The sequence below is a fragment of the Cucumis sativus genome, chromosome 6 (genome assembly GCF_000004075.3).
Source record: "Cucumis sativus cultivar 9930 chromosome 6, Cucumber_9930_V3, whole genome shotgun sequence".
NCBI lineage: Eukaryota > Viridiplantae > Streptophyta > Magnoliopsida > Cucurbitales > Cucurbitaceae > Cucumis > Cucumis sativus.
In genome coordinates this window covers 27805899-27942654 of record NC_026660.2, presented here as the reverse complement: position 1 = coordinate 27942654, position 136756 = coordinate 27805899, and the positions used below count along the sequence as shown (strand labels likewise).

At 33.7% G+C, this 136756-nt stretch overlaps 22 protein-coding genes and 1 long non-coding RNA gene across 34 annotated transcripts in view; 9 read left to right on the top strand and 14 right to left on the bottom strand.

Moving 5' to 3' along the window:
• The window catches only part of LOC101219619 (heavy metal-associated isoprenylated plant protein 27), an 815-nt gene extending 17 nt beyond the window's left edge, over window positions 1-798 (top strand). The window contains exons 1-2 of the mRNA XM_004134801.3: window positions 1-170; window positions 309-798. The exon at window positions 1-170 is cut by the window's left edge and continues 17 nt beyond it. Of these exons, the coding sequence (XP_004134849.1) occupies window positions 78-170; window positions 309-695 (480 nt within the window). The 5' untranslated portion in view covers window positions 1-77 and the 3' untranslated portion in view covers window positions 696-798. The remainder of the gene's footprint in view (window positions 171-308) is intronic.
• Window positions 799-1797: 999 nt separating this feature from the next.
• LOC101219861 (cell cycle checkpoint protein RAD17) lies at window positions 1798-7623 on the top strand. 4 transcript variants are annotated; one of them, XM_011659755.2, is made up of 12 exons: window positions 1798-2225; window positions 2643-2700; window positions 2914-2999; window positions 3069-3083; window positions 3269-3325; window positions 4754-4856; window positions 5348-5658; window positions 5750-6098; window positions 6255-6377; window positions 6482-6680; window positions 6770-6830; window positions 7232-7623. In XM_011659755.2, exons 1-12 carry the CDS (start codon window positions 2025-2027, stop codon window positions 7451-7453), a joined length of 1785 nt encoding a protein of 594 aa, XP_011658057.1. In that variant the 5' UTR covers window positions 1798-2024; the 3' UTR covers window positions 7454-7623. The 4 variants fall into 4 exon arrangements, with proteins under 4 accessions (XP_011658057.1, XP_004134850.1, XP_031742951.1 ...); XM_004134802.3 differs by having other exon boundaries at window positions 3069-3116; XM_031887091.1 differs by lacking the exon at window positions 3069-3083.
• A 289-nt stretch (window positions 7624-7912) lies between these two features.
• On the bottom strand, window positions 7913-11504 carry LOC101220098 (protein ALTERED PHOSPHATE STARVATION RESPONSE 1). 2 transcript variants are annotated; one of them, XM_011659753.2, is made up of 4 exons: window positions 10411-11504; window positions 10110-10300; window positions 9626-9849; window positions 7913-9224 (listed from the first exon to the last, which is right to left on the bottom strand). In XM_011659753.2, the coding sequence occupies exons 1-4, from the start codon at window positions 11090-11092 to the stop codon at window positions 8444-8446; spliced, it is 1878 nt and encodes a 625-aa protein (XP_011658055.1). In that variant the 5' UTR covers window positions 11093-11504; the 3' UTR covers window positions 7913-8443. The 2 variants fall into 2 exon arrangements, with proteins under 2 accessions (XP_011658055.1, XP_011658056.1); XM_011659754.2 differs by having other exon boundaries at window positions 10110-10297; window positions 10411-11503.
• Window positions 11505-13667: 2163 nt separating this feature from the next.
• On the top strand, window positions 13668-17450 carry LOC101220337 (probable L-ascorbate peroxidase 3). Its single transcript, XM_004134804.3, has 9 exons — window positions 13668-13933; window positions 14753-14877; window positions 15083-15132; window positions 15592-15657; window positions 15746-15794; window positions 16246-16328; window positions 16415-16494; window positions 16600-16711; window positions 16927-17450. Exons 1-9 carry the CDS (start codon window positions 13821-13823, stop codon window positions 17140-17142), a joined length of 894 nt encoding a protein of 297 aa, XP_004134852.1. The 5' UTR covers window positions 13668-13820; the 3' UTR covers window positions 17143-17450.
• Window positions 17451-17830: 380 nt separating this feature from the next.
• Window positions 17831-19910, bottom strand: LOC101220568 (protein POLLENLESS 3-LIKE 2). Its single transcript, XM_004134805.3, has 4 exons — window positions 19660-19910; window positions 19345-19557; window positions 19116-19271; window positions 17831-19025 (listed from the first exon to the last, which is right to left on the bottom strand). The coding sequence occupies exons 1-4, from the start codon at window positions 19825-19827 to the stop codon at window positions 18060-18062; spliced, it is 1503 nt and encodes a 500-aa protein (XP_004134853.1). The 5' UTR covers window positions 19828-19910; the 3' UTR covers window positions 17831-18059.
• A 1318-nt stretch (window positions 19911-21228) lies between these two features.
• Window positions 21229-23714, bottom strand: LOC101220806. Its single transcript, XM_004134806.3, has 3 exons — window positions 23561-23714; window positions 22367-22480; window positions 21229-21683 (listed from the first exon to the last, which is right to left on the bottom strand). The coding sequence occupies exons 1-3, from the start codon at window positions 23576-23578 to the stop codon at window positions 21552-21554; spliced, it is 264 nt and encodes an 87-aa protein (XP_004134854.1). The 5' UTR covers window positions 23579-23714; the 3' UTR covers window positions 21229-21551.
• Window positions 23715-24170: 456 nt separating this feature from the next.
• On the bottom strand, window positions 24171-27789 carry LOC101221038 (proteasome subunit alpha type-7). Its single transcript, XM_004134807.3, has 3 exons — window positions 27490-27789; window positions 26313-26727; window positions 24171-24596 (listed from the first exon to the last, which is right to left on the bottom strand). Exons 1-3 carry the CDS (start codon window positions 27660-27662, stop codon window positions 24435-24437), a joined length of 750 nt encoding a protein of 249 aa, XP_004134855.1. The 5' UTR covers window positions 27663-27789; the 3' UTR covers window positions 24171-24434.
• Window positions 27790-28304: 515 nt separating this feature from the next.
• On the bottom strand, window positions 28305-35813 carry LOC101221354 (alpha-mannosidase). The gene is made up of 29 exons (XM_004134974.3): window positions 35433-35813; window positions 35250-35333; window positions 34733-34821; window positions 34474-34648; window positions 34158-34277; window positions 33967-34050; window positions 33813-33884; window positions 33600-33713; window positions 33391-33491; window positions 33184-33277; window positions 32800-32967; window positions 32587-32673; window positions 32350-32415; window positions 32204-32260; window positions 31830-32049; window positions 31497-31627; window positions 31099-31167; window positions 30956-31012; window positions 30768-30839; window positions 30622-30669; window positions 30380-30499; window positions 30137-30202; window positions 29924-30036; window positions 29733-29817; window positions 29418-29528; window positions 29214-29309; window positions 29093-29140; window positions 28883-28951; window positions 28305-28779 (listed from the first exon to the last, which is right to left on the bottom strand). The coding sequence occupies exons 1-29, from the start codon at window positions 35649-35651 to the stop codon at window positions 28591-28593; spliced, it is 3024 nt and encodes a 1007-aa protein (XP_004135022.1). The 5' UTR covers window positions 35652-35813; the 3' UTR covers window positions 28305-28590.
• On the top strand, window positions 28695-29665 carry LOC116404728. The gene is made up of 2 exons (XR_004217760.1): window positions 28695-28999; window positions 29065-29665. It is a non-coding gene; the product is annotated as an uncharacterized LOC116404728 (long non-coding RNA).
• Window positions 35814-37452: 1639 nt separating the features above from the next.
• Window positions 37453-42541, bottom strand: LOC101221273 (26S proteasome non-ATPase regulatory subunit 4 homolog). The gene is made up of 10 exons (XM_004134808.3): window positions 42382-42541; window positions 42102-42215; window positions 41654-41759; window positions 41175-41289; window positions 40579-40788; window positions 40169-40481; window positions 39642-39765; window positions 38907-39010; window positions 38717-38785; window positions 37453-37949 (listed from the first exon to the last, which is right to left on the bottom strand). The coding sequence occupies exons 1-10, from the start codon at window positions 42391-42393 to the stop codon at window positions 37905-37907; spliced, it is 1212 nt and encodes a 403-aa protein (XP_004134856.1). The 5' UTR covers window positions 42394-42541; the 3' UTR covers window positions 37453-37904.
• A 621-nt stretch (window positions 42542-43162) lies between these two features.
• Window positions 43163-45840, bottom strand: LOC101221593. 2 transcript variants are annotated; one of them, XM_011659751.2, is made up of 6 exons: window positions 45431-45840; window positions 45215-45295; window positions 45059-45138; window positions 44890-44960; window positions 43802-43855; window positions 43163-43471 (listed from the first exon to the last, which is right to left on the bottom strand). In XM_011659751.2, the coding sequence occupies exons 1-6, from the start codon at window positions 45724-45726 to the stop codon at window positions 43337-43339; spliced, it is 717 nt and encodes a 238-aa protein (XP_011658053.1). In that variant the 5' UTR covers window positions 45727-45840; the 3' UTR covers window positions 43163-43336. The 2 variants fall into 2 exon arrangements, with proteins under 2 accessions (XP_011658053.1, XP_011658052.1); XM_011659750.2 differs by having other exon boundaries at window positions 45215-45298; window positions 45431-45837.
• A 2210-nt stretch (window positions 45841-48050) lies between these two features.
• LOC101221513 lies at window positions 48051-57215 on the top strand. The gene is made up of 9 exons (XM_004134809.3): window positions 48051-48346; window positions 48427-48571; window positions 49026-49116; window positions 49968-50165; window positions 50280-50518; window positions 50639-50770; window positions 51422-51489; window positions 51600-51661; window positions 52092-57215. Exons 1-9 carry the CDS (start codon window positions 48234-48236, stop codon window positions 52247-52249), a joined length of 1206 nt encoding a protein of 401 aa, XP_004134857.1. The 5' UTR covers window positions 48051-48233; the 3' UTR covers window positions 52250-57215.
• Window positions 57216-66883: 9668 nt separating this feature from the next.
• On the top strand, window positions 66884-70878 carry LOC101221819 (oligopeptide transporter 7). Of its 4 annotated transcripts, none has more exons than XM_031887421.1 (7): window positions 66884-67340; window positions 67420-68026; window positions 68247-68816; window positions 68931-69186; window positions 69285-69467; window positions 69729-70358; window positions 70589-70878. In XM_031887421.1, exons 1-6 carry the CDS (start codon window positions 67307-67309, stop codon window positions 70344-70346), a joined length of 2268 nt encoding a protein of 755 aa, XP_031743281.1. In that variant the 5' UTR covers window positions 66884-67306; the 3' UTR covers window positions 70347-70358; window positions 70589-70878. The 4 variants fall into 4 exon arrangements, with proteins under 4 accessions (XP_031743281.1, XP_031743282.1, XP_011658050.1 ...); XM_031887422.1 differs by having other exon boundaries at window positions 66885-67340; window positions 67425-68026; window positions 70570-70878; XM_011659748.2 differs by having other exon boundaries at window positions 66885-67340; window positions 70570-70878.
• Window positions 70879-71456: 578 nt separating this feature from the next.
• LOC101222055 (calmodulin-lysine N-methyltransferase) lies at window positions 71457-74681 on the top strand. Its single transcript, XM_011659745.2, has 7 exons — window positions 71457-71702; window positions 71785-71983; window positions 72121-72200; window positions 72950-73010; window positions 73210-73325; window positions 73466-73598; window positions 73917-74681. Exons 1-7 carry the CDS (start codon window positions 71603-71605, stop codon window positions 74194-74196), a joined length of 969 nt encoding a protein of 322 aa, XP_011658047.1. The 5' UTR covers window positions 71457-71602; the 3' UTR covers window positions 74197-74681.
• A 5687-nt stretch (window positions 74682-80368) lies between these two features.
• Window positions 80369-82405, bottom strand: LOC101222295 (thaumatin-like protein 1). 2 transcript variants are annotated; one of them, XM_031886557.1, is made up of 4 exons: window positions 82287-82405; window positions 81877-82173; window positions 81064-81733; window positions 80369-80889 (listed from the first exon to the last, which is right to left on the bottom strand). In XM_031886557.1, the coding sequence occupies exons 2-4, from the start codon at window positions 81947-81949 to the stop codon at window positions 80652-80654; spliced, it is 981 nt and encodes a 326-aa protein (XP_031742417.1). In that variant the 5' UTR covers window positions 81950-82173; window positions 82287-82405; the 3' UTR covers window positions 80369-80651. The 2 variants fall into 2 exon arrangements, with proteins under 2 accessions (XP_031742417.1, XP_004135026.2); XM_004134978.3 differs by lacking the exon at window positions 82287-82405 and having other exon boundaries at window positions 81877-82259.
• Window positions 82406-89700: 7295 nt separating this feature from the next.
• On the bottom strand, window positions 89701-91177 carry LOC101222533 (thaumatin-like protein 1). The gene is made up of 2 exons (XM_004134979.3): window positions 90360-91177; window positions 89701-89902 (listed from the first exon to the last, which is right to left on the bottom strand). Exons 1-2 carry the CDS (start codon window positions 91106-91108, stop codon window positions 89752-89754), a joined length of 900 nt encoding a protein of 299 aa, XP_004135027.1. The 5' UTR covers window positions 91109-91177; the 3' UTR covers window positions 89701-89751.
• A 1436-nt stretch (window positions 91178-92613) lies between these two features.
• On the top strand, window positions 92614-94057 carry LOC101222772 (cysteine-rich receptor-like protein kinase 26). Its single transcript, XM_004134980.1, has 2 exons — window positions 92614-93153; window positions 93728-94057. Exons 1-2 carry the CDS (start codon window positions 92614-92616, stop codon window positions 94055-94057), a joined length of 870 nt encoding a protein of 289 aa, XP_004135028.1.
• Window positions 94058-96598: 2541 nt separating this feature from the next.
• On the bottom strand, window positions 96599-99158 carry LOC101221744. Its single transcript, XM_004134810.3, has one exon. It carries the CDS (start codon window positions 98808-98810, stop codon window positions 96837-96839), a length of 1974 nt encoding a protein of 657 aa, XP_004134858.1. The 5' UTR covers window positions 98811-99158; the 3' UTR covers window positions 96599-96836.
• A 7357-nt stretch (window positions 99159-106515) lies between these two features.
• LOC101221974 (chaperone protein dnaJ 11, chloroplastic) lies at window positions 106516-107529 on the bottom strand. Its single transcript, XM_004134811.3, has one exon. It carries the CDS (start codon window positions 107478-107480, stop codon window positions 106986-106988), a length of 495 nt encoding a protein of 164 aa, XP_004134859.1. The 5' UTR covers window positions 107481-107529; the 3' UTR covers window positions 106516-106985.
• Window positions 107530-116441: 8912 nt separating this feature from the next.
• LOC105436034 (E3 ubiquitin-protein ligase RHA2B) lies at window positions 116442-117169 on the bottom strand. The gene has a single exon (XM_011660195.2). It carries the CDS (start codon window positions 117136-117138, stop codon window positions 116569-116571), a length of 570 nt encoding a protein of 189 aa, XP_011658497.1. The 5' UTR covers window positions 117139-117169; the 3' UTR covers window positions 116442-116568.
• On the bottom strand, window positions 116442-123592 carry LOC101222374 (DNA-(apurinic or apyrimidinic site) lyase 2). 3 transcript variants are annotated; one of them, XR_969900.2, is made up of 11 exons: window positions 123259-123592; window positions 123073-123184; window positions 122596-122814; window positions 122278-122363; window positions 122048-122163; window positions 121835-121915; window positions 121181-121381; window positions 119857-120008; window positions 118291-118979; window positions 117767-117957; window positions 116442-116830 (listed from the first exon to the last, which is right to left on the bottom strand). XR_969900.2 is itself a non-coding variant. In XM_011659743.2 (10 exons), exons 1-10 carry the CDS (start codon window positions 123364-123366, stop codon window positions 117886-117888), a joined length of 1836 nt encoding a protein of 611 aa, XP_011658045.1. In that variant the 5' UTR covers window positions 123367-123592; the 3' UTR covers window positions 117617-117885. The 3 variants fall into 3 exon arrangements, 1 of the variants encoding a protein (XP_011658045.1); XR_004217601.1 differs by lacking the exon at window positions 116442-116830 and adding an exon at window positions 117376-117406; XM_011659743.2 differs by lacking the exon at window positions 116442-116830 and having other exon boundaries at window positions 117617-117957.
• A 432-nt stretch (window positions 123593-124024) lies between these two features.
• On the top strand, window positions 124025-127357 carry LOC101222613 (transcription factor bHLH121). The gene is made up of 5 exons (XM_011659742.2): window positions 124025-124460; window positions 125295-125416; window positions 125982-126109; window positions 126193-126660; window positions 126735-127357. The coding sequence occupies exons 1-5, from the start codon at window positions 124321-124323 to the stop codon at window positions 126885-126887; spliced, it is 1011 nt and encodes a 336-aa protein (XP_011658044.1). The 5' UTR covers window positions 124025-124320; the 3' UTR covers window positions 126888-127357.
• Window positions 127358-128225: 868 nt separating this feature from the next.
• LOC101222854 (calcium-dependent protein kinase 28) lies at window positions 128226-133445 on the bottom strand. The gene is made up of 12 exons (XM_004134815.3): window positions 132629-133445; window positions 131639-131769; window positions 131397-131438; window positions 131079-131190; window positions 130914-130992; window positions 130627-130796; window positions 130236-130362; window positions 129978-130093; window positions 129774-129881; window positions 129634-129696; window positions 129306-129479; window positions 128226-128788 (listed from the first exon to the last, which is right to left on the bottom strand). The coding sequence occupies exons 1-12, from the start codon at window positions 133004-133006 to the stop codon at window positions 128657-128659; spliced, it is 1632 nt and encodes a 543-aa protein (XP_004134863.1). The 5' UTR covers window positions 133007-133445; the 3' UTR covers window positions 128226-128656.
• Window positions 133446-136756: the final 3311 nt, after the last annotated feature.

Genomic DNA, 136756 nt, shown 5'->3' with positions numbered 1-136756 from the left:
AAAATATCACATACATTACTCTTAATTACTTGAATTATTCTTTTAATTTTTTTCACGTTCATGTTCCGGCCGCTGCAATGGGTTTCTTAGATCATTGCGCCGACGTTTGCAACTTCTCTCACGGTCATAGCCACGACAGTAAGAAGCTAAAAAAGAACCAGCAACTTCAGGTACGTACCATTTTAACTAAATTGTAGTCACACGGAGATCAATTAAAATAAGGATGTAACTAAATTACTTATCTAGTTCAATTAATTGCGTGAAAAAAACTGGATAAATTAGCAATTTAACAAATTATTGTGTTGAAGAGGGTGGAGATAAAAGTGAAGATGGATTGCGAGGGGTGCCAGAAGAAGGTGAAGAAATCGGTGGAGGGAATGAAAGGCGTGACGGAGGTGGAGGTGGACCCCAAACGGAGCAAGCTCACGGTGGTGGGTTACGTGGATTCCAACAAGGTTCTGAACCGGGTCCGCCATCGGACCGGGAAGGCAGCCGAGCTCTGGCCTTACGTACCGTACGACGTCGTTGAACACCCTTACGCGCCTGGAGCCTACGACAAGAAGGCGCCGCCTGGGTACGTGCGGAATGTGGCGGCCAACCCCGAGGTGGCGCCGCTCGCACGTGCCGGATCGTTTGAGGTTAAATACACCACCGCCTTCAGCGATGAGAATCCCAATGCTTGCGTTCTAATGTAATACAAAAATGTAACGTTAGTTGTGTTATGTAAATAAAATGTAATCCAAGGACTTAACATGTAAACAAATCTATTAATATTGTTTGAGATTTTTATTTTTATTTTTTTGGGTGGTACGTAATTTTGTTATGAAATTTTTTAAAGATTTAAATCTTCATTTAGAAACATGGAAAGTATTAGTTTATTGGTAATTGATAATTAAGAAATAGAGGTTCAATTTTCATTGCTATGGAGAAAATTTTGTAAATAAGATATAATTGAACAATGTTTATTTATAGTTTGTACTTTTGGAATTAAATTATTTAATTGTTTTAGTATTTGTCGATATAATGATATGTATAATAATATAGCATACAAAATATTTGCAAACTAATCTACGGTCTTCCATTTTTTACTAATAATTAGTTAGTTCAATTTTGTTTAGAAATTATTCCTTTAAAGGGAAGTTATTTCAAATCTTAAAGAAACTTATTTCAAGTGGTAAAAGATTTATAAAATATTCTAAAATTTTAACATATTTTAATTGAATTATTATTCTGGCAATGCATACGGTAACAAATTTTGGGTTTACTTTTGAAATAAATTATTTGACTCAATAAACGTGAAAGTGAAAACAATCTATTAATTACTTACAAGAGAGGCAAATTGAATTATTGTTCATGTTTGTAGAAAAGTGGATTATAAATTGGCATACATATTTTTTAGGTTAAAAATAAACTAAATTGTAATTCATATCATAATTGATAAAATAAACTACTGTTTCTAGTAACAATTTTATGAATTTAGCAACATTTTCAATGTTAGATTTACAATTTTTTTAAATTCATTACATTTATAAATTTTAAAAATTGTTGCGAGATAGGCTAAGATTTTGGTTATATTGTTATATTTGCAACTTTTGTTTTTTTTTTTTTTTATCCTTTTCAAATTTGAATTATAATTCAGTTATCCTTTTTTTCGGAGTGAACAGTGAGAAACAATCTCAGTTGGGCCTAGGCCCAATAAACCTAACGAAATGGGCTGGCCCCTTTAAGATTTCTAAGCCCAAGGCGTTGTCGTTGGCTTCTTGGCGACGCCACTCTCCGAATTTCCTCTACAAAAACTCCCCGCGTTCTTCTCAAACCCGCGAAATCCGCTCGGTAAATTCGTAAACCTCTGCCACGACCAACCAAACTTCCTCATTCTTTCACCTGAAGACGAAAATTTATATTGAGACGCACTCTACTCCGGTTCAGAGAAGAACAATTCGTGAGTTCGAACTCGAAAATGGAGTGTATACTACCTTGGCTGCTCTGTAAGGTTTTTTAAATTTCTGATTCTTTCACGGAGGATGACGAAGAAGGAGAACAATCCGGGTTTACTATCGTCGGATGAAGAATACTGCGGTGGTCGATCATCTAGTTCCAAACGCAGATATCGAAAGACGAAATCGCAATCACCATTACCTCGGAAGAGTACTCGCCAAGCGAAGAAAGCTCGACTCCTCGGTTCTCGGTCTTGCTTGCAGAAGGATTCCCGTAATGTCGACGAGGTATGTGTAAAGTTCCTTTTGTTGCTTATCCATGCTTTACATTACTCTCTTGTCACCGTCTTTGATTCGGAGTGTGTATGAGCGCCCATGGACGAAAATGATTTTATCTGCTGTGTGGTTGTTCACTTGTTATGTAGAAAACTTGCATTGAACCCGCATTTCGTTTTATTATCTGGAGCTCGGTTCTTAAGTGAAAAGAGATATTGATAGCGGGGAGGATTTTAATTTTTCCAACGCTAAACTTCGCTTGTTCCATGTTATTATATTTTCCCGCTCCTTCTTGGCAGCGTTTCTTCAACTACTAATGTCTCATATATACCTTTTCTCCTTGCCGCGAATACTCTTTTCCTAGGGCTTTTTAATTGAGTTTGCTATTATTTGGTGTTATATTTATGATATGTTATTTTGGTAATGCAGTTCAACTCGTTCTGTGAAGATTTTGATCAAGTTTTTTCTACCTTCAAGGTATCTGCTGGTATGCCATTACCGTGTCACCGTAGCTTTTCTCACTCTTTCTTTCGATTAATCATTTGGCTAAATCAATGGAAATTTTTGATGTTATAGATTTTCTAGGTGGACTGAATTACTTGTAATAATCTGAAATAGAACTTTCGAATTGTATGTTTTCAGTTAGAAGCTAGGACTTCAATTTAGGTTAGCGTTTAGTTTCTTGCTTGATGTGCATCAGGTTCTGGAAGCGTTTGCAGAAACGAGTTATGGATTGATAAATATAGACCGCATTCATTGGAAGAGCTTGCTGTACAGAAGAAGAAGGTAATTTTGATTTGTTAATTTTTCCATTTCAAATGTATATTGACGATTTTTTCCTCTACGTGATGGTAGGTAGATGAAGTTAAGGTATGGTTTGAAGACAGGTTGAGAACACCTATGGTACTTATTTTTTTTTTTGAAGGCTTTCAAATCACAGTTTCATTACTATAATTTTTCATTATCACCTTTATACATGCACGTTTTTTCCCTCCTATTTGTATAGTTTGAATTTAATTAGTGGATGTTATGATACCATTTTGCTCGGTTTACAGGATGCTAATGGAAGTAATGTTATTCTCATCACTGGTCCTGCTGGAGTTGGGAAATCTGTATGTCGCTGTGCCAATCTTTCGTGGATTTGTATTCTTAATATTTACAGCTTTCTTTTTGTATTATACATGCTCGATTGTGTTTCAAATTTAGTATTTTCTTCTAACCGTACCAAATAAAAAACTGAATCACACACCAAGAACTAGTCTTAGTGGCAAGTCTGGATCGATCTCAGGGAGCACACTAATTCTTCAGACAAATTAATTTTCAACTTGAGGTGGGGGATGAGGGATTGAGTAGAAATTGGTTGCAAGAAAGTAAATAGCAAGTAGGAGAGTAAAACTTATGAAAATTCAATGACAAAAGAATCTAGCTTGGGTTATAGCTATTTCTCCTGTATTCAAAGAATTATTTATCGAATTATCATCACTTAGCAATATGTAATCTTCACCTAACCAATTTAATTGGAACATCCAGTTAAATTGTCCTAAGATTCTAATTGTTCTAATTCAAGAGCATGCAATATTGAATTTCCAAAAAGCGTTAAGTTCCCTTAGGTGGAAGGCCTACTTTCCTAGCATTTAATTGACATTCTATAGGTTGAATTCTAGGTTAATTGGAATGACTGCATATCAAAATAGATTTGCAAAAGTTATACATTCCCCAATGTTCAACCTATAACAAAACATCAATAACATTCAGAATTGAAACAAAAGATTACAATGCATGAAGTCAAGTTCTCATAAACTCAATAGGATAAAGGGAGAATCGAAGAAACCCAAGCCAGATACGAGTACCTTAGCCTCTCATCCACATGCTGGATGATGAGAAGATGTTTGGGATCAAAGACAACATAAAAGAACTAAAAAAACTGGGAGAAAAGTGGTGAAAAAAGGCTGGAAATTGATATAGGTCATGGCTGGTTGCGGAAGAACATATTTATAAAAACATTGAGGTGCTGTGGTTATGTGATCTTGGCTAACTTTGAAACTGTTTTACCAAATGTATAATTAAATAAGTGGGTAAACCAGTTCTTTGTGATGCTCAATCTATTATGTTGAACCTGAAAATATTTTAGAGATTTCATGAGAAGGAAGTCAATTCTTTGTTCATGGATAACCTATTTGGACTCTGAGTTTTGGAGGCCAGGCGTTTGATCATCCTACGAATGCTGTTCTGTCACTCTATTCAATACACATTATATATCTTACAGGGTACAAGTTTAATTGGCTACTATATTTCTATCTGTACACAATCACTTGCTTCTAACTTAACTCTCTTAGTCTAAGTAAATTTAATATAATAGTGGTGTTGTGGTAGGGCTGATGAGATTGCTGCCACATGTTGGTTTGATCAAATTTCATGAGACGAAAGTAGTCAGTGCATGCATGGTCCTCATTCATAATATTTCTTCTCGCTTTACTCTCAGAGTTTATGCCGTATGCTTTCTTTTAAATTTTTAGAGAGAGCTTCTGCTTCTTTTGCAGGCAACTGTTCATGTAATAGCTTCTCATCTTGGAGCCAGATTATGTGAATGGGACACACCTACTCCTGTGATCTGGCGAGAACATCTGCATAACTTGACTGCAGGTATTCTAATGAATCAATATATCTTGGTTATGGAGTGGATCAAATACAATATCACACTGGTCTAATATGCTCTCTATTAGTTGTTGAAGATTGATGGCTTATCATATTATGTCTTGGTGACTTATTGACGGATAGATAGCTCCTAGATAAAGAAAACCTCTCATGTCATCTTACCTTTTGACTATTAAGCCATGTGAAGCTCTTAGATTCACTTGGAATGACTTGAAAATTTCCAGTCGTTTTTGTAGTCCTGACTCCTGAATCTGTATTATTTCAAGATCTAATTAGTTTGTATACATATGCTAGCTAACTAAGCCAACACACAAAACACACCTTTACGTGTATTTTACTCTGATGTGCTTTTGCAAGGTAAAGTTTTGGTATGTCCAGTAATAATGTGTAATCTTATGAAATTTTCTATTATTAATGAGAGGCTTTTGCCAACTAATTGTTGCAAAAGTATTTCTGGCGCTGACATCATCTTCGATCAGGGATACAGTACACATCTAAACTTGACGAGTTTGAAAGTTTTATTGGGAGAATGAGGAAGTATGGAGTAATACCTTCATGCTTTTCCATAGACTCAAAACAACCGGTCATACTCTTGATAGATGATCTTCCTTTGACCAATGGGAAGGCTGCTCTTAGAAGACTTCAGAGCTGTTTGCATCTTTATGTGCAATCAACACAAGTTCCAACAGCCATTGTGATTACCGATTGTGCCAAAGCCGAAACAACAGATTTCACTGTGCAGTACTTGGAAGAGATTCAGCTCTGTCTGGAGAATGCTGGGGCTTGTAAGGTTACTTTGCTGATAAATTTCTTATCATGCTTTCGGGAGTAACCATGGTGCTGATTGACATTGGGTTATTTATTTATTTAAATATTTTCAGGTTGCATTCAATCCAATAACAAATAACTCCATTAAAAAGACAATTTCTAGAATATGTTCTTGTGAACAGTACGATCTGGCAGTTGAACAAATTGATGCAATAGCCAAATCAAGTGGTGGTGATGTGAGGCATGCAATCATGTCTTTACAATTATTTTGCCTGAAACCAAGCCAGATATGTTCATCATCATCCAGTGCTCAAGAATCTTTGAAAGATGAAGAGATGCCTCATACATTGGTGGACGATCGATTCTCTTTTCAATTTGGCCGCGATGAGACTCTTTCTTTGTTTCATGCCCTGGGAAAATTTTTGCACAACAAACGACACAGTGTAAATGAATTGGTATTAGGTCTGTTTCATCAATGCATAGTGGAAGGGATTGTAATTTGGAATTGACTTAAGAAAATAAATAAATAAATAAAGCAGTGTGAAGGTTTGGGTAGGAACCTATTCTTATGGTATGTCACGTAAGGTTTCTAAACTTAGTACCTTGTTTGTGTTGCAGACAGTGAATTTTCTGTTCAGGAAAGTTTATTAAGACGGCCACTTAATATGGATCCTCCAGAAAAGGTTCTCTGTCAAGCACATGGGCAAGCCAGGCCTATTGCTGACTTTCTACATGAAAATGGTACATTGCTATCACTAAAAAGATAACTCTTGAAGCGAATGTACTATTTTTACTTTTAAATAAGATTGCTTTTGTTTTCAACTTTCTCGTCCATTTCTTTGCAGTTCTTGACTTCATGAATGAGGAAGCTATAGATGATGCATGGGTTGTGGCTTCGTATTTAGGTGATGCTGACACGCTCCTTTCTTCCTACGACGGAATGCTAGCCAGGCATAATGATGCAGAAAATATTCTACACTTGGCTGCTGCTTCAGTTGCAGTCCGTGGGGTACTATTTGGCAATTCTCATCCGTTGTCTTCCAGGTGGTTCTTAGGAATTTAATTGTTAATTTAAAAGACAACAATAATTACATATTTACAAATTCCAACTTTTTTGAGTCCCAAATACGCAGGTGGCATGCTATTCGTAGACCAAAGCTTTGGCAAATCGAGGGATCATCACTGTCCAATAAGGTGGATTGACTTTAATCTTACCTTTACTATTAAACTTAGGTGCTCTATATTTGCGTGTAGTTGAGTGTCAGCATATTTGAGTGCATTTCCAATTCCACCTCATGGCCTATAGTAGGTGTAAGGGGATAAAAGGAACATTTTAAAGCTTATGTTTTAGGTTTTTAGCTCTAGATTCGAGAGGAGCAACTGAAAAATGTCACAATGAGCTAGTGCTCTGAAAGTCTTAGCTAACTGCTCTCGTGTCGTGGATTAAGATTAACTCATGATTATCCCCTACGAAAGGAAATGTGTTTTATACAATACTTAACTTATTATAGTAATAGCTAAGATTTTTTCGTAGTTCGATGCAACACAAGCAATGGTAGGCCATTCATTTTGTTTATTTCCTCTATGTTTTACAGAAGATGGTTAAACAAAGATTTGTCCCTTATGGTGGGATCAGTTTAGCTCATTTTTCAGTAGTTGCCACCGAGTATGTACCTGCATTGAAGTGGCTGGGTAATAGTGTGTCCGAAGATCATGAAAAGTTATGGGCATTGACCGAAGAAAATACAGGTTTTGATATGGTGATTTCAGGAGACCAAGAAAGTCATACTTCTGAAGAAGAAATTGAAGATTGGTAAATTAGATAGGCACCCCGTTCTGTAAGCAATCCCGAGATGATTGGATGTCTTTCTCCACACCATATGTGGTTTTGTAAAATGTAATGAACCTTCTTTTACATTCAAATATTAATATGAAATTAAGTACAAATTATGTCTTTGTTACAGAAATCCATTGCCTTTCCATTTAAGACGGTGCTAAAATTGACCCTAGGGAATTAGCTTCCAGCAGTTGTTTCCCTGAGGCATTATCCAAACTTCTGACGTCTGATTAGGTTCCGTCGCATTGCTTGTTTCTCAGATCTGTTGAAAATATGAGTTTCAGTTTTGATGAATATACACATGGAAAAATTTCTATCTTTATAGCTATCATACTCCATTATTTATGTTAGAAATTCGTCTTCAAAAATATATAAATATTAATGTTAATAGATCTCACTGTATTTTTAATACAAGCATGATGATGTGACACAATAAATATAAGTGAAAAACTTTCCATATACTCTGGTAGTTCTAGAATATTTCCATACTCCAGTAGTTCATGAAATAGTCTGAAAAAAGTATATGAATTGCGTGAAAATTTTGAGGGTCCGTAACAAAGGGTCCTATCCTCTTGAATGCCACAGGAACCTCACTTGTGCTGTGGCTCATAGAGCAATAATAATAATGAGATGATTGGTTAAGCAAATAAAACTTCCGAAAATGTGATGAAATATCTATTTACAAGAACAACATGACTGACCATAAGGGTCTAGAAACTATGAACTCTACAAAACTCCAGGCCTGTATTTTAACTTCCAAACCATTTCAGAGTAGCCAGCCCAGCAATTCCTAACCCTTCGTAAAAGCGAGCAAAATATCTCTCTTTTCCATTATCCATATGAAATCTTCTATCAAACTAATGAAGTTGATGTCTTGCTTCCACTTTTTTCCAGTAAACTCCCCCTTGTTGAATTCACAATTTACGCACGGTAATTTGTTGGAATAGCTCTCTCTCGAATCAGTTATTGTCTAAGGTAGTAATCTCTTCACCTCATGCTGGTCAGGGTTTTTAGTTTGATTATAAACTGCCTCGTATGCGTGCATACATACACTGGAAAACCCAACCATTGCCTGGAAAACATGGGGAAAACTCATTTGCAAGTTATTTATCGTCATTGACCTAGTCACACTGACTAAATTTTCATGCTTTTGTTTTTCATCTTGAGCTTTTGTTCTCAAATTATCCACCTTGTTTTGCTTCTCCTGAACTGGGTCTCTCCCTCTCGTCGATGCAGAGCATTCTCGCATTGAATGTGAGACATATTTGCTTTCTAGTGATCTTAGTTCGGTAGCTCTCTTGTCAAGCTCTTTCGAGGCAGAATCTGCCTTCTTCTTTTGCCTATATTCCTCAGCTTGTTGGACAACTATGGCATGAACTACGGTTAAGAAGCTCTTGATTCCTTCAGAAGCCACTTTGTCTGGAATCCTATCAACTGCAAGATTCCATTCCTCACACAGTGAGTAGATTCTAGAATCTTGACCTGTTCTTAATAATGGGTTTCCACTTATCTGGAAAAGGCAAAGCCGTAACCAGCCTGTAAGAGATTGGACATAATCCCGCTGAGCTTTGACTAGGTTGCAAAAAGAGGCATGCCATTGCTGGACTTCAAGCTCAAGCTGGAGAGTTGATTGGCGGTGAATCTCGGATGTTGGCTCGGCAGATGGTATGATGTTTAGATATTTAAGCTGTTCAACAATGTGTGTTTGGACCTGATGAGACTCATACATACTTCTCCACATGCACATCAATCTGTAGAAACCAGGGCAGATTTCAGTGTCTAGAATAGAATACTTCTAAGTTAAGACAGCATTACTATTTATGTTCATGAAGGCATCCAGAATAAGCTTAGTATTTTCCATTTAGGCTTCTTTAAATACCAGAAGGTAGCAAAACTGTACAAGTGAACAATGAAAATCCACAGGATAAAAAACTCAATCATATCCCAATTAAATAATGAAATGGAAAATAATAATTTTCTAAAACCGTCAGCATATTTGAATTGTTTTGAGTTCTTCCATCTAATGATGGAAGCACAGAAGCTATGGACTTTAAAGCTTAAATTTCAAGCAATCATCAGAATACAGTCAAATGATTTGTGATTTCTTATTTCTGTTGAGACTAAAACAGAAGTATGAAAGAGACTAACTAACCCTTTGACAAGCTCAAGAAGTTGTGGATAGAGCTCAATTTCTCTTAGCTTGATGATTTCAGCAGATGTAGTTTCAATGGCCTGAGAAGCAACCATCATTTGTGACTCCAGCTTTTCAACTTCTTTTTTAGTTTTCTCAGTCTTTACATAATCAGCCCTCTTCAGCTCTAGCTTCCTCAATTGTTCCACCTTCTTCTCATGCTCTATCCTTGTGGCCTCGGCAGTCTAAAAAAGTCACTCAACATAATTCACCAACTTTAATACACAAAATTCCACAACCAAGTTCTTCAATGCTTTCGAATGCATTGAGAAATGCTAAAGTTTCATCTTTGTTTGGTTATGTTGGACCCCGTTAAGTAAAAGAAAAAAAAAAGGTAAAAAGAATCATTTCAAATTGAAGACTTTATTTAAAGTACCAAAATGTCATATTATTCCACCAATGTGACAAGAGATTTGATTGAAATATGCGAAAGTGAAAGCATTACCTTGACCTCTTGGTACAGTTTTTTCTCCCAAGCGTACAACTTCTCCACTGTTGAACAGTGGCTTCGGCTATTCCCACCATACCCATTCCCCATATTCGTTGCTGTTAATTCTCCATTTAACTTCCCAAATGCGTCATTTGGTTTTGTGTTTGAACCCCACAAACTCCACCCATTATTGTAAACCTGCCCTGCTGCCAACATGATATAAAACTCATTAGGGAGCCTTATCATTTTAGGAATTTGAAGAGAAAACTATTATTTGATTGGTTTTCTACTTCTTTGTGTGGTGTTAGATTTTTACCTCCTTTTTTCTGAGAAGAAAAAGTGGGGACTTCCAAAAGCAAAGAGAGCTGAGCACCAGCATCAGCAGCTTTGAGAAAGTACTCATCAAGCTCCTTAATAATCTCTACCAGATCTTTAGTATTCCTCGAAACTACCATAGCAAGCTCAGTGCTGGAAGTATCCTTTGAAAAACCACTCACCACTGACGGCGGCGGTGCTGAACTCGCCGCCCCTGTTACAGTGACCATAGCTTCCGATGCAATAGTGGTAGCTTCCCATTCTTCTTCAGTCACAGTACGAGATGTCGACGGCACAAAAGGGTCCCAGAAATCCCAAGTGGATGATGGAGGCGGCGGCGGCGGCGGAGGTAGTGCCGGGGAGGCCGTGATCGATGTCCAGGTGTCGGAACTAGGACTCATGGGGATATGCGGAGGTGGAGGAGGCGGCGGCGTTCGTGGAGTTGGAGATGGGAGCACCGGCGGGAGGTGGTGGTGCTGATGCGGCTGAGGGCGGCGAATGTAGGTCTCTGCATTGGAAAACTGTCGGAGAGCAGCGCCGGTACCGCGAAGAGAACGAATGTACAAGCTATGAGAAGCTGAAAAAGCTTGCCTTGCCTTAACCAACTGTTTCATGTACCTCTTTCTTGCTTTGCACCTTGAAACAGTTTCTTCTCTCTCTAATCTCGAGTAACAGCAACCCATAACTCCTTCTTGACCTCCTTTGACCAAAATCTGAACCAGAAAAAGCAGTCTTTCAAGAACAGATAACAAAACTCCTGCTTGTTTTTACTACCTCCGATCTTCACATTCCGATGAAGGTGGCTAAAATGGGAGATCTTCCATTGGTGGTGGTGGTGGTGGTGGTGGAAGAGGGAACTGTAAAGGCTCGTGCTTAAAAAAAGCAACTCTCTTTCTTTTTCCTTGTTACTCGCTGGCAAAGCCGGTGCCTTTTTTCTCACTCTCGTAGACTCGGAATTGACCCATTTCAAACCTCCTCCGAACTTCGGCAACTTCACACATATAAAAAATAAACAAAATAAAAACAGTAAAATGGGTTTGGGGAGTTAGAAGTATATACTTTGGTCAGGTTTAAAGATGCAGCACACAGAGAGACAATAGGAGCATCGGGCAGAGAGCCTGTAGTGTTTTTTTTATATAAAAGAATTATTACTATTATCATGTAAAAGACGAAATTGTCCTACCTGTTCCCACCAAATTACTGTAACGTAATACTTCTAATAATGGCTGTTTTAGTCTAATCTCACCTCCAAAATAGTAGCTCCACGTGGCATTCCACTTTTACTTTTTGCTCTATTACCAAAGGGGTCATTGAGCTGTGTGTAGGGCATGACTGCACTGCCAGGTCATTTTTGCCCTAACAATCTCATTACAACTACACAATATTATCTTTTTTATTTTTCTATTTTTTTACTTGTTTATTTCAAATTAAAACCCAATGGTTTACTCACCCTTGATCAATTTAAGCATACTGAAGCCATTCTCTTTTAATGGAGCTTTAGAGAAGCTATCTCAATCGGGACAAACGAAACAATAAGTCCCCAATAATTGCCTCTAAACTCAATTCTCAACTGCACCCAAAATACCCAACTGGAAGATTAAAAAGAAAAATCATGGAACCTAGTAGCATACTAGTGGGTTACAACATGGTTGGATCCAACTAGTGAAATTGATCGAGCAGTTCAAGGGATAATAATATATATTCTTGTTAACGAAAAAAAATCAGAGAACCAGGGACAAAAGTCTGAAATACTTGATTTGTCATGAAATAATGAGTGTAATTAAAGATTTGAAAATTTTGAAACTTAGGAATGGGAAAATTAGCTTTGAATTAGCTTTGAATTTTATTTTATTTCTCTTTGTTACTCTTTAATATAAGACCACCAAACCACATTGTTGAGTCTTAAGCTAATGTTGTTCTTCTTCAGATTCCTTTTTGCTTGTGAATGGGTGTTGGAAAGAGTGGGAGAACTGCAAAGAAACTCTTCTGACCGAAGAAGCATGCAGTTGACTCTTGTCAATGTCTATTAGCCATACAACTTATTTTAAATTACCTTTCCTTTAAGTTTTTCTCATTTGGAAATCTGGTTCTCTTTATTTTGAAGTTTTCTTTCATCACCCCTTTTGAAAATTAAACAAAATACATGCATCATGATAATTAAAAAGAGTTTGTTTTCAAAGGTGTATATATCATTGGTTCGATTGGGTTTAATTCGAGCTCGCAGTTTTTTGAAAAGAAAACCATGATTGGTTTGGATTTTTTATTTTTGATCTTTTTTTCTGTTGAACCTTATCATTAGATTGAAAGCAATCAAATTTTAATCAGAAGAAGTTTTAATTGTTGAGTTATATCCCAAGTTACAGAGGGAATTTGACTTGTTCAAATGGAGAGAAATGTCAAAGAATGTTAATTTTGTTCAACCATTGCTTTGTTCTGTCTCAAATTCTCATCCATTTCTCCCTCCCAAAAGAAACAAAAAAAACTTTTCAATTTACCCACATCGTACCCAAGAAAAGAAGTCATCCTTAATGGTTAGAATTTAAACTTTTTAAGATCTTTCTAAGTCAAAATTACTAGCAACAATTTATTATTACTACCTTTTTCTTAATAAATTTTGTTTTCAAAACTAAAATTCAAAGATGACATTTATTATTTGGTAACCATTTTGTTTGTTGGGTAGTTTTTCAAAGTATCAATTTCGTTTCTTGTTCTACACGTCTTCTAATTGTTTTTTTTTTACAAGAAAATGATATATTAGATTAAAGTACCTCAACATGAAAATATGACTCTCAATTTAAAAAGAAAATCATTAGTCGGTGAAAAACAAATTTGAGTATTACTTTCTACGGAAAGTGATAAATGATAGTGAAATTTGTAACAAAAGACTTCAATTTTCATAAATAAATTTTTACCACGTGACAAATTAAACTAAAAAACCGAATATGTTTCGTTCGGTTGCCTCGTATTGGCTCACACTCCGCCGGCGGCCGTCGGGCTCCGATTCGTTAATCCTCAGACGATGTACGGACACACAAGGCTTCTAAACCCAACGCGCTTTAAACTCGCGTCTGAATTCCATGCAAAAAAAACTCCGCATTTCAAAATTCTGTCTCTCAACACAATAACGTTTTTTCGCGCGTTTTATTCACGCGGAAAATAGAGCGTTGGGTCTGAGTAATACACACAAAAAGTCCAATTTCTTTATTTAAAAATATACATTTCTCTGCTCCGCCGCGAAGCAAAGAACCCAATGCTTTCCTTGGCGCTTTCATATACAAAGAATCGCACCAAAAACTCCTATTCTCCCTCTTCGTTTCTTCTTAAATCTGAACTCCAATCAACAATGTCATCAATTTCTGTTCAATTTGTTAGCAAAGAAAGTCAATTTTCTTCATTCTTATTAAGATTTCAATGGCATCTCCCAACGTCGATGCTGTGTACCTGAAGGAAATCGAGAAGGCCCGTCGAGACCTCCGTGCTTTAATCTTCAAAGAGAAATGCGCTCCCATTATGCTCCGTTTAGCGTAAGTTTTTGTTCTAAGTTCTATATTTGTGATTGTTTATAGATTTGCAGGGGAAAGTGAAATAAATTGAACACCGCATCTGCTTGGGAAATTATTTCGCATTTTGTTTTTCTATCATTGCACAGTTGATTGGGTGTTTTAGTTGATGAGTTCAAAATCAATATGAAATGTCCATTTAGTCATCAAATAATATTTTGTCGGGTTCCAAACACGTTTGATTCTTGAGCTTTTAGTGAGTGACAATGAACTTTAGTCAGTAAAGTTTTAGTATTTGTAATTTTAACTTTGCAACAATATAGTCCTTTCAACTCTAATAACTGATCATCTAGTTGGTATACTTTTCAATTTGTAAGGATTAGTCCTTCACATGTAAACTATTGTTAGATTTAATGAAATATTTTATGCATGTAGATTGATAATGTGACCAAGGATAAGCTTTGTTTATAAACTATGGAAAATGTTGTTAGGCAATAAAAAATAACACTTAATTCTGATATGGTTTATTATGGTGGGTTAAAATTATTACAAATTTGAAAGTATAGAGACTAAGTTCAAAAAGTTTAAGAGCTAAAATCTAACAAAATTTTGAAAGTACATAGATGAAATCATTGCAAATTCAAGTTTAGAGAGTAAGTTGGTGCTAGCACAAAAGTTTGAGAGAAAATGTTTTTAACCTAAATTTGTAGAAAAAGCACAATTTTCATACTATTAAATTTAATTTTGAATGATTAAAAGCAAGCATGATAAAAGTGATATCATTAAAATCACTCTCAAACATGCTTGGAATTCATTTGTTGAAGAGGGATTTTTGTTGGGTAGGTGGCATGATGCTGGTAGCTATGACGCTAAAACGAAAACCGGAGGTCCCAATGGCTCCATCAGGTTCATGAATGAATTGAACCATACTGCAAATAAAGGACTCAAAATCGCAGTTGATTTCTGTGGTAAGTTCTTTTATTTATTTTAATCTTTCTTTATTGTGAAGTCTATCTTATAGAGAAGAATTAATGTCTTTCTTCAAATGTTAGTTTCAGTGTAATGACAAAATTAATTAGTCTCTCCCAACTGATATGATTGTCTGGGGATTTGATTTGATTTGCTTTGGTAGACATTTTTACTTATTCTTCCTTTTGTTGTGCCATTCAACAGAAACTGTGAAGACCAGACATCCAAAAATCACATATGCAGATCTGTACCAGGTGATCTTCCCTTTGTTGGAAATTGCCCCTTTTGGACTATTTCTTTCTTCCAGTTTTCCTTGTCATTCATTGACATAATTTATGGCATTCTCCTTTCTCAAATTTAGAAGTGGGAGGCAGATTCTTTTTCTTAAATCACCATGGAACCCAAAAGCTTGAGGCTAATGGGTTACTTAAATACTTTCCTCCACTATAGGCTTGAAATTTTTAGAAGACCCAACCAAACAAGTAGAAATCAATATTAATCAACAAAAAAGTTACTATAGGGTTCAAGTACAGAATATCTAACTTTGATATTATGTTGAATCACGAATGAACTCCCACAGTTCTTCACCTTCTATTCGTGCTCGTCGCTTCAATCATTTGGGAAATACAAAACTTTCAAAGTTTAAGAACCTAATAAAGTAAAGTTTCATCTATCAAGATGTGGCTCATTCTCCTCCAATTGTAAATTTTCAGCTTGCTGGAGTTGTTGCTGTGGAGATTACTGGCGGGCCACCCATTGACTTTGTCCCCGGAAGAAAGGTATACCTCATACACAAAAAAATTCGATAGATTGACAATTGGTATTGCCGTTGAACAACTTCATTCTTCTTTTACATCAATGGATTAGGACGCAAATGCAGCTATAGAAGAAGGCCGCCTTCCAGATGGCCACAAAGGTGACTTTTTGTTAAGACTGTAGATATAATAACTTCATTGGTAGTTTATTGATAACCCAACTTCTAAAATATTATTCTCTATTTTAGTCCTTAAATATTAAATATAACTATAAATGTTTATCTTAGTATCTGAAATTTGTAAAACAACTACATTGGGGATGGCTAATTTTTCCATGTAATCGTTACTCACAACAGCATGTTTGTACATATATCGAAGTTACCTTAAGTTATGAACAGACGTTTTTTTTCCTATAACTAAAATGGTCCTTTTGAAAATGTTAATTAAAGAAATGAGATACAAACCTTTAATAATGTTAGGTATTTAAACTTCTTGCTATTTTCAATTCCACAAATGAAAAGGCGGTTTGAGATTTTGGAGTGTCTGGAACTTTTCTTCTTCGAAGTTATAGCAGAAGCCATGATTGATTGGTCATTACATTCTTCACTGCAGGTGCTTCCCATTTAAGAGATGTATTTTACAGGATGGGACTAACTGACAAGGATATTGTGGCATTATCTGGCGGACACACATTGGTACTTTCTCTTGCTTTTTGTTTCTTTCAACTATGAAGAAATTGGATCTTCACCTTTGTCTTTATCTTTTTCTTTTCATCAACCAGGGAAGAGCTCACAAGGACAGATCAGATTTTGAAGGCCCATGGACAAAGGACTTTCTGAAGTTTGATAACTCCTACTTTGTGTGAGAATGACAGAAAAAAACATCTCCTCACTTCATTTTATATGCATTCAATTTCCTTTTGCTTGTAGATAAAAAAAGTTCTCACCCAAATGTAATTTTGTTCAGGGAATTGCTGAAAAATGACTCTCGATCTGGGGATCAACTGTTGAAGCTTCCTACAGACAAGGCCTTGGTCACAGATTCTCAGTTTTCCCAATATGTGAGGGAATACGCAAAGGTGAACTTCTGCTACTATGATTTTATCATTTAGGGCATGTACGAGATTGATTTTTTCACGTTTAAAAGTATGAAACCAAACAATAAATTGATTTTAAATAATTAGATAGTATTTTTGAGTGATTTTGAATATGAAAAAAGTGATAATAATCATTGTAAAGACACTATGAAACCCTTCTTTTAACTTAGAGGATTTTATGTTTTTCTTTCCAATAGGATGAAGACAAGTTTTTCACGGATTATGCAGCATCTCACAAGAAACTGTCTGAGCTTGGCTTCACTAAACCTTCCACAGTTCTCAATGGCAAAGGCTGTGCTTGGAAAAACGGAATTGTGGTAGCTGTGATCATAGCAGTTGTGGGGATAATACTGAGTTACAATAGAGGCATTTTGCCTCAGGGGGGGAATGCCTTTCAACTAAATCTATTCTGATTATACTAAAGAAAGATATTCTTCCAACTATATATATATGCATGTATAATTTAATTTTCCCTTTTGTAAATCTTTCTATCCAAAAGGTAAAAGAAAAGTCTCAGTTTAAAATGGTGTGGGAGTGAAAGAATGCTTTGAACTTTTTCCAATTCTTATGTAAGTGATGACTGGCAAGAGAAAAGAATGCTCAGAATGTTGATTACATCCGTGTTCGATTCTTTCGCATTGTGAATAAATTCTCCTGTTGTACCTTGTAAAAAGAAGTGTAGTTGGTTGATGAATCATTCTCTCTGATGAGAATTTAATCAGTTTTACTCTGTTTATGCATCCATCCCAGCAGCATTTGATGATAGAGGTGGAAAACTATATTAAAATTGTGGGAAAATATTTATATAAACTTTGGGCACACATTTAGTCCATTTTGTACGTAGCAATTCTTCATTTTTAATATTTTATATCATTTAGGATGACAATGAAATTAATGCATATAATAGGTGCATCTCAAGATGCACTCAAGTATGGTTCAAAATTGTAACGAAACTAAACACAACTTTCTAAAATAGAAGAATAAATATATTTTATCAAAACAAATGATCTTTCACCAATCCTCTTTTATATTTATGTAAATTGTCTTTCATTTGTTAAAAAAAAAGTGGAGTAAAAAAGCAACACAAAAATACACAGAAGGTGAGCAGCAAACTAGAACAAATTTTATTAATAGCTTCATCCATCATATGCCCCAACGTGAGAAGCCATATGTGAATTAAATAGAGAACAACAAATAAGCTTATGTAGAGTGGTTTCTAAAGTAAGCAAAGGAGAACAAGTTCATCTCCTCTGCCCTAAAATACTAAAAGAAATTAGGAATTAAAATTAGATAGGTAAAAAAAAAAACCTTATTGTTAAATTAGAATAAGTTAGGCTCTGGGGCTCAAGGAAAGTGTAATGTCTTCAAAAACCTTGAGCCTTTTCTCAATTTTTCTCTGAATTACACCGCCGCCACCTCCGCCACCGGCACCTGCATTGGCTGTTGTTTTCTTCTCTGCTTCATCATCCGATGATCCCAGAACTGCAGCAAGAATAGCTTCTTCAAAATCATTGTCATCAGGCAATATTTCTGCCCATTTATCTGTCTCTTCTGAGGTAGAAAATGGCTTTCTTGTCTTAGTTTCGGTCTTTCCTAACTCTGCTAAAAATGGCCTTTTTATTTCCACCAAATCGTTTACTCTCATTGAGTTGGCTGCATTTCCAGACCTTGTTCTCTTCAGACCTTCAGGAAATTGGTTTCCCAATGGGACTTTACTAATAGGTTCACTTACAAATTTTGATAGAAAAAATGGTTGTGCAGCAACATTCAATGAGTTCCCTAAAGGAACTTGAACTTGTTTGATAAACTTATGTTGTTGAGGAGGAGCAACCATTTGGTTTGTTAACGAGTTGGTATCAATATTCTCGTCACCAAAATCATCTTGAATTGTCCTAACAGGATTTGTGACAGGTAATGTTGGTAAAGTGGTTGTTGTGTGATCCTTGCAAGGCTGAGGCTGCCAAATCGACGAAGAACCGAGAAAGGTGTCGAATAGCCGCCTTTGTTCAAGCCTGTCACCTCCTCTATTCATCATTTCTGACTCGAGATCTTTGAGCATTTGTTGTGCTCTTTCATAAGCTTTGAGATGGGAATCTGTGCCTCTTGGCCCATCTATAACTGCTGGTTTAACTCTTCTTAGATTCTCTTTTGCCTCAGAAATTCTACCTTGTTTCATCAAACAGATTCCAAGGTTGCACATTTTGTTGTTATCTGGAGCAATTGTAAGTGCTTTTCTATAAGCATCTTCTGCTTCAACATAGTTGTTTTGTTGCATCAGTGCCCATCCCAAATTCCCCTAAAGAAGAACAAATCAAATAACTTCAAAATCTATGTTTGAAATTCTCAGAAACCCAATTGTTAGTTTTATAAGATAACATTGTCTTACCAGTAATCTAGTTGCTTCTTGCTCTACAGAAACTTGAAACTTCTTTCCTTGAGATCGCGCGGTTTTGGTCCGTTTACCATTAAACGCTAAACCTTGTTGAATCAAGAACAGTTTATGCTTCAAAAGAGCTATCTGGTCATCTAATCTTCCACATCTCTGTGAATTCAAATATGAAATTATCAGTCTCGGTTATAATCAAGAACAAATTCCAGAAAAAAATCGTACTGACCTTGTATAGATCGAGAAGAATGTTATCCAGAGACTCCTGCGCCTGATCTGAACACCGATTTCGCAATGATTTAATCGCTTCAATCGCTTCTTCCGCTCGATTCTGCTGCTTCATCACAATAGCCATATCTTTCAACGCACTATCAACTCTGTCCCCTGCGTTAATGGCAGCCCAAAACAGAGGAATCGCCTTATCCGGATCCTTAGCCACCAACTGAACATAAGGAACAACAAATCAATTTTCGAAATTAAAAAATAAAAAATAAAACTAAAAATTGAAAAGGAAACAAATTGAGAAAAACCCTGAATATCTTGCCTGAACATTTTTTGCCCTAACGTAGGGTGTATCCCCAACTGGAACCTTGTGAGTGACATGGTATGGATCGGGACGGAGCCGGGAGACGGCAAGAGGCTTGGCCGGAGAAGAAGGGGCGGATTTGGAAGGCCTGAAGCCCGGAGGAGCGTTCCACATGTCTTGTAGCATTGTGAAATTGAGAATCGAAGAAGAAGAAAGAAGAAGAAAAGTGAAAAATGGAGGAATGGTAAGCAGAGTGAGAGATGTAGGCGAAATGGAAGTGGGGGATAATATGAGAGAATTTTTGAATTTGTGACCGTTGGGAGAGTTACCGTTCCCACGACTAGCCGTTGGTTCCACGTTCGAAATTAGTCCTTTGTATAATTGTATTATATTATTGGTGAGAAAACAAAAATAAATAATGTTTTTTGCTGTTCGAAAAAGAGGGGGGAAATCGCTGACTTCGCAGACGGATTCTTCAACCGGAGATTTCAATTATTTTATTCACTTATTCATCCATATATTTTTGTTTCCTTCCAAAATTCGTAAACTCAAATTTTTCCTTTTTCGAAACTTAAAATTATTACTCGTAAAATTTTTGCATCTCTCTCTCTATATTTTTTTTTTTGCCAACAATTTTTTAAAATGTAAACAAGTAAACTTGTGGTTGTGAAGTATTTGATTTATTTTGAAGTGGGATTTTGGACTTTAATGTTTTGATTTCTTAAATTCGTAGATGATTTAAGAATTTAATACCGTTTCTTTTTGTTATTATTACTAGTTGGTTTATGAAAATTTGAAAAATTTCTTATGTAGGTTATTTTAAACTTTTGAGCTGTAAATCCAAATGTTATAACATTTTTAATATATTAATGTGAATTGATGTTTTTTAATATAATAAATCAACGAATTCAACCCCATATCGATTAGCCTTAATATATTAGATGTAAGCAAATATTGAATTGATGTTATTTCACATCATATAATATTGTAATTAATGTGTAATTAATGAAATTCAAACTAGATTTTTTTTATTATATAGAAGATATTCGCTTATATGAACGACGATATAAGAACTTTCCTTGATGTTTCTCCAAATTTGGTGGTAGTAAAAGAAAAAGGAAATTTATAAAAAAAAAAAAAAAGAAGAATTAAACAGGGTGGAGTCTCAGACAGTACATATATTTTGTATGTATTATTAGAAGTATAAAATGTATCACTAACTAAAAAAATCTAGTTTGAATCTCCCTAACTGACTTCACTATTTTACTAAATAAAATAAATATAATTTCTGACTTATTTTTAAATATAGAACAAGTTTTTTATTTTTTATAGATAGATAATAGACATGTATTAAGTTCAATCACAAATATAAAATAAAATTTAAATTATATTTTTAAATATTTTAACCGTTTTTCCATTTAAAATAAAATTTCTTTCAATAACTTATTAAATAAATTTTCTTTCAATAACCTATTAAATAAATTTTCTTTCAATAACTTAGTATATATATAACAAAAAGAATAGTTGCAATTTTAACAATTAGATTTAAAATAATTAAATATATAAAAACATTTCAAAAAATTGATATTAGTATATAAATCATACAATTTTTTTAAAATGTTGCTAAAAAATAACAGATAAAAAGTTAGCCCATTTGAAATCATGGTTGGGCCCGGGCCCAAGACTATTTCCTACAACTCACAAGTCCATAACCATCATAATATGCCTATGCACCCATCGTCTTACAAAACTTACAAGGAAATAATACAGGTAAATAGTGAAAGTTTCCATCTTTTGGTAAAGGAGCAAACGGAGTTTCAAATTAATGAGAGTTAAAATAAGAGAAAAGGTTAGAGAAGGCAGGTAAATTCCATATGTAGTGAAGGCCTTCAACTGGGAGTCGTCGAACTCTACAGCACTCTAAAGCTATCTACTTTATCAAGTCTAGCTGTACCTGAGCTTGACGATTCGCCCATGGCATCCGGAGAAGCTGCTCGTTGGGATGATTCCCTCTTCAAAGAAGTTGGCATTCCAGAAATCTCCTGAACATAGAAAAAAATAACAACCATGATCTTTCATATTTTAATTTGTTAACAGGTGTAAAAGAGAAGACTCCCATGATTCTACATAGGTGGTGATTGATTGGAATGTTTAAGTCCCATAGTTTTTATGAGATAAAAATATATATGTTTAAGTGCAAAGGAATTACGGGATAACAAAGTGAGCGGGTGAAGCTTTTGATAAAAATGACTGTTATTCACAATTACATACAAACACTGTTAAATCATCAAGTAACCGAGAAAATTAAGCTGATTGGTTATATAAGATTTAAATCAGTACCATAACAACACTCCCTCTCACTTTTAGGCTTTAAGATTTATAGAAGACAGAACAAGTAGAAATCAATATTAATGAAGAAGAAAGATGTAACATTACAAGAGTTTGAACATAGGACCTTCTTCGCTAATGGGTGAAGGTAAATTTAATCTTATATCATCACTCTAACAAAATACCAAATAAGTGGAAATCAATAATAATTGAAGAGGAAATGACGATTTGAATACATGCCTCCTACCCTAGTACCATGTTGAATCACAGATCGGTGACTTAACAGACGCAATTGGAAATATTAAAGTTATTCCATCATATAATATTATAGATAGACTCAATCAAAAGAAAACGATTTCTACAATTATAGATGAGAAATCCAAGGAAAAAAAATTACCTTCATCAAGTGAAATCTCAAGTCACATGGTCTTACTTGATTTCCAATACAGGCCATCACAAATTTTGAATATTGAAACATTACATCAGCAGCAGCTTGCTTTTTCTCTTCGGTCTGCAAATTTGTCATCTTGACAATCAGAATGACATCACAAAAGGTAGAAAACATAGATGGCAAGGAAACCTATCTAAAACTCGTGATGGCACATGAACACTTCAGGTAGGACTGGAAACAATCTTAGACATAACACCAGGGACCTACTGCCAGTAAAGATCCTGTTCTTATGGATGAAAGGTTGCTGCTGATAGGTCCAAAACAAGATATACATTTATCTTGCCTTGTGATTCATGACGTACTGCATCCTACAAAACTTAAATCCTACTACGCCCTCTGTGCACGAACAGAATTTCAAGAATTTGGAGGCCGAAAAAGGAATGGAGAATCTAAATGCAACTGTAGAAACTAACAAATACAGGCAGAATCAAAGTAGCAAAACAAGAAACTACAGGTACACAAACAAGGTATCCATGGGGAATCAAGTTAGCAAAATTAGGAATACAATACACAAATTAGACATCGATGTGGAATCAAAACTAGTAAATGCAATTTACATATATGAGGAATCAGAAAAGAACATTTGGAAGTGAAATAAATTCAAAAGGAAAATATCATATGCTATTTCCTAACCCAATTAATCACCACTACATGAACTAGATATGGTTTCTCAAGATCACCAATCCAAAGATACGAAAACTTCTATAGAAAAACAGCAATTGACGATTTCCTTAGCAAGGACATGACCATTTCATTCCGAGTCTTGAAAAAGGAAATAAAGAATATCGACTTGTATCAACTCCTCAGGAAAACTGAAAAAGGTTCAACATATATAACTAATCTACCAGCTCAGGCTTTAAGTTTTAATCCAAATACCAAATCCACCAAATTCTCGAGACATAAACTCCAACAGGCAACGAATGTTGTAGAACAAAGTTGATATATCTAATCTAACCATGAAAATATCCTTAAGATGACTGCAACTACGAAATCGAACAGGAGAGGGAGAGGGAGAGGGATGACTTGAGCAACTAGATTTTAGCGCAATATCGCATAATTGATAGCTAGAACTGCGAGGGAAGGGAGTTGATACATATGCGTTGTTGAAATTTGAGGCTTAGAAGAGAGAAAATCGCATACCTCGTAGTCGTCTTTCATGGCTGAGCTCCGTGGCTGGTAACAAAAGAAGAAGGATGGTGTCTTCCTCCATTGATGTGGGGGGAGAGCTTAGATATATTAACGCATTTGGAAACCGAATTCCGATTCTCATCTTAGGGGCTGTATTTTTGGGGGTTATTTTATTTTTATTTCTACAATTTAAACTAAAGTAAATTTTTCGGGAAAATATATTAAAAGTTCAAAAATCACTTTTTCAAAGAGAATTATATAAACTATTTTTTTTAAAAAAAAAATACTTTTTCGTAAATAAAAGTTTCTACCCAATTTTTTTTATAAATTATTTCTTGAAAAAGAATATTCATGAATTTTATTCAACATTTTCTTAAACACGAGTATGAAATTTTATATACTAAACTCACAATTTAAACAAATTTCCAAAACATAAATATGTATTTATGGAGAATAACCACTCTTTGACTTCATTGAAACTATTATGACGTAAAAAAAAACTTAAAATGAGTTGTAAGAATTTGTAAAATTTTGTAATTAGCTTTTTCTGTAATATTTGAAAATGACCTTTTATTTATTTATTTAAATAAGTTTTAACTTAAAGTATTTTAAGTAAACCATAGGGTAAAATTCAACTGATATATGGATGCTCTTTGTGAGTAAAATCCAAACAATAATCTCAACAACAATACACAAATCAGATCATCGAAAGAGGCTGGAAGGGTAATAAACAGGCATTTCTCAGAGGCTACAGCTACACCCACCTCGTGTCAATCATAAACAAAATGGAACAAGTTTTGAAGTTCAGAACAAGATTGAACGGTCCACTCGTTACACTATAAAACTAAAAGATTAAAAAATGCCTGAAGAAATGCAAGAAATTGGATCATGTTTCCTTGGGAGGAGCTTTTTTTGCAGCCTCAGCAGCTGCTTTTTCTGCTTCAATTTCTGCAACTAGAGCATCAATTTCTGCTTCTTCCAATTGTCGTAGTCCATGCTCCTTTGTCATCACCGCCACCTCTATGTTCTTTCCACCACTCTCGACAACCTGCATTTAAGAGAAAAAAAAATAGATTATTAGTTTTTCCAACGACTTGGTATTATGGCATTGTTAATGCAAACATCTAACGTCTACAAGAAAAATTACATGTCAATCCATATGAATGATTCCTTACAGCTGTGCCGGAAATGGAATAAGGAAGCAAATTAGAGCTGTTTAGATTCCGAAAGATTCCAAACATAGATAACTCCCTTAGCCCCAAGAGCTATGTAGAAACAAAGGTCATAAGGACTCAATATAATCTGTGTCGGGTATCTTTAGATCACAACTCAATTTATACAAGAGTAGTAACGTGATTTTTTATTGCCAGCTGTGTTACTGATTGGCATCGTGATATGCTTATATCACATAGTTTTAGATGATGTTGTAACCATCAACCACGAAAGTTTTATGGCTGATTATCACCTACCTTCTACGAGGAGTAAGTGTGGGGAAGTCTATAGGTACTGTAAAAGAAAACGGCTTCAGTCTCAATTTCTTGAACTATCAACTTCTGCTGTAGCCAGAGGCAGGGCGAAAAACTTCAGCTACTGAAGAGGCCAGTTCTCTGTTATGTTCTTGTACAATAATAACATGGTGGAGGTTTATCCTTGAACGTTCTCAGTCAGTTCTCAAACACACAACTTTGGGAAGTTATCTTTCATTGTACAATTCGTCAAGTTCTTTTAGAATAATTCTACCTTACAAAATGAAAATTGTTTCTGAAGATTTATGCCCATGTATGTACAAACACTTCTGCTAAAATTAAGCTTAGAAATTCATCATGTACATCTTCCCTTATTTGGTGTTTTCTATGTAAGAGTATCATTGCAAATCACCTTTTTCTCAACTCTTTCCTCCACTATTTTGATGGAAGCAGCTGGAAATTTTAGGCTTGGTGCTGTCTTCCCATTGAATGTGCCGGCAGGGTTGGATGTTCTTGTGCAATCACCACTTGAAAGGGGGAAAGGGGGGAAAGGGGCTCTGATAAATACAATTAGACGTTTGTAAGGAAGTGTGGCTGAGAGGAATAAGTTGAAAGGTAGAAAAGGATTAGCCAGAGATTTGGAACCTTATAGTTTTGTTGCCTTCTCTTGGAGCGTTCTCTCTCATTTATTTTGTAATTTACTGTTCTTGTTTCTTAACTCATCATTATCATAATGATATCAACAAAAATATATATATACAAATTTAGCTATAGAATCATGCATCCAAGAGCTCCTTGAGATGGTCATGTCTCATTAACAAATAACTTCAGAAAAACAACCATAAGAAAATGTGGGAAATATAAAGCTGAGTACTTCCTAACGAAATGTCAAGAGCTCAAGCATACAAGTGAACAACCTACATAACAGATCTAGTTCAAGCAAGATCATTAGCTTCCTAAATAAATCTAGAAACAAAACTTCAAGAATCAAAACTAGCCAAAAGGAGCAGCTCAAAATGATTCTAATGCTGTGAAGGAATTAACTAACTCTAGCAAGGCGTTCATCAGAACTTAATGAGAAACAGAAAAATGAAGAAGTGAATTACTGCAAGATACCCATGAGGCATGAACTAATGTAAAGCAGTATAAACAGTAAATGCAATTTTAAAACCCCACCACAAACAAACCAAAAAAACAAAGACGTGAGATTTGAATTCTTCCTTATAAGAAAAACTTTCTGACGTGATTTTGTCAACGTGTATAAGCATAAACCTGATGAAAAATACTGATGAGCTCACCTCAAGCAATGCACGGATAGCAAGCTTCACAGTTTCCTGACCAGAAGTTTCCTTATAATTCTTCTCTAAGAATTCCCTTATTGAATTCGAGTTTCTACCAGTTGCATTTGCTTTCCAAGCTGAAAATGTCCCAGAAGGATCTGTCTGATACAGGGAGGGAGCGCCAGTATATGGATCAAAACCTATAATCAAGGTTGAGAGGCCAAATGGTCGCACTCCACCACTTTGGGTATACTTCTGTTGAAGACCTGCAATGTAACGAGTAATATACTCAACAGTTACTGGATCCTCAACTGTAAGCCGATGGCTTTGACACTCAATCCGAGCTCTATTGATCAAGACACGTGCATCGGCCTTGAGCCCAGCACAGGCTAGTGCAATATGGTCATCAAGATTCACAATCTTTCTCACAGACCTGAAAACAAAAGGAGAACATCAGTAATGGCCATTTCACTCAATAGAAGATGTAGGAAAATACTCTATATACAAATTATGGTAAGGGCATATAACATACTGCGTGTTCTGCTAAGACGATCATTCATGATACCGCCATTATTGCCATAAAATATGGTCATCTTACCATCTTAGTATAACAAGTATGCATTCCAACGAATTTGAGCAAACCAGTAATGTTGATGCAAATGAACATGGTGTTAGAATAAAAATCACCAGATTGGACATAGTTTTTCCTATCCAAATGAAGGCTGCTCTCCTACTTTTAGTATTAAATTTCAAAGCGCCCCCAGGTAGACATTAATTGGATAATCCAATATTTTTTTTAACATACAACCGCCAGAAAAAAAAAAAACCCAGAAGCATTGTTAGTTCTCAGAACAGAATGACATGAAATTAGCGGGATAACACGAACTACTATCCCCCAGTTACAACAATTGGAACATAAAGAACAACAAAATCAAAATCATTTAGCGCCAAACTACAATTATACGCGTTCCTAACTCAAAAACCATCAGTCATTTGGCAAGGAATACTAAACCCAGTTTCACTGATGGATCATGCCCAATCAGTTAAATTTTGCAAGACAAACGAAGTTATTGAATCAATAAATAGACAATAGAGAAGCAGTAATGACCTCAGTAAATCTCAGACCTTCACACTCCATTTCCTTATTTAAGATCGATCCGCTCACAGAAAGAAACAGAGAGGGAAATAGAAGTACCTGGAGTCTTGAAGCTTAGGCGTAGCCTTCTTCTCAACACCGAGGACGATAGTATCGGTGCCACGAACACCGACGGCGGCGTTACCCTTGCGCACAGCTTCGAGAGCGTATTCGACTTGAAACAAATGGCCGTCAGGGGAGAAGACGGTGATTGCCCTATCGTATCTAGCCATTGTTGTCTTGCTTCAGCTCCTTCTTTCTCTTTCACAAGGAAAATTATAGAGAGAAATCCCAACTTGAGCAACAAGGTACCACACCACCTCTTTTCTTCCCCCACTTTCTTTTTTCTCTTACATTATTAACCACTATTTATTTATTTTTTCATTTTCTATATGTATTTGGTGTCAACATTTCAAAAAAAAAAAATGACAATTAGGTATACGAATGTTTTAGCAACCAAAAGTTAGCTATTCAACTTCTAATGCAGTAAAATATTGTTCTTGTGTTATCTGTTCAACCTATCCATTAATATTTAACATCTAACCATTTATATATTTTTCTAATATATAATATGATTAACATTTTTTTGTTTAACATTTAGTTGGAGGATTCAAACTTTCTCGACTTTGATAGCAAATATTTTATACTAAAAAAGCATAACTTAATTGACATAGATTCGTGTTGTTAATTTGAATATAAAATGTTTAGTTTCTCCCCTCCAAACAATGTTTTAAGTAGAAACGGGAATGATACCTTTAAATAATAGGGTTACTTTTCTTTTCGATTTAAACAAATTTATACTTTTTTCTTTTTTTTTTTCGGTGAATGAAGGATTCAAACCAACCAACTTTATTAACTCTAATAATACAATGATGTCAAACAAGGCAAATTTATTAAGCACGTCCTGAAATATTTCCAAAACATATTTAAACTATAAAAAGAATTGTAATTACATTCTTGAATTTACAAAAGGTTACCCATACACTATTATTAGTATTCAATGTCTATGGACATTATTCAACAAAAAGAGCTTATTTATAAAGGGAGTATATGATAATACTACAACAGAAGAGAATTTGAGGTAGGCAATTATCTCAAATTCTCGACTTTATTGCTTCTGATAATTTGTGTAAATTACATACAGAGAGATGTAATTTTTATTCAAAATTTCAATAGGAAAGTACGAATCTCCATTGGGCCCAACTCGACAACAAGAGCTGATTGGTCAATAGGGCCACCTCTAACTGGGGTTGCTTCTGTTTTGCCATCTCCCTCAACTTTCCATACCTTCTTTTTCATCTCTGATTTCAACTGATTTGCTGATAAACTCATCTCCTTCACCTCTTTTATCTGGAAAAAAAACAGAAAAATCCCACCAACAATTATCCATGAATGGAAACAAGTTACAACTTTCATTTAGTTTACATTCTTGAGTTGGTTCTTGTTCACATACACTTTTCTTGAGGAACATTCTCTTCAGTTCCACTTTAGCCAGTTTTGAATATTCAGGATCTTCTTCAGCCTGAACAGATTGTAATCGAAATCGTTATGATTAGCTTGCAGAATGAAGGTAACTTCCTTTGCTTTTTGAGTTTAAATTCTCTTATGAGCTTAATGTTTTGTACTTTTTGTCAGATCCAACTTTGTGGAATGTTTGTTTTACCTCGTATAGATGAGCCAACCGGAGTAATACACTTCCATCATTCAACTCCTAAAGAACACAAGTTAGAGAGAGTGAGAATGAGAACAAGAGCGGAGAGCAAAGTCAATGATGCTGGTATCACCTGAAGAGTAATCAAGGCAACATTGAGAGGCAAGCTGTAAACTGGATCCATTGGTGTTGATTTGGTCACCTTAGATGCAATCCAGCTCTCCCTTTTCTATACAAACAATAGATATTACTAAGAGGAAATTTGAATATTATTTACGGACAGTTTTCTCATTTAAAACAAACATCCTTTATAGTATTATAAGTTCATGTATCATACATCATGTGCAAAAGCCAAGAGTAGCGGAGAGTAAATTTCTTGGCCTGTTTTTCGGCGCCAACGAGCTCCAGAGCCCAGTTGGTTGATGTTCACATAGTAATTTCCTCTCACCTGATCAAAAAATTGTCGATGAGATATGAGGAAAGCATATAATTCAGGTCAAGCGTTCTGTAGTTTGTGGCAATGAAAAACATTAGAAACTTCTTCGACCAAAACATTCCCATAGTTTAAAAGTCAGCATTCCAACCTTTCCCATTCCACTGTAAAACAGAAACTGAACTCAAAAGAACATTGTGTTTTGGTCAAGTATAATACCGTTAATCCTTGACATTGGTCGTTGGCGCATACAAGTTCATCAAGAGGTTCACCCACTCCTCTGCTGTCGTCAAAGAGTGTGCGCCTTTCATATTACAAAAATATTGAATTAGCACCTAACTCAATGTATATGATAAAATGGTATCTTCAAGCAAAAATCAGAGAATAAGAATGCTAGAAAACAAATCAACCTATGAAGCATTAACTCCAGCTGTCCATCTTTAATGCTGGCTGCTCCGGTGGCACGATCGACCAAAACAGATAATTCAGTTTTTTTATCTGTAGTGTAAATCCCAAGGTTGAGCTGAGAAGAGCATCCCATATAGAGAAAAGGTTAAGACCACTATATACCATCTACTTGAATAAACAACTTTATCACAGTCGATCAAGTAATGGAATATTACCGGATAATAGTTTCCTGCCTGTGGTTCATTGACAGAAAGATTCCAGTCTTGTCTATAGTCTCGAACCTGAAAATAATATTCAGGGTAACACCAAAGCAATAAACAATTGAAGGCAAGAAGAGAAATAGTGCAGAACAAGAGAGAAGGAAAGGAAAATGTTCTCAAGAAACAAAAGAGAGTGATAATTCAAAATGTTCTTAAAAGATATTTCAAACGAAAATTTGAACATTTGTATGCTATTACCCTCTTTAAAAAGTCTCTTCCATTCGAATCAGTGTAGAACGTCTTATTCGTAACCATATTCGTTGTCAGTCTTGTGATGACCTCCTTTCCCACACTATCATCCACTGGAATTGGACCAACCTTAAGAGTAGAAAATCACTAGAGCCATTCAATGGACGCTTAAGGTATCTACATATTTGGAACTTTTACAAACCGAAAGAAGAGAAGTCAGGCAAATTGAGAATAAAATTTTCAACACTCACAGTGAATTCAAATTCAGCGTGATCTTTGTCTTTGTAAAGTCTAACAACCTAATGCACAAGCATATACTCAAAGATTAGGCCATTAACAGATATAAACCCAAATGGACAGTTCCTTTCTCAATTTCATTCTATTTCTAGTAAGCAACCTGGTAGACCCATGGACTGAACTGTTGGCGGACCTCGTCAACCAGCGGTCCACGAATGATTTCCACAGGAAACTGTTTTGTTCAATATGAAAAATGAGGAAAAAGTAGTTGGAACATAATAGATATAGGAAGGTTAACAATTTGATGCACATTACACAATAAAAAGTAATAAGAGAAGCTTGACTTACAGATCTGGAAACAATATTTGGTTCCCCTTGCGGCACAAAAATATATGCACCAGAATTCTACATGAAAAATTATGGCAAAGGAATATTAGCAGATGCCAAATTTCAATTTCATGAAATGTATTTGTTTAAAGAGCTTGAGAAACCTGTTGATCACTATAGAAACCTGTAGATGAAGTATACCAAAGATAGCTTTGTTGTATTGGTAAATCAACCTGACATATAGAGTTAACAACTACAGAATTATTCCAGTTTACTACGTATTGGAAACGAAAATAAAAAGCAATTAGATCACCGAGCCAAAAATTCTACTCTCGAAGTCACAGGATGCTAATCTTATTGAGGAAATATCACAGTAAGATCACCAGATCAATCATAACAAAGTTAAACATGCACTAGAAATTGGAACGAAAGAAACGTGTATAAATCACCAGCCAAGCAGTATAAGATGAGTGAAGTTTTTTTTTTTAAGTCTAATTTCATCCATCTTGTATCGACCTTTTAATGCTAAAACTACTTCAACTGGAAAGGCGAGACAATATACCCCGGTTTTTGAATTGTACATGCGTTTGAGTTGACCAGATGCAATAGAGAAGGACATCTTCAAATGGCCAGGTCCAACTTCAATGGTATCGTTCTGACTGTCCATGGGAAAGAATTCGGATCTTCTCTTGCCTGAATAATTTTAATACCAAAGTGAATTAGAAGTCTCATTTAATTATTTAAGGAACTTCTTTGATTTTCTGAGCAGATGAGTTCCACTTGAAAGAAACCTGCTTCTTAAAATATGAATATTTCACCAGAGTTCAAAAGACATCCACTGTTCTTAGTGACTAGAAATGAAAAAAGACTTAGAGATAGAATATCAAATATCTACCTCCACCGCTTCCTTTAGAAATAAAGTATGTGTTCCATCCAAGTTGAGGAACTGATACTTGAAACAGAAGCCAGTACTTGGGAAACTGTCCCCTCGGCAGTCCCAAGTTGGCCTTCACATAGAACTCACTTACGCTATTTGTGACTTTATCAATGGCGACAAATTGTGTTTCAATAGTTTTTCCTGAGATATCTTGGACAACAAGATCGGCATCATGAACCTGATGACAGTTTTCATTTCAGATTATATGAATATAACGAATTCCATTTTTCTCTTCTTATTCATATTTCCATCAATTGTAAATGTAGTAATAGTCCAAGTCATTCGATTGTCTGGAATGTGAAACAGGCAAGCAAAAGCAAAGTTCTACTCACCGGTATTCTAACAAAATCGTTACGGATCCATCCAAGAGGGTTGTACACCACCATGACCTGGCCGCAAGCACATTTACTCATTCACATTGTAGTTGAAAATTTTAAAGAGAAGTTCTACAAGGAAAGTAAAATAAAAGGAACATTACCAAACTATTCCCTTCTTGAATATCTTGCTCAGTTGGTGGGCAGAAACTGATATTGAGTAACGGACACTAATTAACCAAAAAATAAAGGGAATTTCAAAATTCATAAACTGCAACAATTCAAACATAGCAATGAGAAAAAGAATCCGAATGACTCAAAAATGGAAAACAAATTTCAGGAATAAGGTAGACTTAGATAAATAATGTAAAAAATCCAAGCAAGCAACTATAAAGCATCACCTGGCTTAGTATTTTTGGTTGTTCACAATGATCACCCAATTGTCTTTGTCCCAGGCAAATAAGGGCAGAATTGACTACTGCTTCGGCCTGTAAATGGTTCAATTGCCTTTAGGTTAAATGCTTAGATATATTTAAGCTAACAGAGGAACAAATGGTAGATTAGATGCAATTATAGTATCCAATTTACGCTCGACCAAGATATATAAAACCGACCTCAGATGATCCAGCAGCAAGCCGTTTCATATAGTCATTTGTAGTATGTTGCTTAGCAGTACCAGTCACTGCATCATGGTGCTGAGCAATCCCCAAAGCATCACCGAGACTAAAAGTATTGGGGCCACCAGATTTCCTTCCAACAAGGAATTCAAGCTGTCGTGCTGCCTAATATTACACAAGATTATTGACCAACTGATATGGATTTTTAAAATACACCAAAAATTCAAAATCAATGAGTTAGCAATTCAGATTCTTCTTGGCGTCACAAAAGAAGCTTTTCAGCAGTTATATTCAAGAGCTCAAAAGCTGGAGTACAACATAAATTTATTCACTCCTTAATAGATCCTCAGCTACCCTTATGACTTATGAGTTATGACATACCAAGTAATATCCACTAAGCGTCCTGATATATCCTTTAAAGGCTGGGCGACTGGTAAAGAAGCCAGTCCAGTATGCATGATCACGATCAGCATATCTGTTATTATCAATGTGAAAGCATATCGATTAATTATAGAATACCAAAAAAAGTTATTCTTCACCAACAGGAACATCATAAATTTTAAGGATGATGTTGGATGCAGGACTCACGGGAAAAAATCATCGGTTTTCAATGGCCATGATTCATTTGCTGCATGTTTTGCATCGGTATATATGGATGGTGTTGAATACAGAGCATTAATCCGACCGTCCTGGTAAATTATGCGTTCCCAAAACACACAAATCATAATGGGAAACAGTAACCCAGTAATCAGAATGCAATACACATTGGAAAGAATTGATTTTCCATTCGACCACACCTTTTTAATATAGTGAATAAACCTATCCATTTGTCTGAACCAGGACTCAGCATATTGGTACTGGAAATCATCACCCATTGTCCACATAATATGATTAGTCCTGGTGATATTTGCCTGCACATACATGAGCAACAGTGCAAATAATTAACCAATGTCTGTTATTACCACTTATTGCCTGAAATCAGAATGCAAATCATCAAACAGAGATTTTACTTGGGTCAGGGCAGCTTCTATAAAATCATTAACCCGCTGTTCAACATTGTAGTCATAAAGTGAAGGATCATCCTGCAGTTTTATCATATTAGTCTATAGGTAATCTGAATGATACCAAGGATTTGGAGTAGTCTTTCATTCACAAACATTATACCTGAATAAGATTGGAGTCATCGTCCACTTCAAAGTGAAACCCAGGAGGAGGACTGTAATGTACAGGGAAGGCATTCGTAAAAATCTGAAAAATGGCAGTAAGCACAAAAATAAGTATACAAATACAACTGCAGATCAAAAGAAAGAATGGATATTGTAAGAAGAGAATAAATCTGATTTCTTATGGCAGACCTGAGATGAAGAACCAAATGTTTTGGAGCCACGCCAGACAACTTCTAGAGATTTATCCACCTTGCGCTTTTCTCTATCCTGATAATCAATCCTTGCAAAATGTACAGATTCGAAACCAACCTGAAAAATGAAATCAAGGAAGTCCAGAACTATGTGTCAGAAGTTCCAACGGTAGAATAGAACTACAACAGAGGTGATCCTTCATTCTAAGAGAAGTGTGACCATGCCAATTTCTATCAAGGAAAAGTGAATACATGGTCAAAAAAGTCAAAAAATTTGAGGAAATTTAAGATTAGAGATAAATGAAACCTAGAACCTCAGCACTAAGTAAGTAAGCTTGCACAGCAGAGTGGCCAAAGGGGTCAATTTGCCATCCAGCACGAGGAACTTTGTTGAACTCTTCCTTTATCACACTGTGCCCAAGTGTGGTTTGGTCAATCATGTCTATGTAATGGCTAGTCGCTTCATCATGCATGCACCAACCTCCATTTCTAAAGATATAGAAAAAAATTATTTGGAAATATTCTCAATGTAAAGAGCCAAAGAAAGACAAGAGTTGTTTTAAAATTACATACATGAATTCCAACTGCCCATCTTCAACGAGTTCTCTCACTCTTCTTTGTACTGTGGGATTTTGTTGTGACCACCATCGCTGGAAAAATGCCTAAGCCATTCAAAATGAACTTCATTAAAAAGTAAAAAAAAAAAAAATACATGGCTTTGTCAAGCTGTGGGCTCATTTAGGAGATCCTAAGCTTTAACTTCAATATGAATAGAGATAGCAAATTCAAGATGGGACATTTAGAATACCCTTAGAAGGCTTTTAACTAAAATAAATTCCTGGTAAAAGAAAAAGGCTAAAAAACACCAACGAAATGCTTTCTATAATCCTACATCTAGAGTGTTTTTCTCAAGTAATTTACAAGAAATCACTTTAAAAGTACTTTTCAGAATACAAAGCCAAAGCCAAGCCACAAATCATTTGGTTCTTTTTTACTTTGCTTAGGCTTTTGTTAACAGTACTCATTCTAGATACCCTCACAAAGGTATGAATCCCACTGACTAAAAGAGGTAGAACAAAAAGAAATTTACCATTTCAGCAAATACAAACTTCCTGTTCGAATCATGAAGCAAAGAATCAACAACTGAATCGAGCACATTCTGCACACATGCTCCCTATTTGAACACCATCAAATTCAACCATCAAAAAACACTTCCCAAATCCACTAAACAAGCAAGTCTCTATTCAATACAACATTAAAAATAACAACCAACCTGAATACTGTTGTTCAAACCAACATAGTATTGATCAACCGTCTTCAACCAACCAACGTCGTCGTGCGAATGAGCAACCAAATGAACATTCAGCTTGCCATCCACAACACCACCTCCAGTGTCATAGTTCACAAAATTACAGTCCACTTCAACACAAAAAAGTATCAGCACAAGAACCAGAAACGAAAAGGGTAAGCAAGAATTAGCTTGCTTCTCCATTATTCAAAGCCGATTCCCCCAATTCTAGCAGAAGATAGGGGAGAAATGGTTTTTGGGTTTTGGGTTTTTCTGAACGGCATATATAGAAAATGACCATAGTTCCGTACAAGAAATATTATTGACCTCCATTGACGAATTCCTTGATGTTTCCGTTTGATATTTTTCTCGTAACTAACCGCGAAGTGATTAGAACTAATTAGGAAAAATAGGCGGTCAATTTCCATGATACAAACATCAATCTTAATGATGAAAAGTCTTTGTTTGATTCGGTGAATTACGAGATTACGAAATCCAATCATATGGAAGGAAAAAGAATGAATGCATCTGTCGGTTTGGATAAGTAAATCTTGGGAACTGTTTCGTCAGTAGTTGGTAGGGAATTTATTGGCCATCACTTCAAGATAACAATTGGACTTCAGTGTAGAAAATCAATTATTCTTACCGCTTCTTTCTATATAGATTTTTTCCCTTTTTTTTCTCTCTTTTTGTCCTTTTCGTGAGTTTTAGGATGATTCGTAATTTGTTTATTTATTTATTTGCATTTTAAATTTTTGTCCAACTTTTTCTTTTATTTATTTCAATTTTCAATTCATGAGATGGAAGTCAAATTATTATATTTTGACTCAAAGATATATACACTTCACCAATCATTTCGATACCTCCAAAACCCATGCAATGTTAAACTAAATATATATATATTAAAAATTGCAAATTTTGTTGAAGTTAAGTTACGTATTTAAGATTAAGAAATTGGAAGTTTGGATAAGAAAAATTAATATAATGTGCAATTAAAAATATTAATGAGAGAGTTGTTTTTATTGCATAGTAGAGTATTGTAGATTGTTGTATCAAATATAGCAAAAAAATACATGTACATTTTATGAAAATAATATGACTTTTCTTTTTAATCTAACTTTAACTAAAACCTAACATACCTTGTTTTTAAATACAACAAAATAAATCAAAATAAAATAAAATTTTAGATTATACCAATACTAGTTATAGATATATTCATTAGTGTTAACATCTATAATTAATAGAAACTGAAGCAATGATATATTTATTTTTTAATAATTTTGCTTATAAGATGACAGTGAAAAGTTTATCAATTCCATCGTCCATTTTTCTCATAAAAAAATAAAATTAATTTGAAGTAATTTTCAACTGAGTAGGCACTATCATGGTTACTAAGTTTAAATAAGGACACCCATTGCCGTGTCCAATTCCAGAAAAAGTGAGGTCCAAAAAGAAAAGGACAAAAGGAAATTAGAAAATGTATTACACTTTGATCATCTATTGTATTTCATAGTATGCTATAATTTGAGTATTTGAGTATTTGAGTAAGTTGTTATTGTTCAATTTTAGATTGTGAGAATATGGGAAAGGTGTATGTAGGGGAGAAGGTTTAATGGTAAGGGTGTATGTAGGGAAGGCAGTCTGCACTGGTTCGTCAATTGCTTTCAAACATTTATTTTTTCAACAATATAGCCCATGAAATGATACATTCGACTTTGAAGAGAACAAAATTTAATTCTGAAGGAAAACGTGCAGATATGAACCAAAGAATTATTGTAGAAAGGGGTCTAATTGAAAAATACCAATTTATTTTATTTAAAATACGTATTTATATTATATCATTAATAATAAATATCTAAAAGAAATTGTCACTTCCAGTAAAATCTACGCTCTCTAATGAGAGCCAAAATTAGCTATTACCTAAGTTTAAGAACTTGTTCGAGAGAAGTGGCAGAATGGTGAAATCTAAACCATTGTTGAGACGTAGAACTTATAGTGGAAGGAGTTTAATAAAAAGTGAAATTGATGTTGATGTATGAACGAATTCGTTGGACTAAATATGGAGTAAAACGTCTAACTTCAAATAAACACAAAGCCCAAACTTTTAACTTAAGATATAACTTATAGTCAAACCTATTTTGTTTCTGACAAACATATGACTTTCATTGAATAAACAAAATGTGTTGAATGAGGAAGTGAAAAGTAGAAAGGAAAGTAATGTTCGGAGGAAGCAGCTGGATATCTCCTACTCTCACAATGAAGGACTTGTACGGCCTTCGTTTGACAATGAACAAGATATGAAGATCCAGAATGGAGGAAGGCACACTGCTGATGATACCGTATATTTTACCATCAAAAGATAACAATTTAGAAACGGGTGAGAATGGTGAGGAATTTGATAGTAGTCATCTTCCTAGACATTTGTGAATTCTGGCTGCAAATCCAACTTGAAATACCTCATTTCTCGTCTTCCTTTGATGATTTCTCTTCGTCTTTCTTATCCTGCACCCGACAATGACGCATGTGTAAAAGAAAATTCTTTGTTTAAATTCATTTATTCATGTCTTCATTGACTAGTTATTGTCGAAAATCTTTAGTTAATGCAATATATTCGAAAGATAGAAGGGTCAACACATCTAATTGAAAGACAAAAGGTGACGTCTTATTCAGGAAAATGATGGTGTAGTACTATAACACATCGTGAATGTTAGTTAATAACTTTCGACTCATTTTATAACCATTAGTTTTATAATTGTGAAGATAGAGCTTATAAAGCTGTCTTTTGATAACTGTTTAGAGTTTGGTTTTCGAAAATTGTACTTGTAATCCAACAACTTCTCTACCATGATTTACATCTTTTCTAACTAAATATATGAAATAAAATAAAGAAATTAATAGGTGAAAGTAGTGTCTATTGTCTCATTTTTCAAATTTGAATAATAAAAATGAAACTCGTGAAACTAAACCCAAATGGTTATATCAAGCAAAGGCTACGATTTTAGTTTTCCGTTTTTGAAATGTATGCTTGTTTGCTCCCAATTTCCTATTATCATTTTCACTTTCTTATAAAAACCAAACTTTCTAATCAAATTCTAAAAATAAAGACTACTTGATTTTTTTAATAAAGAGTCATTTATAAGCTTAATTTTAAAAATAAAAAGTAAAATGGTTATAAAAGGGGCTCTAAACTACTTTACCACGCCCTCTGATAAAAACAACTATCTTTGCAACTTAATCAGGTTAGATTTGCAGAAGTTTACACGACTCACCTCTGCTTGGCTTTGCATGGAAGCAAGCAAATCTTTTACAGAGGGATCATTTGGATCTACGCCGGGAAGCTGGGGAGAAAAAATCTTGTTAGTATTTGACTAGAAGCAGGAAAAACCAAAACGAGCAGCTTAAATTTCTCAATATAGAAAAGAAAACTGAGGGAGAAAAGCTGAAGTTATATAAACATACCGAAGCAAGAATAGAAGACACAAAAGACTGATCGGCCAACAATTTACTCATATCTGTCTGGCTTGACGAATCACTGGAGCCTTCCTGCACAGACAATTGAAGAGCTGCAAGCCAACTATCAGATAGATGGTTTTGTATGGACACATGTATAAAATATATTTATCAAGTCTAACCATCAAGTTAAGAATTACAATATGGATACCACACAACATGGCACATCACTTATAGAAAATCCAGGCAACGAACTCAGCATTAAGATATACATTTTTTCTAAATAATACCATCAGTTCAAAGACGTGCATAAAAAATAAGCATAGTGTATTATGTTTCCAAAATTTATTGTTCTAAATGTAAAAATATAAGTCTAACAAATGTTAGGCCCGCAGTTACTTGTACAATGTCTAATTGTCTATCTTGCTAATAAATGCTCAACACTCTTGAAAAGAGGCAAGTTATTCTTAATTTGAGCTTCTTCAACGGTCAACTATCATAATGGAACATTGGATTCCTCTAGTCCGTTACTCTTAATTTCTTATTAATCACCAACAGGTCACAAAAAATTAGTAGTTTTATGCAGCCTATTCGATAGTCTGGTAATCCTTTTCAGAAGTTTTCTTTAGAAACTCCAGTAATAAAAAGATGGTAGACGGAGATAAAACAGACAAGTATGCACTCATGAGTCATGAAAACCTAAAAATTGGGAAAAGGTGAAAGTGTGAAACACCAAAGACTAACCAAGTGCCAACTCAGGATCGTCTGATGCTGCTTCTGACATGTCAATATCTCGTATGTCACTGGTACCAGAAGGATTATCCATTGACATAGCAAGGGCTTGTTGTAGCAGTGCATTCTCATCATCCTATAATCCAGAATCATCTCAAATAATAAGAATTGTTTTAAACTTTCTGGCAATTACATACGTTGCAAAGGGTAGTGAAGATATTCAAATTAGAATAGAGGAAAGGGATCAATCTGTTCAGAGGCTAAAGGTTAAAATCATATTACTCTGAACAGTTAGATTTTAGAAGACAAGTCAAGCAAAATAATAATAGGAAAAAACTTGGGTGCATCCCGAATGCTCCACCACACAAAAGTAAAATAAAAATTACGTTTTTAAAAAATAAGTTTTAATCTTGTTTTTGTGTGGTGAAGAGATGAGGAGCATCTAGATAGATACAACCCAGAATGCACCGGATCATTGACCATAATAATAATAAAATAAAAACATGCAGTAATACAATACAATTTTCAGCTATACTGACCATTAAATCAGCAGCCTTGTTTTCAGCATCACTAGTCGCAAGGCCAGAGCGCTCGGTCATAGTTGCATCCTGTGAGCCAGATGGCTGCTCAGCTCCTTTTTCTTGCTTTGTATTCTCCTCTGCAGCCTTTTTCGCAGCTGCCTCTTGTCTGGCCCTCTCCTCTTCCATTGAAACTCTAAGAGCAAGGGCAAGTTCAGGATCTAAGTTGGGATCAACCCCAAAATCGAAACCAGATACGCCACCGGCAGCAGCTGCTGCTGCAGCTGCTGCAAAACCGCTTCCACCTTCGCCATCTCCAGTAAAGATAGGAGTACTGAAATCAAATTCGAAAACATAAAATCAGAATAAGAAGTGTGTTATAACACAAAAAATACAAAAGATCTTGAAATAGAACAGAGTCAAAACCCAACCTGATGAGTACGTCAGAGAGCACATTTGGACCAGCAGGAACATGAACAATGTGACTGGTGTCATTACTATTCACAGCTGCCAGAAGACTTTCCAGTTTCTCAGGTTTGCCATCATCTTCTTCGCCAAAATCAACAATGTCAAGGGCCACATTGTTCTTCTTCAACTTCCTTCCAATCATCTCCAGTAACTTTTTCTCGTGTTTGACAGGACTGCATCAGACATTGAGTAATGATAAATTAGAATATATTAAGAACTTAGTTTTGGAAAGTTAAAATTACATTTCTACGTTGATGGTAATAAATATCAGTGTGGACATCAAATCTACGTGATTTCTGACAGTTTGAGTAAATTGTTAGTTCATCAGTTTTCATCTTGATACTGCATAGTTTCTTTTTAAAAATAAATTAGATTTGTATTTAGGGTGAATAGCCCAAATTACTGGAGCCAACAGAGTATAATCATTACAGGCTATTGTGAGGTTCACCAATCAGCGAGGGTTATGCGAACGTGTAATTCAAAACATCATTCAACCAAATCTAACCTAAGCATAAACACCCCTATGCTTGAGAGGGTAAAAAAAATTAAAAGCACGTACCTGCCAACAAAAACTATAATCCTTTGTTGCTGCTTTTTGTTCTGACGATGCTTAAGAGCCAACTGAGCCACCTGGATGCCAGCTGCTAGGTTTATCTCACCCCCTATCTCCAAACCTATATTGAACGTTTGGGATAGTTTCAATGACTTAAAATATACAGAGATAGACTAAGACTAATACATTGTAGAAGAAAGCAATATGAACTAGGCAATTACTATCCAACAATATAATGCTTTGAAGTCCAGAAATAACCAGGACTCCAAGAGAAACTGGTGTGACTTCCACTCGATAACGATACAAATATAAGAAATTGAATCCTAAACCATCATTCAAAAGGAGCCCCGATTTTTATATTGAAAACAAAAGAAATGAGGAAGAAAAACAGAAAAATGGCAATACTCAATGACAGCAGATTGGTATCTGGTGGGTGGTAGGTCGCAATGCCACAAACTACAAGAACTATAACAAATGCAACTAACCGTGCATGCATGCCAGTATCTTGCCCAGGTCAGTGGTGGGCGTAACCAGCACACGAACACCTTTTCCCGCCATTGTGAGAACCCCAACCGTATTCTCTGGATTAGACTGTCAGAGCATAAACAAGTTCATTCACAATCAGAATAGCAATCATTGGAGAAACATACAGAGACTTGTCACTAGAAGCATATTCCAAATACAAAAAGCCTCCGATGGCACTTCTTCTAACAGAACAATTGTCTGAATGTGGATGTACATAACCAGACACGCTACAAAATTTGACCCGAAATCATGAGCTACAGAGGGAGTGAGCAGCCACCATGCGGTGTTCAGATGATAAAATAAGAAAATGCAACAGAATCCCAATTGATCAATAATGCAGAATCTTCTTCAATTCTAGAGACTCCCGCCAACTAGGAGAAATCAAGAGACGAGTTCAAGATCAGTTACCTGCGTCTTAGCTCCACAAATAAGATTGATGGCATCTGCTTGAGCTTGAAATCTTGAAGGAGCGTAATCGCCATTACGCATCCATTCGGAATTGTCAATACAGATCATAGTCGCCTGAGTCAATCGAGACAACGAAAGTCACATTAGTAAAACCCTAACTTGCGAAAAACAATAGCAGGAAAATCACATCGTCCTGAAATTTAGAGAATGAAAACTCGGCAACTTTAAGCAAAATCAAATATTGAAAAAGGAAAAACAGAAATTGAAAGATGGAATAAACCTCGAGCACCATCGTTGAAGAGGTAGAACTACGAAAGATGAATCTGGCGCTAACGCAACACTTCGATCTTCCCTGCAAACCTTTGCTTGTTCGCTGAGCCAAAGGGGATCCAATCTGGTGCTTCGCAATGTGATAGGTTGGTCCTCTAAAACGAATCACAAGACCCCACGTAATAGTCTTCTTTGATAGACTGATCGGGCCAAAAGGACATTCGAGAAAGAAAACTAACTACTTGATACGGCGTCGTCTTCGTGTGGACAGTTTTCCCCGTTTGAATGTGATATAAAATAAGTCATGGAAAATATATTTTAAACAACTTTGGATTTCTTTTCTTTTTTTTGTTTCAAACGTATTGAATTAACATGGGAGAGTTTATTACATCAGTTGAACTAAATTAATTTTGACATAAATTTTAAAATTTAAAAAGGAGAAAAACAAAAAGAGGTAAAAACAAATATCACTCGACAAACAAACCTTAAATCTTAACCGAGAGTTGCGTGATTAAAAAGGTTCATCAACTTGTAATTACAAACAAAAATTGTCATGAGAAAGCTTCCACTTAGTTAGATTTAAATATATTATGAAAATAACTAATATCTAAATAACGTTGGAAGTCAGGTTGAAACTTTTTAGATAACCAACTCAACAAGTTTTTGTGTTGGTTCAAAACGTATTTCTCAATCTCAATCTTACCCAATTTCTAAATCATGTATATCGCTATAAAATAAAATATTAGCTCGGTGATAACTTAGAGAAGTTTCTTATATTCTATACTTTGATCGATGTAGAATAATAGATTCATAAATATCATAGCAACGGAAAAGTTAAACTACAAAGAAAATTAAAGATGAAAAAGAGTTTATTCATCGCGGAAGATGTTACATTAATAATGATTTGATGCAAATTATGAATACAAACATATGCATCAAACACAATCACAAGCATGTAGGTCATATCACAGTTCATTAGTTTTACGATCCTCGATTACTTTTGGATCATTTGTTAGCTTCTCGATTGGGTTAGCTACCGGTAATGCATTATCCAACCAAGCTAGATGTCCTCCACCTAAATCTTTCAAGTGTTTGTAACCCTGCAATCTCAATTCACGTCATATAATTCATCCATCAGTTAAATGCTCATGGTCAATTCAGTTTTTCTAGTTTGGATGAAATTTAAAATTTAATCAAAATCTTATTTACAAGACACTCTAACTATATCATAAGATATAGACTATTATTGGATGAATTTTAAGTTTGATAAAATTTTAATTTAGCTTTTAAAAAACCATCTAGGGATGTAAAAAAAAACATGAAAATTAAGCATATTGAAGATTGTATGAAAATAATTACAGATTCTTAATTTATATATGAAATAAAATCCAACTAATAGCTATCAAAGTAATATTTTGCGTATAACTTACATCATTCTGGAGTTCTTCAATGGCGAGCAATGATCTTACACCACTCCGGCAACCCTATTAAAATCATGGTTTAAAATCCACAAAATACTAAGAAATCTAAGATGGAATTTTAATTAGCTATACCCTTATATTTTAATCAATGTACACAAATTGGAAGCTATACCTAACGTCATTTGCAACATTGTGCATAAAAATTGACACGACAATGGATAAATTTTGATTTTGTAAAGACTCAACTCAATGAGATGGGATGAAATAGATTATAACAATTACTTGAATATATAATCTAATGTCAATTGACTAATTAATAGTATATAATATCAAGCCTCCTCTATTTTTTAACTACCATGACCATTTCCAAATTTTATTATAATTTAAATGCTCAACCATCCACATATCATTAATCTTTAAAACACACGTTCCAGTGATATTTAAATTTTCAAATCTTCAAAATATAAATCATTTACAATATGTATCTACAATTAACAAGTTAACAATAGATTAAATATTAAATTTTAAAAAAATTAACGACAGACGATATATTAAATGAAAAAAAAGGGTTATGTAATATTTTACCTCTAATAAATCAATTGAATTTAAATGTATAGGAACAATAATGTTACCTACTTCATTCAAATCTTTAATTTTTAATAATTCTCTAAATTTGCTAAATAAATAGCATTTCAAATATTAAATTTTGTAGAGACGTTTCAGATATAGTCGAAATCAGAATATTTATAAAATGTATTAATTTTTTAAATTTTATCTATAAAAAATATATAGACACAATAATTTGTATAAACCCAATTTTTTCATTTACAACCATTCTTCTAAATTCTAATTAATTCATCATGCGTACACTTCAATATATATAGAGAGAGAGATTTGGTTGATTAGATATTTAGGTGACATACACTTGGTACGTTTTTTCTTAATGTAATTTATACTTTATGGATGCTTTTTGGATTTAACATGGACGACAGATAGGAATTTTTAGAGATTGGAGTCATAATTTAACTAATATTTAGTGAAAAGAAAACATACTAAAGAAATAGTGGAAAAGCTTTTTAAGAGAGAAATGAAGTTACCACGACGAGGCGGTCGTCTTTCTTAAATACGGCCGATACTTCCGCCAGAAACTGAGCATTTTTCACCCTACCTGAACATATCACCGCCGCAAATGTCAGTCACCTTACCGGAAAAAAAAAAGAAGGGAACATCAAGGGAATATGGAATCGATTATTAAAAATAGTTCACCATTAGGAGAATTTAACAGATATGGAATATTAACAATCCTCTCCGTCGCCATATGCCCTTCCTTAAACTCCTCAACAGTCCTAACCAAAATCCACACCAATAATCTCAGCAAAATCAACCGAAATATACCAAGAAAAAAACCAACACAAAATCAACCTGACGTCGAGAAAAGCGTAGCCGGAATGGAGCAGATTATCGGCAGTTTTGACGTCGACGGTGACGATTCCGGAATCGGAACTGCTGAAAACGAGAAAACAGAAAAGAAATCCAAATGGAAGAAGGAGAATCGTATTAGCATTCATTGGAATAAAAAAGATGGAAACGGTAGGGGGAGTAAAAGGTTGAAATTATTATAATAAAGAGATTGGAGACCTATCGAGGGAGCCCATGATTGGAGGGCGAATTCCGGCGGTTCGAAATCCGTGGGCGGTTTTTAAAGTTGGAGACTGCGGCGGGAGAAGAACGGCGGCGGAAACAGCCGGTAAATTCTGATGGCGAAGAAGAACGTTGAAATTTCTTTTTATAGTGAGATATGATTCCGATCGTTGCTGGTTTGTAGGACGACATGTCGTTTTGCAACACCTGCCGGAGAAAAAAGAGGGAGTGGGATTGGGTTGGAGATGACTCCACTTCCTCAATTGAAGAATGATGGCATTGGCTTGTTTCATTGGCAGTGGAAAACGATGAATCGGATTCCTAATTTTAAATTTTTTGTTGATAGTGTAACTTTTTAGATTGGTGTGGGCATTTACATAGTCGGCCAACTTTAATTAATTGGGTTTGATTTGATGGATTGCTTGTGATAATGACGAACCTAATTTTGTAAAGGTTTAATTCTTTTTGGTATATTGTTGAAGATTTGATTTCAGTCGTTTTGTGTGAATTTAATTTGGACTCTTTCTTGTGTAGTGGTGTGTTATGTTTGTTATTTTTGTCTATAGGTGTATGTTTTGTTCAAGTCACGGGTTGGGTTCGCTTTTACTTTGTTGCTTTTTGCTTCTTAACTTTCTTCCTTCCATTCACGCCTCATTACTTTTCTATTTTTGTTATTCTATTTTGACATTCTTTTTTTCTGAGGAATCATTCACATTTCTTCACTCTTAAACCTTTTAACAGTGTAATTATTTAAAGCCAAACATGGTTAAATATAACAAAAAAAATTGTTAGTGATATATATATAAAAATGTCTCGTTTTCCATCTCTAATAAAAAATGATATGTTAATATATTGATGATTTACTTTGTTTATAGACAGTGATATAAATCTATTAGTGGATAAATTCAAAATTCTAAAATTTTGCTAGTACATAAATATTATATTTTATTTTGTTATTTTTAAAAATGGGTAGAGATAGTTTTTCTTTTTGGATGAATATTTATTATTACTTTTTTAATAAAATACAGTAAACGTAATTGAATAACTAAATTTAAATAGAGATTGGAAGTTGGTTTTGAAAAATACTAAATAAAATAAATAACAAGCTCTTTATACCTAAAATTAGTGACATTTTTTTAAATAGCAAAATAAATTAAAATATTTACAAACTTACTATCCGTGATAAAATTTGTTATAAATTAGTAAATATTTTGGAAAGTCGCTCATTTTTTTTTATTTTTCCCTTAAAATTCAAATTATATTGCCATCAAATTTAAATATTTTGTCTTTTTTTTTTTTACAATTCTTCACTTTATATATTATCTTAAGGTTCATTTAAAATATTAAAAGGAAAATTGAATATGTAAAAGTAGAAGAAGAAAATTAGTAATTTAATTTTTTTCCCTAAAAAGATATCAAAATGAGATTAGGGATTCAACGTTTTAATTTGAATTAAGATTCTAAAAATAAAGTGGAAATGTATAGAATTCAACTTTGGTTATGGACAACAAATATTTGAAACTTTGACATCGATGAATCTGTTGATGTTTTAATTTCATATAAGAATATTGATAAAATTGTATATAAAAATCAATAAAAGAATGCAAAATATATACTTTGGTAGAGAAAACTACTTTTAAAATGTTTACAAATAACACAATTTACTTATAACAGATAGGATAGAAATATATCATACATTTTTGTCTACAATATTTTAATATATTTTGTAAATATTTTTATCAAAATATTATAAAATTAATAAATAAATACTTTAAAAACTATAAGTGTGATAAAGTGCTAATTATTTATATAATATTTATATTAATGACAATTTATTGTCTTCGGTCACAATAAAAACCATTAAAGTCAAACTAAAAATTATATATAAATATGGATGAAAATGTTAACAAGCAGAAATAAGTGAACACATAAACTCTAGTTTTATTTTTATTGTTCTTATAATTCAAGCCCTACCACCATTGCAAGCACAAGCTATATTTGTTCGAGACGAATATATATAGTGGTACACAAATATGTACAGTGGTATATGAAGTGAGTTTTGAAAATCTAACATGTTTTTATCTTAAATCAATTATATAACAATTTTTAAATGAAAACGAATTTTATAATCATAGTTATTTATACCATTCAAACGAATTTATAAACTAAAATTAATGTACCATTAGAACATTAAGAGGAATGACTATTTAAGATGTTAATAACTACTTATTAGTTATTACTATGTAAAATACAATTTAGTACAAATTTAGTTCATAATCCTTTTCTTTCTATTAGATGTTGAATATTTTTTTCTCAAACAAAAAGTAATTTACATCTAAATATACTATTACTAGATAATTTACTCTACAACATAAATTATTAGATTTTTTTTAAAAACAACAGATTTTACAAAATATTTAAAATTTATAACAAATTCTATCATATAATAAACTGTTAGAATATAAATTTTGTAAATATTTTAATTTATTTTGTTATTTTAGAAATGTGTTGCAACTATTATAAACTTAGGAGGCTGTAATAATTAAAAAACGGCCCGAAACCCTCCCTCACTCTACTAATTAACTTTGGCATATTGCATATAAATAAAAATGGAAAAGTAGCAGGCGGGCTTTCACGGGACGAAACAGTGACACAAAATCGCGTCCCGGAAACGCGGTTTCAAAACCCACATTCCCAGTTCTACGAATCGCCGCGACCGTTGTAAACCCTAGTTCAAGATTCAAATCCTCTCCACTTTCTTTCTTCCATTGATTTCGGCTTTGCCTTATAGTCCTAATCTATGGAGGAACCTTCTACATCGCCGTTGCCAGCGGCGTTTCTTGATTTTCTTAAGGAGAATGGTCTGGACCCTTCCATTTACTCCGCTACTGATTCCACTCCTCGTTATGTCAGGTACTTCGATGCTCAATTAATTCCAATTGGTGGTTTATGTTTTTGGTTATCCGTTTTGTTTAATTTGTCTCAATGGCAAGGTTGAAGCCTGGTTATAAAGCCGATGTCGAGGAGATAGAGGACGAGATCAAGTGCAAGCTTGAGAAAGTCAGTTGGCTGCCTGGATTCTATTCGCTTCCGCCTGATGTGCAAATTGCTGGTTCTCATGCTTACAAAACAGGAAAGGTGAGGAAATTCAACATCAGCTTTGGGTCCTTGGTAATTCGGGATTTGTGAAATTTTTATCTGTAAGTTATTGCTTACGAATAATGCACGTGTGGGAAAGAGTTGCTTATATCAGTTTTCCTTTTGGCATTTTTTTCATACAATTCAGTAAATTGGATCGAGGAAGTGAATAACTCCAGGATTTAATGTTGCTGCCTAACGTAGATGTAATTGGATTCTGAATGTTCGATGTTGTACATTTGATTCTGAGTCTTTTTTTTTTCTTCTTTGATACCATAATTGTTGTAAATGGAAGAGTAAATTAATTTGCACATTTGTCTATTGCAACTTTGCACTTCATTCAACGATGAAACGGCCCAATAAATAGACAGTCAAAGTGTAGTTGGCATAGGTGGCAATAACCAATTAAAAATAAAGTATAATATAAATATTTACCATTTGTTTTTTCATTCAGATATATGGGATAGATGCAGCTTCCGGTGCTGCTGTAACTGCCTTGGACATTTTACCGGGAAACCATGTTCTCGATCTTTGTGCAGCTCCAGGTAATGCTTCTTTCTGGCTTTTTGATGAATAGTTAGTTATACACGCGCCGCAGAGTATGCACAATGTGTAGATCAAAGTGATGTAAAACAGTCAAATTGCTACCAACTTCATTGTTAGGTTCATCTAAGGAGGAGGACAATAACGATAGTGTAAATTGTATAATCACCAACAATTTAATATTTTTAGAATGGATATGAATAGACAGGAAAGTTTTTTCTTCCTCGCAATGTTGACAACTAAGTCAGGACCTCAGGGGACCTATTTTAACCGTGCTATACCTACATCAGTTTTAATCACATTCAAATAAAATAAACAACCTTGAGAATTCTATGCGACGTTTAGTCTCAAAATTCCAAGCTGGATTAGTGACGGGCAAGGTCCCCAAGGATGAAAAGTTCTAGACTTGAACTTTTGATCCTCTCATGTCTCAATCAGTAAAATATGTAGGCTAAAAGAAGGGACCTTCGTTTACTCAGTTTAAATTTGGAAGCATCTTGAATGGGGAAGGCGTCAATAGATGCATAGTCTAGAAAGTTTAACTGTAAAAGTTGTTAAAGGAAAAGGATTTCCGGCCATTCATATAAAATATAAATACACATATTTTTTTGATAACGATGAACAGCAAAAGTATGGTCTTAACTCAAGATTTGAATTAGAGTGGAGCAAGTGAATTTAGTGTTTCAGTTACCCGAATGAATAAAATTAATGTCTATGTATCACACTGTTAAATGTTCATTTAATGTAACACACTGTGTAGTGAACAATAAGTTTGGTGCAACTTATTATTAGATATTTGAATAACTAATCATTCAGTCATCTAGTTCTCACATGTGCGTGTCATTACATTCAGGGGCCAAACTTTGCATGATCGTAGACCTTCTTGATGGTTTGGGTTCTGTAACCGGAGTAGATGTTTCACAGCATCGTTTAGCTGCTTGTAGAACAATGCTGCAAAAATATGCTCTTGGTGATATTTGCCGACTTTTTGTTGCTGATGGAGCAACGTTTTCTCTCACTCCCGTGAATGTTACTTCAGAGTCTAAATTTGGTAACCACTTGTCGTTAAATACCTTTATCATTATTATTAAATTGTAACGAGCAACTATTCACTAGTCATCTTTCTGTTTCTTTAATTAGTTATGATCTGTTTAGTCTCATGTAGGTGAATCTACCTTAGAAGATAGCGTTGACAGATTGAGGGAGTGGACCTCCAGAAAATCTTGGAAGGAAAGGAAAAAAACAGCCAAAGCAAAACAAACTGTTTCTGCGGAGTTAGTTCAGAGCGGTCAGGATCCAGAACTCATCTTTTATGGGCTGAAATCTGGTGTGGTTGGGTTCACTAAGAGTGAAATTTACCGAAGCCCTCCAGAAAATGAGTTGTTGAGCTATGGGTATGATAGGGTGAGCTTTGCTTATTGTCCTCCCTACTTCTCCACCTCTCCTTTTTTTTAAGAATTGTCATTCTTGTGCTTTTGGTACTGTCCTGTGAATTTCTGGATTGATGATGTTGACATTTATTAGGTCCTAGTGGATGCCGAGTGCACTCATGATGGCTCTATAAAGCATATCCAGAAATTTGAAAGTTGGGGTTGGACATCGTTTCAGCGCAGAGTATTGGACGCTGAGAGAACAGATAATTTGACTGTACTTCAGGTACTCGTAAAGTTAATCAGACTCTATAAGGCATGACTGTTAGGATCTTCCCAGTCTTTTGCTAAATTTTAAAAGAACATAGATGTTAAAACTAGATGTCCGTGCATTAGAAATGAAAATGGCAATAGTTGGATAATAGATTACCTTTCCTTATCACTGGCAAGTATGTGATGACACCTTGATCTTATTAAATCTAAAACTTCGGAATAATGTGATTAATATCTTCTCTCTCTTGCCTTCGCTTTAAGTTTGGAAAAGTCTTCACTAATAGAAAGAGAGCATCTTAACCATCATGGATTAGCCGAATGGTAAAAAAGGAGCACTCAATAAGGGGTTAAGAGGTTATGACTTCAATCCATGGTGACCACTTACGTAAGAATTAATATTTTACGAGTTTCCTTGATACCTACATGTTGTTGGGTTAGACAGGTTGTCTCATGAGAAATTCATTTATATAATGGTCAAAGTGTATGTAAACTAGTTAGGGTACTTACGGTTAAAAAAAAAAAAGAAGAAAAGAGAGAACATCTTTGGAAACTACTTAAATTTTCTTCTTGTACTCAGAGCTTCTGAATGACATTTTGTCTATAAAAAGAATTCTTAAATGTACAATTGTCTTGAATGATATGTTGGTCTTTTGTTCTGTTGCAGTTAAGACTCCTTGCCAATGGTTTTAGGTTGCTCAAATCTGGTGGGATACTTGTCTACAGCACTTGCAGGTTCTTTCCACTGGCTGCAGCTTTTTTTCACACAAAATAATATAAAAATCAAGAAGAAAACACATACACATGCGTGACATACACTAAACTGTAATCTTTCTTGTGGTCAGTCTGACCGTAGCACAGAACGAGGATGTGGTGGAACAGTTTCTCAAGGATAATGCTTCCGCAGGTAAGGTTTTCTCTAGTATTTGGCATTTCACGAATGAGACTAATATTTCTTAAACTTTGACAAGACTCGAATCTTAAAAACATTTTTCTTAAGTACTTAGCAGTGTTTAGAGCAAGATAATAGAATAATGAGCTTGAAGGAGTTAGAAACTGTTGAAGCTCATGATACAAGGAGTTGACAAAGTATAAAATTGAGGTTTAGTACCGGTGAGACTCACAAACTATTTAACCCAAACAAGAAGTGAAGTTCACACGTCCAACTTTTCAATTATTTTTTTAACTGCTTCTCAACTCATTGGACCAAAAACACTCGTAGAAATTCATTTCCAAACAAGCTCTACGACTAGTGGTTACTAGGTTTTAAAGTACTTAAAAGTTCATTCCAAACTGGCCTATGACTGACATTCATTCCTCTTTTTCCGACCCTTTAGAGTTGCAGGAGATAGAAGTTGCCAGAAATTGGCCATGTAAGAGCGGAGGAATACCAAAAACCTTACGCTTTGATCCTTTGACATCACAGACAAGTGGGCTTTTTGTAGCGAAATTCTTGAAGATAAGCGGAATAAAAAAGCGTGAATCACGTGGTTAGATCTCATTCTGGTGTTAATTGGGGATTTTGATAATTTAATCAACTTTGCTGGACAGTGCTTGAGACGTGAAAAAGAAAGGTATAATATTTATTACACAATCGTTCATCAAATTAAGTCAATTCAAAATTAAGCTAAGCCATACCCCTTTTTAAAACTTCATATTATAATGTTAACCAATAGAGTGTGAGACCATATTTGTATTGCTTCATTTTTCTTTGGCTCTATTCTGACACCTTATTTATTTATTGTTATTTTTAATAGAGATTGATTGCAGGAAACTTATTTAATTGAAATTAACTTTGTCCATGCCCTTGCATTTATTAACCATTTCTTTTTTCCTTTCTTTGAACACATTTGATGATTTGTATATTCAGCTTCCGATCTCAGGTATTGTAATGTTTTTGTTGCTTTTTCTCCCTCTTCTTTAGATAAAGAAACATATAGTTGCTTTTGTTATTTTGTTCTTGTTTTTTCAAAATTTAAAGAAACATGACCGTTAGAGTATGAAATTTTAGTCAATTAAATTTTACCACATCATCACACCAAATATTGTGATAATTATTTTTTTATTGGATTTTTGGATATGTGTATTCAACCAAATCCAATTTAGATCCAATAAACAAATGAACTCAAGTCCAAGTCCAACAAACAAATAGGTTTAAGTCCAAGTCCAACAAACAAATGAGTTCAAGTCCGAGTTCAACAAACAAATGGGTTCAAGTCCACCTAAAACTCATGAAATTTCTCTATAAATAGAGACATTTGTCATCCAAGATCTTGGATTGAAAGAAGAATTGAATATTCAAACTTCTACAAGTTCTCAAGACGTGTAAATCTATATCAACCTCGAGATCAATATCTTCTGAAAGATTGAAGACTTGAAGATTAATTTTTTTTAGATTTCAGAAGATCGAAGTTCAAATCGACTTGCAACTACAACATTCTAAAGATCGAAGATCGAGAAGCCTTAAGTTGTTAACTTGTATTCGAGAGAAAACATCAAAAGTCTAAATATTAGATATTGTATTTATAATATTCATCAATATATCAAAGTTCAATTTTGTGAATTACATTTTTTCGAAATCTCGTGTGAACATTTTGACGCGCCCAGTAGGATTATCTCTACCTTTTATCTCTCTCTTTTAAAGAACATCTCGAAAGAAAGCATGACATTTTAAGGAAACACTTTCAAAGCTCTAGGCGACATCAGTAAGCGACCAAATACTCATAGCCGCTCAAGGAGATTTCATTCATCTGAAGATATGCCACCCGTCAAAGTCGCAAAGAATATTTGGGAACAAAATTTCAGTCTACTAAAAGGTGGAATTGTAATTAAAGAAAATTCTGTGATTCAGAAACACATCTTCTAAACACCCAAATGGGGAGGTACCTCATCTTTTATAATGTCAATTATGTTGACTGGCGTGGATACAAACGAAAATAGAATGACAGAGCTTGAAAAGCAGGTCAACATGCTTGTGAAGGCACTTGAAGAGAAAGACTACGAGATTGAATCGCTAAAGAATCATATTAAGAGTCGTGACGCTGCTGAATGGAGTCACACACATACTGTCAAGAATGCTAACAAAGGGAAGACAATTGTGCAAGAAAGTCAACCACAAAATTCAACTTCAATTGCATCTCTGTCTGTCAAGCAATTGGAGGAGATGATTGCAAACTCCATCAAAACTCAATATGGTGGACTTGCTCAAACTTTCTCTTTGTATTCCAAGCCGTATACGAAGAAGATCGACAACCTAAGAAAAAGATTTGAGAAAAAAAACGTAAAGGCATTCTTTCCAAAAAGACGAATGACTGAGGGATTTGACCCAAAAGCATATAAATTGATGACAAATGCGGGTTATGACTTCACAACTCGCACTGAGCTTAAAAGCGTGAAATATTCGTTGAAAGTTTTCACAATTGGAGCATACAAAATCATCGATCAAGAAGGATTACGAATTGGCCCAATCACCGATAAATTTCTCAAGAAGTTTTATGCTTAATTTTGTTTTGTAAAAAAAAACATTAAACTACGTTGTGACTTGATTCCTATGTTATAAAAAAGGTACGTAGGCAACTTAAGATTCACTTTAAGTTCAGTCACATGAAAAAAAATCATTGAACTACGTTATGACTTGATCCCTTTGTTATAAAAAGGGTACGTAGGCAGCTTAATATTCACTTTAAGTTCAGTCACATGAAAAAAAAAATTGAACTACGTTATGACTTGATCCATATGTGATAAAAAGGGTACGTATGAAGCTTAAAGTTCACTTTAAGTTCAGTCACATGAAAAAAAAAAAAACTATTGAACTACGTTATGACTTGATCCCTATGTTATAAAAAGGGTACGTAGGCAACTTAAGGTTCACTTTAAGTTCAGTCTCAGTCACATGAAAAAAAACCATTGAACTACGTTATGACTTGATCCCTATGTTATAAAAAGGGTACGTAGGCAACTTAAGGTTCACTTTAAGTTCAGTCACATGAAAAAAAAACCATTGAACTACGTTATGACTTGATCCTTATGTTATAAAAATGGTATATAGGCAGCTTAAGGTTCACTTTAAGTTCAGTCATAGATGTAACATTCGTTGAAGGCACTGTAGGACAGGCACCTCCTCTGAAGGGAGGATTCTCGATGTCTTTGCCATCCACTTTCATCTTGTCTCAACAAATCATCTCGGCTGGTTTTGCAGCTGGTGTCTTCGAAATACCAACTTTCTCAATGGCCGTATCAGTCATATGAGAACCAGTTAGTGATTCATCACTATCTATATCTATAAGTCCTTCAAGATGATCGTCCAAAGGTGATTGCAGAAATAAGCAATAGATAAATCGCTCACGAAGAAGATGAACAGTAAAAGAAAAGTATTAAAGAAGGAAAAGATGCAAAGCAATGGTGGGACATCGGGAATTCCCATAGCACTCGAGCCCCTTCCACAAGATTCATCACCTGATGTCTTCCCTTTCTTCAAAGGTCTTTTCCAATGACGATCACTTTTGCTGCTGTCACTCTCCCCTTTATGCTCCGCCATGTCCTTCTTGGTGAGTTAGTGCTTGCAGTAAGAAGACCTATCATCACGACGAGACATATGAGAAATAAATTCACATATAAATGGGACGGACCCTACATCGTCAAAAAGTTTTCACAATTGGAGCATACAAAATCATCGATCAAGAAGGATTACGAATTGGCCCAATCACCGATAAATTTCTCAAGAAGTTTTATGCTTAATTTTGTTTTGTAAAAAAAAACATTAAACTACGTTGTGACTTGATTCCTATGTTATAAAAAAGGTACGTAGGCAACTTAAGATTCACTTTAAGTTCAGTCACATGAAAAAAAATCATTGAACTACGTTATGACTTGATCCCTTTGTTATAAAAAGGGTACGTAGGCAGCTTAATATTCACTTTAAGTTCAGTCACATGAAAAAAAATATTGAACTACGTTATGACTTGATCCATATGTGATAAAAAGGGTACGTATGAAGCTTAAAGTTCACTTTAAGTTCAGTCACATGAAAAAAAAAAAACTATTGAACTACGTTATGACTTGATCCCTATGTTATAAAAAGGGTACGTAGGCAACTTAAGGTTCACTTTAAGTTCAGTCTCAGTCACATGAAAAAAAAACCATTGAACTACGTTATGACTTGATCCCTATGTTATAAAAAGGGTACGTAGGCAACTTAAGGTTCACTTTAAGTTCAGTCACATGAAAAAAAACCATTGAACTACGTTATGACTTGATCCTTATGTTATAAAAATGGTATATAGGCAGCTTAAGGTTCACTTTAAGTTCAGTCATAGATGTAACATTCGTTGAAGGCACTGTAGGACAGGCACCTCCTCTGAAGGGAGGATTCTCGATGTCTTTGCCATCCACTTTCATCTTGTCTCAACAAATCATCTCGGCTGGTTTTGCAGCTGGTGTCTTCGAAATACCAACTTTCTCAATGGCCGTATCAGTCATATGAGAACCAGTTAGTGATTCATCACTATCTATATCTATAAGTCCTTCAAGATGATCGTCCAAAGGTGATTGCAGAAATAAGCAATAGATAAATCGCTCACGAAGAAGATGAACAGTAAAAGAAAAGTATTAAAGAAGGAAAAGATGCAAAGCAATGGTGGGACATCGGGAATTCCCATAGCACTCGAGCCCCTTCCACAAGATTCATCACCTGATGTCTTCCCTTTCTTCAAAGGTCTTTTCCAATGACGATCACTTTTGCTGCTGTCACTCTCCCCTTTATGCTCCGCCATGTCCTTCTTGGTGAGTTAGTGCTTGCAGTAAGAAGACCTATCATCACGACGAGACATATGAGAAATAAATTCACATATAAATGGGACGGACCCTACATCGTCAAAAAGTTTTCACAATTGGAGCATACAAAATCATCGATCAAGAAGGATTACGAATTGGCCCAATCACCGATAAATTTCTCAAGAAGTTTTATGCTTAATTTTGTTTTGTAAAAAAAAACATTAAACTACGTTGTGACTTGATTCCTATGTTATAAAAAAGGTACGTAGGCAACTTAAGATTCACTTTAAGTTCAGTCACATGAAAAAAAATCATTGAACTACGTTATGACTTGATCCCTTTGTTATAAAAAGGGTACGTAGGCAGCTTAATATTCACTTTAAGTTCAGTCACATGAAAAAAAATATTGAACTACGTTATGACTTGATCCATATGTGATAAAAAGGGTACGTATGAAGCTTAAAGTTCACTTTAAGTTCAGTCACATGAAAAAAAAAAAAACTATTGAACTACGTTATGACTTGATCCCTATGTTATAAAAAGGGTACGTAGGCAACTTAAGGTTCACTTTAAGTTCAGTCTCAGTCACATGAAAAAAAAACCATTGAACTACGTTATGACTTGATCCCTATGTTATAAAAAGGGTACGTAGGCAACTTAAGGTTCACTTTAAGTTCAGTCACATGAAAAAAAACCATTGAACTACGTTATGACTTGATCCTTATGTTATAAAAATGGTATATAGGCAGCTTAAGGTTCACTTTAAGTTCAGTCATAGATGTAACATTCGTTGAAGGCACTGTAGGACAGGCACCTCCTCTGAAGGGAGGATTCTCGATGTCTTTGCCATCCACTTTCATCTTGTCTCAAACAAATCATCTCGGCTGGTTTTGCAGCTGGTGTCTTCGAAATACCAACTTTCTCAATGGCCGTATCAGTCATATGAGAACCAGTTAGTGATTCATCACTATCTATATCTATAAGTCCTTCAAGATGATCGTCCAAAGGTGATTGCAGAAATAAGCAATAGATAAATCGCTCACGAAGAAAGATGAACAGTAAAAGAAAAGTATTAAAGAAGGAAAAGATGCAAAGCAATGGTGGGACATCGGGAATTCCCATAGCACTCGAGCCCCTTCCACAAGATTCATCACCTGATGTCTTCCCTTTCTTCAAAGGTCTTTTCCAATGACGATCACTTTTGCTGCTGTCACTCTCCCCTTTATGCTCCGCCATGTCCTTCTTGGTGAGTTAGTGCTTGCCAGTAAGAAGACCTATCATCACGACGAGACATATGAGAAATAAATTCACATATAAATGGGACGGACCCTACATCGTCAAAAAGTTTTCACAATTGGAGCATACAAAATCATCGATCAAGAAGGATTACGAATTGGCCCAATCACCGATAAATTTCTCAAGAAGTTTTATGCTTAATTTTGTTTTGTAAAAAAAAACATTAAACTACGTTGTGACTTGATTCCTATGTTATAAAAAAGGTACGTAGGCAACTTAAGATTCACTTTAAGTTCAGTCACATGAAAAAAAATCATTGAACTACGTTATGACTTGATCCCTTTGTTATAAAAAGGGTACGTAGGCAGCTTAATATTCACTTTAAGTTCAGTCACATGAAAAAAAATATTGAACTACGTTATGACTTGATCCATATGTGATAAAAAGGGTACGTATGAAGCTTAAAGTTCACTTTAAGTTCAGTCACATGAAAAAAAAAAAAAACTATTGAACTACGTTATGACTTGATCCCTATGTTATAAAAAGGGTACGTAGGCAACTTAAGGTTCACTTTAAGTTCAGTCTCAGTCACATGAAAAAAAAACCATTGAACTACGTTATGACTTGATCCCTATGTTATAAAAAGGGTACGTAGGCAACTTAAGGTTCACTTTAAGTTCAGTCACATGAAAAAAAACCATTGAACTACGTTATGACTTGATCCTTATGTTATAAAAATGGTATATAGGCAGCTTAAGGTTCACTTTAAGTTCAGTCATAGATGTAACATTCGTTGAAGGCACTGTAGGACAGGCACCTCCTCTGAAGGGAGGATTCTCGATGTCTTTGCCATCCACTTTCATCTTGTCTCAACAAATCATCTCGGCTGGTTTTGCAGCTGGTGTCTTCGAAATACCAACTTTCTCAATGGCCGTATCAGTCATATGAGAACCAGTTAGTGATTCATCACTATCTATATCTATAAGTCCTTCAAGATGATCGTCCAAAGGTGATTGCAGAAATAAGCAATAGATAAATCGCTCACGAAGAAGATGAACAGTAAAAGAAAAGTATTAAAGAAGGAAAAGATGCAAAGCAATGGTGGGACATCGGGAATTCCCATAGCACTCGAGCCCCTTCCACAAGATTCATCACCTGATGTCTTCCCTTTCTTCAAAGGTCTTTTCCAATGACGATCACTTTTGCTGCTGTCACTCTCCCCTTTATGCTCCGCCATGTCCTTCTTGGTGAGTTAGTGCTTGCAGTAAGAAGACCTATCATCACGACGAGACATATGAGAAATAAATTCACATATAAATGGGACGGACCCTACATCGTCAAAAAGTTTTCACAATTGGAGCATACAAAATCATCGATCAAGAAGGATTACGAATTGGCCCAATCACCGATAAATTTCTCAAGAAGTTTTATGCTTAATTTTGTTTTGTAAAAAAAAACATTAAACTACTAGTTGTGACTTGATTCCTATGTTATAAAAAAGGTACGTAGGCAACTTAAGATTCACTTTAAGTTCAGTCACATGAAAAAAAATCATTGAACTACGTTATGACTTGATCCCTTTGTTATAAAAAGGGTACGTAGGCAGCTTAATATTCACTTTAAGTTCAGTCACATGAAAAAAAATATTGAACTACGTTATGACTTGATCCATATGTGATAAAAAGGGTACGTATGAAGCTTAAAGTTCACTTTAAGTTCAGTCACATGAAAAAAAAAAAAAACTATTGAACTACGTTATGACTTGATCCCTATGTTATAAAAAGGGTACGTAGGCAACTTAAGGTTCACTTTAAGTTCAGTCTCAGTCACATGAAAAAAAAACCATTGAACTACGTTATGACTTGATCCCTATGTTATAAAAAGGGTACGTAGGCAACTTAAGGTTCACTTTAAGTTCAGTCACATGAAAAAAAACCATTGAACTACGTTATGACTTGATCCTTATGTTATAAAAATGGTATATAGGCAGCTTAAGGTTCACTTTAAGTTCAGTCATAGATGTAACATTCGTTGAAGGCACTGTAGGACAGGCACCTCCTCTGAAGGGAGGATTCTCGATGTCTTTGCCATCCACTTTCATCTTGTCTCAACAAATCATCTCGGCTGGTTTTGCAGCTGGTGTCTTCGAAATACCAACTTTCTCAATGGCCGTATCAGTCATATGAGAACCAGTTAGTGATTCATCACTATCTATATCTATAAGTCCTTCAAGATGATCGTCCAAAGGTGATTGCAGAAATAAGCAATAGATAAATCGCTCACGAAGAAGATGAACAGTAAAAGAAAAGTATTAAAGAAGGAAAAGATGCAAAGCAATGGTGGGACATCGGGAATTCCCATAGCACTCGAGCCCCTTCCACAAGATTCATCACCTGATGTCTTCCCTTTCTTCAAAGGTCTTTTCCAATGACGATCACTTTTGCTGCTGTCACTCTCCCCTTTATGCTCCGCCATGTCCTTCTTGGTGAGTTAGTGCTTGCAGTAAGAAGACCTATCATCACGACGAGACATATGAGAAATAAATTCACATATAAATGGGACGGACCCTACATCGTCAAAAAGTTTTCACAATTGGAGCATACAAAATCATCGATCAAGAAGGATTACGAATTGGCCCAATCACCGATAAATTTCTCAAGAAGTTTTATACTTAATTTTGTTTTGTAAAAAAAAACATTAAACTACGTTGTGCATTGATTCCTATGTTATAAAAAAGGTGTTGAGATTTGGCAAATGAATTGCATGCATTTTTTCATGTAATTAAGTTATAAATAGAGGTGTTTTCAAATGTTGAAGGACTTTTGCCTCTTTTATCATTTTCATCATCTCAACAAAAGAAAAAAAAACTTTCAATCCCATTTTATCTCCATTACTTTCTACAACAAAATTGGGTCCCACAACTCGGTTCTTTGTCTAGAGGATAGTAGTTGAGTACTAGTGGTGGTCTCGGTTAGAATTGGTAAGAAGATATCAAACCTTTTGAAAGCTTCAAAGGTAATATTTCTTAAAACCCTAATTTGATTAGTTTATGGTTACATGTTAATTGTGGCAATTAGGGTCGAAATTCGATTTTTTTCCGCTGTGCATGACTTAGTTCTATCATATGGTATCAGAGCATGCTTCATTTTTACCCAATTGCATGTGGTGGGTTCATATTTATTAGATAAATTTTTGTTTGAACTAAAATAGATATATTATGATTTTGGCTCTAGATTAAGTGTTTTTGTTCTAATTATTGTAATTAGCCTTGTTAATGGCTTATTTTTATTGTTGCAAAGTGTTTGTAATTTTTTTTTAAAATAAAAAAAGTCATTAGAGTTGAAGTTAGGCTGTAACTGGTTCAACCGGGTGAGAGAATTGAAAAAAAATGAAGAAAAGAAGGTCACAGACCCGAAAACCCGCCTTGACCCGCTTCGCGACCCGCACGCGCCCGCCTTCGCCCTCGCGCCCGCCTGTGTCCGACCCGTGTGCGCCAGGGCCTGTTTAGTTAAGTGGGCCGGTTCAAGCCAATAAATTTGGTTTTTGGGCCGGTTCAAGCGGTTTCAGTTGGTTTTTCAGCCGGTTCGAAGTTTTTGGGAGTGGTTCTGTACTACACCAAATTAATTATGTAATAATTTAGTACTTAGCTTAATTTAGGAGCCAAAAATCAGTCCATTTTAGGGTGTTTTTTTTTATTTATGCATGTGATGTATGATTAAATTACTTTAAATTTGTATGTGCATTTTGAATGTCATATAGATTTAAAATCCCACCATAGGTTAACATGTTCATGCATTAAAATGTATGATATAAAGGTTATATTGTATTGTATGCATGTTAATTGATTAATATGGAAATTAATTAATATATTTAATTAATTAAGTTATTCTTGATTAAATATGATTTAATCAAATTAATTAATTATTGTTTGATTTAATTTAATTAAATATGATTTAATTAAAGTTAAATAAATTAAAATCCATATTAATTGATTGTTTATATAAGTTTATATATTGATAAAATGATTGATTAAGTCTAAAAGTTTTTTTAAGTGTTATAAAATAAATTAGACTTTTAAAATCAATAATAAAGATTAAATGCATGCTCACTTAGGTTAAACATATCTTCCATTTTTCATAGAAATAGGTCGATATCTTGTAAAACTGGTTACAAAAGGCTCACCTGGTTCAATCTTGTCAACAAGTCAGATAAGATGACTAAGGTTGGAGGTTCTTAAGTTGACGGTTTACGGAACACCTCCTACCTGGAGATCGTAATCAGTTCTTGAGCCTAGTTAACCTAGTTTTATGAGCATTCGTGAGAGGTGTGAGGTAATAAAAATGGTTTTTCACCTAGACATCATAGGTTAAAATCCTGTATAATGGTTATACTTGGATGTTTTATCTAGACTTAAGATTTGTTTAAGTTAGCCTAAATATAAATCTTGAAGCTTGGATTACCCTATTTTTTTCTTTAGAACACTTCAACTAGAGAAAAATAATGTATTTTAGCTCTAGTGTCCCTAAGAGTTCACACCGTGAGGTCCATGCAGGGCTTTGTGCCGTGCATAGGAGCGGCCTCCCTTCGGAGAGTGTTTGCATGGATCAAAATCAAGGTGAATAGGGGAAGTAGTTCATAGTAAGTGGGTGAGGGATTTGTGGCAGCACATCCCACGGTCTCTTCCATTAGGTCGCACCGTGAGATTTCTATAATATGCCTGCTTGTCTGCCCTGGAGCGACGTTCCCTTCGGAGGGTTGTATTATAGGATTCGGAACACCGCGAACTCCAAATCTGGATAGGTTTTTCTCAGATTAGTTTTCATAAATGATTCTAATCTATGAAATCTGAAAATGGTGGGTAACACTTACAAGAATTACTAAGTTGTTAGTATATTCTTGACTAAAGTAGCGATAACTAAGTGCTATAAAGAATAAGCAGTTATTCTAGAGATAGCATCTAGTCAAGATTGTCTTGGTTCAAAGGAGGAATAATCAACTACCCTTCGGAGAAGGTTGTTCTAAACCTTTGAAATATTGTTGCAAAATACAAATAATGAAAGGGTACATTATTAGTAATTGCTAAATTAGATTGGATATTTTTTATGATTATAGTTTTTTCCTAAAAAAGAATATGTTTGTTTTTCAGCATGAATAGCTCAATAGTTCAACTTTTAGCTTCCGAAAAACTTAATGGCGATAATTATGCGGCTTGGAAATCAAATCTTAACACAATACTAGTGGTTGACGATTTAAGATTTGTCTTAACTGAGGAATGTCCTCAAAACCCTGCCTCTAATGCTAACCGAACTAGTCGGGATGCATATGATCGATGGATAAAAGCTAATGAAAAAGCCCGTGTCTACATTCTTGCCAGCATGTCTGATGTATTGGCAAAGAAACATGAATCCTTAGCCACGGCTAAAGAGATTATGGATTCATTAAGGGGAATGTTTGGGCAACCAGAATGGTCCTTAAGACACGAGGCAGTCAAATACATTTACACTAAGCGTATGAAGGAAGGGACCTCTGTTAGAGAACATGTTCTGGACATGATGATGCACTTCAACATCGCTGAAGTGAATGGTGGTCCCATCGAAGAGGTTAATCAAGTTAGTTTTATCTTAGAGTCTCTTCCGAAGAGCTTCATTCCATTCCAAACGAATGCGTCTTTGAACAAGATAGAATTTAACTTGACAACCCTTCTGAATGAACTCCAGCGATTCCAAAACCTTACTATGGGTAAAGGAAAACAAGTGGAAGCAAATGTTGCTACCACAAAAAGAAAATTTATAAGAGGATCGTCCTCTAAAACCAAAGCTGGACCCTCAAAACCTAATGCTCAAATAAAAAAGAAGGGAAAGGGAAAGACTCCCAAACAGAACAAGGGTAAGAAAGGTGCAGAAAAAGGTAAGTGTTACCATTGTGGCCAAAACGGGCACTGGTTAAGAAACTGCCCAAAATACCTTGCAGAAAAAAAGGCAGAGAAGGAAACACAAGGTAAATATGATTTACTAGTTGTAGAAACATGTTTAGTGGAATATGAAAATTGTACCTGGATACTAGATTCAGGAGCCACTAACCATATTTGCTTCTCATTTCAGGAAAATAGTTCTTGGAAAAAGCTTTCAGAAGGCGAGATCACTCTCAAGGTTGGAACAGGAGAGATGGTCTCAGCTTCAGCAGTGGGAGATTTAAAGTTGTTTTTTAGAGATAGATATGTCATACTTAAGAATGTCTTATATGTACCTCAAATGAAAAGAAATTTAATATCTATCTCTTGTATTTTGGAACAAATGTATAGAATATCTTTTGAAATTAATGAAGCGTTCGTTTTCTATAAAGGTATTCTAGTTTGTTCTGCTATACTTGAAGACAACTTATATAAGTTAAGACCAACCAGAGCAAATTTTGTCTTAAATACTGAAATATTCAGAACAGCTGAAACTCAGAATAAAAGACAAAAAGTTTCTTCTAATGCCTATTTATGGCACTTAAGACTTGGTCACATAAATCTCAATAGGATTGGGAGATTAGTTAAAAGTGGGCTTCTAAGTCAGTTAGAAAATAATACTTTACCTCCTTGTGAATCTTGTCTTGAAGGAAAAATGACCAAGAGATCTTTTACTGGAAAAGGTCTAAGAGCCAAAGGACCCTTAGAGCTCGTACATTCGGACCTTTGTGGACCAATGAATGTCAAAGCTCGAGGTGGATATGAATATTTCATTAGCTTCATTGATGATTATTCAAGGTATGGTCATATTTACCTAATACATCATAAGTCTAATAGTCTTGAAAAGTTCAAAGAATATAAGGCTGAAGTAGAAAACGAATTAGGTAAAACAATAAAAATACTTCGATCAGATCGAGGTGGAGAGTATATGGACTTACGATTCCGAGACTATTTAATAGAAAATGGAATCCAGTCACAACTCTCTGCACCTAGTACACCTCAACAGAACGGTGTATCAGAAAGAAGAAATCGGACCTTGTTAGACATGGTTCGCTCTATGATGAGTTTTTCTCAGATGTCAGATTCTTTTTGGGGATATGCTTTAGAAACAGCTGCTTATATTCTATGATGAGTTTTTCTCAGACCCGTAAGCCATTGAGCTTGCAATCTTAAACCCTTTAGGGCGAAAAAATGATCCCTTCTTCGAAAACACAAAGAGGCACAACCAACAAGATAAAAAAGCGGCTAAATATGTCGCATCCTTCAGATCGTCCCTTATGCCAAGTTCTGTAAATAACATGTTTTCTCTGGAGGACCATTCTCGAGATTGGACCTTCGAGTCATTTGGGTTCTGAGTAGATTTGGAGCGTGATGCATTCTTTTGCTTTTGCGCAACAGGCTTGTCGTAGCTCCTGGGCCCGAGGTACCAGAATGAAATTCAGCAGCTTAATTCAGTGTTGGATCGTTAAGATCACACAATTCCAAATCACACAATTGTCGTTTGACTTCATAGAACGAACTAGGGATGTTAGTTCCACACATTGGAAACACACGTTTTATTAACTCTAACATCATATCGAATGACTTGTTGCTCCAACCATTGAAAACTTTGACGTGCATCATTTTAACCAAAAAATTTAGTGACGAAAATTCAGAACACCTAGGGTATAGCTGACAACTTGCTTGATTTAATAACTCATTAAATACGTTGTTTGTTATGTCTTCTTCTAAATCTAGATATTCCTCACTCTATTCTACTTGTTCAATACCAACTTGTAAATCATACAACATATTCAAGATTTCATTTTCTTCATTAACTGGTTACTGCTTGTTCCTCCATCAACTATTGGGTTATTGGTAGTTTCTTCATCAATTATATATTGGATAACTACTACTCGTTCATTCACTAAATGTTTGTATACCTATGTTCAAGGTAAATGGTTCTCCATGATACGCCCAGTTTATATAAGATGAGACTATTCCAGTGGTTAATAAATGTCGCCTCACACATTTTAAGAAGTCCTAGTTTGAATTCATACATTTATTGCATGGATATCTTATTTTTTCATAATTATTTGTGTGATGTTTTGCAGCCTCTAAAAGTTGAAAAACTTCTTCTTTGTATTCAAGTGAAAATCTATCCCTAATGTTTATCCAACTTTTGTACATCCCGTTAAAAGACCTAACAAATAAATATGGTATATTAGTTTTATAAATACTTCATTTTAGTTACGTTAGTTATATATGTAATAATCTTACCTTTTTTTCTTATCTTTTTTTTTTCTATCATTTTCATTTAAGATATTAGTTTTTTAAACATTATGTGAAATTGTTTAATTTCTTTTTCTCACTTTTTCTTTTTGTTGTAAAATGTGATATGTAAATTTCAAAACGTTTTTGTGAGTGTTAGTATTAACAAAAAAAAGAAAGGTTAAATAATAAAATATTTTTTAAAAAAACTTGGGTTTGAGTTGGGACAAGCAGGCAATATTCCAACTTTTACCACCAATTAAATTTTAAAAAAATCATCAAACCTTATATCGCATTTTAATTATGCTTAATGCATAGTGTGATTAGGGTTTAGAGCTTGCAAAATGGTCTTATGAGCGAAACTTTTAGTCTATCAATAATAGATTGATTTTAACAAAATTTTCTATATTTACAATTTTATTTAAAATGTTACTATATACTTAATTAATATAAATATTATATTTACAACTATCATATATACAAACTGTTTTTATGGATATTTTTATTATTTTTGACATCCATAAATGAAGGAAAAAAATACGTTGAAAAGGTGATATATTTTTACAATAGGTAAACTAAATTCTCTCATGAGATAAATTTGTATGATTCATTTTCAAATAAAAAAGTGGATAAAATATAGTAAAATTTCATAAACTATAAATAGTAGACTACAGATATAAGACTCAATTTATTAGCGTGGGTGAAATATGAAAATATACTATATTTTATATATTTTATAAAGGTTTTCCAGCAGTTTTTGATATTTACAAATTTCTATAATCTATCATGCATTTGAATTACTATTTCTTTCTTAAAACCACTTTAAATATGAAAAAAGAAAAAGAAGAAAAACACAAGAAAATATCTACTTCCCTTTTCCTTTTTTCTTTATGAATGCGAATTGAATTGACTTAGAGTAGGCCTATGTTTGAAACTTTAGAAATAATTGTCCCCCAAACAAATTTATGATAATTATAATTCGTTTGAAAATTCTCTATTTCTCGTTCTCTGAATTAAACCACAAATCCGTAAATATTCATTAAAAAGGATTGGCGGGTCCCGTTCTTTTCAAATTCCCATCGGAGTTGGCACGGAGGCACCATCGCCGGTGGGAAACGCCTTATGGCCATTTCCTCCCTCGCCGGTGACATCAACCATTGCAACTTCTTCTTCTGATCAAAACCGGACCTCCAACAAACCCTTTATCATCTCCTATCTTCGATACTTCTCTCTCATTCAATATTGTTTGGTCAACGCAGCCATATCGAAGCAGAGTCGATTTCGTGGCTACAAGAGCACCACGAGCTTCGATTGAACCTGCATGATTTTGGCGGGGAGGAGAAGATGGCCGACGACCATGAAATTTTGGATCCTCTAAGTATGACCTCCAATTCGTTTCTGCTTTGGTCTGTTAATTTTCTCCAAAGGCCTAACTTGACCTTTTTCCTCGTGTGCAGTACAGGAAAAACAGATCACTCAATGGCGTGCGTCGGGGTCAACCTCTGTTTCTTCATCGTCGGAGGATCCATATCCCGTCGAAAATTCTCCTGTGGAGCAAGTTGCCCTTACAGTTCCGGTCACCGACGATACGTCACTTCCCACGTTCACTTTCAGGACGTGGATTTTGGGGATAATCGCGTGTATGCTTCTGTCCTTCCTCAATCAATTCTTCTACTATCGGAAAGAGCCTCTTCCAGTTACCTCAATTTCCGCCCAAATAGCGGTGGTTCCCATTGGCCATTTCTTGGCTTCCGCCCTAACTAACAAAGTATTCTTCGAAGGGAAGAAATGGAAGTTCACTCTCAATCCAGGACCATTCAATCAGAAAGAACATGTCCTCATCACCATCTTTGCAAACTCCGGCGCCTCTACTGTCTATGCAATTCATGTCGTCAGTGCAATCAAGATCTTCTACAAGAAGGAACTCACCTTCTTTCTAGCGTTGCTCGTCGTGCTGACCACTCAAGTGCTTGGTTTTGGCTGGGCTGGTATTTTCCGGCGATATTTGGTTGAGCCGGCCGCCATGTGGTGGCCACAAAATCTGGTTCAAGTATCCCTCTTCAGGTTAGTCCTTGATAAGAATATGAATGCATGATTAAATATGATGGTTGTATTGATAATATATATTAGGCTTCCAATTTGTAATTAGCAGTGTTTGAACTATGAATACTTGTAATGCCAGTTTCGTTTTGTTAAGTTTTTGTTTAATGGCGATTTAACGGTACCCATTGTGCACTTTGGTTTTCTTGTAATCGAACCGTTCGCTATCGCCGTGAAATTGTAGGGCATTGCACGAAAAAGAAGAGAGACCAAAAGGGAAATTAAGCAGAAACCAATTCTTTGTCGTTGCCTTCACTTGCAGCTTTGGTTATTACATTTTCCCTGGCTATCTCTTTCCCATGTTGACATCAATGTCCTGGCTCTGTTGGGTGTTCCCCACATCCATAATCGCCCAACAGCTTGGCTCAGGGCTGCGTGGCTTAGGCATCGGTGCCTTTGGTTTCGATTGGTCCACCATATCAGCTTATCTTGGGAGCCCTCTTGCCAGTCCATGGTTTGCCACTGTTAACGTTGCTGCTGGTTTTGCCATTGTCACTTACCTTGGGACCCCGTTAGCATATTGGCTTGATCTCTTTAATGCTAAGACATTCCCCATTTTTTCTGATGGATTATTTACCTCCGCTGGCCAAAACTACAATATCTCTGCTATAATTGACCCCAACTTCCGTCTTGATGTGGATGCTTATAACCGCGAAGGTCCACTCCGCTTTAGTACCTTCCTTGCTCTCTACTATGGTGTCAACTTTGCCTGTCTTGCTGCCACTATTGTTCACGTCTTACTCTTCCATGGGAGGTTGGCGATCTTTCAAACTTGATTTTGATCACATTCCCTAGAGCGAAATTCAAGAACTTCTAACAGGGAATGGGTTTCGATTTGATTCGTGCTGATTTGTTCTTGTCAGTGCAGAGACATATGGAGATTAAGCAGGTCAGCTTTGCAAGAGAAGCTGATGGATGTACATACAAAGTTGATGAGAAAGTATGATCAAGTTCCTGAATCGTGGTTCATGTGCATTCTTGTAGTTAACATTTCAGTCACAATTTTCATATGCGAGTACTATAACAACCAGCTCCAATTGCCATGGTGGGGCGTTCTGATTGCTTGTGGTCTTGCGATGTTTTTCACTCTCCCGGTTGGAGTTATCACTGCTTTGACAAATCAGGTATCATTCCATGATATCTACTAAATTTCTATGCGTTTATGAGCTATACAAAAGGCTGGTAACATTGTTGTTTAAACTTTCAATTTATTGATCAACAGGCACCGTCATTAAACGTAATCACTGAATTCATTATCGGTTACTTGTATCCTGGCTACCCTGTTGCTAATATGTGCTTTAAAGTTTATGGATACATAAGTATGAAGCAGGCAATCACATTTTTGCAAGATTTCAAACTCGGGCATTACATGAAAATTCCTCCGAGAGAAATGTTCATTGCACAGGTTAGCACTAGAACTGTGACACCAATATTCAGTTCTCTTGTTGTAGAATACTACTTCATGTACTCTCGACTCTAGTTATACTTTCAACGGTTTACTTTTTAAAGGTAGAGTCACAAAATAGACATTTTGAAGATAAGGACCAAAAGGAATTAAAGTTGTAAGTATATTACACTAACATTTAGGATCGAAATGAACCAAAACCCAAAAAACTGAACTGTGAGTTGTTTTAACATTCACCCTTCTCGTTAACCCTTTTATCAGGTCGTTGGAACAGTGGTATCGGCAGTGACGCACTTGGGAACAGCCTGGTGGCTTATGGCAACAATCCCCAACATATGCGACCGAGCCAAGCTTCCAGCAGGCAGTCCATGGACATGTCCCGGTGACCATGTATTCTACGACGCCTCAGTCATTTGGGGCCTTGTTGGTCCTCGTCGAATCTTCGGGGATCAAGGCCAATATGGATCATTAAACTGGTTTTTCTTAGCTGGAGCAGTGTCTCCTCTCTTGGTTTGGCTAGCACACAAGGCCTTCCCAGACAAGAATTGGATCAAGCTGATCACCATGCCGGTGCTCCTCGGTGCAGTGGTGAATATGCCACCAGCCACTGCAGTAAACTACACGAGCTGGATTGTAATAGGATTTGCTTCAGGCTTTGTTGCTTACCGGCATTACCGTGGGTGGTGGAGCCGCCATAACTATTTGCTATCAGGAGCTCTGGATGCTGGATTGGCATTCATGGGTGTGCTTCTGTACCTTTGTTTGGGAATGCAACATATATCTCTTCAATGGTGGGGTGGAGATTCAGATGCTTGTCCGTTGGCTTCCTGCCCTACGGCACCAGGAGTCATTGTTAAAGATTGTCCTGTCCATTATTAGTTGCTGGTAATGGTGAGTTTCAATGTAATATAGTTCATTGATATTTATTTTTGAGCTGAAAAAGAAAATCAGTTGATTCATATAGGAAATAGTCCTAAGTCTGTTCTAATGGGAGGAGAATGTAACTACTAATACTTAACACTGACTGGATACTACAAGCTGCTATTTTGTTTAATTTTAGTTTTTTTTTTTACTTCTTATGTTTAATTTTATGTTTAATTAGGGAGGAAACAACAATGCAGGGGCTTGAACACAGGACCTCCCTAGACCACCTGCTCTGATACCATAACAGAAGAAGCAGAATTTGGGAGAAAAGATTTACTGACTGTAGTAAATTCTTTATTTCATAATGTCGAAGATATTTACATCAACCAAGCTTGGTATTTATAGATGCTTGGCAGCAACTGATAACTGTCTAACAGATTAACTAATACAACCGAAAATAACAGATTAACTAATACAACTAATACAACAGAAAATAACAGTCTAACTACTTTTATTGTTAATAATACCTAACACTGACTGGATACTACAAGCTGCTATTTTGTTTAATTTTAGTTTTTTTTTTTACTTCTTATGTTTAATTTTATTTTTTATATATTTTTTGAAATAAATCAAGTTATTTTTATATCAAAATTGGTTAATTAATAATAATAATAAACTTTATTAAAGAAATTTCAATGGAAAAGGAACTACACGAATTCAAATTGTATATTCAATAGAAAAGGAACTAAAATTTGTTATAAAAGATTAACTGCCACATGAATTAAATTTTATGTCAAACAAAAACCTAATTGTATTATAAACTCTAGTAGAAGACTAATAAAATTGAAAAGTTGATATATTGAAGAGAAAATTAAAAGTTTGAAGAGTATTATATTTTTCTCATAGTTGAAAAAGTTAATTCAACCTAGAGATTATAATTTTTGTTTAACCAAGCCAACGTTATTTGGGCAAAGTGTGAGATTTCATTATGAAAGTGGAAGGTTTGAATTCAATTATACTCAATGTCCATTGATTTCACTCTTAACTTACATACAAAAAGGATTAAATTGTTTTAAAAAATGGAGTAAAAAAGAATATAATGTAAAATTTGTTAGGTGGAATATTATGAAAAGGGTGAAGTGCACAAAATGGAATACTTGTTTCCAATCCGACGTCGTTTCGTTCTCAACCGTCGGATCTAACCATCCCTTGGCATCACATGGTGACCGAAGTTTATCGGTTGTTCAGTCGCATTGCGGTGGCGGGAAGAGATGCAAAAAATGGATACCAATAAACCAATCCTCAAGGCTTCTTCTCTGAGATGGAAAATTCTCCGGCAAGCGCTTATTCCTCGTTCTTCCTCCCGCAGTGGTATCCTTTTGCTTTTTCATTCACTGCTCCATCACTGTTTACAGATATTCACTTCCGATTTAACTTTTCGTTGTTTCGACAGAGGATCAGTCTGAAATCGACACTGAGCATATTTCTAGAAGGACGAAAAACGGCTTCAATTTGATTCCCTCATCTATAGCGGACGACATTGAAGACGAAGGCGCGGGTGGTTTTGCTGTATCTCATTGCTACGATCACCGTCGGGATCGACGCGTGTGCTACACCTTGCCTATTGATGGAGCCTCCAAACTTTTCCTCAAGTCAGCTCCCGATAATATACTCTGTACTTGTTTTCCTTTTATTTCGTTTCGTTTCGTTTCAATTTTGTTGGTAGAAAATTTGAACAGTTCCAAGCATATCGTACATTATTGTTACTGGTCGTGGAATGCTTATACAGGCAAAGAATGGACGATGTTGCCGACCTTGATGACTTCAAGATCTGTAATAAGTATGAAATTGACAACACCGGACTTGTTTGTTAGTTCTCTCTCTCTCTCTCTCTCATCGAAAATGTTAGGTTTTACTTGTTTTAGTTCATTAAATATTACTGTAGTGGAATACTTGCCAATTTCTTGTTTGTCGGCCTGTAGGTATAAGTATGGTCCGTCGGATAGAACAAGATCACGTAGGTGATTCTGTAAATTTGACTGAGTTCGACCGGAATGTCTTAAATTTGTCGCAAAGTTCAAATTGATTGTCGTTGTGCAATCTTGGTACTTTTTTTGTGTGCTATTGTTTGAGATTTTATGTTTTGATTTCTCAAGTTTGCAAATCTATTTTGGAATTTGTTGTCGTTTAGTATTTAATATAAATTGTGAGATGTTTGTTTTCAAATTCACTACCAGAACCTATACATGTGGATTGGAATGTAAGTAACGGTTCCATACAAATTTTTTGTTGAATGCAGCACAAGTTTTTGACTAGGATCAAAACAAGTTTTTCGTAGAAAGGTTAAGTGATCAAAATAAAATATTTGAAAATATATTTTGCATAACGAAGTTAATCTTAAAATCTAGACATAAATATAGTATGACCTTTTTTAAAATAAAAAATTGAATGAAAGGTTTTTATGATTTTCTTCTCAGGTCCACTTACCATTTTAGTAAGGTTCAGTGCTTTAGCCCTGATTGATTACACTGCTGAACAGACACTTGTTCTTCTTGCTCATTTAGTGTATTTTATTTTTAGCTGTACGTCTAGTCTGATGGGCGAATTTTCCTGCACAGGTCATTGGCCATCAGAAGATGTTCTTGCTTACTTCTGTTTGTTGCATTCGGACCTATTTAGGTTAGTTCAACAATGTTGCACATCCCCTTCTAACAAACCTTTTCAGTTCTGAAGCTTAAGATACGGTCTCTGTTCTCTGGATGCTTGATACCTATCACAGGCCTGTGGTTAGGAGGGATTAAGTTTTCAATGGGTACTTTCAAGTAAAGCCATATTTTAAATGATCTTCTGGGATTTCCCTTTGAATCCAATTCTACAGATGTAAGAGAGTTATTGAACTTGGATCTGGCTATGGCTTGGCTGGATTAGTTGTTGCTGCAAGTACAGAAGCATCAGAAGTGGTTATCACAGACGGAAATCCTCAAGTAGTTGAATGTATCCTCAATAATTCTTTCTATATTCTAGTGGTTTTCTTTTTATCAGCAGTGAAATCTATTATTTTCTGTGATTACAAGTTTGGTAAAGCATTAGCACCTTTTTCCCTTAGACTTGATGATTCCTACTCTAGCACCTAGATATTCAGCATAATATAGCAATGAACTCTAAAGCATTTGGTGGCACCAGAGTGGATTCTTTGACGTTGCATTGGAATCAGGAAAACGTCTCAAATATATCCGACAGTTTTGATCTCATTATCGCCAGTGACTGGTAAGTTTATGTCCTTTCAATCTCAATCCAATACCTTACCATAAATGTTTCGTCGATTTAAATCTAAGGAAGACTAGTGCCCTTGATACTCCTTTATCTTCTTTATCATGTATTTGAAAAAAAAAATCATTTATGCACATGAATCAAAAACTCCTCCTCTCAACGATTTTAATTATTTTTTGATCTTTACAACTTTTATCAACGAAAAGTCTTGGATTGATTAAGCCAAAGAAGCCTTCTACAGAACAACGTTATTCTTCTCACTCCTCTCATTGTCGTAGTTATTTACGTCCATTTTTATTCATAATTTTTAAACAGCACTTTTTTTAAAGAATACCATAGAGGTCTTGCTCGAACGGTCATGTCCTTGTTGAAGAAAGCGGAGTCATCAGAAGCTATATTTTTCAGCCCCAAAAGAGGTGACTCACTCATGAAGTTTCTAGAGGAAATCAAAGCCAATGGCCTGCATTTCAGTGTGACAGAGAAGTATGATGCTGAAGTTTGGAAACTACACGAGAAATTCTCTAATGGTGATGACTCCTGGCCTGGATATGAAAAAGATCATTGCTATCCACTATTGGTCAGAATTACTCTCTGAACTCTTATTGTCCATTATATTTCCACCTTTTCCCCACCCATTTAGTCACCAAGAAGTTACCCTCTCATCCACCCACCTTGATATATAGACAAAGCGTTCATAATTCTTAGTTTCCATGCATTAGAGTGAACAAAGCTCTTCTGTTCTATCAAAAGGACGATGCCGAAGCAGAAGAATGGCAAAGCAGGACCCTTCCTACTTCTGTAAGGATCAAACTTATCATTTATTTTAGTTGAAATTGTTGAGTACCTGTTATTAAATATGATATGGCTCTGATAAGCAATTGTGATTGATTTGGGCCCGTTTTAATATGTAGGCTATCCTAGAAGCCCTTTCCCTCCCTGTAAAATATATTTTCTTCTGTTTGTTAAATTTTGTTTTATCAAATCATATTTAGGATTGAAATACAACTTCAATTTTAGAACTTTTTTTGTTTTTTTTGCAAAGGTATTGTAATAAATGCAGGGATGGGGATTTGAACCTGAGATCTCTTGTTCACAGGAACATACAGGTGCCAGTTGAGCAAAGCTCATGTTGACAATCTTAGAACTTTTTGATATACTTTGAGATTTTTTTTTCTTTAAAAAAAAACTTAGTTATTGTCTATGAGACACTTTGTCCTATCACATTTCTTGGAAAGTCTCATACTCGGTTAATGTATGAAGACCCTCCCCCCTGGGCGAATTTGGTTAAGACTCATAGGGTTCAAGCCCCTCTTCAACTTTATGTTCTTTATATTACAAATTGCCATAATATCAAAATTGCTAGTTTCTGCCCCTCTAGACCCAGATTTAAGTCTCTCTTTACAATCTTTTTACATTTTTTGTATAAAGCCCTCCATCAACAATTTTTTTGGATTAGCCACTGTCTACCTCTCGAGAAATGTTATGGCTCATGTTACCTTCCAACATACTTTCTTCTCCATACTAAACGAGAGAGAAAAAGAGTATTCATTATTCAATCTTTATTCCATTGTATTTAGAAGTGAGTGAATTTCCATATTGAAGTTTTAATTTCTTTACTTTGATTTTTTGAATTTGAACTTACAAAGTTTAGTTATTCCCTTTATCAGAGCCCAAATATGAAATTGTTCGAAAATCAACTTGCCGATTCTAGCCACAGCAGAACCTGCACTTCTGACCATAAAATGACTACATTTATCTCACCCAGGAAAAACCAACTTATCTAACCCAAAGCTAAGAAGCCAAAATACTTAGTTCTGGCACCAAAGGAGAAAGTATCAAATTTCATGCAAAATAAAGCTCAACACCATAAAACCATTCACATAAAGCATCTTCCTAAAGCTTCAACAATCCTTAATTTTAACTACAAATCTAACTCTTCTAACAAAGTATTACCTTTATTTGTGGGCTTTGGTTTTTATATATGCCCTTGCATTCTTTCATTTTTACTCTTAATAAAAGTAGTAGTTATTATATAACATAAAAAATACTAAAAAATTTAAAGGTCAAAGTTGATTTGATCAAATACCAAACTAAAACATTTTTTAACGGACAAATAATTGTAAAAGACTTAGCTTGCTTACTCTGCTCAAATACTCATATTCTTTTATTTGTTCCGAAATCCTATGAAGAAGAAAGGACTACTTTATCAGGTGTTAGGTGCAACGATAATTATGCAGCTTGTGATGTCTATGGGTGTCTCTTGCTGACCACTCCCAGGATGTATATAGTGAAACAGTATTCGCTTCCGGTAGCCCAACCCATAGGAGTTGTTCCAACAACCATCTCCTTTTATGATTTTTCTTCGTTCTGGCCAAACCTCTTGTGGCCTATCAATCTATCAAATAGTTTATTTTAGCCAGTCCGATAGCTACTCTTCTGATTTGGCTTGGAAACAAGGTTTTTGCTTGCAGTCACTGGCGGAGCCTCTTCAACTGTTTGTTATCTAGTGTTCTTGATGCTGTTTTGATCTTTATGGGCCTGCTATTTGTACTTTGTGTTTAGGGATGGAACATTTCACCCCAAACTGGTGGGGTGGTGGTGTCTCATATGGATGCCCTTAAGCTTATGGTCCTACAGCCAAGGCATCGTCCTTAAAGGTTGTCTTGTCTAATCCTTTAGGAGATGCTTAACTCACCGGTTGTTTGTATAGTGTGAAAGTTAGAATGTGGATATCACTTTAGTTTTTTATATTTCTTTTTCAATGCTAGTTAGTTAACTTTATGAGTTAGAACTTAGAATTAGAAAAATTATGTTGGTTTAGTTTCTAAAACCAACCTCTTAGTCTAGAATAAACTGGCCGCCAAATAGTAGCTACCTCACTCTAAACCCATAGACTCCCTTGCATTCAGTAGTATAAAGCCACCAATATTCTTTGTATTGTCTAGATAGTTTGTTTTTTAAAAAGAGGTTAGTTTTGTAATGTAAAAATCTCAAACATTTGAACTCTAATCCATTCAAACTCAGACCCTCAAAATCCTCCACGAAACAAATTGCTCTCTGGCTTTTCATATTTCATATATGCTCATATAGTGGGATTATTGATATGTTAAAATAGTGTTGATTGCATTAATTTTTGGCATTGTGGATGGTTGGTAGTGAGAGTGTTTGGATGCTTTTGACGAAGATAGATTACTTTACTTGAAATTAATTAGTTTGTATGCAAACAATGCCGAAAGCCATTGTAGTATATTGCCTTCCACTAGAATGAGAAATGACCCTTCCACACTATAGAAAGACGGATGCAACAATGTCAATTGTCAGCAACCAAAGCCATTGGTTATAATTTGGATGGGGCAAATTACATCATTCAAGTGAAATTAAGTGGTTGATTGAATTCTTCCTTTCCAATATTTTATTGGATTAACGGGAAAGTAGAATATGATAAATTATTCAATGACTTTGTCACAATATAATGTTTCTGAATGTCTCTAATAACCACTAGATATAAATTCGAGGCATTCATCTCTTATACATTCAAGAATAACATTTACATTGTTATAGCTAAGTGAAAACGTCTTTGTTTCACCATCTTTGGTCCAAAGTGACCTCTCTTGGAGCCAGCTCAAAGAACGATGTTTTTAGGGAAGCAACTAGGTCAATTTTGAGCTATTTCATACTTCTCCTAGAAAATATTTTTTTTAAGAGATGAAGAAGAAATTTTAGATGGCCAATTATCTTTTTGTTATGAAATTTTTAATCTTCAATCTTACTCTACTCTGTTTACACTGTAACTAATGTAAATTGAATATGATTTTTGTTAACTATTTGTTAAAAGTAACGTTGTCATCTTATATATATTCTTTAAAGAATCTAATTATAGAATTTGGTGTGAGATGTCTAATTATAGAATTTGGTGTGAGATGTTCAATTTGGAATAAATGCATCTATATTTTGAGTTGATTATTATGTATAATTTGAAATGGTTAATTTTATTTTTGGTAAGTTGAACAATTTGTAAAACCAAAATATTGGTTTGTCACTTATTAGGATGTTAATTGGTGTCTTATCTCATATTCGAATTGACATCTTGCGAACAACTATTACTATATTCTGACAAGCTAGGTTGCGTTATGTGAGACTTCTATAATCATTTCTTCTATAGATATCAGTTTTTTTTTTTTTGCAAACTTTTGTATTTCCTTTATTTTATACACCTTCATTCTAATTTTTTATGTACACCTTGCATTTGCGTTTTCTCTTGTATTAAAGTGATTGGATTAAAATTATGAAAACACCATCATTATGCTAATTAACTAAGAGATATAAATTTCTACTAAAAAAGGAGAAAGAAATAACTAAATGCATCTACAAATATACACAAACACGGCCAATGATTTGAAAAAAAAATAGAAAAGAATTTTCGGAAATATCAAATATTCTGATGGAATGAAATTGAGGAATATTAATACAGTAAGATATTTTGGAAAATTAAATATCATGAGGAGAAAACAAAATAAAAAGGTAAATTGAATATGACTAAATGAAAAGAGAGGAAATTGATTGATATGACTGAAAAAGGAAGAACATGTTCCTTTGGTTTTAGAATTAATTTCTCTTTTACATATATATATATACGTTTTTTTACTATAAAAAAAAAAAAAAAAAAAAAAAAAAAAAAAAAAAAAGCTTTGTGGACTTAGCAATAAAATAGATTAAGAGACATAGAAAAAAGTTGGAGTTCCCACTGAAGAACAGCCTCCAATTCTCCTCCTCTCTTATCTCCAATCAAAAAGAAGAGGAAAGAAAAAAGAAAAGAACATTTCCATCTTTGCTTTTTTATTTATGCTTTTTTTCCCCTCCTATGCTTCTTCCTCACACCAACTTGTTCAAGAATCCTTCCTCTAATCCCCTCGTCTTAATTCCCCAGTAGACACACAAAAACAAATTGCATCATATTCGCGTCAAAATCATAGGTCACATAAAAGGTAAGCGTAAATTTGGACATATAGTAGATATGATACTTTATAAAATTAAAAAAAAAAGATCAATAATTTTATCTCCACCTCACATTATGAAAGAAAAGTTGCATCGATTTGAACATAGCTCAACAAATAAAATGTCTTTTTTATTATCATAAACGTTCATGATTACATCTCCACCTAACTTGTAATAAGTAAGCTACGTCAATTCAAATATAAACTCAATAGATAATGACACATTTGATACAACTTCATGCTCAAATGGATGAAATTCAAAACTTAAGGTTAAAATTAAAACAATCGACCAAATTTAAAGTTTAATAAATTGATGAAATCAAAACTTTACAACAAAATAGATACATTATATCAAAATTTAGGGTTGAAAATTGATAGTCATTCTTTGCCGATTAATAAAAAAAAAACCTCTACTCTAACACATTGATAAAAATAATTAAGAGGTAGAAGAAAGCTAGTGTATATACAAATCAGTATTAAAAAAGGCAAACAAACTAAATCGATTGATTAAACATATCCTCTCATTCTAAATACACATTAAACTAATGAATGTGTGTGTGGAATATATATATAAAAATGAAGTGTTGGGGGACATTGAGTGTGGGTTTTCAGGTATAAAGTAGAGATACCAAAGTGATGAGAAGAATCTTTCATTTATTCAAAATTCATATGCCAATGCCATCCTATCAAATACCATTTAGCCATTGTTAGGCTATGCTATGCTATGCAATGCATGTGCTTTCCCCCTCCCATTCATTTCTTTTTTTTAAAACTCATCATTCAATTATTTCAAACTCTACTATTAACCCATCTTTTAAAATATAGATTATTCATTCAAAAAGATATATAATTATTTGATTTTTCATGAAAAATAAGTTCTTTGAGTATAGATTATTACGAATTGTGAGATAATTTTAAGAATGCTAAAGTATATGTTTTCAACCCTTTTAAAAATAGTTTTAATAATGTATAGTTGGATAGTTACGTACTTTATTGAAAATAATGGCTCATCATATTAAAAAAATATGTATGTTTGAAATGTTTTTAGCAAAAAATAATTAAATATAATCATATTTTACTTCTACTTTGATGTGTCTCATCTCAAACTTATATTTTGTAATAATTCAAAAAGAACTTGTTTTAAGTTATTGGTTTATTTTGGTGGAATCAAATGGAAAAAGGAATATATAGAATAATTTTAAGAAGTTTAATTTAGGAAAGAAAGAAAAACTTATGAAAACTAAATATGAGAAGCCAATTCTCATGAAATAATAAACAATTAAGTTTTATATATATTTAAACGTTGAAATAATTTTTACTAATATGAACTTAACTTAACTCATATTTGTATCTTTTTTAGAATAAAAAATATTAGATTCAAATCTTCTATATCGAAGTTGTACCAAATAGACATTTAAAAAAAACTTAAAAGTCTAACATTTACATTATTTATGTCTATATTGGAGAGAATAATTATAAAAAATAATAAAACTATGTTTAATAGGTTTTTGTTATTAAGTGATTTTTTAAATATTTTGTTTTTTTAATTATTCTTAAAATAACCTCTTGGACAAATTTTGCTACTTTAATTACTTATTTGTAAAATATAGTTGGGTACTTTTTGTGTAGGCCAATTTGCCAACTTTACACCCAAAAAAAAAAATGATTATGGTGTTGTCATAAAGTTTTTTTTCTTCTTAATTTTATATATTTTAATTGTTAATATTTGAAAAAAGAAGTAAAGGAGTTAACTTTATGGTTCTGCCTCTCATATTCCAAATTCCCACTTAAATATTTTACCTTTCAATCTTCAGTTTCATCCAAATTCAACAAATCCTAAACCCAAATCAATTCCTTTTATTATTATTATTATTTTAATTTCTCCCTATCTCTAAATGAAAAAAGCATCAATCTTTTTTCCTTAAATTTTGTACATACATCAAAATAATAAAGTTTCCTACATTCTCTACTTAATGTTTTACAATATGGGATTTCCTCAACTAATTCTCTTTTAATTTCCTTCTCTTCATCATCTCTTTCATCATTTCATCTTCTACTATGAGAGAAGACCCAAACATAGAACCAAATTGAATATCAAAGTTGAAGCATATTGAAATGCCAAGCTTGGTTTTGTTCCAATGGATGAGTCTCCTCCAATTGCCATATTTGCAAGCCAAGAACTACTCAAAGCTGCTCCTTGTATTGTTCCCGGTTCTGATTCTGACCCTGGTTCTGACTCGGTCTCTGTATCTGACTCCGGTATGGTTGATGGCGAATCTTTTGAAGACTTTCGACTGTCATTTTCAAATAAACATATATTTTCAATATTTGTAGAACTTTCCAGATAATAAAACTTTGATTTTATGTACGATAGTATACAAATTTATCATTAAAAAAAACAAGTGAAAGTTTAGGAACTTACTAAAAATATTAAATTGGAGGATTATAGAGTATTGATTTAGTGTTACCTTGGGGAAGAAGGGCAAAATGTGATGGTGTAGTCCGCTCCGTTGCAAGTGAATGTGCTGGTGGCGTCATCATACGCGTAACTGTACGATTTAGGGCACGCCGATTTAAACATTTGTGAGTACATTGACGGCTTGCAAGTCGCCGGCGAGTTGTACTCCCCGCTGCAGCAGTACTCCGGCGTCTCAAATGCTTCACAAGCACTTTTACACGCGCCGCCAGCCTCCGCCTTCAGCTCAGCCGGGCAAAGTTGGTTCAGGTCCGTAATGCAGCCGGTTGACGCGCACGTGCCGGACCCCCCGGTTCCCTCCACGATCATCGGCAGATTGTAGCCATCGACTAGGCTAACGTCGTAGAAATCCTGCGAACCAGACCCGAGTGTGAATTCGGCTAACGTTGCTGGAGGCGTAGCACCGGCGCCGTTGCACTCTATCTCTCCAGAGCCGCAGTCGCCGGTGTTGCAGTTGCCACGCCCGGAGTCGTCAAATTTGCAATTGGTTCGGCCCCAGAACCGACCGGACCAGCCGGTTGAAGCTTGCAAAGAGCGAGAATTGCCCGCTTTGAGCTCGAAACCGGTGGTTTCGAGTTTCGGGCTGCCGGAACTGGCGAGAATTCCCGGCCAGACGGTGTAATCACACTTGTTAACGAACGTGAATGTAGCACTGGAAACCTCTGTAAAACACAGAAAGATTATTTTTTTAAAAAAAACAGAGTAACCCGATTAAACCAATTCAGACAAGATACCGTAAAATTGTGAAAAACAAGCAATTAACCAGAATTCAAATGGACAAAAGGAATTAGAAGGTTCAATTTACCTCTGAGAAGAAGAAATACAATCAAGGTGGAGAATAAGGGAGAAGAATGTCTCAAATAGCAGAGCGTCCCCATTGACTGAATGATTCTACCGAAACAATTGGTTGATTCAACGAAGTTGAAAGAATGGGTAAGGTTAAAAATGAAAGTTATGAAGTGGGATTCAAAGTATGAGGTGTTTAAAGTTAGGAGATGGAAGATAAATGGTGAAAGACAGCAATGACGGAAACAGAGGATCGTTTTTGGGATGAAAATAAAGGATGAAAGATGAAGAATATTGAAGAAGTCAATGGAGATTACTGCAAAAAAAAAAACTTTAAATTATAAATTATATAGAAGTTTTAATGGTAAAATGAAGGTGAAAGAGGGAATAAAAAGGAAAAGAAAGAAAGAAAGTGTATGGTGAGAGAACCTTGGCCATGGCGATGCTCTGTTATTTATAACGAAAACGTGATCGATCAAAGAGGAAAGCTCACTTCCCCATCACCGACATCACTCTCACTCACCGACCAATCATATTCAATCTTTTTTTCCTTTATTTCCTTTTTTTTAAAGAACGTCTCTAAATTTATATTACAACTTAAAAGGCCAATGTCTACCACTTTCCTCTACTCTCCTTCTCCTTCATTTTTAGGAAATTTCGGATTTTATCCTTCCACTTGCACTCACCCTTTCCAATTTTTATTATAATTGAGTCTAATTTTTGTTTGTGTGATATATTCACTCGCTCAAATAAGCATAGTTCCACGTAATAACATCAATTTATGGTTGAGAGGATATTAAAACTTCTACCCATCTCTCATACCTATTAGACGAAAAAAAATATACATACTTTTATTTATCTTAACAATAGTAATGCATCGTTAATATATATGTATAAAATTTATACGTATACTCATCAACGATAATGGTTTAAAAAACCACTCAGTTCATTTTAGTACACAAATTGGATATTCTTACAGTACAATTTTTTTCAACCGTTGTAGAGTGGATGGTCCAACAATAACTTTTATTGATTCTAATAGGTATCTTACTATTTAATCGCGCATTATAAATCTCTTGATAGCTAAAACATTCGAACGTTAGTTCACTATACTCACTTTGACATGTTTGATTCTTTTCTAAACATGAGATTAAATAGGTCTAAAGTGCATGTATCTCCTCGTATACACAATACTCATTTAGTCTATTCGTTATTATTACTCTTTCTAAAATTCCCTTCAATTCATTGTATTTATAAGTGATTTGTTCGTATTATAGGTCTCTCTTTTATTAAACTAATGTGCAAATAGTGCATTCCTTTTAAAGAAAAACAACGTTGCAGCTACAATTAAACACATAAATCATACAAAGCTGGTAAGTTTTTTTTTAAAAAAAAACAACATTGAAGATACAATTTTGTGAAATTTAACTGACTTATTCAAATTATTAGTTTGTATATTAGCCATCTCAAATTCAAATTAGCAAATTTACAAAAAAAAAAAAAAAAAAAAAAAAAAAAAAAAAATCAAATTGAGTGAATTAGCATAAATTGACAATTTTGAAATTAAAAAAAATAAAATAATAATTGAGTAAGTATTAAAATCCAACTCTCAAATTTTAAACCTTTTTTTATAAAAATTGAATTCTTAAACTTATATAATTAATATAATGTATATAATTATATAAATTTAATAGTTCAATTTTAGAATTGAAATAAATTTGAAGTAATTTTTTTAAAAAAGTTGATAGCAAAACAAACATATGATAATAGAGTCTATCACACAACATTTTTTAAATTTACAAAAAAAATTTAAATTTACAAAAATAGTTATCTTCTAATATTCATGATATAAAAGAAAAAAAAAAAAAGTGACATGAGTGAGCTTTTCTATATTTTGTTTTGTTGTGTGATACAATTTATTTATTTTTGGTGGTGGTGGAAGTAGTTTTAAGATTAGTTTTTACCATATCGGAAGAATTATGAGAAAGAAAGAAAGAAAAGTGGGGGCTACATAATTGATGGGAATGGCGTAAGAGAAATGAGCGATAAGGGGAATAGCAGGCGGCCGAAGCTTTTAATAACCGCAGCCTCCGCCGTCAACGCCCTCATTTTTCTTTATATCTCTCTTAAATTCCATCTCCCTCTCCCTCTCTTTTCTTACTTCTTCTTCATCCCTTTCGACATAATTTCTACTCATCTCAGATTTCATTTTGTTTAAATCATACGTACCCTGTTTTTAATCAACCTCAACCATAATACATGCATACAGATTTCAACTAATTACACTTCACAATTTCTTGAACACATAACTAATGAGTGTTACTAACCATTTAATTGGTTCAGCATTCAAGAGACGGTATAATATATGAAAAACTCGATATATATATATATATATGACTGTTGAATTGAAAAGAGTTCTATTGATATTTTCTTTTGTTTTCTAAGGGATTTGCCGACACTTAAGTATACTTCATGAACCCATTAGATGATGTACGTGGAAGGTAGGGTAGGGGTAAGGGCTCTCCCTTCACTCTTTCATCTTCATTACAATAATAATGTTTTATGATATCCATTCTACATTTATGGCGTTGGCGTGTAAAGTTTCCCTAACAGATAATATCTCTTCTTTCTACTTTCCTTTTTTTTCTTTTTTCCTTTCTTTTTTCCCCTCAATTCAAAGTACCTTTTAAGATACAACTTTTTCTCTATATCCATCGATTTGGTGAACAAAACTCAACGCTGTTCATATTTTTAGAGTTAGAAGTTCAATTATTCTCAAACCCTACTTGTGGTTTAAACAAAAAAAAAAAGTGAGTTTATACTTATACTTATGAATGTGTTCTGATGTGTTGGTTATACACAAATTCATAAAAGAAAATAGAAAGAAAACATATCTAAGTTTTTTTTTTTTTTCCTGAACAGAGGAAGAGATGAGTGTATATACAAAATTTATTGGTTTAAATTCAAATATTTTTAATACAATTATTTCAAACCTACATCTTTACAATAACATCCATTCAATCTTTGACCATGGATTTGATAGTGTAAAATTTGTGCAAGTTGATGGATATGGTCTTTTGGCCACATTGATTGATTACAAATAATGCTTAGTTAAAGCTAATTAAAATTATCTAAAACTACCAAGAGTAAAAAGAAAGAAAAAAATAAGGTGGACTGATCATGAGACATAAAAAAAATTCTATCATTTAATTTTCTTAAAAGAGAGGAAAAAAAAACCCTAAATATGTATCTTAAAGTCAAGCTAGAAAAATTGAATCTTTGATTTCAAAATTAATACACTCATATTTGAATTATGTTGGTTGTGGCAAAATCAACATAATTATAAGTTTAAAACCAATGTTTTCTTTACGCATTTTTCTTTTTTTGAACAATTGGGAATTAAAATTCTTGTGACAGTATTATTTTTGGGTTTCTCATTCTTTTTTTTATAAAGATGCATTTTTGTATTTATATCAATAATGCATTTTTTTCTTCACTTGGATTTCATTATTTACTTAGTAAACCAAAAAATTATATGCCCAGGTTAAGTTGATCTCTGAGTCCATTTTTTTACTGGGAATTTATTTCTGTTAATCCTTATCTGGTAAGAAATGGATTATATAATATAAAGTTCATTAAGTAGTTATAATTTGTCAATATCATATAAATTAATCTAATAATTAAAAGAATGTATCTTTGGAGATGAAATAATCCATTAAACTTAAGTTTGTATAGCTTTCACTTGAATCATTACAAAGGAATTGAGTTTTGTGTTACACATTTAATTTTAAAAATTACAAGACAAGCATGTGAGTTTTTTTATTGACATCGTTGTAAAACAAAAAGTGTTCAAAATTCTTAATTTGTTTTATGCACTAGGTAAAAATTATGTTTGAAATTCTTAATTCAATATAAAAAAAAAAAAACTGAATTTGTGATCCTTAAATCTTGAGTTTGGTAAGACTTTCAACTTTTTTCTTCATCGTCAAATCAAATCAATATCAAGTGGTGAAATGAATAGATATTGATAATACATAAATTAAAAGATTTAAGATTAAAAATAAGTGATATGATATGATAATGTGATGATACTTTAAAAATGGAACGTTCATGTAAGTTGGAAAAAAGAGAGTGTGATTTGTTAAACGAAAAGAACATAAAATCTTCAAATCAATTCAACGTACGATGTTGTTTTTCACTTTCTTTTTTTTTTCTCAAAAGATAAATTAGAATTGAATAAAAGAAGACATTTATAAAAGAGGGTTCTACTTTTTTGTGCCATTGCCAATTTGCCATCTTCTGTTCGGTTGGGTTATTGTAATTTACAGCAACAATCCAGCTTGACAGATACCAAAAGTTAGGGAATGATATATCAAATTTTGAGGCCTCAAAGGTGGCAAGTGGCCGTTGTTGTTAAACCATCCTTTTTTCTTCTTCTTTCTCTAACTCGATTTGATGTTATTCAACAAACACTCTACACAACTTGAACTTTGGAGCACTTTTTTTGTTTTTGTCCTCTTTGTTTCCACTGTCAGTTTCAAGTGTATGTGATGGTTAGGATTATGAATTATCTCTTTGTATATATATTTTGTGATGATATGATATCGTTCATTTTACATATTTTTTTTAAATTTCAATTCAAAGATTTCATACAAGTGGAATGTTGTTGGCTTAGTTAACATTTTTTTTTATGATGGTGTATTGATTAAAATTTTAGAAAGTAAACTTGTAATTTAGGGTTAATTCAACATAATTTAGTTTGGTTATTTTATAGCACAGTTGAACATTTCCAAGTTTTCCTCATGTATTGAATTTGTTTTCATTCAAGTTTTTACAACCACTTAGTGGTCTTTTTGCACGCAAACCCAAATTCTTTGATCAAATTATAAATTATAAGTCTACTTTTCATTTTGTGTATAAAAGACACTAATTGCATTTCCTCCTACCAGTACCACGCACGATGCCCTACTACTCGACTGCCAATTTCCCAATCCCATTGCTTTGCCTTTTTTTTTTTTTTCTTTTTGTTTTTCCATTCTCATTTTTACCAAATTTACCCAAAAAGCGTCGAATATCTATTCGACAAAATGCCGCAAAGAAACCTCGACTGCCTGCGCACCATTCAACATGGCACCCACGTGGGTGGGTGGGTGCCTCAAAGGCGTTTTTAGCGCCGTCTCATGTGCTCTCTCCCGCTCTCATCATCCACCCAAAGCTAATTCTTTCTTTAAGTTTAATACACACTTTTGTGATTTATGTCTATTTCATCCATAACAATGTTTCATTAATCTTATTTATTTTGTGAGATTTCTGAAATTTAGGGTAAGTCGTAAGTTTCTCCTTGAAAAAAAAATTATAACATAATACCTAATAGAATTTAGTATTTATGGTACAATAATTTTATATGGTAAAGTTCTGTTTATTTAATCGGTAAACTACAAAATATTTCAATTACACTTTTGAAACCTTGCTTTTTTTCTTTTTTCTTTCTCTATATACGAATGCTAGGGTTTGCATATTTAATATTTTGATCGAGAAAATGTTTTGATTGATATTTAGGTTTTTAAAATTTTGATTACACATTCAATGTATTGAATAGAATTTGTATAGCCAGAATTGAGACATGTTAACTTGTCTGCATGATATTAGTTCACCTAACATGATAATAATAGAGTAAATATAAAATATGGTCCATAATATTTGTTCTGTTTTATGCCATGTGAACATACAATTTTATATTCTCTATTAGCTAATTTTGTGAGTATATTTAAAGTTTCTTTCATTTGAAAATGAATTATTTTTTGTAAATAATTCATGATAAGTAACTGTATTATAGCGTTTTAAAAAATTGATTTATTTATTTATCATTGTTTCTTTTTGCTTAATGTTAGTGAAAGTAATACCTTTTTTTCTCATAGATTCCCCCAAAATAATAACAAAAACAGTAATAATAAGGATTTATTTCATGTTTAAAATACTTTGAAGAAATTTTCAATTAACAAAAATTAAATAAGACTCTAATTCTATTGGTTCTTTAACTTTGTTTTATTAAAAGAATTAAATTAATTAAACATACGTCTTTTTTTTTTTTTTCCGATTTCTAACTTTGTATCTATACGATAATTATATTTTAAAACAAAAAAAAATCTAAAACTATATTTTTAGTCTTAAAATAGAATACCAAATGATTGTCCAACAACACATAAGAAAATATATTAGAATATAATTTACAAGTAAAAGGACATTGCATGCAAGCCAAAAGATACTCCAACATGCATGTTCAAACTATTTGATTTAATCAAATAAATAATTCTCCTTATCTCATCTCTCTAATAAAATAAATAAATAAAGAAGAGAACATTAAATATATATATATATATAACATCATTCTCAATCATCTTATTAATTGTTATCTTGAGAAATGTTACCTCAAGTTGCAACTAAGGTGTGCTATTCTCAACTCTCAACCTCTTAACATTTTTATATATATATATATATATATATATATATATATATATATATATATATTTTGTTATATTCTAATTTCCTCACTACTAATTTATTAAGTAACTTCGAATAGAAGATAAATACCATAATCATTTTTATAGACGCCAATACTTTTCATGTTCAAAAATATTGTCTAATGTAAGTATTATTGAAAAATACTGTTTGATGGGCATTAATTTTAGAATAACTCTTCCCATATGATTCTACGATGTCTTTACGAGCCTACACTATGTATGATGAATATTTTTCTTTTCGTTTTTCATAACTTGGAATGTTAATATCGAAATTTCATACAAGAGAAAAATCCTTCATTAATTGTTACGAAATTTGTTGGTATTTAAATTAGGGAAACTAAAAAAGCAAATAAAAATATTTATATGTGCATTTGGAAGCATGTTATATTATACAAATGATTTGTGTCCACATCCGACATGTCGTACTCATGCTAACCTTAAGAAAGAGTAAAGTATGCAAAAACAGAAGTAGCTGAAAGCTGACTGAGCAATGCAAAATAAATGGGCCACAGTGCAAGTTGTAGCCGCCCAAATATGTCATCATATGGCCCAATAAATAATTTGGGCTGGGCCCACTCGATAACCCCTAAACTATTACAAAAGCTAAAGAGAGATCAACGGGATTAATTTATACTCTAACAATAAATAAAATAATTTCAAAACTATTATTTTAGTTAACTTTCAATTTGATTTCAATCTTTTAATATATTAAAAGTTCTCACTTAGATAATTCCGAAAAATATGCTAACATAAATTGGTGTACATATTATATCAGTGTTTTATTATTAGCCTATAACACTTGTGTTAGTGTAGTTTCATTCGATGGGTTTGGAAGACAATCACACGTTAAAATGATATGCTATTTGTTTGTGAATAGCTATATTGATCTAAAAGAGTCGTAATGAAATAATGAACGTAATAGTTTACACAAATATATTTTCATTGTAAGATTGTGATATTTTATATGTATAACGTATATTAGATTTGGAAAAATTACACGCAATTTGAAGAATATTGAGTAGTTGTAAAGAAATAAGAAAAAAACAATATACAAAAAGCTTTAATTTAATAACTCTACTTATTACAATTTGTAGATTTGGTCATCTTTTTTTAGCAATGTAGATTTAATTTGGAGATATAAAGATGCACTCAAATCTTTTCTTATATTGAAATCTAAAAGAAGTTAACTCATTTGGTTTTATGTTCCAATTTTCTTTTGTTAATTATGTGTTAAAATATGTTAATAAAACCATCATTTGGCGGCACAAAATTATGATAACGAGTTTTCACAGGATTTGTACTACGTAAAATAAAAAATTAAATAATTGAAAATTACTTTAAAATATAAGAAATTATTGGTTATATTTAGCCACTTAAATATTCAATGATAATTTTGGCAGAGAAGAAAAAGATGCCACGGCCGCCCACACCGCGGTGAAAATAGCTAAGGACGACGTAGCAATGCGACGCCGGCAACCTGAAATGTTAGCCGCTTGTGGTTGTGGTTCACTAGATTCCTTCAAACTGAACCCAAAAAAAAATCTGAAATTAGATTAATGCATAAATATTTGGAATTTATTTTTTAGTACTTTTCTTTTCATTGGTTGAGATGTCAATTTTCATATTATCATCTTTATATCTTGCAAATTAAAAAACTTCATCGCCCCCTTCACAATAAAATATTGGTCGAAAGTAAAATACATCACCATTGTCCATTTGACTTAATTTTATTAATAAATAAGCAAAGCTAAATATAAAAAAAACATTAAGCTAACCTTTTCTTCATCTTTATACTTCATTTAATCCCAACCCCGTTTTTGTGGTTTAATTTTATAAGGTACCATGCTTGTTTTAAAGTTCAAATTACAATTAGTATGTTTTAAAGGGGTTGGATGGATGGATTAGGTGAGTGATTAAACCCAAAAATAATAATTTGGTAATTATATAATGAGTGAAAAACGAAGGAGGAGGCAGGAGGTACCTTGGGAAAGAGGAAGGGCAAAAAGTAATGACATAATTAGCTGAGACGCATGTGAAAGTGCTGGTACCGTCATCAAAAGCGTAACTGTAAGCCAACGGGCAGTTGTTCTTGAAATATTTGGAGTAATTACTGGGCTTACATGTGTTCGGATTTGCATAAACCCCACTGCAACAATATTCCGCTTTCCCAAACGCCACACACCCGCTTTTACACGCCACGCTCCGGTTCCCCCCACTCATCACCACCCGCAGCTCCCCCGGACATTCTCCGTTCAAATCCTCAATGCAACCCGTCGTCGTACAGTTGCCGGATTTTCCACCCACCGCTACAATCTGCATCGCGATGTTGAACCCGTCGACGAGGCTGACGTCGTAGAAATCGAAGCCGCCCCCTCCGTTAAGGGTGAATTCGGCGAGTGTGGCGGGTGGGGCAGCGCAGGCCCCACCGCATTCTACGGAGCCGGAGCCGCAGTCGGCGGTCGCGCAGGAGAAGCGGCCGGAGGAGGGATCGGTGGAGCAGTAGGTTCGAGCCCAAATGCGGCCGGACCAAGAGGTGGGGACGGAGAGGAGGGAGGAGGCAGAGGGGAGGAGGGAGAAGCCAGTGGTGGAGAGAGGGGCGGTTCCGGCGCCGGATAAAATGGCAGGCCAAATGGTGTGAGTGCAGTTGTTTTGGAGTGTGATGGTTGCAGAATGAGAGAGAGAGTGGAAGAAGAGAGAGAATGATAAGAAGAAGAAATGAATGGAAGCCATAGCCAAATGTGAAGCAACTGAGCTTCAAATGAACTTCAAAAGTGACTCCAAACGCTATTGTTCTGTTAGGGGCAGTTTAAAAGAAGCCAAGATTCATATTCATTATTCCATTAAAAAATTTACAATAAATAAAACTTACATTCTCATCAAAATCAATCAATCAATCAATTATATATAATATTAGAAGTTTAAATCATAAAATATAAAATACTTAATTCGTTTCTATTTGAGTTAAAAGTAAATTAATAAATTCTTATATTGTGATATTGTATTCAATATATATTCATGAGAGAGTTTTTCTTTAAAAAGGAAAAAAAAAAAAAACTAACCACTGGCTTGTTATGTGTATATATAATAAGTACGTAGAGAGAAGAAAAAATAAAAGTAGAATTATGGTATATTCCATTTAGAAGAGTTGGTGAGTTGGTGACATGTGCAGATGGTGAAATTCTGCCTTATGAGTATATTTCACCACATGCACTATATATTCTTCTCTCTGCTTTAACTTTGCTTTCTTCTGTTTGTATGAATATACAAAAATTTTAATCCCTCTAACACCGCAGTTTAACCTCCAACTTTTTCCGCTGTAAACCCAACTCAGAGTAATAAATACTATTCTATCTTTTAACTCAACCTTTTTCTTCTATCTAAACCAAACTTACTAACTTAGACATTTACCTTAGGTATATAATGAATCAAAAAATTCTATAATGGTGGGCGGAAAAGAGAAACAAATTGCAAGAATAAAATATAAACCAAACATTTTCACTATTTTTTTCTTACAACCTGTTCGGGCCATTGTGTAGTTACCACCCAACTTTGCCACTATACCATTATCGAACAACTTCATTGATTACCGCCAACTCTGTGGCGAGTAGCTAGCCCCGAACACCAAATCACAAAAACCATTGTAATTTTACATTATTAGTTCATAGACTTTTATCATCTTTCCTTACATAGATTTGACATTTATATATATAAAGCTTTTGAAAAATATTAATTTGAATTGGACGGTGTGACACAAATAATATTGATATTTATCCTAAATGAGTTTCCGTGTTAGAGTTTTACAATGGAATAATATAACGCATAAGAGAAGACTTGAGATTACTTTTGATTGATCAACTATTCAAAGTCAACACAACTAACGTTAATTTTCCTCCATCATCATCCTTATTATTATGTATGTTTACACAAACCACACATTAAAGAGAGATTTGAGAGACGAAGTTCAAGTAGGTTTAGCCTTTTAGCAACAGATGGATCGCCCCAATTGGAGTTTTAAACTGCTTTTCATTTTGTTAGAGACATTGTTATTGATAGTCACCACCACAGTTAGCCAACCACAGTTTTTCCATCACAATTGTTCCAACGTAGGCAACTACACCAACACCAGTCCATTCAAGAAAAATCTAGACACTGTTCTTGCATCCATCTCCACCAATTCCCAGGTCGACAAAGGTTTCTATGCCATCGAAGGAGAAGAACCAAACTGAGTCACTGCAATGGCGCTCTGCCGGGGCCCTGTTCCACCGGCAAATTGTACAATTTGTGTGAAAAACGCAGCCCATGTGATTTCTCAAACATGTCCTAACCAAATGGAAGCAGCAGGGTGGTACCATGATTGTCAAATTCTTTACTCAAACAAAACTATTCAAGGCGTAGGAGATACTTCTGCCAGGATACTTTATTTCAACACTGGAAAAGCCTCAGACCCGATTGAGTTTAATCAGGCAGTTGGGGAGTTGTTGAATGGTTTGAGACAAAAGCTAACTGAAACAGGGACTCCAACTCTCAAGTCTGAATATGGAGTAAAAAAGGTCCCAAACAGTAACATAGACATATATGGGCTGCTTGATTGTTTTCATGATTTGAGTTCGTTGGATTGTGATAAATGCCTCATCCGGCTTCAATCTATTCTTCCTTCTTGTTGTAATGCAAGTTTAGGGGCTAGATTCATGGCAGGTAGTTGCCAACTCAACTATGAGATTGTTCCTATTTATGCCGCCATACTTCCATCTCCCATCGCACCGTCGCCTGATAATGTTCCCTTTCCATCTTTGCCTCCAACACAAACTCCAGCTTTGTCATCACATTTTAAACAAAATATAATAAAATTTTAGCTTTTATCCCATTATTTATAAATACTTATAATCACCGGCAGATTTAAGAGAGCCACTTGGTTCGAGTTCCCATAGTCTTATTACTTTATCGTTTTTATAAGGTATCTATAAAAAAAATTAAGTAATATTTAATATTTGTAAGTAGTTTAATAGTAGAAAAATTCAGATTTTATTAACATTTATATTCTTACATAATACAAGATTCTATATAGCGGGTTAAATATTTTAATTTATTTTATTATTTTTAAAAATACCTCCATAAATATTCAGCGGATATATGGCTCCAGAGTATGCATTGGATGGACAATTTTCAGTGAAATCAGACGTATTTAGTTTTGGCCAGAAAAATATTTGTTTTCGCAATGGAAAAAAAGTGGAAGATCTCACCAGCTTTGTGATTATATATACCAATTCTAAACAACAATCTTTCGGTGTTATATAAAAATCAAATTGTATAGTACTTCAAGTACTAAAATTAACGTTTTTAATTTTTCAGGCATGGAAAAACTGGAAGGCAGGAATACCGGTAAACGTGATAGATCCAAAACTAAAAGATGGTTCTACTTTTGAAATGATGAGATGCATTCATATCGGACTATTATGTGTTCAAGAAAATGCTGTAGATCGACCGACAATGGCTTCTGTGGTTTTGATGCTTAATAGTTCCTCTTTCACTCTTTCTGTGCCCTCGGAACCGGCGTTCTTTATGCACAGTAATATTGAAGAAGCTAACAATGTGGTAAAACCCAATGATGGTCACATGAAAAGCACATCTCTTGAGCCATCAGTCAATGAAGTTTCAATTACTGTGCTTCGTCCTCGCTAGATCGGTGCTTAAAATTTTCAAAAGTATATGATCAAATTGTACAACCAACGGGTAACAAAGCTTGCCAATGGCACCACATGATGGCCCAATTACAGGCCTCATGAACAGATTGAGCCAAAACTGAAGCCCAGCTCGTCAAGTTTAAGATGGGGCCAGTTGTAGCCCATTTTACGAAACGTTCGGTTGGCCCTAGGCCTGCTATTCTTATATCAAGGGGTGATGTTTGTACATATAAAAATTAGATTCAGTATATTAAATATTTTACTTCTAAAAGAGGATAATCGATATCTTAATCAATTGAATTATACCGAGTTTACAATCAGAAATTTCCACATGTAAAATTGAAAGATAGGAAATATGGGGTCAAATGTAGGAAGAATTGGATGTTGGAAAAAGAAAAATAGAAGAAGGAAAATTCTTGTGTGCAATGCCAATAACAACTAAATCAATTCCATAGGATTTGCTCTTCTTTCACTTTCAAATATATATAATTTAAATACACACTTGTTTCCTATAAATGTGAAGCTCCAAAGAGAGGACAAGTGATCTCCAAAAATTATTGCTTCTATTATATGTGAAGTGGGGGCTAAGCCTGACAAAGACAAGGGTTCACAATTATAAAATTCATATTCATCTTTTATCATAGGTCTACCCCAAAGGTTGTAATGAAATTTGGAATGGTACTATATTGAATCTACCATATCCAAGATGTGATGTAACGTAACTATTATTATTATTTGATGTTCAAAATATTAAAATATATGTATTGGCTGTGTTAGATACAACTTTAATTTAATTTAGTTTGAGAGTATTAATTTTTGAACTAATTTGGTTTTGAATTTAGTTATAGCAACTCAATAGATATCATCTTTGTTTTTTCTACAAGAAAAACAACGGAAGAGTATTGTAAATGATTGTCTTCTCATAGTTGTAGTCAAATTTGTACAGTGACACTAAGAAAAGTGATTGAGTTGTTGTATAGAGATAAGGAAATCTCACACTCTCACCTTTGCTCATTACACAAAAGGACGTGCATTATGATTAAAGAATGAACTGAAATATTAAATTTTTGGTAGATGAAAGCTTCCTCAAAATGCCCTTTACCAATCTTAAAAGTACAGTTGGAAAAAACACCCAAACACAGTGAAATATGAAGGGACCATAATGTCTTAGCCAAATTTTGGCTTCAAATCATACCACATGACTTTGTTTCTTTGTCTTCCATTTATTATTATTGGTGATGGTGGGGTTATATACCCCTTTTCGGGCTCCAACTTTCCTCAATAATATCCTTTTATGTGAACATACCAACTCTTGTATAATATATGTGGTCAAATGAGATTGCTACACGTTAATTGACTCGACTTAGTAAGACTTCCTTTTCATTAATTCACTTAGACCTAGTAAGACTTACTTTTTATTTTACTTTTCAAAAATATAATTGGATAAGAGATAAATATAATTAGAAAAGCTCCAAAATCCTAAAATGAAAATAATTAAATTTGGGTCTATGACGATCAACACATAAAAAATAAACTTTCGCTATAATAATTTCGACAATTTTATTATGTTTCAGAACATCTTTTAATGTAAATTAATAACTAACAATAAACTTAATGAGGAGATTGGTTCTCCTTATGAATACTTCAAAATTAAGTATGAATAAAATTAAAATTATGTGTATATATGTGTGTGTCTGGGGAGTATTGGCTTTTGTTTAAAAAGAGTGATGAAAATAAAAGAAACAAATTGACAAAAGGCAACTAACAATAATTACTTGTCATGTACATCCAAAGTAGATAAAGTTAATAAAGTGATGATATGAATTTAATAGTGATGAAGCTTTATTGAAATGATTGTTTTGCAAGAAAGAGGTTGTCATTATATTTTACTTGGTTAAATCACTAGTTTAGAAAAGCAATTGTCATATTTATCTTGGATCAAATTGCTATTTTAGGTTCCTATTTGTAAAATGTAATATAAATGAAAAACACTAGTTCATTGTCACATATGTGAAAACCAAAGTGACAATGGCTTATAATTAAGAGGGAAAAAAAAAGTGACGTTTGATTAAATTATAGAAACGTATGTGAATGTTCATCCGTACTGGAACTAAATTAGCATAGCTAAGTGAATAAATAATAGACTAATAACTCACCTAAAGTCAACTGAATATGACTGGGTGAATAATACACATAAATATCGTCCAAAGGATTAATAATTCAAATCTCCACTTATTATGTGGTGTGTGATGGATAGTACAAGACAAGGCAAGCAGGGGATTTGGACGACCAAATCAAAGTAAAGAGTTTGGAAGCATTTCATATTAGCTTTCAAAATTGAACGGCGGTGATGAATTTTTAGAAAGGGAAAAGGATGTTTTTTCACTTTCAGGTGAGGTTCGATTCGTTAAAATCATTTTCAGACCGAATGTGATTTATTACGTTGGACAGCTGCATCCTTTCAGCACGCTGATGCAGCTGTCCAATGATCCAATCTAAATTCTATTATAAACAAGATGGAAAAGAGACAAGAAGAAAATGAAAAAAAGAGGGTATGTGATCATTTGAAATCAAACCATGGAGGAACCTGTAAATTTTGTCTCCATGACAGGCAGATGAAGGATACAAAGAAGCAAACAACCAACTTTCACTAATTATTACATTACTTTTTGAACAATTGTGGATGGAAAATGAATCTAATACATACAGTCGAACGAAAATAATGTGTAAAAATGGAAAAAATTTCAACTCACGGAAGAAATTAGAAACCTTGCCTGTCAATGGTATCCTCCTCTTGGACCTCTAGATTGAAACAGCTCTAGCTTATTCGCGGCCTCATGTAATAGTCTTTCGTGTGCTTCGTCCTGCGTCAATTGAGATTGTTTTGACGCCCATTCGATCACGGGAAGCGTCTCTGCCCGAGCAAGCTCCTCTCTATCTGGCAAATGCAGGGCAATGTAACATAATAGAGTTACTGCATCAAGTTTAACACTTTGTTCCCCAAAGTACACTAGCTGGACTAAGTGTTTTGCTCCTCCTGCAGCTATAATTTCCTCGCAGTGATTGATGTGGAGGAAGTTATCTGTGCAGGCAAATTTGGTGAGAGCAATGCAAGCCTCCTTTGAGACCTCGGCCTCTCTTTCGTCAAGAAGCTGCACTAATGGGGTGATCATTCTCTTCTCAGTCGCGCGGAACGTCCTCGCCAAATGTCCAATGGATTTGACACACGGGATGAGAAGATCTGCATCTTCTTTTTCGATGATCTTCAGCAACTGTTCCACAACTGCTCTGCAAGCGGGGGACGTCGGCTTAAAAGCAGATCGTCTCAATTCAGGATCGTGCTCAGCCATGGCAGTGATCTCCATCAATGCCATTGCAGAGTTATGCCGCACTTCCTGTTCCCCCTTCTCGAGTAAAACTGCAAAACACAACAACGCTCTGGATTCTGTAATACTACGGCAGATTGTCAAATTCCCTTTGGCAAGCTGCCAAAGGGCTCTAGCTGCCATTGCTTTCATCTTGGTTTTCGTTGCTGGGTCCTCGAGTTCCCTGCCCTTCGTGCTGGGGCCGGAATGAGCATGGTGAAGGTAAGGGGAATGATGTGGAATGATATGCTTTCCATTGCTGCTAAGGCTGTGGCCTTCCATGTGGCTTGGCTGTGGAGTTGCTGTTGTAGACGGCACTGCCCCACCAGAGAGCATGTTCATACTGTTGGTAACCACAGCGTGCATCTGATTTGGGGTTCGATTTCCCATTGGATGAAGAATCCGACTATGAAGCTGTCGATCATCATCATCCGCAGCTTTATAAACATTATTCGTTTTGGCGTTATTCGCCAATACCAAAGCATGGATCGAGGTGGCTTTATTGACAGTGATATTGTATTTGCTATGTTCTTGAACAGTCTCAAACGCAAGATGGCTCACAAGGGAACGGATAATATAGTGTTGTTCAAAGAGATCTTGACATTTTGGGTAACTAGAAACGAGTTCTGATATAGCCCAAGCAACCACGGCCTGAACTTTCATCGGACCTTCTTTGAGAATTTTCGCAAACACCTGGCAGACACCAGCCTGAATCATGGCTTCAACATTCTCAGGGTCGCGCCCCAAAAGCCTAATTGCATTTGCAGCGTTTTCTTGACCTTCAACCTTACCTTCTTTCAGCAACTTCAACAACGCCCCAACGCCGCCTTCTTCGATTATCCGTTTCCCATATCTGTCACTGTCTTTCGCCAAAGAAACCAACGACGCCGCCGCGTCAGTTCGATCTTCCGGCGACCCAGTTGAGAGAATAGCAATCTGTTCCCAGATAAGACCTAGAATGGGTTCATTAGCGGCGATTGGAGGAAGACCCAAATACTCATCGCCACGACCCTCAGCAGAAGCGGAAACTCGAAGCAACCACGAGACATCACCGATGGAATTCTCGAGTTGGGAGAATGATTTTCGGAAGGCAGCAGCAGGGATGATTGTAAAAACACGCTTCATAAGGCCATTGCCGCTGCATTTAAGCACCAGCAATAAAGCTTTATCTAAAGCTTGTTCAGTTTCTTTGATAATCCGATTCGCTGGTCGCTCGTAGAGATCGGAACTCGCTCGAGCCGCCTGACGGAGAAGAGTAGCAAGCCTTTCCGTCTTACCCTTGAGGTCGGCGCACTCCTGCTTACAACTGGTGGCCTCATCAGCCGCCTTGGTAACTTGGTCAGCCAATTGAATCGGGCGAGCCAAGATTAACTTGATCTCCGCCATGGAAGCAAAACAAAGAAAACCCAAATCAGATCGAACAACGAAAAACAAAAGGATTCAAAATTCAACCCCAAAACAGAAGAAGAAGAAGAAACAAAAGTTCAAAGGGATTTGTTGGACGCTGTGGGTGGAAGAAGAAGTAAATTGGCTAGGGCTGGCAAATGGTAGAAGAATTTGAGAAAGGTCAAACGCGGTTTTGTCTTCAATTTTTTGTTTTTGTGGTATAATTCTTAAAGAAGACATTAAATTGATACACAATTTGGTTTAAGTATATATATTGGGTGAATTGGATTTTAGTAAAATAGATAGTGGAGAGGCTTTAAGGAAAGGGAAGTGCTTTTCTGGCTTTTAAAAAAGCCATTTTAGTACAAAGCAAAATTTAAAAAAAGAAAAGCAAAAGGGCAAAATAATTGAAGTGAACAGAAAATGGTGTCATGTTTTATGAGCCAATCGGGGAGGTTTATGGGTCCCTTGGGCTGCCTTTTTTCCGCCCAGCCATCGCCGCTGGCTCTTAAAATCCGCCCCCATGTTTCGATCAATGTCACCTCAACTATATTAAACACACACACCTCTTTTACTTTCTTTAATTTACCACTTTTTGGGTTCTTCTTTTCCTTTCTTCTTTTTATTCACTGTCACTCACAGCTCACTCTGTTTAAATTTACGTTTGGTAGGACTGTAGTGTACCTAATTTCAACAAACCTTTCTAAATTTTCCTTCAACTTACTTTCACCTTCTCTTTTCATCTTCCCTAGTTTCTCTCAAATCGTCTTGTGTTTACAAAACCATATATGTTGATTTTACCTGTGGTTTTTTATTCTTAAAAAAGTTCAGTTTGTTTTTATTATTAATTAGAAATTTCAGTTTGATTGAGAATGCTTTTTAAGAATAGAAAATTCCAACCAAAGATTTGGATTTATATTTTAAATCAAATTGCCTTTTCAATCAATTTAATTGTAGTCCAAACGTATTATTTGGTGAAATAAACTCCAAAACGTTTAATTTGAGGTATTATATTGAAGGTTGAACTCCAATTATTTAAAATTCAGTCAAATCAAATCCCACTTTTACCCTACACAATGTACCGTCAACTTTGATTCTTTTTCATTATTCACCACCAAACTAATTAAATCTTATTGCTTGCTATTTATTACAATAATCTTAACATCTTTGCCCCTCATGTCTATTATTATTAGTATAAATAAAAGAAAACCAAGTGGGTTTTTTTCTTTTTGTTAATAATAATAAATCCTAATGGATGGAGTTTGGAAAGAATCAAATGCTCAAACGCAAAAGCCATCATGAAATAAAAAGTCATAACTTGGGTATTGGTTGTTACTAATTTTCCAATATTATTATTGACGTCACCATCTTCCACATAGGAAGCATTCTTGTCTTACCTAACTATACCTCTGGGCCCCCACCCTTCTTTATTTTTAATTCATTTCCTCAAACCCCTCCACGTGCCCACGTGTACATTGCTCGAATTTTGGGATCCTTTTATGGGCCACCACTACCATTCCCAAGCCCACACATTCTTTTTGGGCCTCACCTTCTCTTCATAGCCCCATACACTCTCCAACACACAGAAGCCCTGAAATACACTTGCCTACCAAATATATTCATCATATTCACATACCAAAAAAATTTACAAATATAATCAAATTTTGTAAGTAATAGAAATATATCACTCATGCCTTGACCTACTATTTAAGTGGAAAGTGACCCATTAGCCCCAACAAAGGTATGGCTATCCAAAAACATAAATTATATTGAAAACAACAGAAACTTATATGAACTCAGTAGTACAATCTAATTGTCAAAATATTTAGATTAGTATAGTGGTTGTGATTATTATTTTTAAAGTATGGAAATGGAAATAAAAATAGGGAAGTGCCACAAGTAAAGGTTGGGGTGTTTGGTAGGAATGCAAGCTAGCAAAGGAGGGAGAAAGTTGTCCGAGAATTGCGTAGCTGATTGGATTCTGATGCTAATCACCAACCTGGCATTTTCATTATTGCTTTATGCTCCCCCACAAACCCTCCCCTTTTTTTCTTTTTCTTTTCTTTAACTATTCATTTAATAGAAAATCATTTTTACAAACATTAAAATTATTATTTGGGATTTATAGACGACATTGATTTATTTGTGTCACTCATAATGTAATGTCATTAATAATGATGTGTAAGAGAAATAAGGAGGTGGTGGGTGGAGGATTTCTATTTATGATTTGGGCTCTCTTTTCAGCCCATTTGTTTTCTTACCATTGTTTGATTGGGCCTTTTCTAATTTTCAACGGCCCATTTCAAGTTTGGGATTTGAATTTTTCATTAAGTTACACTTGCTAACTTTAGACCTCGATCTTACAAATATTTAAGGTCACGAGTGTTACATTTTATTATTAATTAAGGAAATGGAACAACAGAACCACTACCATCAATAAATGGGGGACGGATTTATCAAGGGGTCCGACTTTATTAACGGATTTATTAAGGGGTCAGACATGTGTGTTTTTTGTATTTTGATATTAATTTTAAAGTGTTGTATTACATTATATATTAAATAATATTTTCTTTAACTATCTGATTTTGGTATATTGGTTGTGCTCCCGTAAAACCAAATAGTTTTTGTTTCAAATATCAATAATTTTTTTATCATATTTCATAAACGGAAGATAATTTGATTTCGTAAAACGAATATAATTTTTTTAAAAAAGAAAAAAGATAAAACTCTAACTTATATTTTCTAGCTCTCATTTGTTATCTAACAAATATTTAAGAAAAAAATGCAACAAAGTCAGTGGTCCAAACTTTCACTTTCATAAAATTTCATGAAAAATATATATTTCTTTTTTTTTATTCAATTTTAAAATTTACATATTTCCATTACAAAAAAAAATTATTTAAAAATTGTCGGTATTTATTTATTGCTACAAATGTAGAAAAGGTTATTGGAACATCAATAAAACGTTGATATATTTTTTAAAAAGAATTAATGTATTTATTATACAGTGCTCAATGCCCCTTATATAAATTTTCTGAATCCGTCACTAAAATAAATATCATAATCTCCTAACACGGCTGAAATGTGTTTTTTCACCCAAGTATTAGAAATTGATCAAAATGTTAGAGATTGAAATCTTGTATGTTGTCATATGTCAAGATTGATTTTACACACAATGTTAATAATATAGACATAACTTTCATTTTTATAAGTCAAAGGTTCAAATCTCCACCATATAATAATAATTGATAGATTAGATTTCTGTTTGGAAAAAATAATAATTTATTATTTGTTAGGATATTATATCAATCTTTCAATTTTAGTAGGGAATTACAATTATTTTAAGAAATATTTAAATCAACAAGCAACCCTTTTTCTCTCCTTAAATAATCTATATAAATCTTCATATTAGTATTTTATATATATATTTATAACTAACTGAGATTATATTTTTTTTTCATATTTGTTTATGAATATTTATACGGAATATGAAAGATATTCATTAAATATTGATTTATATAGGAAGGAATATTTAAATGTTAATATAAATTTGAAAGGAAGCAATAAAGTCTAAGATGAGTTGTGGTTGTAGACCCAAATTAACAAAGTGGAAAAATTGTCCAATGAGATCAGCCTTTTGGATATGTTATGGCAAAAATTTCCACATCAATAAGAGTGCCTTACTTCCATGGCTACCCTTCTAAAAGAAAAAAACAAATGTGAGGCTGCCCCTTTCTCAAGTTTTGAAATCTTGGGGTTGAGCTAAAATCAAAAGACTTGTGGACCCTTTTGAAACCTATGTTTATTAAGAATACATTCAAAACAATTCAACCACAAATTGTTTTATAAACTCTTATTTTCATGTGTACCTTCTTATTTTCCTGTTGCTTAAACAAAGTTTTTTTGTTATTTTCAAAGGTAGTTATGTTTTCTAGAAACAACTTGTAATTTATCATTTTTTAAAATTCTTTTTATTAAAACGATATTGATTAAGTCAATGAAATTGCATACTTCTAAGAACAAAGTTAGAATTATTCTTAACCGAAATTTATAAAGAAAAGAAAGAAAATTCATAATTTGCCTAGAATTTTAAAACATTGGATAAATGTACATAACAAAGTAAAAAATCTAAACGGAAAATGAATGTTTATAAGCTTTCTTCTGGAGAAAGTGAAACAAAAAAATCAATTGGTTAATGAATAAAATCTTAATTAATTAATTTGGGTTGAAATGTAAAAATGTATATTAGTTTACTTTACCCACATGTCTTATTCCAATAGAAATTTTTTACCCATATATTTACAATTGACCCATTTAATTATTATAGAAGTTTAGTGAGATCTGAACAGAATCACTCCCTCTACAATATAGGAATGAATATAGTGAAGGATATTTTGATAATTGATTGGAATATGTGAATGAGACTAAGATTTCTAGAAATAATGATAGAGAAGGAAAAGGCAGCAAAAAAGGGGTTGGACGTAATAGATAGATATGGGGAGAAGATAAGGCCTTTAATCCAAGTGTCGGTGAGTCATTCAATAACAATATGAATGATAATCCAACGCCTCAATTTTTCCGGGAAAGTAGGCGGAGGAGGAGGCGGAGGCGGCGACCCCACCGCAAGCTCCTCCGTACTGATGGGAAGTATTTTCTTCTAGAAACCTCTTTTTTTTCTTTCTTTCTTTTCCGACGAGGAGGGGTGGACCCCACGACTACACTCTGATTTCAAGCTTATGAGCGTTTTTGGTCAATATTCTATGGTTGTATTTGACACGGACACCGCCTTGTAGCCACATGGCTTGCTTTGATTGGACATTGTTTATTTCGTTTTCCGTAATCAAATCAAATCCTCTAATCCAATTCGTTATTTCCTTGGGCCGACCTTGTTAATTCTAGTCTCTCTCTTCTTCTTCTTCTTCTTCTTCTATCCATCTAGAATGCTTTTAATTCAACATCTTCCTATTTTCTTCCCATTAACTATATCTTTATCTACTTCTTGCGTATGTCTCAAGTTTAACTCAATCCACAATAGCTTAACATTTATGAATTAGGTTTAACTCCGTGTCCTTTTCTTTTAGGGAATAGACACATAAATATAATCATTCTACATAAAACAAGAGAAGGAAGGTTTGCCCTTCCAAGGCCAAGGGAATGAGCTATCAAATTGTGGCATTGGTTTACATGAGGGGTAAAGTATATATCTTGAGAAGACTTTTGAATTTTGAGAGATTTGAAGATTTATTATTAACAAAATGAATAAAGAAGGTTGTCTAATTAGATTGTTCTAAATATTTATTGCTTTTAGAATCATGATTTTTGTTGTATCTATAAATGGCCTTGTAATTATATTAATGCTCGCTAGATGAACACCATCAAAAGTAGTTTTTAAAATGCTCGCTCCAATTCTTTTTGCTTATCTTGTAAGACCCATTTATAATTACTACTTAGTGTAACTAGTACGTTAAGTAAATGAGTTGATTTTTTTTTTTTAAAGATATTTTATCAACTATAAAAGTACTTTTAAAATACAGCTTTGATCACTAGATTTTGAGACTTGTACTATTTAGTCATTGTACATTAATTATTTCAAATAAATCTCAAATATAATTCATATTATTATTATTTACTATAGTTAATTTTAACCGGAAGAATAATTATTAATACCATGTCTAAAAAACATGGACTAAAATGAATCATTCAAGATTATTCTATCTTATTTGCTCACCTAAACATTTATGACAAATCAACATCTAACATGGCTATGTATGGGAACTAGTGGGTCTAAGGAGGTGTCTTAAAATGAAATTGCAAAGTTAAAATTTCAATCCAATGTTTCAATCACAATTTGGATATCCACTTAACTAACTTTGTACTAATTGTCCTCGTGCCTTTGCCATCTCTACTGCCTTTGGTGATCATTATCTAAAACGTTGAACATATGCATTCCACCATTATCAAAAGTTAGGAAATAATGCTAAATCTTGTTTGGTGGAACAGTACTCGTCACAAATTAAATGAACAAATGCATTTGATTAAAACACATAATAAAAATGTATTAGGAAGAAATTTGAGAATTCTTCCCTTTTTTTCTTTTTCCTTCTAATAGCTTAATTTAAATACAATACTTTTCAAGTCCAAGAACTTTTACCCATAGTAAATTTTGAACTGAACTTATCCTTTAATCTTAAATCCTTTAACAACCACGTGGAAATTGACTATATTGATGGGAGGACAGTGGAACCCAACTTGACCCATCTTGTGGGTACTAGATTTCATGGATAAAGAAGACATTTGAGTGAGACAATTACAACACAACAATAACCTAATATCCTGGTTTCACCGTACGACCATCATGACTCAACCTTTATGTTTAGTCCCCCAACTTTAACTTTTTAAATGGATGAAGCACGCTATTGTATATAGTACTTCATTATTTGTTCGATGATTCAATAATAATAGTCGATTTAAAATCTATCGTTATTAATGTTCTTAAATTTTTCTCTCTTTATTATTATGCTTGCTATTTTTTTTATCTAAACTAAAATAGTTTGTACAAATTATCACAACTTAGACTAAAATACTATGCACTTCAAATACATAGATTATTGTAACCTAGCCAAGTCAACCCTTCAAATACATTTGAGGTGATACTTAATAAGCCAAATTTAATTAGATGTTTGAAGATTTAAAGTGAGGTAATACATGACTATGTGCCCCTTTTCTTATTGGTTTACTTTTGTTTTGTTTAGTGTACTTATATAGACAACCAAATATAAATCACTAGCCACGTAATTAAAAAAGAAAAAAGAAAATACATGACAGACGCCTCGTATTCAATATAATAGTAAATAATTATTTATAACACAAGATAAACTGTGAAGTTTGATCAAATATTCATAAAAACAAAAATCAATGTTCTTATAATGATATAAATACAAATTAACAAGTCTTGGAAAAATGAAATGAAATTATAATATTTATTTATAAACTTAGCTATGGTTCAGAGAACATAACCCAAAAAAAATGAAGATTTAAATGCAACCATTGAAGGAGGTAAAGGAAAAGCTGTGTGCTTAAACAATTGAAAGATATTTCCAAAAACCGAAGTATGAACGTGAGCTTGTTTATTTTTTGTCCCCAGCTGTCGATGCAACTCGGTTTTAATTTCAATTTATATTCCAACAAACAGGGATTAATATTTTTTTTGAAGATCGCAATTTTAATTTTATGAACCCAATGTTCAGTCTAATCTTCAAAAGACAAAGATAATTGGAAAAGAAAATAATAACAAAATGGATAGACGACGAATTAACAGTATGTTCGTCTGCCAATCGGTTTGCTTAATGGTTTTCTAAAACTGGAAGATTCCTAGTTTTCAAAACCCTTTTGCTCGTTTTTGAAAAGGTTAACCTTTATCCTTCTGATTTCTTTTAACATTTCACATCAAATCTTGTTTTGATGATTGATTAAGAAATAGTATTGACGATAAAGTGAATAATTTGTTCCGTTTGTCCCTTGATTAAATTTATTCAGATTTCTGACACAGTTGTTGGGAATTTTATATGGTGATGAAAGTAAAACAGGGGATGTGGATCAAACACAGAATTTGAATAATAATTTCATATTTTAGAATCTTATTCAACATTGGTTATCCGTTTACTGGTTTAGTCAGATAAGCAAAGGAAAGAGAGAAGAAAGGAAATGAAGAACTGAACAGTGTTTTGAGTTATTTCGTTGAAATCGAAACTGTACATAGCCAAGAAAAACAGATACCCAAAGGAAAACTAGGAAAAGATACATCAATTTTCCTCTGTTTGATTTTGACTTGGTGATTTTGATTTTCGGAAACTAAAATTTTCTTCCTGAAGATCTGAAAGCAAATCTCCGTCCTTGTCGAGATAATCAAGAGAATGGCCGCTAGTTCAGTTCCGGTTAGTTGCAGAAAAGCTTCGATTCCTCCGTCCTCCATAGATTTTCATCTCTCTCAAACCACTCGCGCCGTTTGATTATTTCATTATATTTACAAATCAAAGCAGTGATTCCGATTCCGATTCTGATTCGGGCGCTCTATGATATGTCGCCTACAATTTCGGTCATCATTAATTTGCTTCAAGCTTTTCACAAACTCCAATCGTTTCAGTTTCGACTTCAATCACTCAGTGAGTCAACTCGTCACCAGCACTGATCTGTCTCCCAATTCCGGCGAGTGTATCCAGTGAAACCAGAAGCCATCCGCGCTGAAGCCACAGGCCGACACCGACGAAGAAGCTTCCGATCGTAATCAGCACGTTTCTCAGGATCAGAGAGAGTGGAATAAGCGGCGTGGATCTTCATGAAATCGGTGGCAGATGAGTCTTTCCTGTGGATGGCCGCAACGTCAGGGTGACAAAGTCTGGCAAGTCGTCGGTATGCGGATTTAATCTCCTGAAAAGAAGCTCCAGTAGGGATTCCAAGGACGTCGTAAAGGGAAGTGCAGGAAGACATTGTTTGAAGGTTGAGATAGGGGGAGGCGGTGTCGGGTCTGGAGGCGTAGGCGGTGGAAGAAGCAGTGGCGGTGGAGGAGAAGGCCTGTGGAGGTCGGAATCTGACACGTGTAAAGTCACGGGGAGAGGAAGAAAGGGGTGGAAGAGAGGGGAGAGTAAGAGGAGAAGAGGCAGCAGATAACATTTTCTTGGATTTGTGGGGGATGAAAATGGATGGAGAAAGAAGGGGGAGAGGGGATGGGGATTATATAAAAAGAAGGAGTGGGACCGGGGGTTGGGTCAAAAATTTAACCAGAGTTATAAAAGTGAGTGTATGGGGTTAAATGAGAAGGCCATTTTGGGTTTCTATGTGGGCCCAGGCTGCAGGATAGTGACTCAGCAATTGGCTTATCCAATTTTATTGCTTTTCCGTTCTTGCATATGCACGCCGTTTAAAACCCCCCCTTTTTTTCCTTCCACAATTAAATAAATAAAAAAAGAGAAGGTTCTAATTTCTAAATAAACGGATGTGAACGATGACGGTGTCTCCACTTCGCTTCTCCATCTTCGATTCATTTCCTTTCCTTATTTTGGTTTTTGTATTTTTAAATGTTTTATTTTATTTCTTCAACTTTACTTAACATACTAAAATATTTATAAAATAACACTGTGTATCTATGATCTATATATTTTCTCTTTGTAAATTTAAAATTCTCTTGAACTTAATCTATATTAAAATTAACAGATTTTGAAGAAAAAAAATAAAACAAACTATTTAATCGTAGAAAAAATAAGCAACTTTATAAAGGACTTGTCCTCTCACCTCCCTACCTAAGAATTTTTACTTGATCTAAATTATATATCAAAACATTTTTGAGCCACAAAATTAATTACATTTAATTTTTATATTAGTTAGTAAATATTTTATAGATTTTTCAAAATTTGAAATATTCCTAAAATTCATATATATTTAAATTATTTTATGGTAACTGTTATTATTTAAATTCACTCTTAATGTTATGCTATTTGAAGTTTGTGATAAGAGGAAGTGTGATCCTTGGCTGTGCTTAGGTGAGATGAGAGGTGCCCTCGGATTTAAAGCAAGCCCCTTTAGTGGGAGCCAACAGGGTAAAAAATATCATATACCACGTTGCATATGTTATTTAAATTTATATGTTATTTTTATTCTCCAAAAATTTAAATTTTACAATTTATATCTTTATATGCTATTTTAAATTTTAAATTATTATTTTTAATATAAGGATAGAATTTTACATTATATGATTTTTTTTTGCTAAGATAATCGTTTGGGTTATCTTTGAGGGATTTTTCTTTCCAAGAATTGAAAAGTTTTAACAAAATATTTACGATTCATAAAACATTCATAAATGATAAAATTAATTACACTTGATTTTCTTGTGAAGCGTAAACATTTTGTCAATTTCTCTATCTTTCTTTTGAATATTTTACAACCATAATGATATAATTTAGTTAAATTTGAATCAACATTATTTAAAAGAAATGAATTGAATGAGAAATAATGCTTTAAATCAGCTTTTAATAGCATATGATTGATAAAAAATATTGTATTATTTTAGGGACTTTTGCAAAAATATCAACAAAAAAAAATTAGGATAATAGAACCTATGTCCTAACATTTTCTAAATTTGCAAAAATAGCAAATCTAAAAGTGATGATCATCTGATAGTCCTATGATAACTTATGATTACGGTCTAATATCACTAATTCTGTCATATTTGTAATATAAAAAAACTGTGTCTACGAGCTAATTCTTTTTAATGTTTTTGTCATTTGATATAATTTTTCTTATATTTATTAATTTTGCAACGATGTTTATGTGTATTTGAGAAGTTGATGTTTTATAATTATTTATATATAATAATGAATTATATATACATTTTTTTATTTTTTAGCTGATTAAAAAAAAAGGATGATTATCAATCAAATTTAGGTTTCTAATTTTTTTTTTCAACAAATGAGAATAGTTATTAAGTATAGAAAAAGATGAAACATTGGGAAACTAAGTCCTGTTCATCCATTAAAGAAAGAAAAAAGATTAACGTATTGAAATTAAATTTTCAAAATATCTTACGTAAGAATACCTTTTTTTTTTCTAATGATTCTTCAAAACAATATGCATATTTTATAAATGGAAAATGCCGTCTAAAACTATTGAAGAAAGTACACTAAAAATAATTTATATTATTTAACGAAATTTAATTTTGATCAAATTATGAAAGCATGTGTAGATCCCAATGGCTGTGTTTTCATAGAGCATTCGGTGTGTAGTTGGCTCTCCACTTGTAAGAGGGTGGGATTAGAGGTGACAATCTCACTATTAGGTCAAAATATGAAACTGTGATCGACCAAATTTTACAAAATTAATATTTGACACATCATGGAGCTTTGAGAATTGAGATCATTCCTCAACAAGCTATTTAAGTGTTATACAAAGAAATTTAGGCATTTCATAAAAGGAATTTGTGTTTGCCTCAATCTCGATTCATGTCCTAGTTTTATAGTAGAATATGATCATTGTCAAAATTAATTTCTCATTATATATATATATCTGAACTCATTAGTAAAATGATTAATTTGAAGAAGAAAATAAATAATAATAATAATAAAAAGGTGATATATGATATAATCCAAGAACGCATGGGACCCTCTCCTCAACTCTCCACAAGGTTTTTCTCTTTGTGCTGTTGGAGAATACACTCCACTTATTATTATTATTATTATCAATTTAAATACCTGGACGTAATTGAACTACCAACTTTCCAACCAATAAATTAAAAAAAATATCCTCCTTTTCTTTTTTCTTTTTTCTTTTTCAAAAATATTTTATTTATGGTATCAATGTACTTTCAATTGGGAGATCTTTTTATCAAGAGAATCTCTTTTTCCCCCCCTTTTTTAGTGAATATGATTTTATTAATTTTTCTTTCTGGATTTTAATACTATAGTATCTATCTATCTATATAATATAACATTTTTGGGTTTTTATAATTTGAAATTTATTTATGTTTATGATTGTGCTTTTCATGGGTGAATTTTAGTTTTACTGAAACTAGTTAATTATTAATAATATTAATATTCGTACAATAAAATATAATATGTGAATGTTTATAAAAAAAAAATTGAGTAAAAATGGTAATAGGTAAAGAGTTTTTCTTTTAGAAAAAAAGACTATAAAGAGCCGTGTGGTAATGGGAACTGTACTTACCATTTATTATTATTTGATGTAATTTTAAATATTTGATTTAATATTGAATTTTGATGATTATTAAGTTATACGTTTGTGGTTGTTACCATTTTGCGTCGATTTTAATAGTTGGGATTGTTTACTTAAAAAAAAAATGTGACAATTGATAATCAATTGATATTTAAGAGATCTTTTTTTTTTTAATATTGAAATTTCAAAATGTCCAATAAGAAGTGGATGTCTCAACTTTATAGTTTTTTTTAAAATAAAAATACAAATAAAATGTAGATGTCTTTTTTTTAAAAAAAAGTTATATATTTAAAGTAGTTTTTTGAAATTACTTAATAAAGATTTCATGATTTTTAATTAAGTTTAAAATGGGTTTTTTCTACCTTGCTTACTATATGGAGTGGGAAAATATTCTGTTGGTTTAGTTACAACTAAAAAATATTTTAAAATAACTATAATGTTAGCTAATTCAAATAATGTTCAATTTTTTTTTTAATTTTTAATTTTGTAAATGTTGCTTAGCAAGGTAGCAACATATATACTCTTTAATTGGTATGAATAAGGTTGACCTAATACCTAAACCTCCTCTAGTAAGTTGGGATTAAATTATTTTAATTTGTATATATAAATTTGCCTAGATGTCAAATATTTTTTTATGCAGGTAGAGTTATGTATATTTTTATGTCAAATATTTCATATGACTCATCATCGTACGTGGCCTAATAAACTTTAAGAAAATTGTATTGGTTTAAACTTTGAACCGATGAATCAATTCAAATTATTTTGTTTGGATAAAATAATTATGTAAGATATATAATTTTAATAGTTTAAAATTGATAAAATTTATAAGTGATGCATCTAATTTTTTTTAGCAACAATCATATATTTTTAAATATTTTATTTTGTTATTCAATTTAAATAAAAAATTTATGTATTTTTCAATTATACATATTCCAAGAGTTGTATAATAAAAAGTGATGGATCGAATGTGGATTCGATAGGTGGAATTAATGAATATTTAACAAAGTTTTCATGATAAATCTAATTAAAAAAAAGGGTAGACATATGAAGGGGCAAACTAATGTAATTATATATAATTTTTATGAATTCATCCAAGACGTAGTTAGGTTAATTGGAATTTCTAATGGTATGAATATGATTTCTAAAGTAAAATTTAAATAATAATAATAAACTTAAACACACACAAGAAAAAGTAAAAAGATGATTGAACCAAAAATTTCTCAAAATTTTGATCGATAACATCACTATCATTACAAGCAAACATCCACGACAAAATTTATTAAAATTAAAATAATAGTAAGTTGCTTTAATTGGTGAACCCATATTGTTCAAAAGTAAATATAAAATAATGATAATAATTACAAAGAGAGTATTGTCCAATTAGTTGAATTAAACAAATTAAATGAAATAAACATTATCATAAAAAGTAATTCATTTAATTAAGTCTCTCGTCATATAGAAGACTTAACAAAAAGCTTAGTTGACTTAACAAAACCCTAATTTATTGGACTGATTCAGATGTTGATTGGCTCTCAATTTACTCCATTTTAAATTCTAATCTTCTCTCTCTCTCTCTCTGTCTCTCTCTCTATATATATATTATATTATTGGGGTCACTATCCTAAGTAAATTATATGTTACAATTTTTCATCTTTTATATTAGAAAAATATGTTTAACCTTTAGTTCGTATTTATTTAGTGACCCTTTAATGTTGGCCCTAGTTGAGGATTATTTTATGAATAATTAGCTTGACTTTTGAAACTTATGAAAGTGAAGCATTTGAAACCCATTGGATGAATTATATTTTATATAATTATATGTTTATATGATGTGTGTAACATAACATTAAGTGTGTTATATATTAAAGAAAGAAAACAATAATGTTTCTAGAACCCTGGCCCAAAGAAACACATGTTGTAGAAAAACAGCTGCCTAATTCTCAGCTTTTTTACAAAAATAAAATATAACAAAAGTTTTATTTACATGTTAAATGTTTAATTAATTAGTTGAAATATCGGAATTTAAAAAAATCATTAATAATTAAACAACCACTCACTTAACTATTAGGTTTGGTTTATGCTAAATAAGTAATAATAAAAAATGGAGAAAAATTAAAGGAAAAAAATGAAGTTCCAATTCACAAAAAAAATGTCTCTTATTCAAGTTTGTTATACAAAAGGAAGAAAATGTATTCCTTGAGGAAGAACATCATGAAATCTAAAAACATAACTCTTAAATGAAGAGCCACATGCCATTTATTTCAAATTTCTTCTTCTTTTTCCTTTCTCCTCTTCTTCGAAACGCTAGGAAAGATATTGATGAAGAAATTAAAGAGGAAGAAAAGATAAGAAAAGAGAAGAAGAGAAGAGAAAAAGAAAATAGGGACAGTGCATGGCAATATGAGAGGGAAAGGTTAAGTGGCCATAAGGAGGAAGATCAAAACTAAATAAATACCTCTACACAGTTATTCTTTGTCGTAATTAATGAAAGAAAAAACGATCAACATCCAAAAAATGAAACATAATATAACTTAAATCAAATTTTATGGAGATTAATTTTCACATGTATTTAAATTAATAGATAAAAAATTCTCCATTCCACCTTTCTTTATTAGTTAAGAAGAAGAAAACTCCATGTCTCTATCCTTCTAAATACTTTTCCATTGTTATATCAACATACTTTTTCTTTATAAACCCCTATTATAAAACTTTTACGTGTATTGAACGTATGATCTATAAATATATATATAAAGAGTAGTAATCTATCATTTTGATCATTAATAATTAGCCACTAGTGAAATAGAAGAGCATAAAATAACAACTTTATGTTAAAATAAAGTTGAGATAAAAGCAGTAATAAGTAGAAAATGTGTCATCACATCCTTTGTGTATAGGATAATCAAATCACAACATCACCAAGTGGAAGATAAAGATAACCACAACAATAACAAAAATAACAAAACAAAAACATTAAAATTCAAATAATATGATTAAAAAATATGAAAAAAAAAACAAAGCAAATTTCGACTTTTCTTTCACTCTCTAATGGGTCAAGCTCAAGACGTTAAAATCAAACCCAATGGGTTCTTGGTCATCTCCAGTTTTTAATTATAATTTCTTAATCTTTTAAGTTTCAGCTTGAATTATGTCATAATTATTATCATAAAAGGATTAGATCTTCTTTTAAAGTGGTGTACGAATTAAAGATAAGGAGAATTTGAATTTGTAGTATTAATAATTATACATTTTTTTAAATATATATTTTCCCATAGAAAAATTAATTATTCTAAGAAACTCGAGATGTTTAAATTTAAGAAATAACTTTTCTAACGGTCAATAAATTATGTTTCAATAAGGTTATTTAATTACAAAGCTAAGAACAAAAAGATTTAGTCAAGGTTTGAAGTAATATTTTTTTGTGGAGGAAATTATTAAATGGTGTGAGAGATTATTTCTTACACAATAAAACCATTTTTTGTGTAACTAAAGGAATTAATAGTATCAATTTCAACCATTCATTCACTATATATATATATAGACAAATATATACCGTAACTTTCAAGAATAGTTCGAAAAAACATCGATCTCAAAATCACATTCTACTTTTTTGTTTTAAAAAAATAGAATTAAAAATAAAAGAACGTTTTACTAAGAAAAGTAGTATTCAATTATTTCTTTTTCATAAATGAAATGTTTATGAAACAAAAGTTAAATTATTATCCTTTCATTCTTTTTTTTTTTAAGAAACAAATTAATAATTACCTCATAAATTAGAATTAGGGTTTCCTATACATTGATAAATGCATTAGAAAAACAAAATAAAGATATTAAAAAACCTGTATGATTCCTTTTTATTATTTTATTGAATTGTAGCCAAATGAGTTCTCTAAGTGGAAAAATATGTTTCCATCCTAAAAAGATCTTGAAGTCATTTTTTTATAATGGATGAGTTGTTTATTCTTTTAATGGAAATAAAAAAGATTATCATATATTTAAAAAATGAAAAAAAGGGCATAATTGTAGGGCCAAAATTATGGCAGCCCCCAGCTGGTACTCCTCTTCCTTCTAAATCCAAAACTTCTTCCATTTTTTTTTTGGTCTGCTAAAGAACATATCTTTTTGTTATTTTTTGTTTTTAAAAATGGAAAATATCTTCTTCAGGTTTTGTTTTTCTTTAGTTAATAAATTTCAAGATATTATATTTTTGTCTCGAATATTTTTTTATTTCAATTTAATTAAAAATCTCTAAACATTAAAGTTTACTCTTAAGATTTTATTTCTACTTCGTTTTATCGTTATACATGTGTTTGTGTTGGTTAAGCTAAGTTATTGTTAGATTTTTTTTTTAAATACTTACTTTAGACTTTATTGTTAAATATATTAATAATTTAAAATTAAATTTTAATAATAATGAAAAAGATGATAAAACTTAATTGGCTATGATTTTTTAAAAGCTTAAATTAATCAATAGAAATTAATATTAAAAATTGAAAATTGAAAATTAATATTAAAGATTGAAAAATGAATATTCAATTTAGAAGAGTAAAATTTGAGAGTGATAGATTTAGTCGAAACAAAACTCAAATATAAAATAAAAAAAAGGTAAAATTATGATATTTTGAAATTTAAAGATAAAAGCTCAAAAGTTAATGAATAAATGTGTAGTAGCACTTCTCATTTGCGGAAATGTGAATTCATTTTTCCAATTGAAGCCTTCTAGAATGTTGGGTCCGACCCGGCAAAAAAAGTTGCTCCACCTCCACCTCCACCTCCACCTCCACCTCCATCTCCTCCGTGTGTATTACTAATAATTTTGTTTTGGAATAGATATATTATTTATAATTTAAAGTGGAAGACTTTGCATGTAAATATTTTTTAAAATAAAAAGACTTCCTTCTTTGGATGTTTTCTAATGGGACTGTTCGGTATGGATCCATCTTTTTCTTCACAATAATGTTTAGTTTTGGATCAATTATTTTACACTTAAACTTTTCAAATTGTAATTAACTGAAAGATCAAAGGTGATTGTTAACTAATGATAAAGTGATTGAAACTTCCAAATTAAATAGAAACACATCTCTCAAAAAGTAATACTTTGAGAACTTTAAATATCAAATAGAAATTGAATTCAAAATTCATGGCTGAAAAGATAATCATTGAAAAATTAGAGATCCAAGCAAAATTTAAAGAGCATATTTTTAGTTAAGACATGAAAGGACAAAAAAATTAAACCACTTTTACTTTATTCACTGTTTCATGTGAAATAGCTCTAATAAATTTTCAGATCTAAAGTTGACACCCTCTAATAAATTTAAAACAAATATAGCACCCAACAAAGGAAAAGTGAATAAACTTCCAAAATTTTCAACAATGAAATTTAAAAACGTTAAAAAAAATATCCCTATCATTAATATAGGTACAGAAATCGTTAATAGCAATAGCAATAGCCATGACATTTTTTTTTGTTTTTAGTACAAAACCCAAAACTAATTGCATGGATATTTAGAACCTTTTGTTTAACCTTTAAAAGCATTATTGAAAATTTTGAAAAGTTAAGAAAATAAAAGTTTTTTCTTTAATTATTTAGCCTTATTTAAAATCAAGTGGACTACCCAACATGAAATTACAAAAACGTGTAGATACGCCAAAGTTACCCGTCTTGGAGTTGTCACTCATAAATTTTAACCAAACATGTATGTAATACATCACAAAAGCACATATCAAATGCAGTACTTCAAATCGTTGGCAACCTCAGCGATGTTTATCAATTCTTATGAATAAACTATGTATTATCTATCTAAACTATATCAAATGAATTAGGTCTTAATATATCCGTGATTAACTTAAATATAAATCAACTATGTTCTTAGTATATCACCGATTAAATTATAGATTGACTAACAATAACCATACTAAATACTTACTAACTAATATATTAATTAAGATGTATTTTCCGAGTTTGTGTAATCGTAACTTTTTAAGCTGCTATTCTAGTTTAGATAAATTAGGCTAGATTTGTAATTACTCGATATGGAAATTACAATTGAGAGGGTAATGGGGCATTACTACCAAGGCCGAAAGCCAATATGAAGGCTGGATTTCGGGACCAATAGTTTGAACAAACGGGTCTCCTCATGGTCTCAATCTCCTTGATTGTATGTTCTCGACAAAGAGGGCAAAGCAACGATCTCAATGGAAGCCATTGATCAATGCAACCTTTATGAAACACATGCTTGCAGTTAGGCAGAACACGAAGTTCATCTCCGTACTCAAACTCCGCCAAACATATGACACAGGTCCTGGATTCAAACGATGTAAAACAATAAGACGACGGCATATTCGAAGATGAATCACCATAGATATATACAGGCATGGTAGTGAGTAACTGGCTGCTACATGTGGATGAGAGAGGTTTAGAGGAAGGAGAGTTCAGTTGACGCCGAAAGCAGGTGAAGAGGGAGATGAACAGAGAGATTACAAACAGGGCTGCAATGGCAGAAGTCGCACATATAGTAACAATTCTTTCTCGGTTTCCAAATGGTTGTTCAAATAAGGAATCTTTAAGAAGGCGTCTGTTGCTGTAACCGAGATCATCCACTGAATTCATGTTTCTGGGTGAAGAAGGGGAGGAGGAATGTTTGAAGGGTTATCTCTTCATTTAGGTTTTGAATAGAATATATATGCAAAAAGGTTCCTAATTTAGTGCAGCAAGTTTACATGCAAACAAAAAGAAATATCAGTGTATTGAAGGGTTGTGAATCATGCTTGGATTTTTTTGTTAAAAAATGAAGCTCAGCAGTATAGTTAGTGGTGAAACAGCAGTTCGTTGTCATACCTTTTTACCTTTCCTTGACACTTTTTATCAGCAAACTATCCTGCAACTTTGTTCGAAGATATTAGGAAGGATCCCATAGTGCAAATAGTCACCATCAGTATGCTAATTGCAGATAAGTTAAAATCATTGTTTTTAAACTAACCATTAAAAAGGCAGGATAGTTGGATCAAGATTCAGTTAATCTTTCTTTTCCCTCTAGGCTCTAAGCAAAAGTTGGTTTTGTGTGTGTATTTTTTAAAAATCAACAAAGTGGTTTCTCATTCATCTTGCCATTAAGAAAAAGAAATGATAATTTTATGTGCATGTGACGCTACTACATGAGCTGATTCCAACTAGCTAAATGATTGGAGTTCATATATGCAGGCGCTAAAAGTAAGAGAGAAAGGGCAATAACTCTTACAGAATTGATGGTCAGCGAGTCAGCATCCATCCAGAGATACAAAATTGAATACTGGTAGGAAGCAAAGGATAAGGAATGAATTTGGCCAATTCTGCATTACGACACCAGCAATTATCGGCTTATTTATGCCGAGATTTGGAAGCCGCCCATTTAAAGTAACCACAATTTGCTTCAGGATTAGATGCGGGACCCTGATGAAGTAAAAGAAATTTTCAGTTAGCAAAGGTACTTGACATTGGCTACGAGATATGCACCAATGAAAATAAAATGTGTTAAATCGCAGGGGAACATCGAACAGCAAAAGTTAATGAATTATGATAAATTCAATCTTTATAAATACTCGACTACAAGCATGTATCAATAAAAATTAAATGAGTTATAACCAGGGTATGCAAGTTAATGAATTATTAATTCAATATTTATTAATACTTGAGTACTACTCATCACTTGTTGACTTGGTAATTTGTAATAAAACTTTCTAAATTTGATACCGTGTTAAAACCCTCAGAAAACAATAGGGTTACCTCCGCACGAGCACAAACATAAAATCTGCGGCCATTATTAGGACCTTGTTTCTTAACTACTCGAGCAACACAAGTCTCCTTATGGCCCTTGCAAAGGGGTATGCTATTCTGCATAACCTGCTGTATCCTCCGCCATTCCAACATGGCAACACCACTCTTTTCTTTCTCAGGAGTGGCATTAATTTGAGACTGACCCTGATATGCTTCTAACTGTCGGCCTGAGTCGCTGATTTGAGTATTTGATCTAGGAATTTCAATAGAATTAGACTCGGAGGTATCTCCTTTGCTGATTGAAGAATCTGCATTAGAGCTGTCAGCATCGTTGCTAACAACTGAATTTTTCTGGAAGAATGCCTTTAATGACATCTGGGAACACCTTCTAACTCTTTTCCGAGTTGGATTCTCAGGTAATGCTTTCGCATGTAGAGGTTCGTGCGTAGTTAAGGTTTTGCATGCAGCCTCCTTGGCATAACTTCCACCAGAACACTCACCTGTTTCTAATAGAGAATCTTCTGTTTCTAGGTTTGTCAAAGAACAAGATTCACTTGGAAGATCGCCCGATTGGTCACCATTGTCAAATGATCCATTAAATCCTTGAGAACAATTCCCTAAATTCCCAAGTGAAGATGAATTTGATTTTTTGCACGGTGCTGAATCTTCAGCAGCTTGTCTTTTTAAAAGCATCGACACTGCATATGTTTATGGTCACATTGAACTCAAGATGAGAATATTACAAAGCAAGAAGACAGCTTACTTTCAATTAAAACATACAATTCAATTATGCACGAGATGTTGGCAGTGCCAAACGCTATAAGCTCCATGTCTAACTTTAAAATTGAGAATAATTACACTGAAACCAGTTCTCATATTATGACATTTCCTTAACAATTTGAAAGAAAATGAAGAGGTTTTATAATATACATATATTCAAAAATATGCTGATAGAACCCGATTTGCTAAGGTCTATCCCGAAGAAACAGGAGGGAGAGACGTGATGGGAAAATGATGTAATTAGGGAGGAATGAGATTGTTACTTGTGGGTAAGTGCGTAGGTGTTTGGTGGGGACCATGGTGAGATTCGATTAGTTAGAGAAGAAGCCTTAAGAGGCTGAGTGTGAGTTTATTTTTCATCTTTTGCCATTTTTTGTTTTATAGCTCCTTTTGAGTAACTTGGACAAGGAGGAGATCTCGAACTCGCAAGGCTACTTTGCCTAATCAGTACACACAATTTTGGGACCCATTATATGCATTCTTCTATGTTCTTATTTCTTCAGGGATGGATTTTAAGTTGTGATTTTTTAATATTCGAGGACTGTAAACCACCTGTCCTACATAATACATTTTTTTCCGTTACTTTTTGAAAGAAAATTATCTATAGAATCACATAAATAACCCACATCAATGATGAGAGCATGATAAAAACACATGCAAAGCGTGAATATAATACATCAGCACAAATACAGCAGTCAAGATAAAGTGCAATTCCTACAACTATATAATATTCCGTACGAATATTGTTTAATACTGAATAAAGCGACCAAGCAAAAATGAGGAAATCTTTCCTACCAAGAGTTTGCTGAAGCCCGTGAATCTTGGGATTGTATCTTGCAGATAAAGATGGAGTACTATGTTGAGGAGTATCAGGGATTTCCAGTAGACTTGCACAAACCGGTGCATGATCAGAGCCTTCTAGTTTAACAGTCCGCTCTTCCTTCCACCTATATTAACAGACAGAGTGAAATTGAGACCCTCCTTCAATGAATAAGAAATGACGGAAGACTGTGTATAACTTCATAAGCAGTAATTGAATATTGCTAAAGCGCCTTTTTAAAGAAACTATAAATAATTTATGTTATCCATCTACAAGCACTAAGAGGTGTTTCGCCTCAAGCGACAGTCAGAGCACTTGGTTTTATGAAATTGAGATTTGCCATATTTCATTATCATTGTCATCATTCTTCACCTTAACAAACGGTTGTGCTAGACTAACATGGTCTAGGCTAGCATTTAAGAGTTTTATGCAAATACATTTCAAGGTTTAAGTCTAAGCATTTGGAGCTTTTAGAAAGTTCTGGTGGATGTTGAATCAATCAGTCTCATTCAGATAGAAAAAAAAACCAAACAGAGAGAGAAAATGTAGCATTGTCCATCTATTTAGCATCTTGGACTTGAGTCATAAACTTAGTCATATTGTGCAAAGCTAATAGAACTTGTTTCTAATCTGCTGGGAATTTTTTACAGCAATCGTAAAAGAAATATTAACCTAACTTGATGTGGAGAATCCGACAAAAATTATTCCACCCCTAGTTCTTATCCTATATTGTCTGCCCTCGACACATCCAAGCCTGGTTGAATTTGTAATCACACCATAAGATAAAATATCCTAAACACCATTACATCCCTTTTTATCCCTTTTTTTTTTACAACTCCATTATATCTTGAAATAATGACTGCCGAACTCCATTATATCTTGAAATATCTTAAAATTGATATTCCCTAACGATAATGATGATGACAACAAAAAAACTGTTAACAATATTATTAAAATCTTTTTAGTATTATATTTTATAACAGGATTGAGATGACACCCTGATCCAATATTTCACATTGAGAATAGCAAAACAAATTGAAGCAAATTTTTAAGCAAAGATACTATGTGTTCTGCTATAAATACAACCAAATAATTGATGCTCAGAATAAATTCAGGATCAAACACTAAAATGAAGAATGCAATAGCTGAAAATTGTGAACGAACAAACAAAAGAACAAATAAATAGCTGAAATGTGTTCATACATACTATACTAATCGCAAGACTTCATAATCAATTTTATCATTTATTTTCTGGAAAAGAAATATACATCTGACATCCTATTTGATTTAATTGTGTACCTATAAGAATTGCCATCTTTCCAGCGTTTGTACTGTGACAGAATGTCACATTCCATAACATGACAAGCTACAATATTATGGCCCGGCAGGTTGTTGTCATGATGTAAGCATGGTCCTGCACACAATATATGGTCGATCCTTGTCCCATAATTGAATACTTCCGCACCTGTACTTTGAGGCCAGCATGTATATGCATCTCTTCTGCAAAAACAAAACAATTGGATAACTGAATTTGATTGTAAGTGAATTAGTCAAACCTATTTACACAGTAAAAAATGTTGTCTCCCGTTTGTTTATAAACCAAGGAAAAGGTGGTGATGAAAGGAGGTAGATAGAATATACGACATGCTACATTATTGACTGCAGTTGAAAGAAGTGTTAGTAGTCATCATAGTATTTAAACTGAAACGACCCCCCCTGGTACTTGAGACACGATGATAGTAGCACAACTGTATCATCTATCATGTCACTTATTCAAAACACCAGTATCGGTGGATGATATAACATTATCAAACAGCAATTCAATCTCAATAGCTAACACCACAAACATAAATAATCAGAAAGAATCAATGATTATCATTTTATTGATGGCAATAAACAGATTCCTACGGTATAAAATGAATCGCAAACTTCTAACCCAAAAGAAAACCCTACCGGTCAGGATGTTTTGCTCTGAAAATGTCAATGAAACGGCCACCACATGCCACCATCAAAGATCTCAGCCATCTCCGAAACCTAAAAGACAGATCACATATATTCCATAACAAAGTTAACATACCGAATTGTAGTGCTTAAGAGTTAAACAGAAGTAAAATTAGGCAAGAGCATAAGATCCCCTACATTTAGAAAATTAGATAACATGCTTACTCGTTATTCTCAAAATCTGGTCCTGCGTCACAGCGATCCATTGAAGTAGGTGCAATATTAAGATCACCAACGACAAATACCCTTTTTCCCATATGCAGAAGATGCTCCCATCTTTTCTACAAATGAAATATCCCAGATTAGTGAAAGGGTAACGAACTCTAGATGCATGCTTCCCGAAAATTATATAATGCACATATATATCACATCTGGGGAAGAAGAAATATAATCACCTGTAGCACATTGTAAAAGTTTAACTTGAACAGAACCCTGTCGGAATCATCACTATCAGCTCGAGGCCCATAAATGTTGAAGAGAACTAAACAGTAAAACCAATTCCATCAACATCCATATCAAGCAGGGGAAAAAACAACTAAGCCTGTAAGCTTTAGAAGTGTGATACAAGAAAAAGGTCGGCATGCACTTTCTTTAAAAAAAAAAAAAAAGCGGACACGATGATGCAACCTAAATTGTGACTAGAGTTCGCTTGATGGGGTGGCAGGTGGAAACCATAAACTTATAAACCAATAAACAATAGTAAATTAACTTACCAAAATGGCCATGATCTGTGACTATACAACGCCCCTCGCTGTCTAATTTAAGGAGCTCCTCTTTCGAAAATTCCTCAAGTCCTTCTGCAACTGCAGCCATTGTGCGTTTTCCATCCTGTGAACTTTCTAGAAGACCTGTGAAACCCTCCTCCGCACGAACTGGCAATGCTACTTCATTACTCGAAAATGCTGACTTAACACGGCAAAACGTAGCAACCCCTGCAGAACTTAAGCTAAATAAGCTAATGCTATCACGGCCAACCTTTCATCTACACTAAGATGCCTGATGACTAAAGAAAATTGACATTCAAATTCCATGTCATTGCTAAGAACAATCAAGCCATAGTCAAAGGATAGTCGAATTGAACAATAAACCAACTCTCAATATTAGGAACCAGATAAACAAAATGACATCCAGTTATAACAAACTTATACTTCGCCTAGTTGAGGCGGTTCAACAAAAAAAGACTCGCTAACCTGAGTAACCGGTTCGACCTTTCTCAGAGGTACGAGTGCAAGAAACGAATGTTTCGTAACCATCAGCAATGACTAAATCCGCTCGCAATTCCTGCCTTCTTAATTTCGTTTCCTAAATTGAAGACAAAAATCACGAAAACTGAACCGGACTGAAAGTACTTGATCAAAGATGAAAGCAAAGCAGACCTGAATGCAAATGATATCGGCATCAAAGGAATCGAGCAGTTTAGCAAGTGAACCAAACTGTGTGATGCGTGGCCTTAGACCATTCACGTTGTAAGTTACTATCTTCATCTTGTAATTCGTTGCCTTCCTCTCATTTCAAGGTAAATTACCTTCCTCTCTCTGATCAGAGATGGATAATCATTTGTCCTGAATAGCTTGGAAAGCCGTCTGCTGTAGCGCCGCCGGCGAAAAGGTAACCATCGGATGATGAACAAACGACTTTGCACGGCGGAAGCGTCGTAGCGCGCAAAGTTCTCGCGCCGAGATTCTGTCTCTGGGTCCATTTTTTTTTCCCTTTCTCATTATATAAAGTAATTGATTAATGAAAATATTAATATTTTTTTAATGAGTTTACGATAAATCCTTAAATTAAAAAATCTCATCCCATAGTGAGGAGTTAAATATAAAAATTTGATCTCCTAATTCAAATGAGTCTAAATATAAACTTTAGAAGTATATGTTATAAAGATACACCTCGAAAATTGACTGAATATTTAAAATTTAAAAAGAAAAAAGATTGACTAAACTTGAAAATTGCAAAGTTAGAAGTTAAGAGAAATAAATAATGAACAATCATAATTAAAAAAGAAAAAAGAAAAAAGAAAAAGAAAGAAGAGGTGTAGGGGGAATTGAGTAGTAACGGGAGCAGTGAAAAGCTGCCCTTTTGTTGTAATCTAGATTGGTTGGGGGCGCGGGGCATCCTCGTGGTCGTGGCTCGTGGAGTCCACGATCTGGTGCTGGATTTTGTGGTATCCTTTCGGTATTATAGTGGAAGTGTTAGCGTAAGAACGCATTTCTCTACTCCTTTTCCCTTTTTTCTTTTTCTTCTTCTTTTTCTTTTTTTTTTTTGTTTCCCTTTATCTCTCAATTTCTTCTTTCCGGCGCTGAATTTTCATCCTTCGATTGTCTTCTTCCCTTTCGTTTTCCCGATTTCCCTTTATCTCTTGGAGGAGGTTTCAGAGGAATTCAACTCTGAGATTTACTCCTCCTTTGTTCTCTTTAACTACCCTTTTTGGGATCCTTATGGAACAGTGGAAGACCGGAGATTTCTCTCAATCTGTTGTACCAGCTGAGTTAGTTCCTTCCTCGTCTCTTCAGCCTCAGCCTCAGTCTCTTGCTGTGTCCTCCACTCGTCACCTTAGCAACCAGCTTACTGAATCCAGGTTTGTGGGGTTGTGGATTTTCATTAGCATCAGGCTTATATGCTGTTGATCTGGAATTGAGTGTTTTGGATGGATGGTTTTATGGGTTGAGTTAACAGTTTGTTTTCATATCTTGTATTGTGCAATTTTAGTAGTCGATCTTCCTCGGGAATATGGGATGAAGATTGGTTTTTTTAACTGACCTAGTATTGTTGACACTAACCCAGATGAAATTCTTAGCGGGTTTTTTTTTTTTTTTTTTTTTTTTTTTTTTTTTTTTTTTATCTTTACTCCCTCTTGTTGCTTAAGGGATAATGGTGTTTGATTTTTGAGACTTTTCGTATTTTTCAGTGGAATTTTACTAGTGAGAACGATACCCCACGATTCAATTGGGAAGCAAACTTGACTAAACATTCTAATTCTTTGAATTTATCATTAAGAAGCCCCTTTTAGTTCTTATAAATTAAAGAGTTGAGTCACTGTTACCTTTTTTTCACCTTTTTAAGAAACACTTTTGAATCTAGTCAATTTTCAAGAACAACATTTTTACAAACGTGTGCAGTTTAGAAATTTGAAGTAGATCAGGAATAACAAAAACTAGTGTCTAAGTTGAAAAAATATTAGTCAATTGAAAAGATAGTAAGATGCTGAGCCAGCAGAGTGAATTTTGTGGATTCAGAAACTTGACTGTTTCAACTTTTAACAAAGGGATAGTTTTGGAAGCCTCATTTACATGAGGAAAGAGAGGCAGTCCGTGTAAATGACATGGACTGATTGTACGAACGTTATATTAGGAAGTCTCAGTCTTGGATTTCATCTCATTAACTCTTCATCCCTTTTTTGGGCATTTCTCAGGTTAAGAACAGATGCAGAAGTAAAAGATCCAATAGCAGTGAGAAAAATTCAAAAAGCAGATCGTGAAAAATTGAGGAGAGACAGACTGAATGAACACTTTCTTGAGCTCGGAAACACATTAGGTAAAGTTAAAATATATGTTATTTGAGGCCTATTACTTTTTTTTCCCTCCTTTAATAAGTCGAGAGAGTATGATAATTAGCCAAGAAGGCATGTTCTCCGCACATTTTTAGTTAGATATGTGTCCTTTATATTGATTTACATCTAGTAACCTAGAACAACGGGCTCTAGTGTTTTACAGAGCTTGACAAAATCTTAGGAATGAATTTTTAGTGCAAGGAGAATTTGCATTGATTTTAAACATCGAAAGAATTCTTGCTCTTGCTCAATGTTTCCTGGGTGCAAGTTTCATTCAACTGATTCATATAATTTTCTAGGTAATGTCCTTTGCAGAATGCAATTCACTGATTTATTTGACATTTCTATATTTTATTTGACAGTTTAATGATAACTAATACATGTATGCACGTGCCATTTACTTATAATTATCACATAAGGCCATAGGGCTCACTTATAGTTTATCATGATGCTGTGGACTTCTCTGGCTGTGTTATTTTGTTTGACTGGCTCATTTCGGTATTCTGTTCATGACTTGAAGTGACATCGTTGTTATTCACTTTATTGCAGATCCAGATAGGCCTAAAAATGACAAGGCTACCATCCTTACAGACACTATCCAAATGCTGAAGGATTTAACTGCCGAAGTCAATAGATTAAAGGCTGACTATGAAGCTCTATCTGAAGAATCACGTGAGGTTGATATCTAATTCTTTTACAAATTTTCAATTACCTAAGGTTCGGGGCTGTTTGTGTGCTCATCTCATCTAGTATTCCACAGCTAACCCAGGAAAAGAATGAGCTTAGAGAAGAGAAGGCTTCATTAAAATCAGACATTGAAAATCTAAATGCTCAGTATCAGCAAAGACTGAGGGTCATGTTTCCCTGGGCCACAATGGATCCTTCGGTTGTCATGGGGCCCCCGTATTCCTACCCAGTTCCTGTTCCTGTTCCCCCTGGACCGATTCCCATGCATCCATCATTGCAGCCCTTCACCTTCTTCGGAAATCAGAATCCCGGCGCTATTCCCAACCCCTGTTCCACATTTGTCCCATATACTGCTGCTGCCAATCATCCGATGGATCAGCCATCTGCCCAATATGCTTCCAACTCACATATATCTAGCAAACAAGATTCCAGAAGTAAATCATCAGATCAGCACAGGCGTAGTAATGTGGAAAGGTGTGATGAATCTACTGATGTAGCAACGGACCTTGAACTTAAGATGCCTGGATCTTCAACAATGCAGGTGATTTTGTTGTTTTCAGAACCCCACATAAGTATTTGTAGATCAAATAAGAACATAATTGAGTACGTTTTCAGGATGCATCCTCTGGAAGTAAGAAAGGTAAGCAATCGCAAAGGAAAGAAAAAAGTGCTACAGATTGTAGTTCTTCGAGTAGGTTTTCTTCATCCCAAGTTCTTCAAGATAGCTCTTCTAACAGCGTTGGCGACATCCCAAAACAAAACAACTGAATTCAAGGTTACTGTCCTCGTCAAAATGATTAAATTCAAGATTACTGTCCTCATCAAAGTGATTAAATTCAAGGTTGTTTCTTCTCCAACCAAATATTTGAGTTCAAGAGCTTTAGCTTAAGTTCCCAAATTAAAAATGTGAGCAGTCATCCCTCATTCGTTAACTACTTGCCATACCTAACTATGGCCATCAGTGAGATGCAAGATGTTACGGCTGCTATCAACATCTAATTTAACGAAGCTTACCATATTTTGAAATGATACTGTTATAGGCTGACATTGACATCATTTCTCCGGTGCCCTGCATTTAGGGAGTAGTTAAGCGGAATATCTGCTTGTAAATATTTGTCCATGTGCCCTGTCCTACTTGTTATGAGACTTTTGCATAGGCCATTCATAATGGGAAGAAGTCCAAAAGCTCTCTAAGTGAAGCTGGAAAATGCTTATATTCACATTTTGATTTTGATGTGCTTTCCATTCTCATCTAAATTGGTTGAAATTAGTTTAAATGACTTTGAACATGACAATAATTGTACCTACATCAAAGAAAATACACTAAATCACTTTCCATCAAAACGTGACGACTTTTGAGTTGTAACAATCTTTACAACTGTGACATTGTTGTTTAGTAGTATACTATTTTTAAAAAAATTAGACCAAATCTATTATACAAATTTAAAATATCACAATATTCCATTTTGACCAAATCAATATAAAAGTTCAGTCATACCTTTTTAATTGAATTAAAATCCTGAGTTGAAAAAAGTTGTGAACAAGACAGATGTCAATATAGAATATAAACATGTCTACAGTTATTTTTCCTTTAAGAAAAAGGTTCCAATTTTGTTTGTTATCATCATTGATTGCGAACTTCATCATTCATTATGGCACTATTGGAGAAGTCACGCACGTAGCTCTTAAGAATTGAATACATTTCTTGAATCTCACAGATTCAAAGCACCTTTTTGAGTCATCGAGAATTTATTAATAATATGACTCATCAAGTTCTACATAATATTAAGTTCAATCAATGTACAAAATTAACTATTGAATAGTTAACTCTTTAAAATCTGATCAATTTCTTAAATACACTTTTTAAAAGAATGGATAAAATTTGATATTACCTCCGAGTACAGCATTTTCATAAATGATTCTTGATTCTTGGCTTGTAAAAATAAAATAAACTCAATGCTTATGATGGTAAAAATAAACAAACTTCAAAAGTAATTGGATCTTTAAAATAACTTCAGAGAAAATAAATAAGAAAATACATGTGTTAAAAACTATTTTGATAAAACAAGTTCTTGATAAATACAATGGGAAAACACCCAAAAGTACAAATAGACAATTTCTTTCCATAAAGATAGTTGAGGGAAAACTGCAAACTGGTATCCAGGAAATATATTCCATCAAATTCTTCATTTTAAGAGTTTGTAATCAGATATGCCATTTCCATTGCACAAACCAAGAAACCCCAGCAACATAAAGGACTACAATACATTCCACACCAACTGGAGCAGCTTTCAAGCAGATCCAAGGTAAACTATATATCTATATAAAAAAGTATTAACAGTCCTAAAAAAATACTCGTTATCGTATAGCCCTGGCATTGAAGACGATCAAACGAGTAACTAGGGTCTCTCAGCAAGTAAAAATTCTTAAAGATGACTGAATTTTGCCTTATTTGATCCCCCTCTCTTCTTTCCATCTTCTTTTCCCAACTTTTCCTTCTTATCTACATCTTTGGGGAATTTTGAGGACTAGAAGGTCTAAATATGAGGTCTTGAACTAATACTTGCAGTTCTTAGAAGTCTTCTGAATTCTGATAGGCTTATCTTACCATCCTTGTCAATGTCTGCTTCCTCAAGCAATGGATCAATGGAACCCTTTAAGCCCGTATGCTGCAAAAAGCAAGAAGATTGTGTATGAATAGTGCAAAACAAGACGAGAAGTCTGTACGATAGAGGCAGAGAGAGGTCAGGAAGGGAACTATGTTGGTAGACAATAATGCCACAAGCTAGATTATTCGTGTTGGATTTATCATATTTAAAATTATGCAAACTTTTATCTAAAGCTAGATTCTTGAAATCGCTAGATTCTTGAAATCATTGATTTTGTGAGATGATGGGTTTTCGTTGCAGTTTGGAGCAGTTTAAAATTAGACATAGAAGACCAACGGTTGTGTCAAAGTAATTAATTCCTGACAAAATGTTATGTGATGTATAATCAGATGCTAAGAACTCTGTCCATGAGTGGGCATACCGAAGAGAAAAGTGTTAACGGACAATCAGTAAATTGTTTAAAGGCCTCTGTGACCTTCCCAATGGAATTTATTTTAAACCAGTAGCTTAGGAAGGGAAAATTAAGAGTAGAATGTGTATCAAGCCAGAAAAAAGCGAGAGAGAAGTTAGAACATACCATTCTTAGTTCCTCTGGAGTTATAAATCCATCTTTATCTATGTCGAATTTCTCAAAAGCTGCCTGTGATCGCTGCTGCCACTTTACAGAGTCGTGCTCCTCTAATTGATGCACGTGTAATGTAGCTGCAACAAATTCTGTGAAATCGACAAGGCCATCGGTATTGACGTCAATCTGTATCAACCATATAACTACTTTAGTTGCATTCTTTAGTTACGAGAAGAGACAGGGAAAAATACCAAGAAAGTGAACCAATTGTAACCAAAAGCCAACAGTTTTCTCCACATTCTCATAGTATGATGATGGGAAATGGTAAATGTATACTTACTGCTTGAAGAATTTCTAGAACACGAGATTCTTTCAATTTCCATGGGAGATCTTTAGCAAGAGCCTGCAAATAGACAATCACCAATTATGATAGAGAAAAAGAAAAAACTCGTGTTAGTGTGAGTAAATCTACTATCTTACCTGTCTCATTTCCTCAAGGCTGATGGAACCATTCTTATCCACATCGATTGCATCAAATTGATCACGTAGATCAGCAAGCTCTTCTTCACCAATTGTGCTAGCCAATGCCTGCACAATAAATAATCATTAGAAGGAGAAATTAGATGCAAAGGGACCAACTAGTTTTCGGTTTTAAAAGATGGCTCCAGAGAAACATTTCCTTACCCTCAAAGCAAATTGTTTCAAACGACTGTACTTCACAAATTGTCTCATGTTACTCAGAACGGATATATCAATAGGGATTTCCGATGCATCGCCACCCTCTCTAACCCATCGGTGAGCTGGAAAGTGAAAAATGCAATCAAATAATCAACCCAAATGGCTTTATCTCAGGTGGAAGAGGAGAAACAATAACACAAAACTCAAGCAACTAAAACAGACAGAAATTAATTTATATAGGCTTAGCAAGAATATGGGACCTACATAGGGCCTGGGCAGCAGTTAATCTCGCTCGGGGATCCTTTACAAGCAACTTCTTAATAAAATCTTTAGCACTAGGGCTGATGCTTGGCCAAGGCTTCCGTCGAAAATCAGGCTTGTTTCGCAAGACCTAATGGAAAAATAGTAAAATACAAGCACAATGAGTTCATTATTTATGGGTGTACTTAATACGACTTTATCCTCAAGGTTCCACAGATAATCGAGCTGATAAGCTAGTTGAAAAATGGCAGAATCCAAAATGAATGCAATCATCTAATTGGTTTCATGCCAAATAAAACAAGAGAGCATTTCCAATTCCACAAGCTATTTCATTTTGTTTCGAATAAAACACGATATCTGAAATAAACTAAATGTATTATAAAATGCACCATACCTCCTTAAATATGCCGTCCTCTGTCTTATCCCAAAAAGGACGCCTCCCACAAAGTAAAATATATGTGATCACCCCTATACTCCATACATCTGATTCTGGCCCTGACTTCCTTTTCAAAACTTCAGGGGCAACATAATATGCACTACCAACAATGTCGTGAAATTTCTTCCCTGCACATTATACCAAAAATGAGAGGAAGCACAGAAGATATCTTTTCTCTTTTTCTAATAATGACTTTGAAGTGTAGATATAGGATACTGAACGTCTTGTCAGATTCTTGTTCCTACCAGGTTTGATGAAATCTGACAAACCAAAATCGGTGGCTTTCAGATGGGAGTCCTCTTTGGCTGACTTGAAAAGAAAGTTCTACATATAAGAAAAGTGCAGGTGAGACCTAAGTTCAAGAAGGATAGAAATCACATGGCTAGAATTATGAATGACGGTAGTGTTACCTCTGGTTTCAAGTCTCTGTGTACCAAGCCATGTAAGTGACACTCTGCTGCAACTTTCAGCATTTGCCTAACAACTACAGCTGCATCTTTCTCGGTATAGCGGCTATCTTTCCTGCTTCAACCACTTTCTTTAGATATTAAAGCTAATGGAACATGCAATAGGGGAAAAACAGAAACAAAGAAAAAAAAATGAAAATGACAATTGTAAAGTATTTTGGGAATGTACATGTGGGAACTAAAGTATATATTTACTTTGGAATAGAAAAATCATCAGCTGGAATGAAGTGAAAAATTACAAAAAAGATTGACATTTCTTACTTGGACAATATCCGATCCAACAATTCACCGCCTTCACATAACCTGATACAGAATGTCAAAAAGGACAATGATTAAGATGTAAATCATTACGAACTATAGCAAATACATTTGCAGACTGATTCTGTTTTTCCTAGAAACCACTGAATAAGAAATAAGATCAATAGCAGAAACAACAAGGATGGAAGTTCAGTTATCCAATTAAAATGTCTTTATAAGAAAAAAGACCAAAAGAAAAGGCTTACTCCATCACAATATAAACATATGAGTCGTCCTCAAATGCATTATGGAACTGAACCACATTCTCATGGCCAGTAAGTTCTTGCAATATCTTGACCTCTCTCTTAACATCCTCGACAGCAATGGGAAGAATCATCTGCAACAACATTAAAAATTTTCTGTATCAAACACAACCCAAAAACAGCATACAAAGCCCTTCAAAATCAAATTTGAAAACTCTCTGACCCAAAAGCCATTTGCAGGTGAACTCCTATTCTTGACCATACAGTACTAAAAGGTTCCAAACTAGCCACACAGTTGTGAGCACAAGCATTAATCTTGCCTAATTGGCCTGAATGAAGAATTTTCAATAGAAACGAATATGTTCCTTTCTTATTCAGAAATAAGAACCCATCAGTGAAACATACGGCTGCATCTTTAGGGAAGAACTATTGAACTAAAGGTGATAGGAAGAATCTGATTCTCGGCTAAAAACAAAGAAAGCCATGACTCTTAGATTCAGATAGAGGCTGTATTCAATTAGAACTGCTCAATCTTGTGTGCCACGAAGATCTATCCAATCCAAGTAATTCAGATTAATTTTCAAGGATCCCTGAATTGGTTCCTTGCAACATCAGTCGTGATCTTGCAAAAACTGGTAAATCTGTAACTACTTTCTTTATCCCTGTGGCGATTAAAGGGTGAAGGCTGCCCCTTGCTATAAAGTCAGGCAAATGTTGGGGTTGACGATGAATCTGTATCGAAACCCACAAAGAGAAAACATATACCAAATTGGCAAATTCAAAACCTCCATCAGAGGAAGTTCTTCCTTCCTGCTCCATTACTCTGAAAAATCGTTCAACTACCGAATTTAAACCTGGTGAGCTCTTCCAAACGATGTTGTGGGGGAAATTCAACCCAGAATGCAGATTAAAGCCAAGCACTAATTAAGGCCGTAGATTCAGAAAAACGAAGAAGGGAGAAAAACATACATCATAAGTTGTAAGAAACAATACCTTATTCTTCTCAATTTTCTTTACAGCAACTCGATCCCCATTTCCTTTATCGATGGCTACATACGTATAACCAAATTGACCGTGTCCAAGCAATTTACCGATCGTGTACCGTTCATCAAAATTCTTATGATACCCAAAATCGGTGCGTTTCCCACAAGGAATCACCCCGCTTTGCCGCCGCGAAACATTTTTCTCCTTAATCTTAAGCTGCTGACTGTTCCTCTTGGGATTATCATTGGGTCTCTTCTGATTTTGACTTGTATCGGTTGTGCTGGGTTGAGGGTTGGCGGTGCTACCTCTCCGGTGGTGGTTGACAACGGTGTTATTGGTGTTGCTATTGGAACCACTGACTTTGGAGGCCGAAAAACAAACACCCATTATTTAGTTTCTGAAGGAATCAAAGGGTTTCAAGGAAAGGAACCATTGGAGTTGAATAAATACTTGTAATCAGTGACAGAGATTAGATGAAGAATGAAGAATGGATATTGGGGAGGAAAGTTTTGAGCAGACAGCAGGAAGGAGAGAAGAAAGAGAGGGGACGAAGGTGACGGTCAATGAGATTAATTTCTCTCTTTCTTCCTTTGAATTTTTGAAGAAAGGTAAAAACTTAAAAGAACAGGAAAAGGAAGAACCGAACCATCATCAAATCATCAGCATTCTCAAAGCCTTTTCCAATTCTCCAAAGTAAGAACCCTTCTTTTTTCACAACTCAGCTGTAATCTGATCTTCCACCCTCTTCCCTCCCTCCCCTTCTTTCCAATGTGTTGGAAGGAATGGGAGCAAATTTGGACACTCTCAATCAATCAATCAATCAATCTTCATACAAAATTAAGAAATCATTTCACATTATAAATGTGAAAACAAAATCAACCCCCTTTTTTTTTTCTTTTCTCTTCTTTTCTTTTTTGGCTTTTTTTAATAATTGGCTTCTTACTTTTACGGTTGGATTTTAATGTTATTTTGGAAGGGAAGTTTTTTCACATTTGGGCCTTAATTCCCCTCTAATACACATTATAGTTTTACAAAATTTACTAAATTCTTCCATTTAAAGAAACATGTTAGGATTAAGAAGCAATTTAATTGAGTAATTTATTTCGTATACCCTATTTAATTTGTGTTAATAATAATATAATTTTTGTTTTAGTATAAATGAGGAGGAAGGAATTGGTGTAGTGACCCAGAAGAGGCAAAAGGAGTTTGCTTGGATGTTTCTTTGATGGTCAATGTCTAATAAGCTCAAGGCTGGATTTTTATTTTATATAGTTTTTTGGGTGTTAAAGCTGACTTGGTCAATTTTCATTAGCTTAGTCAAGTTTCAAGTCATTTGTATTTTTTTATTTACTCATTCCTGTTTTTCTCTTTGTAGTCTTTTCCAAACATGAAATGGATTTCGTCTATTAATTATTACACAAGTGGACTAAAGAATATACCAGCTTTTATCTTTTAGAACAACTCACTAATTTTTCACTCATTCAATACATATCATACTTACCTTCAACAAAATCTAAATCATAATATACGTTACATCTTAAAATCTTATCTAGTAGGGGTTCAATTTCATGTGTCTCTTCGTCTAGTCACTTTAAATATAACTCAATTAGTTATATCACGTAGGGATGGAACGACATGTTAAGTTGACACGATTTAATCAAGGTAATAATTTTAGTGATTCTTTAGAATTTATTAAAACATACTATATTTAATAATGTAAAAAATATAGGATTTGAAAAGTAAAAGTTTAATTTATGTTTAATGAACAAAAGGTATTAATCTAGAAACTATATAAACTTTAGGACTAAATACTACAGCAAATACTTTTAGGGTTGCTTCCTTTTCTCCACTACTTTTCTTTTTCATCATAAGACAACTCAAATTCATTTTTCAACAAAACCCCACTTCCCTACTTTTTGCTGCTTATATAACTATAATTATATGTTTAATTAGATAATTGAAAAGAAATATAATTAACAAAAAAATAAAAAATAAAAAAAGATTCCCCACTCAACACTCTTCCAACTTTGATTTCTTCTCGACCAAACTAACCTTATAATAATTTAATAAAAACGTGTTTCCTAATTTTTGTTTAAAAGAAGTTTGTAAATATAAATATTTATAAAGAAATGAATGAATAAAATAATGTTTCCAAAAAACAGGATAATACAAATATTAGTAGTCTATACACTACAGATATCAAATGTCATGAATGTGTCACAGACTCCCTCTTTTTCTTTTTTAAATTAAAGAAGAAAATTGACTACCAACAATTTTGGATCTACAAATATGATTACTTTATAAGGCTAAAACCACTTTAGTGTTCAAATTTTCATCAAAATAACAATTTACGGTAATTTTATAACGATTTTGTTACTAAATTGTAATAAATTATAAATTTTTTTATTTAATAAATTCTTAGTTAAAATATTGTTTTAATTCTCATATTTGTACAATTTTAATCTTTATAGTTTTAATTTTTCTATTTTACTTTTTACTTTTTATCAGATTTATTAAATAATTTAAGTAATACTTTTATTGATCAAATATTTTTTTTTTATAACAAACTATAAATAATAAGTTATTAGGTAATAAAAATGGAAGACAACTTTTAAGATAAAGATTACATTTTTATAAATCTTAATATATTTAGAAATAAAAATATGTATGGATTAAATAACAATTTAGTTCGTGAAATTTAGCGATTTAGTCTCTTAATTTTTGATTTATAGTAATTTAGTTCCTAAGATTTACTATATAATGAATTAATAGATTAATTTGAGAGAAGATAATTTTATAAAATATAATGTCTACGTTCTAAAATATTTAAAAATAACGGAATTTGTGTATGTTAAAAAACTAAAATATTAAAGTAGAAAAGTATAAAGAATAAAGTTCAATCATGCATTAAAGGAAAATAAATGTATTTTTTTGAAGCACATGAGTTTAAGTAAGAAGTGGAAATTAAAGAAGGTTTTGTATAGAAAAAAGGAGGGGGGTGTGAAGGAAGAAGAAGGAACAAAAAGAAGTGTTTTTATTGAGTATGGGGAGGTGAGATGTGATTGTGAGTTTAGGTTTAGGTTGAGAAGAAATCCGTGTGTGACTCTGACTATGACGGTGAAGAAGAAGACTAAAGAGGACAACACCGCTTTTTCATTTTCATTTTCCGCGTGAACCCTAAACCAAAACTCCTTCCCTTTTCGTAGCCTTATACTTATACTTGACGCTCAACTTTCTTTTCTATTTCTTTCTTTTTTACCCATGCTAAATTTCAACAACAAAATATAGGTTTTTTTAAAAACGATAATTTTTATAGGTTTTAAAATTTCACGTTGAACTTAGATATGGAAGTAAGAGATTTAAGAGTGAATGAATGGGGACGTCCCCAATTAAAAAAGAAAATGTTATTTATGGTAATGTGGAAACAAAAGAGAGGGTTATGGAAATTTGTCCAACGTCACATACACATTGTAAAGTACGGAACAAAATTTTGTCTAATATATTGTTTGGTGCAAGATTTACTAAACATGTAAAAGGTTTTTCAAGTTAAGGATTGAATTGTTCTTAACATAAAAAAGAAGAAAAATCAACCATCTGATTAAAAAAAAACATATAACCTAGACTTAGTTTAGAAATGTTGTAATTGTTCAAATAATTGTTGTTTAGTTATAATTTTAAGAAAAATCAAGTGCGAAATGTGAAAAATAAAACCGTGGGTAAATTTTAATTTAAGGGGAAATGTAAAAAATGTAAAGTAAAAAATAGTGGGGTTTTGTAGTAAATATTTTTTTTCCTTAAATAAAACACATAATTTTAAATTGAATCAACGCTAGCGATAGTAATTTGAAAAATTAATATTAAATTTGCATGATTTAGTTGATTTCAATTATTATTATCAACATAATTATGTGAAAACATATATAATTTGAATTACAACTAATTTTATCTAATATAAACTGTTTGATAAACTATAGTTGTCATACAAAATTTAGATCATTCAAAATGTGAAAAAGTAACTAAGGATGATATTGAGATTTGCAAAAAATATTTATAGAAACACTGAAATTTAAAGGTCAAACGGTTTAGGGTTTACAATATCTAATAGCCTTTGCAGGTTAGAACTAATCTAGAAGTGAT

Excerpts from the sequence above, each read along its gene's own strand:
- LOC101219861 (XM_004134802.3), top strand. The coding sequence starts at position 2,025 with ATGACGAAGAAGGAGAACAATCCGGGTTTACTATCGTCGGATGAAGAA. Across the intron at positions 6,099-6,254 it reads TGTAAATGAATTGGTATTAG|ACAGTGAATTTTCTGTTCAG; the intron begins GTCTGTTTCATC and ends TTTGTGTTGCAG. Across the intron at positions 6,831-7,231 it reads GATCATCACTGTCCAATAAG|AAGATGGTTAAACAAAGATT; the intron begins GTGGATTGACTT and ends TATGTTTTACAG.
- LOC101220098 (XM_011659753.2), bottom strand. The coding sequence starts at position 11,092 with ATGGGTTGCTGTTACTCGAGATTAGAGAGAGAAGAAACTGTTTCAAGG. Across the intron at positions 9,850-10,109 it reads AACTGTACCAAGAGGTCAAG|ACTGCCGAGGCCACAAGGAT; the intron begins GTAATGCTTTCA and ends TGACTTTTTTAG. Across the intron at positions 9,225-9,625 it reads CTTCTTGAGCTTGTCAAAGG|ATTGATGTGCATGTGGAGAA; the intron begins GTTAGTTAGTCT and ends TGGTTTCTACAG.
- LOC101220337 (XM_004134804.3), top strand. The coding sequence starts at position 13,821 with ATGGCATCTCCCAACGTCGATGCTGTGTACCTGAAGGAAATCGAGAAG. Across the intron at positions 15,133-15,591 it reads CATATGCAGATCTGTACCAG|CTTGCTGGAGTTGTTGCTGT; the intron begins GTGATCTTCCCT and ends GTAAATTTTCAG. Across the intron at positions 16,495-16,599 it reads TTTGATAACTCCTACTTTGT|GGAATTGCTGAAAAATGACT; the intron begins GTGAGAATGACA and ends AATTTTGTTCAG.
- LOC101220568 (XM_004134805.3), bottom strand. The coding sequence starts at position 19,827 with ATGCTACAAGACATGTGGAACGCTCCTCCGGGCTTCAGGCCTTCCAAA. Across the intron at positions 19,558-19,659 it reads TTAGGGCAAAAAATGTTCAG|TTGGTGGCTAAGGATCCGGA; the intron begins GCAAGATATTCA and ends CCTTATGTTCAG. Across the intron at positions 19,026-19,115 it reads AAGAAGCAACTAGATTACTG|GGGAATTTGGGATGGGCACT; the intron begins GTAAGACAATGT and ends GTTCTTCTTTAG.
- LOC101220806 (XM_004134806.3), bottom strand. Across the intron at positions 21,684-22,366 it reads TGAGATTTCACTTGATGAAG|GAGATTTCTGGAATGCCAAC; the intron begins GTAATTTTTTTT and ends TTCTATGTTCAG.
- LOC101221038 (XM_004134807.3), bottom strand. The coding sequence starts at position 27,662 with ATGGCTAGATACGATAGGGCAATCACCGTCTTCTCCCCTGACGGCCAT. Across the intron at positions 26,728-27,489 it reads CCTAAGCTTCAAGACTCCAG|GTCTGTGAGAAAGATTGTGA; the intron begins GTACTTCTATTT and ends TTTTGTTTTCAG. Across the intron at positions 24,597-26,312 it reads CTATCCGTGCATTGCTTGAG|GTTGTCGAGAGTGGTGGAAA; the intron begins GTGAGCTCATCA and ends TCTTAAATGCAG.
- LOC101221354 (XM_004134974.3), bottom strand. The coding sequence starts at position 35,651 with ATGGAGAAGCAAGCTAATTCTTGCTTACCCTTTTCGTTTCTGGTTCTT. Across the intron at positions 32,261-32,349 it reads TTCAAGAAGGGAATAGTTTG|GTCATGGTGGTGTACAACCC; the intron begins GTAATGTTCCTT and ends GCTTGCGGCCAG. Across the intron at positions 29,818-29,923 it reads CTGGAGTTAATGCTTCATAG|GCGCACACTCTTTGACGACA; the intron begins GTTGATTTGTTT and ends GTAATATGAAAG.
- LOC101221273 (XM_004134808.3), bottom strand. Across the intron at positions 40,789-41,174 it reads ATTATAGTTTTTGTTGGCAG|TCCTGTCAAACACGAGAAAA; the intron begins GTACGTGCTTTT and ends TGTCTGATGCAG. Across the intron at positions 38,786-38,906 it reads TGTCTTCTATTCTTGCTTCG|CTTCCCGGCGTAGATCCAAA; the intron begins GTATGTTTATAT and ends TTTTCTCCCCAG.
- LOC101221593 (XM_011659750.2), bottom strand. The coding sequence starts at position 45,726 with ATGAAACAAGCCAATGCCATCATTCTTCAATTGAGGAAGTGGAGTCAT. Across the intron at positions 43,856-44,889 it reads AAGACGACCGCCTCGTCGTG|GGTTGCCGGAGTGGTGTAAG; the intron begins GTAACTTCATTT and ends TGATTTTAATAG. Across the intron at positions 43,472-43,801 it reads TTGAAGAACTCCAGAATGAT|GGTTACAAACACTTGAAAGA; the intron begins GTAAGTTATACG and ends TTGAGATTGCAG.
- LOC101221513 (XM_004134809.3), top strand. The coding sequence starts at position 48,234 with ATGGAGGAACCTTCTACATCGCCGTTGCCAGCGGCGTTTCTTGATTTT. Across the intron at positions 50,519-50,638 it reads TGAGCTATGGGTATGATAGG|GTCCTAGTGGATGCCGAGTG; the intron begins GTGAGCTTTGCT and ends GACATTTATTAG. Across the intron at positions 51,490-51,599 it reads CTTGTCTACAGCACTTGCAG|TCTGACCGTAGCACAGAACG; the intron begins GTTCTTTCCACT and ends TCTTGTGGTCAG.
- LOC101221819 (XM_031887421.1), top strand. The coding sequence starts at position 67,307 with ATGGCCGACGACCATGAAATTTTGGATCCTCTAA. Across the intron at positions 68,027-68,246 it reads GTTCAAGTATCCCTCTTCAG|GGCATTGCACGAAAAAGAAG; the intron begins GTTAGTCCTTGA and ends GTGAAATTGTAG. Across the intron at positions 69,468-69,728 it reads GAGAAATGTTCATTGCACAG|GTCGTTGGAACAGTGGTATC; the intron begins GTTAGCACTAGA and ends CCCTTTTATCAG.
- LOC101222055 (XM_011659745.2), top strand. The coding sequence starts at position 71,603 with ATGCAAAAAATGGATACCAATAAACCAATCCTCAAGGCTTCTTCTCTG. Across the intron at positions 72,201-72,949 it reads TGACAACACCGGACTTGTTT|GTCATTGGCCATCAGAAGAT; the intron begins GTTAGTTCTCTC and ends TTTCCTGCACAG. Across the intron at positions 73,011-73,209 it reads TTGCATTCGGACCTATTTAG|ATGTAAGAGAGTTATTGAAC; the intron begins GTTAGTTCAACA and ends CCAATTCTACAG.
- LOC101222295 (XM_031886557.1), bottom strand. The coding sequence starts at position 81,949 with ATGGGGACGCTCTGCTATTTGAGACATTCTTCTCCCTTATTCTCCACC. Across the intron at positions 81,734-81,876 it reads TGTATTTCTTCTTCTCAGAG|AGGTTTCCAGTGCTACATTC; the intron begins GTAAATTGAACC and ends TGTGTTTTACAG. Across the intron at positions 80,890-81,063 it reads TTTTGCCCTTCTTCCCCAAG|TCGAAAGTCTTCAAAAGATT; the intron begins GTAACACTAAAT and ends TGAAAATGACAG.
- LOC101222533 (XM_004134979.3), bottom strand. The coding sequence starts at position 91,108 with ATGGCTTCCATTCATTTCTTCTTCTTATCATTCTCTCTCTTCTTCCAC. Across the intron at positions 89,903-90,359 it reads TGCCCTTCCTCTTTCCCAAG|TTTGAAGGAATCTAGTGAAC; the intron begins GTACCTCCTGCC and ends TTTTGGGTTCAG.
- LOC101222772 (XM_004134980.1), top strand. The coding sequence starts at position 92,614 with ATGGCGCTCTGCCGGGGCCCTGTTCCACCGGCAAATTGTACAATTTGT. Across the intron at positions 93,154-93,727 it reads TCGCACCGTCGCCTGATAAT|GCATGGAAAAACTGGAAGGC; the intron begins GTTCCCTTTCCA and ends TTAATTTTTCAG.
- LOC101221744 (XM_004134810.3), bottom strand. The coding sequence starts at position 98,810 with ATGGCGGAGATCAAGTTAATCTTGGCTCGCCCGATTCAATTGGCTGAC.
- LOC101221974 (XM_004134811.3), bottom strand. The coding sequence starts at position 107,480 with ATGTTATCTGCTGCCTCTTCTCCTCTTACTCTCCCCTCTCTTCCACCC.
- LOC105436034 (XM_011660195.2), bottom strand. The coding sequence starts at position 117,138 with ATGAATTCAGTGGATGATCTCGGTTACAGCAACAGACGCCTTCTTAAA.
- LOC101222374 (XM_011659743.2), bottom strand. The coding sequence starts at position 123,366 with ATGAAGATAGTAACTTACAACGTGAATGGTCTAAGGCCACGCATCACA. Across the intron at positions 122,164-122,277 it reads ACTTTTACAATGTGCTACAG|AAAAGATGGGAGCATCTTCT; the intron begins GTGATTATATTT and ends TTTCATTTGTAG. Across the intron at positions 121,916-122,047 it reads CCAGATTTTGAGAATAACGA|GTTTCGGAGATGGCTGAGAT; the intron begins GTAAGCATGTTA and ends TCTGTCTTTTAG.
- LOC101222613 (XM_011659742.2), top strand. The coding sequence starts at position 124,321 with ATGGAACAGTGGAAGACCGGAGATTTCTCTCAATCTGTTGTACCAGCT. Across the intron at positions 124,461-125,294 it reads AACCAGCTTACTGAATCCAG|GTTAAGAACAGATGCAGAAG; the intron begins GTTTGTGGGGTT and ends GGCATTTCTCAG. Across the intron at positions 126,661-126,734 it reads CTGGATCTTCAACAATGCAG|GATGCATCCTCTGGAAGTAA; the intron begins GTGATTTTGTTG and ends GTACGTTTTCAG.
- LOC101222854 (XM_004134815.3), bottom strand. The coding sequence starts at position 133,006 with ATGGGTGTTTGTTTTTCGGCCTCCAAAGTCAGTGGTTCCAATAGCAAC. Across the intron at positions 129,697-129,773 it reads GCCTTGAGGAAATGAGACAG|GCTCTTGCTAAAGATCTCCC; the intron begins GTAAGATAGTAG and ends GTCTATTTGCAG. Across the intron at positions 128,789-129,305 it reads CTCCAGAGGAACTAAGAATG|CATACGGGCTTAAAGGGTTC; the intron begins GTATGTTCTAAC and ends TGCTTTTTGCAG.